The following is a 110,120-nucleotide window of genomic DNA, read 5'->3' as shown; positions in this document are numbered from 1 at the left end:
TCCAATCTCCTGCACACCTGCTTCACAGCACGTGTTTCTTCAGTCAGCCAGGCTGCAGACCTCTTTAACCATCCAGTTTTGGTGGTGGGAGGAGCAATCGAATCCACAGGGTCTGACACTGCAGTGAAGGGAGCCAGAACCGCCGGCGAGCAGTAAAAGCTGATGGAGTGATGGCTTGAGTGGTAAATACATCAGCACCCATGTTACGAGGACAGGCTGGTATCAGGTCAAATTTTATAAGGTAGTGATCTGACAGAATGAATATTATAGGGGAGAGAATCAGATCAGAAACCATTAGAATCAGATCAAGTGAATTATCACTGCAGTGAGTGGGTTAACACTCAAACTGTCAATCAATAAGTTCCAGAAATGCTTTGACTTAGAAGATCAGAGGCCTTGTTCAGGTGAATCATGAAGTCATTGCATTAGTTAGAACTTGCGAGTAATACACCGGGCAATGGAGACAGTCTTAATGGCCCTGTCATCATTCTGATAGTTTCTGAGGATTTCCTTGGCTAGTAGACTTCAAAACCACACAGGTTCTCTAATCACCTGCCAAAGTCCCTAATGTCAAACCAGAGATAGACCCCTGTCTGTATTTCTACATAAAATAGCCTGTTCTACCAGATGAAGGTCGGTACAGCACCAGAATGAAGGCCAGTCATCAACACAAGTCTACAGTTGTAAATGTTAATAAGCAGTTTACAGCTGGATTTGGGTCCAGATGTCCTGAAGCTCTTTTCCAGAAGATAAGTGGTCAAACAGAAGAGGACTGCAGAGGTCTCCTTAATGAACGAAAGGGATAAAAAGATTGTCCACAACCTGGCAACCCAAAAGTTCTTCTTATTAATGTCTTAGTGATCCATAAAGAATGAATGAATGAATACTAAAGTCATTAATTAGCTCTCTAAACCCTTTATTTAAGGTGCTTTGTCAGAAAGTGGTGCTTGTTAATTCAGTTCAACAGCTGCTGCAGCTGGATCCTGTTCTTTGACAAACACACAGTGATTTAATCAGAACATGTTACATACGTCTGCTAGTGAAGCCTGATAAAGACAGACAGCTGATTATTTTTTATCTTCGTGCATCAGTGGAAGACAAATACATCCGACAACTTTTAAATGACTTTAAACAATTAGATTCAGACTGAGAGGAAACCTGTGATGAGGATGACTGAGTGAGCAAGTGATAAGACAGTGGTTTGAAGAAGGTCGTGTTGACTCCAGCGTCCAGGCCAAAGCAACAGGAACACTCAGTATTAGAATCAGTTAATGCAATTCAGTGCACTAAAAGTATTCAAACAGTCCCCTTGTCACAGAGTACTATTACTGATGTGAAAGTAGAATTTTACTGTTATAATTGGTGGATGTGGATGTGGAGCTGCTTTTAACTATTTTCTATACTATTGTGACTATTGAGTGCATCATGTTTTATAAACTCATTATTATAATACTGTATAATAAACTGATAATGGTTTGTATGTAAAATCTCATTCTATATAGTATTTAAGGCTGTCATATAAATGTAGTGACATAAAAAGTACAACATCTCCCTCAGAACTGGAGCTGTAATGCAGAAATGTGAATACATTAAAGTACAATTACCTCAACTTTGTACTCAAGCACAGTACTTGATTAAATGTACTTAGTCACAGTCCACCACTGAAAAGTGAGTGGTGTTACAGTTATTCCTATAGCTTTGTCTTCGGAAGAAATTAGCTAAAACACTGTCAGCTCTGGTCCCAGTAAACTATGAAAGTTATCAAACAAGCAGCTTAAACTTTGTACTTTGTAAGATTTAATAAAGAATATGAAGAGAATAAACCTCTACTGCAAGCCCTTCATTTCCTCTGGCACCAGGCCACTAAACACCAACAGCTGAGTGTTACATTTAAACTTTGAAATTCAGTCATTTATTCATATTATTTATTCACTACATGTGCTTTAACAAAATGTGTTAAAGTATCTATGTTATCAATTTCATTTTATTTATTTTACTTACTGCTGCTCGTTGTTGCCTTGCATTGACCCATGTATGTTGATCTGTTGCCTCTGACCGAACTCATTTGCCTGTGAGTTTTGAAGTTGTGTGTATCGACTGGGTGAGATCCGAAGAAGTTTCCCTTCTTGGGATTAATAAAGTTGTCTGAATCTGAATCTGAATCCAAAACAAAATATCTATAAAATGATTGAAAACTAACGAATCACTGTAACGTGTGGTGTCATTGTTAGCCATGCTAAAAACTTTAATATATCACCAGTGGTGGGAGTTTCATAGACATTCATGGTCCTGAGAGGATGACCCCTCTGACTCTGGTGGTCCCTTGTCTTTTTCCTGTAGCGCCAGCATGAGGTTGTCAGTTTGAGTTATAAGTGAAATATCTTGAATATTACCATGAAATTTCATCCAGACTTTCTCATCTCCCAGATGACTGATGTTTGCCACCAGCAGGTTGACATTTGTGCTTCAGAGTAAATTATCAGATGGATCGCCTTTTTTCTTTTGTCCAATGATAATAATCAACATGGTAAACAAGCAAGCACATGCATCTGCAGTGGCTCTTATATTAATCAGACATGAAGTGATCATGGTGCTTTAAAGAAAGTCTGCACAGTCTGAAATCTTTCAGTGTGAGAGCTGACACTTTAATATTGTTTTCAACAATCAGTCTGTCAAACTGTTTATTCAGCCAATGGAGCTCAAAGCGCTGCTGTGCCTCACTGGGCTGCAGACTCTTTGTCTTGTTAAAACCTACATGTGTAAATATGTGTTGGTTTCAAGTGTGCAGTTCAAATCTGAAACCTGGACGCAAAGACAACAGTAACTGAAAACACACAATATGCAAATCACATTAGAACGAGAGGAAGGTTTTGTAGCTCCTCGTTATCTTCAGTCTTTTTTTCTCTTTTCACCCTTTTGTCCCTGATCTTTTCATTTAGCTTCTTGCAGAGAGTGAGAGAGAAAGAAAGAAAGAAAAAAAACAGAAAATGTCAAAGAAGAAGGAGGCATTGAATTAAGAATGGGAGCGAGACAAGAGAGAGATAATAAAAGAAAGCATGGTTATACAACTCAGAGCCTCAGAAGAGTCTGCCTTTGGCAAGGCTTGTTGAGTACGGCTGCTAAGATAACAAGGCAGGAATTATCTCCCAAAGTGCTATTAATAGCAGGCGAGTCACATCTTGTCCCTCAGTGAGAGAGCATCCTGCACCCAGAGGCACTACTTTCCTATTTTAACTCTTTTTGAAATGTGCATTTTGACAGACATTTGCAAGCTGGGACAGACTGCCAAGGCTCTCAGTCATAATACTCTCAGCCACTTGTGCTTCATTACTGCGGCTGTTAATTTAGCCATGATGAGACTAAAGGTCACGTTCACTGATGGGATCAACTGAACAACAGTCTCACTGCGGGGTCTATTTAAGAGTCTTTGTCATGGAAATACTGATGTTTCATTTTTTATTTGGAGCACTTCTCATCATCCATGTTTGTTGACAGGTTGAGGCTCAAAGTTCATTCTCTTCCTTTAAAAAGTCAGTCAATACAACAATCTAAGTACAAGTCTGTTTAGAGGCTGTTCTGGAGCTTTCAGTCATATCGACAATGTACTTTGAACCTCAGCTTTTAAAGGGGCACTCCACTGATTTTACACATCAAAGTCTGTTTGAAAATGAAAAATAGTCTGAGGGTGTGGAGTCAGAGAGAGGTGAGCTCACCAGACCCTTGTAGCCTGCTGCTCATCTGTGCTCAAGATGCTCCAGGCTACAGCTACAGATATAACACACACACACACACACGCACACACACACACCTCTTCAAGTTGCATTGTGCATAATGTGTGCATGTAAAACTGTGGAGTATTCTTTTAAACCAACATGTGCCTCTTCCACTGCTGCTCTATGACAAAAAATGAACTTTGAACCTTAAAACTGGGTCAACTGCCATGAAGTACATGAAGGATCATGGTTCAGAGACTCCAGGCTTAACCAGTGGTGGAAAGTAACTAAGTACATTTACCAAAGTACTGTAAGTAAAATTTGGCGTACTTGTACTTTACTACGGTATTTCTGTTTTATGCTATTTTTTAACTGTGCTTCAACATTTTGGAGGCAAATATTGTACTTTCTCCACGACATTTATTTCATACCTGCAGTTACTATATTGATTCAAATTACTTATACAAATTACAAATTAGAATAATATTATTATATTAATATTATTAGGGATAGTGTTAAGATAAGACCTTCATTCACAAGCCACCCAGTACCACATAAAGTAGTTCAGATTAACTACACTTTTAATGTATAATATACTGAAACAGGCCACTCTGCATAATAAGTACTTTTGCTTTTGGAACTTACATATATTGATACGAATACTTTTGTACTTCTACCATCTCAGTGTAGTTTTACATCTCCTCTCTCAGGCTTCTGTCTGGAGCTCTAGTAACAACAGGTCAGTCAGCCAATCAGAAGAGAGGATCTGAGCCTCTCTTCTGATTGGCTGACTGATTTCTGGGTGCTCTAATAAAAATATAGCAGATTTCAGGTAAACACTCAGAAAAACCGAATCCCGCAAGGTTGGATGGTGGGTCCAGGTGGGCGGGGCTTGAGGGGCTGCTTTCATTGCCCCAAATACTCCCAAGATATAGTTGCCCAGATATCTCAATCTATGACTCATATATGATGAAATCTGGACTGTACACGCTCCGATCACGGCATTGTAAAATGTCATATCAAAAAATCTCCAGATGTGTTCCAGATACTTGCAAAAACCTAAAAAGGGATATCTCTTGGGATTTTGGTGCAGTCCTTTATCATCAAAACAGTTGTGGAAATCTCTCCTTATACAATATGTGACCTTTAATTACTTAAGTAAAATTTAAATCATGTCAGTTTCTAGGCTATTACCCAAGTTAACGATATACTTCTTCCACCACTGTTTTTCTCACCTGGTTTAATAAAAGACTCAGCTCAGATTAGTTCAGATTACACCCAGGCAGCGCTGCTGACCTGGCCGTTATGTCAGTGTCACACTAACCCACAGTCATCGTCGTCGTCTTCGAGGGAACAGGACATTAAATCCTGCCCCGCCTTCACAGCTCCCACTTTCACACTCACAGTCATCCTGGGAGAGAGAGGTATGTACACAAGCAGCATGTCACCCTTTGCATATGGCACATTTATTTAAGGAAAGAGTAAGAACAGCAACGCAATGTGTTCACTCTCCACACGCCTCCAAATGACCACCCACCACATCCGCACCAGTGAAGAGGTGCACTGTGCAGTGGACCTGCAGGCTGCTGCTTTGTGAAATAGTTTCACTGAGATGTGTCCTCTGCCACTTAATGCCTCACACACATGTACAACTGAAAATTGACAGTGGATATTTTTAAACCCTCTTACCTCCACATTTTTCAGAGCGGAGCCTGTATCCTGAAAGACAAGCTGTTTGCCTTTGACCTTTGACCTCTGAGACACAAAAAGATAGCCGTACATCCTACGTGACAACTATGTGTGATTGTCTGTTCTTACTGTTATTGCCTCTGCAGCAGCCTCGTAATCTCTGCCTGGTGGCTGCAGGGATTTGTCAGGGATTATAGTTTTTATACCAGCTGCTGGAATTTGTTTTAAACGGAGTGACATTCGCACTCATATAGAGTTGATATGAGGGATTCCTAATTTGGTGACTGAAGTGATAATGACCAAGGTTATTTATTCATGACCACTAATCTCTGCTCCTCAACAGCCGTTCCCTCACACACATATTTGTGTGTAAACGTGCATACAAATGGTAATATCTTATTTTCGCTCGGATACTTCTTGATGCTAAGAAGTTGGGAAGGTTTTAAATCTGTAATTTTAAAACGGTGATAGTTAAAGAAAGAAGGTATTTTAACATACATTTAGAGTTTGATTTTTAAAAGTCTGAACAGTTATGATGAACAATATACTAGTTGTGTTCCTTTATTTAAAACACTACCATCAGTGTGACAAAGAAAGGTCATGTTCTCATAAAAATCACAACAGGTCATGCTTGTACTATGAATGTGCTCAGCAAATTTAACTGTTATAAGGTTGTGTCTTGTCTTCAGTATTGAAGTATTCAGATTCTTTACTTAAGTAAAAGTGCTACTGTGAAAATACAATCAGTACACTTAAAAATCCTGCATGGAAAATGTTACTTAAGTAAAACTTGGGAAAATGTACTCCCAATTTTATTTTGTGTAAAACTAGAACTAATGATTTCATCGTTTTAGATTACTTTGCCATTTTTTCTTGATTAATCAACTGATTGTTTTTAGTTAGTGAGAGACCAAATCTCAAAGTAAAGCAGCAAATGTTCACATTGAGAGGCTGGTTTTTTAATGTAATAAAAAACTGGTAAAATAAAACAAGGTAGGACAAGGTTCAATACAGGTATAAAGTTGTGATCACATGCAAGTTCAAAATAGGATAAAAACAATAGAAAGATGATTCAAAACCACTGATCAGCTGGTCACAAAGTTAATTACTATCCTACTGTGTCAATAAATGTCTACTCCACATTTTATGCTAATGTGACCTGCACTCACCCAGATATGTACAGACTGATTAACCTCATCATCTCCACTTGCAACGTAATCACCTTTTTTTTCTTTTTTGTTTTTTTGCTTTGTTTTGGGTTTTTTGATAGATAGATTGATATAAATGATTCTGTAAATCATATGTAACCAATAGATGGAAAAATCTGTTTGAAAACTATTGGAAAAGAAGCAAAAAGAAACCAGAAGAAGCCAGTTGCAGATCTTCAGATGCATGCAGACGATATGGTCTTATATGTCTTCAATAGAAGTATTTTGTCCATTTCTACCCCAGTGTCATTTACAGTCTGCAGCAGTGTGGTTCAACACCTCGTGTCTTACATTTAACGTTAAGAACCTGTCAGTTTGCTTTACTTTCAGGGTTCAGTTGTCATCAGGAGTTAATGAGTTTAATCTAATGATTAATAGACAATACTTTAATGTATGCCATGATGTTTTACAACTATCAAGCAATTCAATCAAACAATTAATAATTTGGGCAGGCATCTGCAAACACACACACAGACACAGTCACACACACACAGACACACACACACACACACACACACACATTTTATTTATTGACCCCTCACTCAGTATACACAAACATACATTTACTGCTGCTGTCATTCAACTGGTATTTGTACAGTTATACTGTTTTAATTCTACTGTTATGTGCAATATTTGCAATGATGCTCAATGCACTTTATGACTTGTTGAAAAAATAATGCCCAATTTTTAATTTTTAAAGTAAGGATTTCAGTGTATAGTGTAACTACCTGTGCATATGACAACAAAGACTCTTGAACGTGTGAACTTGAAAGTAGCTTAACTTAAGCTTTAAAATGAATATAGTGGAGTAAAATGTAGCCAAGAGTATTCCCTCAGAAATCTATGTTAGTGTACAAAACAGCATAAAATGGAATTAGTCAAGAAAAGTACAAGTACCTAAAAGTGTACTTCATTACAGGGCTGGAGTAAATGTACTTATTTACTTTCCACTACTGTCAGTGTGTAAGTGTGCCAGAGTCATTTGTACAGTTAACCGAGTAGAGCTGATCCAATTTGTTCTTACAGTGTAGCCATCTATCAGAGACTAGGGAAAGTCATCGTGACTCCGTGTAGGTTTCGAGCTTTAGTATATTTCCACTGCGGCTGGCCCTTTAACAAACACATCTTGGCATTGAGGGTTGAAAAAAGTGTGAATGAAATCCAGCCATTCATAAATATAGGCCACTGCTGCGCTGCGATTGGCCAAACAGTGCCTCGTACATAATTCATAAGCTCCGGAGACGCCATTGGCTACTCGCATAACGGACATGTCGGATCAGCCAATCAGCGCGCGTCTCTGCGTGCCGCTGGAGCCCAGGGGAAAACCGACCGGGCCATTAACGAAAAGCTCAGTCAAGTTTTGTGAGTCGACGGAGGCACATCAGTGTGTCAGTGCGCAGACGACTACACGACTGTCGACACGTTGTTTTTTTTATTTGTGGATTTTCTACCGCATTCTTTCGATATAGAGGACGTATAAACGCACACTCAAGGTAAGCTGCAGTACTTATTTCGACGAGAACTTGCTTTAGTGAAGCCGCGCTGTGGCTGGAGGTTTTTCCTAACGCTCTTTTAGACTACAAACGAACGCAACGCCATCTTATTTAAACATATTTACTTTGGCAACCATTTTAAATCGACTCCTATCTGAGTAGAATAGACTCCGTGCGTCGTATTGAAGCCCAGCATGTGTTTTATTAGGCTCTTTATTTATCTGCGTGGATTTTGGCTTTGGCTTATCAGCGCGGTCGGGCGACTGTTTGTGATTTTTTTTTTTTTTTTATGAATGGAGGGGCCATTTTTTTTCCTCCCCCTGTTTCCACACGGATCGAGTTTCACTTCATTGAGAAAAACAAGGGAGGGATGCGGTGGGGGATGGGCGGGGAGGGGGGGAGGAGGAGTTGGGGGGGGGGGGGGGTGCTGTCGGATGATCCCCCTCCCCTCGCGGCGGCCCCCCAGCCTCGACTGAGACGAAAAAGTTTTGGCAGAATGAACAAGTTTTTGTGGTAAAAGTTGGTCTGAATTACACAGTTACACAAGTTTGACTGTTTACCTGTGAGACTGAAGTGAGAATCATAATCTAACTGTTTTTTTGTGGTGAAGTTTTCCAGCTTTTGTGAGTTTACATATTATATTTTTATATTTCCCGAGGTTCAACTTATTTATTTATAATACGATAATAATCGATATTTCATTAGTGTGTATCCTTAGTGTAGTTTTTATGTAGTGAAGTAACTTTACCTTGTATTTAAATACACACATTCCATCTTGAATAGTGATTACACTACTATGTGGGAATAGTAGCTCAGATTGAAGCCAATTAAATAGTAAATGTCAAATAGCTTTGATGTGTTGTATTGATATGAACTCCCCGTGAAGACCTGTACATTGGGTTCAGATGTTGTAAGTGGCGCCTGTAATTATTGCCCAGCAGCAATCCTTTATTCGTCATCCATTAACAGGAGATAGAGGAGTGAGTCATATCACTCTGCTGAGGGAGATGTGAGAAGAGAGGGCAGAGCTAGTGGCTCACTGTTGTGTTATTGTTGCTTAAAAGGAACTTTTTTTTATCCTTAGTGTTTTTTTAACTTCACGGTGTTGTACACAGGGGACCAGCCAGTTCAGATTTGGCTAACTGCAACACTGTTTTATCAGCCAGCAATAGGGTCAAGCCTCCATAAGACACTAATCAGCTCTATGACCGGCCTTTTTTTTTCTATCTTGTTTGGGAGGCTTTGCGTTGTACAGCACGCCACAGACTCCGTAGAGCCAGGGCTCCTCTTTCCAAGTCTTTTGCTCAACATCTCCAAGCTGATTATAGTGGAGAGTAGTGCCCACAGATGGCCAGTGAGTGCAGCTTATGTAACTGTGTTACATGTATTCTGTAATGACTGCATGTTTACATTGTGCTGCTTCCCCCTAAGTCGGCATGGCTCGGTTCAAAGAGCTGTTTGTTGGTTAAATAAAGGGCTGAGAGAAGATGCTGGCCTTGTTGCAGCATCAGAACGTGATGCAGAGGAACAGTTGTGTTGCTGTATAAACACATGACTATATAGTGAAGTGCAGCAGGTAGTATGGCTTCAAAAAATTACAACAAATGTGAATACAAACAAGACAACAAATTTTCAACAGAGCAAGGCTGGGTTTGCGTTGTTAGATTATAATGACATTAAAGAGACACTGTGACGTTTTTTATAATGATAGTCAATGACTCTCGTGGCGTCAGTGTGAAATTATGACACCTGCTGTATGTTTACTCTCCTGATCTTGTTTTCCAGTGACCCACAAAGTGACCCAGCCGCTGTCGCTTTAAAGCGAACACCTCCCCCTCCCCCCGATATCGAAGCCCCCCCAATCAGCCAAATAACATGGACGGATTCTACGACCAGCAAGTCCCATTTATGGTCCCACCCAGTGTAAGTGGTCACACTCCAGCCTCACACATCACACCCTCCTCACACTGTCCACCCATGGCTCATGACAATATGGACGTGGACCACCGTACATCTACAGTACACTTGCACACCATCCGCCGTGTCCGTCTGGAGGTCAGTGACGTCTCCTTTTGATGTTCTGACATTTCTTCTTCTTCTCCCAACAGCACAAGTCTCGCGTGGAGGAACCATCTTACAGCAGGCCACTTAACGACAGGAAAAGGAAATTTGTCGACACAGAACTCGCCCAGGACACAGAAGGTAACGGCGCTGGTGTGAATGAACCAGGTGTTTCCCTGTGTTTACCACGTTTTTACTTTCAGCTGGAGCCAACACTCAATATCTTTGACTTTTTGATTTCCAGAACTCTTCCAAGACCTCAGTCAGCTGCAAGAGATCTGGATTGCAGAAGGTGAGTCTCGTATTTATTTTATAATAGTTTCATTTTTGACCATTTCTGCCACTGTCCAGTGTCTTCCACTGTAACCAGCCACTGGAGAGTGGGTCTTCTAATGTTTGTCTCTTAGACCTTTGTTTCTAAAGGGTGAACATGATGAAATTGGGCAGGTTTTAAGATGAAAGATTAACCTGATGAGAATGTGAAATATTGCTATTTTTGAGTTAGCAATTAGAGCAAGAAGAGCAAAGTCCTGTGCATGAGAAACTGCCGACCAAGACCCTCTTTGTCTTACTAGTAGCTTTTAGCAGTCGCTCATTTTCTCTTTTTTATGTTTATGATTTGTGTTTTCAAATCGTCAGTAAACCAGCAGATTATTTTTTTCTCGTTCCATTGTTTCACCTCTTTATCCACACTTTTTTAATGGCGTCAGTTTTTGATTTTTTTTTCCTGTATCTTCACAGCCCAGGTGCCTGATGATGAACAGTTTGTCCCAGATTTCCAGTCGGATAGCTGTGAGTATCTGGTTTCTGTTTTTCGTTTATGATAAGTGTGAGTCTGTGCGTGTCCCCTGAACAGATTGTGTAACTGCCTTTTTTGATATCAGTCAACCCTGGTCCTCATTAGGATGTTTTACCCCAACCTGCTTCCTGCCTGATTTGGGCAGAGATTTCAGTTCAAGCTGTTTTTAGCAGCACTGCATCAGAAATGTTCACCTCCTATAGACTTTAATCTCTTATTCCTTTTGTGTTGCTGTCCCTGACGAGATGTCCAGGTCACCCCTCCTTTTATCAGAGCTTCTTCATCCTGCTGTCCTTCGTCTTCAAAACACAGCTCTGGGAAAGGCTGCTCTCCTTCCCTCCCTCCCTCTCCTCCATTTTGAGTTTAATCAGCCGATTGGCATGGGGCATCACATGAGCCAAGCTCCTAATCTGATTTCACACTTTCCCGCACTCAGGCCCTGCTGCTTAAGTGGGCTAGATTCCAGTGGATAGGTCAGCTTCAGAGCTGCCTGTTTCAGTGCTGCTCCCCGAGACTGTCTGCACCGCGTCCTCCAACCTGCCCCTCTCTGCACATCGCACGTTAGGCTGCAGCTGAGGGATATGTTTGAATTATGCCCAATGGAGCATTCCCCACCCCCCCACTCTGTCTTTTTGAGTTTATGTTTTCGTCTGATGCGTAGGAGGTGGAGACAGGGTGTGGTTGCTGCCTCTCTTTGTCAGGGCTGCCTCTTAAATCTTGGTGAATGTGGCACAGCGAGCTGCAAACTGACCACAAGGCTGCACTGCTTTAAGCACATTGTTGAAGTTGATGCATTGGTATGTATGTACCAACCAAGGTTGTGTGCATATGTAGGTTTATGCAAAGTGTAGTGTTGTGGTGTAGTCCGTGACCTTGTGCTGTCACTGCGCTGTGTGTTTGTGGGTATGTGTAAGATGCAGAGGAGTGAGTCTCTTCACCAAAACCAGATTTTCTAATAGGAGCTACAGCCAGTAAGGGCATCACATGGCAGACCTGAATTCACTCTGGAGTGTAGGGGCCCTGTGAGTTTGAAGGAGAGACGTTTGGTTGGGTGCTTGTTCATTAATTACCCCCCCCCCCCTTGACTTTGCGTCAGTCCAAAGTAAGAAAAGACGCCTAATCTCCCCATTATTTATTTTTCTCTCTGTGTGAGGAGTCTCACTCGAGCCATTGGGTTTCACAGCGCACACAGGGGAGCTCACGTGCCCATTGTTAGTCCTCCTTAGGTCCATCAGCACCCTGGGTGATTTATTTGGCTCCTGCTCCTCTGTGCCCAGGGATCTAGTTTCTGCCTGGCTATTATGTGGCGCCCCGGAAACTGCCATTGATACACAGAGAGCTGCAGCTAGTGTCTAATGGTTACAGCGCGGGAGAAGAAAATCTTTCACCGCCATTAGATTACAGCCACACTGATTCATGGGTATTGGTATTGCGTGCCCTAATGGGAATCAGACGAGAGGTTTGATAGCTTTGGTGTGTGTAGTGCAGTTAGTATCATGCTACCTAGCAGTGGTGGATGGATGGCTGTTTTCAGAGTGCAGAGTCGGCCGTCATTAGGGCGGATGATAAATAGCTGCTAAGTGGCTCTGTCAGTCGGGGGAATACACAGACGCTGTCCATGCATCCATTTATCCATCAGTTCCAAATGTTGTTAAGATAACTGCTGCACTTCTGTTTATAGCGTCTGATATCTGGAGTTTATCTAATGCACTCTGCACTGCTGTTTCTCTGTGTGTCTCCAGTGATGTTTCATGGCCCGCCACCAGCCAAGATCAAACGAGAGCTGACTCGCTCCAAAGACCTTTCTCCCTGTCGCCAGGACAGGAGTCCCATGCCCTACGGAGAGAAGTGCCTTTACAGCTACAGGTACGTAGTGGCTCCATGATGCCACGATCGTCCCTCTCAGGTGAAGGAGTTCTGACTTCTCATGTTGACCTTTTCCCCGCCTCCTCCTCCTCAGTGCCTGCGACAGGAAGCCCACTCCAGGGTTCAAGCCATTAACTCCCCCCTCGACACCGGTCTCTCCTTGCGGCCCCACCAGCACAGCAGGAACGCACCCACTGAGTGAGCAGACTCCTCCCCCTCCTCACCCCCATGTAGCCAACCCGACCCCAGGGCCGCGTCCTGTGCACGTACAACAGCCTATAACAGCGAATGCGGGCCCCCCGCACCAGCAAGCACTCCCGGTCCACAGCCACAGCCCGCCCTTCGCCGTGCCCTGCGCGCCCATCAGCCAGGATGCCAACAACTTCACACCTGAGCACAGGTGAGCACTCAGCTCTTGACCTGGCTGTGAGGCTGTCACTCTCAGTGATCACATGAACCTCATCGTCCTGCCTCTTACTCCTCCATCTTTAGGTTCCAGAGGCAGATGTCAGAGCCATGTCTACCTTTCCCCCCATCAGAGAGTCAGGGGCGTCCCCAGTTCTTGCCCCAGCCCCCCAGTGGCAACAGCAACAGTATGCCACGTGACGGGCGGCCACCGTACCACCGGCAGATGTCAGAGCCGCTGGTGGCTGTGCCTCCCCAGGGTTTCAAGCAGGAGCTCATCGACCCACGATACACCGAGCAGGGCGTCCCCACCATGGGCCCCCCAGGTCCACCACCAGGCCCTCCATGTCAGCCTGCTTTCCACCCCATGGCCATCAAGCAGGAGCCCCGTGACTTCTGCTTCGATTCTGGTGAGTATCAGGGTTTAGAGGAGGGGGTTTGTTCATAAAGATGCCCCCGTCTCCTCGCTCAGTGAAGTCCCTCGCTAGCTGTGTGAAAGTAATTGTCCAGGACTGAGAGCAAGTGGAGCGGGCAGAGTGAGGAATGTACCTGGCCATGTTTGTTCTGGGCTCTGACACATGCCTGTGAGTTTTAGCGTGCAGCGGAGGCCTGGACATACAGGTGCTCGTTTCACACACTCACACTCTCAAAGCTTAATCTGCAACATTTCTCCAGAGTCACGGCAGTAAAGTCGAAGTGGGTCTTTTAGCTCAGCATAAGCCTCCAAGGGCAAAAAGTAAGTGGGTCATCGAGCCAGGTGCAGAAACCCTCTTCACTGAGCCTACCTGGAATAGATCTAGGACAGCGCCCTCAGAGGACTTAGTGACCCGCAGCCCGGCAAGTTGATTGTAAGAGCCTGGAAATTTTCTGCCGGGTTTTTACAGAATCCACAAGGGGCCAAATGATGCCAGTCCTTCTCCAAAAGAGCCTTTTTCAAACAGCCATGGCAGAGATGCTGTTTACTCACATGGTGCAAATCAAACAAGCTGGAGCGACTGTCGGATCATTGTTTGATCCCTACGCCCACACGCCCAGCTGTTCTCCCTGCTCTGATGCATTTACATCCTCTTTTCCTGAAACTCTGCAACATTTTTTTCCCCCTCTTTCCTCACTCACTCAGTCTCATATACTCTTTCTTTTTGTGCCTGTTGTATGACCGGCTGGCTGAGTAGTGATGTAATGACAAATCCTCTTAGCTTCTTATGGCCTTTAAATACCTACGTCACAGAGGCCTCGCATCTCTAGATGGATGGAAGATGTGCATGTTCAGCATACTAACATGGGCCATATTGTTCCCCCGGCCTTGGCAGTCTACAGACGGTGCCAGAAGCATTATCGTAGACACAAAGCCACAATTTAAATCCACGCACAATCAGCAGTAGACGAGAGGAGTCTCCAAAGTTTTTCTTTGACTCCCTCTTTGTTTTCTATCTCTCTGCCTGCGTGGTGAGACTTGAGAATAACGATTTTACCTCCTGTTGGCTCCTTCCTAAGTGAGGACAAGAAGAGTCAGAGACTTGAGGAAACGCTTGCTCAAGATTGATCTGTGGTTGTCTTATCAGTAGACAGGAAATGGGACTGATGGGTGGGAGTGGAGGGGGTTAGTACACACCGCAGAGACGCTGCAAACAGAAGACAGGCCTTGACCCCCCTCGAGGGGTGGGGGGGGGTGGTGGTTACTGGCGTAACTTGATTGTCATTGAGATTTAATACAGCAGCCATGGTGATAATCCCATTTAAGGGCTTGGCGGACATGCAAGGGATGTTGTGTGCTGTGCAGTGTACTCTGATCTGGGCTTTGGCCCACTCCTAGGTGTTTTGCGTGTGTGTGTGTGTGTGTGTGTGTGTGTGTGTGTGGGGTTGGGCATTTTTCAGCCCAGCTGTTGGAGCTGCAGATGAACATGGCCATTGGTTGGACAGAAAAGCAGCCACCGTGTGCTTTGACCTTTTTATTTCCATACTGTATATTTATCAATGTGACCTAACTCACTGATATAGCCTGGACTGGATGTCTCCACAAACATAGAGTGAACCATACGAACTGCAGATACAATATCAAAGCTATGTATCTGTGTGCACGGTGGCAGGGGTCCAAATATATCCGTCAGCTGCGAGGTGGATCTCAATGTATTGCACATTTGATATGACAGTGAGGACGTCTGGTCTAAATTTATGCGCCCATCTTCTTTGTTTACAGAAGTGCCTAACTGTCAGTCATCGTTCGGGAGAGCAGGGAGCTTCTACCAGAATAACCATGAAAGTAAGTTCAGATTATTGTCCTGCTTTTTATGTCCTCGATGTTTAAATGAAATCGTTTGTTTCTCTGTGACCCCGAACCTTGCGACTTATCGAGCTGCTGGAAGCTCAGCGTGGGTGAAGGGTGGATGAAAGCGGAGTGGTCCGCAGCATTGAAATGACAGCTCAAGGGGAAGTGAATCTATTAGTGAATCCTGAGCTAGTGCCAGCTGCAGCTGGCACTAGCTCTGTCCAGCTGTATTGCTTTGCATGCAGTTTGAATGTCTGGGTTGAATATTTAGTTCATAGGAGAACAAAAGCCTGTTTCCCACACTCTGTCTGCTGTTACACTTTCATCTGACTCATGTTGCTTTTTTCAATTTCAGGCTTCTCCTTCGACAGAGACCCTCAGCTGTACTTTGATGATACCTGTGTGGTCCCTGAAAGACTAGAAGGTAAGAAGATATTGTTTGTGCTTAAAGTTGTCTGCTGTGAGCGTTTTCTGAGGCAGGACTGGCTGCTCACAGTACATAATGAACAGCAAGTCCACTTCACAGTCACCATCTGGCAGGAATGTCTCACCACACTGTGGCCATGGTGGAGCACAGTGCTGACTGACACTTCTTCTTCACTCTCTCCCCTCCTGCCTCCTCCATCTCCTCCTGCTCTTCTTCTTCTTCTCCTGCTCACAGGCAAAGTGAAACAGGAGCCCACTGTCTATCGTGATGGACCTCCCTACCAGCGCCGCGGCTCCCTGCAGCTCTGGCAGTTCCTGGTCACTTTACTGGACGACCCAGCCAATGGCCACTTCATAGCCTGGACTGGCCGAGGCATGGAGTTCAAACTCATCGAGCCTGAGGAGGTTAGTCCCCATGACTGGACTCATATCTTTTTTTTTTTTTTTTTTTTGGCACCTGAACATCTGAGATGTATTTACACTGCAGATGAGTAATCTCTGGCCTCTCCCCTCAGGTGGCTCGTCGTTGGGGCATCCAGAAGAACAGACCGGCGATGAACTACGACAAGCTGAGCCGCTCACTGCGTTACTACTACGAGAAGGGCATCATGCAGAAGGTAAAGGCACGTTCACCCTTTTCTTTTCTCTCCCTCCACCCCCAGCAACTGAGTGCTGTTTGGGCACTAAAATAGTGTAGATAGTGATATTTGATTACAACCATGAGGGGGGTGGGGGGGTGCTCATGATGTAGATTCTTATCACAGCCAGCGGCTAAATAGTGGCTGTGAATCCATTCCACATCTCTTCTTCTACTAAATATAATGGTCTATTTATGTTTGGTGTTTGCTGCCTCACATTTCAACCACATCAAAATCAGTTTACACAAGTTTGATCAGATTGTATCAGTCTGGGTGATGCAAAGGAAATTACACGTTTAAAATAAATGTGATGTTGTGCATTTGATGTGAATCCAAAACAAGTGAGGTTTCATGTGTGTTGTCTTGTTTCCCAGGTGGCTGGAGAGAGGTACGTGTACAAGTTTGTGTGCGACCCCGAGGCCCTCTTCTCCATGGCCTTCCCCGACAACCAGAGGCCCAACCTGAAGGCCGACCCGGACAGCCTGCCGGGGCTGGACGACGACACAGTGCCCCTCACCCATTACGACGAAAGCGCTCCCTACCTGCTGGACGCCGGGGAGCAGTGTGTGGCGGGCTTGCCCTTCTCAGAAGGCTACGGCTACTAAAACGCGCAGGGGGGTTCCTGACGCACAACACACATGTACACGCAAAACACTCCCAAAAGTCTCTCGACGCCCAACTCTTTAAAAAAATCCAGAGCTGGACCTGCCGAGCTGCTCGGATGGAAAACCTGGCGCTCTGCTCCTTCATGGTTCCCTCTCCTGCTCCCTGGAAAACCTTCGTAGAACTCTGTAAGCTCCCCAGCGAAGAAAGAAAGAGGGAAAAACCTGCGACGGCTGTTCTGCTGCACCATCACATGAAAGAGAGAGAGAGAGAAGGTTGAGAAACTGGTGAGGGTGAACTGGACTCGGTAGCTCTGCCCGCCTTACAAGCTTCCTGAAGTAAGGCAAGGGGCTGCTGTTGCTATGGAGACCAAACGAAGCGAGGCCACAGCCCGCCAACTTTAACTGAACTGACAGACCCACCCTTTCGCCGACCCCTCCTTTGTACAAGACTGCGAAGAGTTGTTACATTTCTGATTTTGTGACAATCTGCTTTTCTTAAAAACAATCGAATAACCAACAGAGTAAAACATAAAAAAAAAAACTAATGAGATATTCAAAATGCAGCATTATTCTAGAGTTGCCTTTTTGGTCCCACCCCCAACCCCACCCCCCAACATTTCCATGTCACCACATCCGAACTACAGAATCCGTGAAAGGGCTTTAATTTGCAAAAACGGATTAAGAAAACACACAACATATTCTGAACCCACAGATTGGCTTGTTTTCTGTAGATAGGACTGCAACTTTTCTTTTTTCTTTTTTTTTGTTTTTGTAACACGCCAGCTGTTCTACAGTTCTGTTGAGACTTTAGAGACCCGGACCTCTCAGGTTTCTGGGGCGTTGCTGTATTTCAGGCTAGTTGGTCGGGCTGCTCTCTTGTGTAAATGTTACGTTCTTTAATTGTTCTTCGTAAGAGATTGTATCTGCTTCCCTTTAGAGACTGCACCCCACAGTCTATACAGTACACTCCTCTCACCTCTGTTCATCACTTTTTTGGTTTTTTATCTCTCAAGTTTAGAGACGATTAGCACTCCCACCTCCATTGTTTCAAAAAGGGATACGCATAACACGAGAACGTATTTTCCCAGAAAGCCTAAGAAGTTATTATGTATGATAAACATTGGTCCTTTTTTTGTATTTCTGTCTGGGTGCATCATGTTTCCTTGGCAGTGTACTAGTTCCTCTGATGCACCAGTATGGCAGGAGCATCAGGACGTTGCATGCAAAAAAAAAAAAAAAAAAAAAAAAGAAAGGGGTGAAACTTTCCCACCTTCTTTTGGGACACCTCTCTGCCAATCACAAGCTGTCGACAGGAGACCTCTGCTTCTCTTTGCATGGTGTAATCAGTCAAGACTGTGTGTCCACTAACATATCGCTTTACTGTCTCTGGACAAAGAAGATGTTTGTGATATTCTCTGCATTTTTTTTTTGTGTGTGTTCATTATCTCTGTTTCTGAATGGGGGCAAAGACAAACTTATATAAAGTATATATTTTTGCTATAAGGCTGCATTTGTTTTGATTTTAATGTATATGCTGTATAGTTCTGGCTCTAATAGACATGTACCTTTTTAAAAAAACCCAATCCGTAGGATGCTACTCCTGCAGACTGTTTCTTTAAAAGGCCTCTGTGTTGGGTTGGAGAATGGATGAGGACATGTTGTTGTTGTTGTTATCATGCCTGTAGAAGTGTGTGTGTGTGTGTGTGTGTATGTGTATGTGTGTCGATGTAAAGGCCAGAGTTCCAGCAAAGGCTACAGTGACGACACACATTATCATGGGATCCACCCCCTTCCCCCCAGGCACAGGGATTGTCTGCACTTGTATAGGCTTCAATCCACTCCCTTCACAATGTGTTTCTTACACTGCTGAGTTTATAATAATCTGTACTGGGTACAATAAACGGTCCTCTATGCTTCACTGCCTGCAGTCCTGGTGTGTTTCATCATTTTCTCTCCCACCCCCACACTCCTGCTTGCAGCCAGTCAGTCAGTCAGCTGACTGGCTGCTGTGGTCTGGCAGTCACTGTGCTTGACCTGGTTGATTTCTGAGTCACATGCTTCTCCTGACTCTTTCTGTTACATTTCTGGGTAAATGATTACTCTCTTTTAACTTGTGGCAAAATGTGTTTGGGCAATGTCTTGGCACTGCAACTGGTGCTGAGCATTTTGAAAGTCAATAATACATAGATTATTTTTAATTAAAAGATTTGTGGGTTTCTGACAGAAACTCAAGGCTACATACTTAATCTACGTCTGGAAATAAAACCAGAATATGTTCAGTCTTTTCTGTACTATCAGCACATAAAGAACAAGAATGATTACTGTCTATTGACAAATATTTATGGGTTAGTTACGCATTTATGTTTTCACGGACATGTGTGATTCATCAGTAAATAATTCACACTTTGACCGTAAAACTTGCAGTGAGCTCCACCAGTAAGCTGCACAGGAGGAGACATACAGTTTTTGATGCTGTTGTTTGGTGCTTGTTTTAGTTTGTAGAATTATTCATGAGTTCAAGCATTAGCCTTGACTGAGAGCACAGACTAAGTCATAAATATTAAAACAGTCAATACATGCACTCGCCTGTACAATGACTGTGAGGTCAAAGCATAAATCCATAAACTGGGATAAATTAATGGAGCTATGACTTTATATTTAAGGGTTTTTGTATTAAAGAAATATGAACAGTAGTTGAGCAACTTTCATTTACTCAATGTACAATTACATCGTGTCTACTGCTAAATTAAAGGTCTCATATTGTATAAAGGTAGATGTCCATGTGTTTTTGATTATAAAGCAGCTCTAGGTTCTATATTAATACTGTGAAAGTATCAAAGCCTCAGTCCACAGAGAAATGCACACAGCCTGTATTCAGACACTGAGCCTTAAAACCAGCCGTCAGTACTTCTGGAACTTTGTGATGTCACAACAAAACAGTCACCACCCTCAGCCACGACCCACCATCCAACCTTGCAGGATTTGGTTTCTCTGAGTGTTTACATTAAATCTGCTATACTTTTTATTTGATCACTCAGAAAACAGTCAGCCAATCAGAAAAGAGGCTCAGATCCTCTCTTCTGATTGGCTGACTGATCTGTTGTTACTAGAGTTCCAGAGAGAAGCCTGAGAGAGGAGATGTAAGAAGTGACGCAACTTGTGGTTCAGTCTCTTGGCCAAGGACACTTGAGCACGTGGCAAGGAGGAGCTGGGGAATCAAACCATCAACCTTGAGCCACAGCTGCCAGTATTACCTGTAATAAAATGTAATTAACAAAGGTAATCATAATGCTGCATGGCCCCTGTCAGTGTCAAGGTATTACATTATTGGATCAACATTAAAGGGGTTCTTAGGGAGAAGCTAATTATAAAAGCTTCATAAACCTGGGTAGTTCTATCATCTCTAACAAGACATTACATTCTATAAAATAATCACGTGTTTTGTATTTTAAAAAGTGACCATTACACAGCTGTCAAATAAATGTAGTGGAGAAGAGGTAGACAAATAATTCTTGTTTTGAGGAATACTTGAATCTAAATGGTTAAGCTCAAGTAACCATTGAGTGCTGTTTAAACGGATTGTGTGTTTTATTGTATGGAAACACTATCTGAGTTGTGTGGTGTTTCACAGCTATCTTGTGATGATTGTTTCATTTTAACGACTCACTGAAGATCTCCCAACATCTGAACTGCTTCCCTGGGGCTTGTCTCTTCACAGCGTCTGGCTCATAATATCACTGGGGTGTTAAGTTTGTGTGCAGCTGAAATTCGTAGCGTGATGGAACGGCCTGATGTGTGATAAAACTGTGAAGCTTTAGACTCAGGCTTTTGTTTTGATGGCCAGCAGCACTCTGCCTGGTGTTGAGTCAGAGCCTTATCAAACCACAGAGTGTAAAAGCCAAGCACTGGTCTCCAGTAACACAGCCTGGCAGGCCATTGATTGAGAGAGCAGAGTGCCTTTGAATGCTATGAAAGGCCTTTTAGTGTGCTCATGGGAGCTGCCCTGCCCTGATATTGTGTGTGTTAGAGAGAGTATAGATGCTTCCAGCATTCATAAAATTTTTTACCCCTGCTGTTTGTGTTTTCCTCTTACACTGAAAGCAGTTGCTGTGTATTGGTGCACTTCAGATTAACTTTTATGAATAATGGAGACATTGTCACTCACATTCGTTTCTATCACCGAGGTAGGAAGTCAGCCGTATTGTGCCCCTTCGTCCACGACTTACAAAACCATCGTCCTCTCCTCTCCTGATTTTTTTCGAGCAGCAGCTGATGAATAAACGGTGAAAGTGCATATTATCTTAAAAATGAAAATATGAATGTTCACACCTAAGCTGTGAAATCTCTACAATACACCCACAGGCCTCTTGTCAGACTGAGACTGAACAACAGATGACTGTCATTAACACTGTTCAGCATCCTGACTGAAACTCTAGTTTACCAACTAGCTATACATTTTTTTCCAAAGTAAGTCACTAATGATTTTATGATGTGTCCAGTATGTCTGTGTTATCACATCCTGTCAGGTTTTAGTACCGTCCATGTTTGAACAAGCGAAGTCTACAGCTATGCTAGCAGCTCCGTAAGGCTGTGCTAATAGCTAACATGCTAACTAACAATGCTAACATACATCAAAATGTGTACAGTCAGTTATTTCTGTGTAGCACTAGTAATGTCATTCTCTCATGTTATTGTGATGTTTCATTCTAATATTTTTACATTATCTTTTGGATTACTGCAGAAATCAAACTCAAACAACAGTTTATGAGACTGGCACGTTTTATTCAGCAGGATAGTCTTTACTAATGACACCACTTTATGATATGACCACCACTAAACTCCAAACCTATAGTTTGATTCAGCTCTGACCTCTTCTACTGAAGCCTTTCCTCTTACTAAGTTAGTGATAGTTTGTAAGAGCTTGAGTATAAACACAACAAGGCGGTAAAGGTGGACTGGTGAGTAGCTCGGTTTTTGTGTTCGGCCTGATGATGAACATAAATAACAGCACAAACCATGCAAATTTTGTACATTTCCTTATACAATCTCCTTGCACTTATTAAAGAGATATACTACTTAATACACCAAGGTTTCCTACTGCACTGAGGCTTACTGATGTCCCTCACTTGTAAGTCACTTTGGATAAAAGTATCTGCCAAATGAGCAAATGTAAGTTCAACGTGTCTGACAACCTCTGCAGTCTCATTAAGTCACTTGTTAGCAACTGGTCAGGTAAAAGCTTAAAGAGATCAGGACTGGGGTATTAACTGATGTATTTCATGTCATAGAATAATGTGAAAATGTCTTGAGCTTGTGTTAACCACAGACCTTATTTCAGCCATCTGACCAAAAAGCCATTCAATACACCCAGAGGCTTCAGGATGGGGGAACCAGAAGTGCTAAAATGCAACTCATTTCCAGGTTTTAGGACTCATTCCTGCAGCACTCTACATTGTTTACCATGTTCACTATCTTAGCTTAGCCTATTAGCATTCAAACATTTGCTATGTAATGTACAGAGAAGGATTAAGGGAATGTCATTAGTAGGGCATCACCAAATTCAAATTATTAAAATTAATCCTAAATGTTTTTACCAAATTTCGTGGCAAAGTAATTTCACCCAAAACCAAATGTCCACCTCATGGTGGCACTAGAGGGAGAGAGTGAAGATCAGCTAAGGCAGCACGGTTTATTCTCTGGGAAATAAGAATCTCTGAACAAAATTTCATGTAAAGCCATGTGATAGTTTTTGAGATATTTCATTCTGAAACACATCTGAAACGGACTGAGCGACGTCATGCCTGACGTGTGGCTAAAAATGACCCTCTCCATCCTCCATATGTCACTCTGTACACTTCTCCTCTCCCCTCTCCAGGTCTAGAAACCTGCCATCCACAAGATTAAGCCGTGGGCCCAATATAATGATCCTGATCCATTTAACAGGAGCAAGTGAGGCTTTGGAAATGTCCCGTCACCTTGGAAACGCTCCATCACCAACACAGGCCAGCACCACTTATTGACCTGGCAGAGGTTAACAGTAAGGTATGGGCAGGATGAATGCGTGCTGGAGAGCTGATTTAAGGCTCCACACACCTGAAACAAACAAGGCTGCATCATAAACATCACTCTGAATCAATACATACACTATTACAGAGTACTTGATACATGGCCCCGGGCTTGAGCAGGGAGAAAAGTGGACAAATGGGTAGTCCTTCAACATACATTATGCCACATGACCACTAGCTGTGTCCAAGTAAATTATTGATCCAGATATAAGACAAGGCAGCTCAGGCATAATATGGTTTCAGTAAATCTTCAGACCATGGTGGGCACACACACACATACTCACACACACACATACAAAGAGAGTGAAGCACTCTGTTCTGCTGAGAAATATGGGTCACGCTGCCGGGAAGGGAACAGCACAAATCTTTCACTTTATTTGGACAACACGCTGTGCTCGCACAGTGTGAGTTACTTTGGAGAAACCTTGCTCCTAAAACTGTTACATAACTGGTTGCACACAAACAGACACACACACACACACACACACACACACACACACACACAGACACACACACACAGACACACCACCCACAAGTCATTATTCATGTCAGATTTTCATGAAAGCTTATATTTATTTTACACTGAGCATGGCTGCCCTCTAGTGTGTGGATACTGTAACCACTACAACATGGCACCAGTGTCCTGCACACAGCAACAAAGAAGATAACAGACTCAGTTTAACGTATGTAAATGGATTTAAAGAACATTCAAATTTAAAGAGAAGTTTTTGTTTTGCACTTCATTTATCTACATATTGTCATTCTGTTTCTTCGTATGGCACCACTTTCTGATAAAGGGTTTATAAGCTGTAATTAATGTGTACATTGATAGTAATTATCAGCAATTAAAAAGTACATGTCTTTTCAGCTCTGTCTCCAATGGCTGCAGGTCATCTGCACTGTAAAAATGTACAACTGCAAACGTATGATAGTTCAAAATGTGAAACTTTTTAAAGTTTCCATTCTGATGATCAAATAAAGGCTGTCTTTCATCACTGTGATCTGCTTAAATCTGCTTAATTCTCTAATAAGTCATCAGGTTATAAATATTAGTATGACGTTAATACAGGACCTCAGGTTTTTCAGTTTCCAATGAGCCATTAGCAAAAGTAAGTCACCTGAAATGATAAATATTAATAAATCACTAAGAAAGGGTTCTTCAGTACAATACACCAAGTCTGCATGTTGTAAATGTTATAAATGTCCATTGGAGAGGTCTTCATGATGAATTACAGAGATAAAAGAACAACCTTTTCCTGAGTCTTATAATTTCTTATTAATGGCTTATAACAGGTCCAAAAAACATTGGCAAATGCTTTATTAATCAAGTCATTATTTACAGATTCTAAATCTTTTATAAATGGTGTTTTATCAGAAAGTGGTGCCCTTCATATTGCGATAATTTAATTTAATGTTGTTATTTGGGCTTTGTAAAAAAAATGAATTACTGACCTAAAAGTAGTATAACTAACGTATCTATCTCAGTGCAATGAGATAACTGCTTTTCCTCTACCAAGAAATATGTGTTCAAGAAGCCCACAATATGTTCTCATTCTTGTTGAGAGGAGCCTACGAACCTGAAGCAAGATTCATCATAGAGCTGCTTGCAAAAGCATCTGCTCAGTGAATCTGATGTCATATATGGTATTGTAATGTAATGAATCACTGTTTCAGAGTTTAGATGACACATAGAAATTATTCTTTCAGGAATTCTCATCCCTGAAAGTGCTTTAAAGTTTCAATTGAAATTTTTAAGAAAATTCATTTCATTGTTGTGCTTGAACACCATGATCCTCCCACAGTCGTCCGGAATCTGAATTTGAAGCCATAAAGCCGATGCACTTCTAGAATAAAGAATGGGAATGAAAGAAAACAATAAACAGCCACTAAATGAGCTTGTGGTGAGATTGTTCAGTTAATAGGCTACAAGCATCTGGGTTTTGGGACTGGATACACATCATAATATAGATCATTTCCCACTAAATATAACAGATACATGAATGGACATTCTGCATAGGTCTATAATAATTTCATCAGCCACATATGAACGTACCTTTTGTCACTTTTCTCTCATTTCTACTGCAATAGCAAACGATACCGCAGCTTCTAACCGCTGATGATTGTAACACACAAAGTGGTGTTGGAGTTCTACAACTGTAAACAACACATTGCAGTAGATGTACAAACTGTTCCTGCTTGCAGCTGAATTCTTAACAGGCTGCAGCTTTCCCTCTGTCTCTTTCTTTTTTTGTCTCTAAATGGTGGGTGTAGTGTGGGAGCTGAGAAATGAAGCTTTTGTAATATGTGTTTTTCTCTCTCAGCTGCGCACTGAATTTCCCCCCAACAGAACCATAAAGGTGCTGAACTGAACCGCACAAAATAAAATGCAGCACTTATCATACGTCCTGGTGGCACAACTGTACTGAGTGCTCTGGCTTTTAAACGTACTGACATCAGATTTATGTAATTGTCTTCCCTGTGGCTGTTGGGAGGGAGATCGACGACAGGATCCTTGAGTGGTGCATTGAGCACTAAGAGTATGGAGACTGAAAGAGCACAACTAACTCGCTTTATCCCATGTAAGACTTACTTTTTCAAGGAGCTTATATTGAGTAATGCTGTAATCATTCAGTAAAATTACATGCTCAGTCTCAGACGTCTACCAGTTCACATTAGCACCAATGTCAGTGTTTATTATATACGTTTATTATGTTCATTAAATCCATTCAGTAGTTTATATATATGTTTATATACATGTATACAAGGTGAGTGGCACATTTCACCTCCACTGCCATGCATTTCTTTCCTCACCTACTGTAAAACAAACAATTTCCATTCCAATTAACAATTTATGTTAAATTTGTTCTCAATTGTTAACTTTATGTAAACTAAATGAAAATATTGAATGTTTGGTGTCTGGTCTCTTGTATTTAAGTCGCTTGCTATAGAGACTTTCAAACAAAATTTGGTTTATAGTATTTTGTGTTACTGGAAGAGTTTTTTGTTGAGGTTTTGTTGTGAGTCTCATCAATAATATATTGTAACACAGGATATTGTCACTTGTCCTGCATTTCAGTGAGGTTGAAACTGTTAATAGTAAAGTAAGTTAGTTACAAAAATACTACACTTTATTTTCACTTTGCTTTAATTTTTACTAGATAATATAAAATATGAATAAAATGTGAAAATGTGAAAAATCAGTGACATAATCAGTCAAAACTTTATATAGCCTCTTTCATAAAAGACAAATGCAGTTCAAAGTGCTTAACAAGTGGTTGACAAATGCACAGGATGGACTGGAAAACTAATAAAAACACTAAGAACATACAAAGATACAAAAACATATAAAATAAAAATGAATACAAAACACTGCACAAAATAAAAACAACAAAACTGTGAAATGTAAAAATAAATAAATTATACAAAGAGATAACTTTTTACTGTGTGCTATTACAACTGAGAACATTTAATGAATAAATAAATAAAATAATCAGGAAAAGAAACTATTCCGAATGAAGTTCATTTGAGTTGAACAACGCAGTGTGAACATTAAGAAGAACATTGTGAGTAAAGAGGAACCACCATATGACACAGAAGGTGGCTTTAAGGATAAACACTTGGAGTACTGAAGTGAGGGGAAGACATTTAACTGAAACAAAAATGTCTTATGTGAGCAGACTATCTTGTTAAGGCGGGGGAATTCCCTGTCTGATAAGGTCCCTGTTGAAAACAAGGTCAATTTTATTAACCCACTTCTGTTTAATATTATGAAGAGTTTGGGTTTCCCCTGTTTGGTGGATCATGGAGCTGTAACAAAACAGGGAAATAACTTTTAGTTGAGTGAACTGTGAACAGGCTGCGTTTGAAATATAATGAAATATTTTTATTATGGTAATATAATATATTTAACATTCTTATATAATATATTTATATTTACTTTATTTATATTATAGTCATATTTATATTATTCTATTAAAATACTATATATACTACCAGTAAAAACAACATGACCTTGAATCATTTATTATGATGTCACATTTTTTATCAACACTTCCAAACAACGTTTTCCGTTTGATTTTCGGTTGTTTAGCTCTGTAATAGTCGGTGTGTTGTAGTTACACTCAAAGGTGCAATAATCAACAAAGTTGGACAAATGAAGACGGAGGAACCCGCCTGACCGGACACGTACACGGAGGTGAAGACATGTATTTGTGAGTAGGACGGACAGACCCTGTCAATCCGTCAACAGTAGTTACCAATTAGCTTAATTAGCACACGAAGGTCGACTTAGCCTCTAAAACCGACTGAAGCCCGCCATTTTGTTTTATATATCTATATCTATATATATATATATATATATATATATATATATATATATATATATATATGTTTTAAAATCATTTTGAGAAGTCGGTGACAATGACGGCGCAACAGGTAACAAGCGAGTTAAAGAGTTCAGTTTTAGATTAAGTTGTGGTTACCCTTGGTTTGATATTAGCTTAGCCGTAGTTAGCCATCTTAACTTAGCCTAAAGTTAGCTAACGGTCGTAGTCGTAATGGAGCGTTGTTAACAGTTTGCCTCAGCAACCGCTGCTCGTTACCGATGTTTTGGAGGGCAACTGAACCCATGACTGTTTTCCAGACAGTGTGGCCATGCTTCCCGCTAACGCTGCCGTATGAGGTGTCCCTCTCCGGGCCTTCATACGTGACCAGTGACTATGCGGGCGTGATGGTTCAGTCGCAGGTGATGCCGTGTTTTTACGGTACAGTCATCACAAGGCCAAGTCAAAGTAAGTCCCCGGGGTGACCGTCATTCAGAAACAACACGTCTGTGAAAACTTAAGTGGTCCTCAAAGCGGGTTCCGGCGACCCCATGAGTCCTTGAGGGGGTTCTTCGAGGTCACCAGCAAAAGGGGAAATATTTATTTTCACTATATTTCCATCCACAAGCAACACAATGACTTTTTTAGTCATGGGTTTCAAACACTTTGTCATAAAACATCTAGAAGCAAAAATCTTATCAGATGAGGGTCCGTGATCTAATTTGCATCCGTTTAGGTCCTTGATGTGAAAAAGTTTGAGAACCTCTGCACTGGATGAAGTGTTATTTAGGTATAATGACAAGCTACAATGTGACAGGAATCTCAGCATAAATGCATAAAGCTGTTTCTGGTTAGGCTGTATATGCCTGTACATTTATCACATTAACCACATATGATTCCTAACCTATCATCTTCAAATGTTGTATCTCAGGTTGTTGACATTCATCCTTTTTCAATCTCACTGTGGTTTCTCTTTCAACAGAAGAGAGCAGGAAGTTCTTTCTGCACAGGTATGCAGCAGTACATCTAGTTATATCACTGCAAAGGAATATGTGCTATATAACTAACATTGATTGTTAACTAACAGTTTCTTTTCATCTTACAGGTCTGTGTTTGATTTGGTGGATGCTCATCCTTACCTTTCATTAACTGACCCCAAGTTGCTCAGCTGGTATCTCCGTTTGTCTCCAGAGGACAGACAGATCATACTAGGTATTTTTTTAAGGACACAACTTAATGCCAGATAGCTGGTGGTTTCATTCGGTTTAATCAGTTTAATTTGTTGGATAAAAGACATGTCTAGATAGAGAGATAGAATGGTGATCACTTTATCATCCAGATGGAAATTTAGGCATGTAGTAGGATATTCAGCACAGACCATACAAAAGTACAACTAAAGTAAGAACAGCTAAGGCTGTAAAAACACAATAATAATTAATAACAAGCGGGCAAAGACGGAATATTATCATGCAATAACAAATTATTAAATTATTAAATCAGTCAAAAGACTAAATAAAATACTGTTGCAATTAAAGGAGAACTGTACATAAATGTGCAGAAGGTAATGTGCAAGCGGAGGTCATGCAGATAGAGGAGCAATGTGCAGTTAACCATTTGTAAAACAGTATAAGTTCATACAGAAGAAAGTCCAGCACAGTTCAGCCCAGGTTGTCAAGGCTCATCCTCCTCCTCTCAACAAGGGCATATGGTTCTGGGGATGAAGGACTCATTTAGTCTTTTTGTCAAGCAGCTCAGTGATAGCAGCCTGCTGCTGAATGTGTGTCTCTGAATGACCAGTGTGCAGTGTAAGTGGTGGTTTGCATTGCCCATTACATGCAGGAGTTTGTTCGTGGTTATACACAAAACCAAACATACACAAAAAAGAAAAATGACACAGTGTTTACTGGACAATTCCAAATGGGTCTGTGACAACTTGAAGGGATGATTGCAACTGTACAGCCACAGAAAAATAAAAATAGAACACAAAAATAAAACAGTAACACATTGAGACAAGATAATTCTGGATTATTATACTGACAGAAATGCTAATGTGTGTTTGAATGCAGACATAACAGTTTGTTTGTCACAATGCCAAATCCATGTGCATGTTTACTGGGTAATCTAGGCTTCCTGACTGTATGTGCAGTATACACACATGAATGTATGACCCTGTGTCGTACGTTAGTGTATGTGAATGCCAGAGATAAAAGAAAAGATATAAGAAGTTAGTTGAAGTGTTAGTTTAGTTTCAGTCAAATTCAGTATGATAATTTTTTCTCTTTTGCAGATGAAGGAGGGTTTCACCAGTTTCTGCAAAGACATCCTGCCTTAGAGCTGTCGAGGCATCATGTTTATGTGAAGTGTAAGTCTATTGAGATGCTATAATCCTCTAATATCTGTGCTTACATTAAGATTAAACAAGACCATTTTTTATAACAAATGCAGGTAACATTGCAAGCGGCAGCCCTGTCCAACCAACCATGACCTCCAAAAAGCAGAAGTACGTTTCACAGACCTGCTAACACACTGCATCACTGAGTGAAGGATTCATCAGTTTTACTGTGATTTATTAATGAAACCCTGTTTTGTTCACAGATCTAGAACACCAGGTGCAAAGACAGGCATTTGTGGTAACACACACACACACACACACACACACACACACACACACTGATTCACTTTTTTATTTAAGTGCAAGAATCATCTGAGATTTTAAATGCATTATTCAGGTTTTTTTCTGTAAATTTTCTCTGGGTGCATGCACTGGACTAGGATGGGAAACACTGACTTGTGACAAGTCTACACCTTCCATCCAATGGAGAAATCATTGTGTCTTAACATTGTTCTACCTGGATGAATGAACAACATGAAGAAATCAGTGAAAAACACGAGGTTTAAGCCTTGTCCGGGAAACAGCTCCCTTATTTAATGAGATCAGAGTTTTAATAGACAGTTGGTTCATTAAAACCTAATTTCAGCTTCACAGTTCTGTTTGTTTGCATCTCCTGCAAGAAATGCCCCATACACATCTGGAGTTGGAGATGCTTCACAATAATGTGAGGGAGAACTTGACCCTACTTGGCTGTAGCAACAACAGGGACAGATCACAGCCACGTCAAGAAGACTGCCACACCAAACAGATGATTCACCTGCATGACAGCTTCCATACAGCCTACAGCAGCCCCATGGCACAGGAACCAAGCCACCAGGGGGCCCACAGAGAGGGGGTATAGATATGTTAAAATGTTTCTATGCAGTTCTCTATTTGAGCAAAAATGTGAATAAATGTGATTTTTTTTCACCACTGTCCCAGTTGAAAGAAGAAAAGCCATCAGTGCAGATGACCAGCAGTGTCAGCAGTGCATCTGTGCAGGATCCAGCAGCCCTGGCCAGCTTCTCTCTGGACATGGAGCTGGAGCGATGCCGGCAGAGGGGAAAGCCTGAGCTCAGGCGCGAGTTGTCAGTGACACAAGGACAGAGTGCAAACTTCACATATGCTGAAGTCAGTCCATTACAGTGAGTATGATTCCTATGGCTCACACAATACATCATTTGTTAATTTCATGTGGAAAGTTAAAATTGTCATTAGTCCAAAGCTAATGCTTAGATCAACCCAAGCAAACCACATCCTACTACAAAAGATATTTGTTTTAACTTAATGCCACAGCTGTGGTGTTTCCATTTTGTAGTTTTTGTTACTATGAATATGCTTGGATATCAGCTGTTACATATCTGAAATATTTGGCAACAAAGATAAGTTTTCAGTTCAGTCTCTTCATATGTAAATGTACATTCAAGTCTGCTTTGTGTTTCATCTCATTGTCTATCATTAATACATATTTTTATGAGCAATATTGTTTTATGTTACAGGTCAACAATTGAAAAGGAGTTTCTACAGGAGTACTACAGTTTTGACAGCACTGAAATGGATGATAGAGAGTGCAATAACAGAGGCATGGAACAGGTGAACTGTCCTTTTGAGAAAAGCAGCACAATAGAAGGGTATCAGGATTACATGGTCAGTGGAAACGAGTACACTGTAGACAATAATGAAGACAATCAGAGTGACAACTTCCATAGCATCATGGAGGACGATAAGAGCATCCTTGTCTGTCTGGCCCCCGAAGGACTGAAAACACATAACAACGGGGTTGACTCAGGTCCAGGCAGCACTAATAGTGAAGCAATGGACGACACCAGTGAGACCATGACGTCAGTTCAGTCTCACATAAAGATGAGCACTTCAGAAAAATGCACCTCCCCTATGCCTTGTGCTTCCACCTGTGACATTATGGTTGGCACTGAGCTGACACCGTGCACATCAGCTTTCACCCAGTCTGAGGATCCAGAAACAGCTGACAAGAACATCATCACTGAAGTCCACATGTCAGATCTGGACTATGTTGCTAAGGTAAGGTTGGAACCAAGGAGCTGTCTTTATAGTAGCGCCAGAAAAATGTTAAACAACCTCTTTTCAACCTTTCAGGAGTTTATGAAAATCAGAAGAGAAAAACAGCAGAAAGAGACAATGAAAAGGTGAAGTATCAGATACAGACAATCCCACAATAAACCTGTCAACAGGAATGTTTCTTCTGCTGTTGTATGACTGATGTTTTTCATTATATTTTTTTTTTTTTCCAGTTCAGGTTGTAAATTGAGAAAAGAATGTGACTGTAACCAGCGTGCTCAGCGAGCAGAGCTGTGCCTCCTGGCCCTGCAGTACTTCATGTGCAGACAGCACTGCTGGAGGCTCTATTATACCTCTGCTGAGGGAGGCCAGCTCACCGCACTGCATGGAGATATGAATCAATATTGGTCAGTTGTTAACCTCTGTTTCAAATTATCAAAGATGCTCTTTCATTGCAGTCAATGGTTGTCAAACTCGAATGTAATATATTATCCAGGGCAATTCTTCTAATGCAGATCAACAATGCAGAAAGGAAGCCAGCTGTTCAGGCCGACCAGTATTAACTTTAATTTTTCCACTTTCTTGTCAGGCCAAAGGACCCTACTGCAGAAATGTTAAGTGTCCTGCAAAAACTGGAATCTGATTATAATCAGATGAGGGATAAGATCCTGGAAGGGGTTCCTCTGAAGCAACTTGAGCCTCTGTCCGTTGACTCTGAGAAGATAACGGCAGGAGCAAGTTACATCCCTGCACAGGTAACACTCAGCCTTCTCACCTAATAGAGACAGAATATTTAAAAGTGGTGGTAATTTCAGATGTTGTTAACATTGATGTTGTCCCTGTTTAGGTCATCGGTGACGTGCTGGGAAATCTTCCTTCTTGGTATGTTAGAACAGATATGCATGTGTGTCTGTAATTCATTTTCAACAGTTTAGCAAGCTAGACATTTGACTTTGTAGACACTCTAATGTTGTCTTGTCTGATCCTAAGGAGCTCCCTGGAACCGCAGGAGAGTAATACAGCAGGTCCCAGTGATCAAAGCAGCAATGGCTGCCAGGTACGCAGATCAGACTGAGATGTTAAAGAGGACTACTACTAATGGCATATCTTTGTTGCTTCATTTCTGCTGACTGGGCACAGTTTCGCATTAAGTCATCAGTTTGAACATCTTTTCTTTCTTTCTCAGGACAGTCAGAGACAGGAAAAGCAGGCCAAGAAGGAGAACAAAGGAAGGAGAGCCGTCACTCTTGTCCCCCAGGATAGAGGTGCTAACCATGATGCACACAAACCAGAGAGAAGCAGACAAATGAGCACAAGCATCTCTCTCATGTCTTTAAATAATAACCTAGAAGTAGCTGATTAGATCAAAGATGTGCTGTTCTGTGTGTGGACAGGAGCTGCAAGCAAAGAGTTCAACATGAGTGAGGCTTGGTACGATGCTGAAGAAGACCTGGAGCCTGCAGGACCTGCTGCAGCTGCTGAGACGGGAGAGGACCCAATAGTGGCTGCAGAAGATAGAACCAATGGTAAGTGATCAGTGGATGTAGCTGAAGCTCTACAGCCGTAAATGTGGAGGACTTTGAATTCATTTAGGATCAGATCCTCAGAGGTGAATTTGTTGTAACCACAGAATCTGCCAGTGAGGAGGCGAAGAGCTCAGTACTCTGTGTTTCCGACCTGCCCAGTAATGTAACAGAGGTGAGTTCTGCTGCCCACTGATCAATCTCAAAACAGGATTCATGTGAATAAGTGATGCTACTGTTGTGATGTGTGATTCAAAATAGATTTATGTTGGAAATTTTAAATAGGAGTTTTGATTTTTGTCATAATTACCTCTTTTAACCTGAATGCATTGTATGGTGCTGTTGTAGCCAGCAGGGGGCAGCACAGGATTTAACTGAAACTTTGTCTTTGCCAGAGTGACGTGATGCTGTGGTTTGAGAAATACTGTCCCTCAGAAGTTCATATCTCTGTTTTAAAGAATGATTTGAGGTGAGCTACATGATAACATCTGTTGTTACTACTCATTACTCATGACATTACTCACACCCCATTGTCCGTGTATTAGATTCATGTGTTTTGCATGAAGCAGTCGCATGTCATTCAGCTTTTACTATATTCAAAGTCTTTATTCAACAGCCAAGTCTAAACCCTCCATGCAGCTGCTGCAGCAGCAGGTTCTAATGTCAAAACAATCTACTTCCAAAATCGACTCATTAACGTCAGTGTAACGACTGTCTGTCTGGATTACTGTGTTCTCTAGAGTTGCCATAGTGATGGTAAATGGCGCCCAATCTGCCGAGGCTGCAGTGAGAGGGCTGAATGGCTTTGGTGTGGAAGGCCATACTTTACATGTGGAGCACATCGATGGAGCTGTCGGTGGGAGCCAGAGCCAGGCCTCTGCCTCCGCCAGTCAGTCCTCACAGGGCGACACCAAACCACAACCACCCAAAACCGACCCCAGTGGCCCTGAAAGGAAGGTGAGAGTGTGAGTAGGAAAAGAATAATAAGATCTTCTCCATGTAGCAGAGTGGTGGGCTTTGTAGAAGTGATGAAATAACGCTGCAGGCACGCTGCTGGCCACCAATGTCGTTAGATGCTGATATTTGGTTGAATGAAGGTTGTGACATCAAATGCTAATCTGATGTAGAACTGACTGCAGCTGACACTGATGTGTTGATGGTCTTAAATTCTGTCTTCAAACGTCTCATGCCAACAGCATCTTGACCAGCAAAACCAACATTTCGTGTCAGGGCCCCTGACAGCTCTGAAATAATCTATAGAAAATTAATCTGCGACTGTTTGAATCAATAATTTCAGTCATGTGAGGATTTGTCATATATGAACGTGAACTGGATATCTGTGGGTTTAGACTGCTGCTCAGATGAGACACCCCGACTCTTTAATCATGTCAGTATAATAAGAATCAAGAAAATAATTAACAGATTAACCAAAGATGGAAATAAGTATTCGTTTCAGCCTTAAAATAAATATCATGACTTCATAGATTATTACTGTATATTAATTTGATAGAATCCTTGAAATTTAAACAGCTGTATGTTTTTTATGCTTTGGAGTCGTTGCTTTTGTCAATAAAAACATATTCTCTGTCCTCTCTAGATGATGTGTCCACCGTCTCTCAGCTCCAGCATCAAGCACAGGAAGGTGGTCTGCATCTCACCTACTGCAAAGGGAGCCTGTGTGCCCCAGCACTACGGCATCATGGGCAGCTTCAACACCCTGATGGCGGAGCTGATGCAGCTCCACCCAGATATCGGGAAGCAGAAGATTGTGGACACTCTGATGGAGCTGAGGGTCAAGCACCAGGGCGTCCTCAGCGGTTTGCCTCTGCGGACCATCAGGGAGATGACGTCCGAGCTTCTGACCAGGCCAGCGACTGACACACAGCTATGAGGAAGCAGGGCTCAAAACATGAGAATTTTTGGTGATACCTGTAATTTGTTACTTTTGTTAGAATAGGATCACAACCCCCTAGAACACAAATATGCCAAGGGAGGGGGAAGCAGCTAATGTGACAGCAATCAGATATAAGTTAACCTCATCTGAAAAAGTTAAGATAGACTTAAAAAGTAGTTGATAAAAAAACATTTGTTTATGATTGTTATTGAGGTTTGTTGTAGCTTCAAGATTACATACAGTTGTGTATGCAGCAGCTTTGTTTGTAGTTTACATCTGGTTTCAATAAAAGTATCGATGAGCACTTCACCACCACTCTGTGTTCGGGTCCTTTAAATCAGCTGTTCACGCAACAAATCCATGGCTCCTAGACCACAGTTCCCAGGAGCCACCACTAGGAGTCCGGAGCAACTGCAGGCGTCGACCACAGCATGGTGCCAACGGTTCAACAGAGCAGCGAACGGGTTAATGTAATCCCTGGTTGGAGATGGGCGGAGATTGCAGCTGGGACGCGAACCGGACAACCGAGCAAAGCAACACTCAAATCTGGGAAAGAAAGTCCTTTCTGGAGTTGTGTTTGTGTTTATCTTTTGGGGCCGCCGTGTTTCCGCTTCACGTTGACCTCTGCGCGTATTTTGACTGAGTTGAGCCATGAAACCGACGGAGAAGTTGTGGAGTCGCTGTCCGTTATGGGTGAAGTAGTCGGGACGTGGAAGGCTGCAGAGGTGTCCCCGCAGGGACGCTCAGCGGGCTGGAGTTGAAGAAGCGGATCAACAGGACGGTGTGGAGCGCTCTTCCTGCACACTTTAGAAAGCGATGGGAAACTCTTCGCACCGATCCGTCATGATGAGCAGAGAATAGACGCGTCACTGGAGCTGGGATGGTCTAAACACACTTTACTGTTGTGGTTTCCACAGATTCAACAGGACTAAATCCAATGAGAGGTCTGATGGGAAAGAAATAAACCGGCGTCTGCTGCGAACAGAGAGAGAAATCAGGGTTTTCCGCTGAGCGTTGATGAGCACGCTGTGACACCATGTGGACCCCGGGGACGTGGATGTGGCGAGCGGCTCTGTGCTGCGTGCTTCTGGAAACATTAACGCACACCGCCGGAGGTAGGACAAAGCAGGCCGGGCTGCTCTGCCATACACTCTCTCGTATCTCATCAACCTGTTTTTGCAGCAACCGCATCATCACCCAGTGAGCCAGTGTTTGGAGCCAACACACCGGGGAGTAAGTGAGCCGGTGCCACATGGAGGCGAGAGGCCACAGTGTTAGTTTGTTGATGTTTACTGGAGCTTTCCAGCGCAGTTGCGGTGGAGAGGTGGTGAAAATGCTCCAAATTAGTCTTACTTTCAAATCTGCCTCCTTTGAAACAAAAACAAATTTGTAAAATAATGTAAAATATACCACACACACCAAATGCTTTAATATTAAATTTGAATGACATAACAAATGCGAACAATCATGAAAATGTCACCATCATACACTGACTGCAGCAATGCATAAATGCTTTCTCTTTGTTGTTAAATTGTTGTTGGCCTTATGTCACCACAATGGCCAATTGTTTTTCTGGCTGCAGCTTGTGTTTCTATGTGCTGCATTTATATTGTAACATGGTGTAGAAATGCTGGAAACATCCTACAGTACAATGCACTCCACTACAATACCACAAACTACAGCTGCAAACATCACCACAGGGTTGCATAAACACCTCTGAGACTCACTGCCATCAGAAACTCAAATCATAATATTTGCAAAGAAAGTACTGGATTGCGTTACCGTGCACAGTGGTTCCTGTTGATCTGGTGCCTAATTTTAAGTCCTTATTTAAATACATTTGTGATTATTTTCCATTTCAGTCTCATTATTGTGACCATCTCTCTCTATGATCCTTTTTCCCACCTTTCCTCAGGTCTCAACATGTGCATGAGTGGCAGTGCTACGTCCTGTGAAGAATGTCTCCTGATTCACCCCAGTTGCGCCTGGTGTGCACAAGAGGTATAGTTTACCTGCTGAGTTATACACCGTGCAGCTGCAGAATGGCTGCATGCATTTGTGGATGTTCAGCTGTCTTGTTTCCACAGAGATAAAATGGTGTTTGTACAACAATGAGTAATGTAGTGTTTGTGGTTTATCCATTCTTAAGGAATTTGGGAGGGGGCGGACTCTGACATCACGGTGCGATTTTAGTCAGAACCTGCAGAAGAGGGGCTGCGAGGTCCGGTTCATCGAGTACCCCACTAGCAGCATCTCAATCCTGCAGAACATGCCGCTGAGTTCTAAAGGGTCCGGGTCGACCCAGTACAATGTCGTCCAGATTATGCCTCAGAAAATCTCCCTCAGCCTCAAGCCGGGTAAGTGAGAGACTACAGCCATGGGAGAGGTTAAAAAAAGAAAGCTTTTCTTATAAATAATACAAAGCCCCAGCTACACGTTTTCATGAGTAAACTCCTGCCCCTCCAGGAGACCAGACCTGGTTCGGACTGCAGGTGCGGCAGGTGGAGGACTACCCGGTGGATCTCTACTACCTGATGGACCTGTCTCTTTCCATGAAAGACGACCTGGACACCATCCGTAACCTGGGCACCAAGTTGGCCCAGGAGATGGGGAAGCTCACCAGCAACTTCAGGCTGGGCTTTGGTTCCTTTGTGGACAAAAACATGTCCCCCTTCTCCTACACAGCACCCAAGTATCAAGAGAATCCATGTAACGGGTGGGTAGTGGACACTGTCCTCGGCGTCTTTTAGACTGGGATTGTGCTGTGATGGCTTTTGGATTAAAAAAAAAACACAGATAGACAGAGTGAGGTTGAGGTGAAGAACTGCTCTTCCTTGATGTAAATGTGCTGCAGCAGATGAAAGGGAAATCCTGAGGTAATAATTGCCTCCAGGCCCGCACACATTCTGCTTCTGCACCTTCATGAATCATGTATAGATTGGCATCCTTCAGCTGCAAGAATGAGAGATTTTTCATATTTGATAAAGCAGAGTGAATAAGCAGTTCTCCACAATGGCCCCTCTCCTCCCACGCTGCTCAGGGCTGCTGATGAGGACAAACTGAAAAGGAACAGAGCAGATAGAGGGAGAAAAAGCTGTGGCACATGATATTTGCCCCGGAGGTGAGGCTGTGCTGCACTAGCTCGCTGGCCGCCATCGCGCATCACTTCCCATCTAGGTTATGGCCTTGGTTGTGTGCGTGTGTGTGTGTTTGTGTGCGTCAGTCACACTTAGTCCAGCATGGCAGGGAAACAGTAAAGGGATAGATGTCAATATTTTGACCCCGAACAACCCATCTCGCTTCTGCCACTGCTCACCCTGTTTGTACAAGATAAGAAAACAGGCTGCGTGTAAATCAGCTGAATCTTAAAGATGACTGATTTTACTTTTTAGGCCTTTATCAAACTGAAACGAACCATCATTGACCCTTTAAAATAATGAGAGAAACAGGGATAAGTAAACACAGACTGCTGTGAATATTGTTCTGATGTGACTTTCAGAAGAAACAGCTGGATCTCTGCCTCTCTGTCGCCCTGCACAGATACAAGCTGTTCCCCAACTGTGTCCCCACCTTCGGTTTCCGCCACATCCTCTCACTGACGGACAAAGTGGACCGTTTCAACGAGGAGGTGCAGAAGCAGATGGTATCTCGCAACCGGGACGCACCGGAGGGCGGGTTCGACGCCATCCTGCAGGCTGCTGTTTGTAAGGTGACAAACGTCTCGCTCCTTAATCATTTTACTGATAGAGGCTTTCCCTCATCCGCTGCTCAGTAGTCTTGCTTAGCGCATATTTTGGTTTAGATGGAGGGGAAAGCCACTGTGAAACTACCGAGATGCCCCCGTGACAAGCATCTGGCCTGTTTGCTTGTTAATTAAAAGCACCATGGGGGATAGACAGGAAGTGCAGTCTGGTGCAGCTGGTTAAACATGAGGACGAGTCACTCACAGGCCCGTCGTATCCCTGCTCTCCTCTCCAGATTTAATTGTTTTCTGCAGGAAGAGAATGACTCCTGCCTTGTAATTTACTCAGGCTGCACTATTTCAAACCCTCGGGTTAGGAGACAGGGCTGGGTCTGTCCCGGGGCCTCATTGATCCAGTTTCATTCAGTGCTGTTCATGTCAGATTAGAAGATTATTTCAACATAAATATAAATATGATTTGAAGTAAATTCACTGTCTAAAATGTGTAGGTCTTACTGAGGGAAGTGAAGCAGACAAGTATTTTCAGTGGTTCTCAAATTTTTTCACATCAAGGACCCTAGACCAACACAGATTTGATCACAGAGCCCCATCTGATAAGACTTTAGCTTTTAGATGTTTTATTACAGCAAGTGTTTAAACCCATGACCAAAATAGTCACACATGTTGTCATTGTGTTACATTTAGAAGGAAATATAGTGAAAATAAATTATTCCTCTTTTTGCTTGAGACCCCAAGGCACCCCCCCCAACGACCCCCGGGTGTCCCCGGACTCCTCTTTGGAACCAGTTTTTTTTTTAATGTAAAAATCCTACTGGACATGATTTTAGCTTCAGTTTTCTGTTTGATGTTGTTGTTGTTGTTGTAAAATAACTTTTTTTTATACACATACCTTATCCATGAGTTGAACTTTTTTTTTTCCTTGTCAGATAATCGTTTCCTTTTTTTTTTACCTCAATAACAGGAAATAGTCATCAGTCTGTGTCACGGCTAAATTCAAAGCTCGGGCTTCTCACACAACATTTTTTCCCTTCTCTCTAAACAGTTGCTCCTCAGAGAGGCCTCTGATAGGAGCACAGCTCTGTTGTGTACTGTACAGGCCAAGTAATGGACAGAAGGATTACAAAAGCCCTCTCTCTCCTCACTGCTGGAAATGTTATGTTTCTTTAGTGTCATGCATTAGTCAGCACTCTGTCAAACTAAAACCATGGCCTGTTGTTTCCTATTGATAAGACCTTGGCCCCGCTGCAGAAAACTCTGCTGTTACACCCTCACTGTTGTTGTGTGGTTGTTTGGTTTGTGGAAATTTATAAGGTGTCCATAGAGTTTTCAGTTACACCACATAACCCAGGATATAAATCATTAACTAATGTGTTGATATGTTGTTTGGGTCTCCTGGATTGAAATGCCTTCACACACTCTGGCGGGAGCGACCTATCCAAGCCATTCTGTCTTTGATCCTAATAACAAACCGAAGCAATAGCATCACCATTAGATCTGAACCTTCCCACACCAGCTACAGAGATCTGCTGTCCTGATCTGCTGCGCCCTGTTCACAGGAGGAAATAGGCTGGAGGAAGGAGGCCTACCACCTGCTGGTGTTCGCCACGGACGACGTGCCTCACCTCGCTCTGGACGGCAGGCTGGGAGGCCTCGTCCAGCCCCACGATGGCCAGTGTCACCTCAACAACAAGAACGAGTACAGCGCCTCCACAAAGATGGTAAGAGGAGCTGCTCGTTGTGTTGTCTCAAAAAGAGCGCAGTGTTCAGGGTTTGGCAGAGTTTGTATCAGAGGTCGGCCACATCATCTCCAGTTAAGACCCTTCCTTTTTTTTTTCTTTTTTTCGATGCTTTATTTCTGACGCGACACATCACATCTTTTACCATGAATGTCTTCTTGCAGCAGATTTACTGTCAGTTTTCTGCTCATTTCAGAAATATTGACATCCAGACACTTTAATTCTCCAAATGTTAGATCCAGTGGGTGACGAACAGCTGCCAGAGCTGCAAGAGCTCCATCTGCAGTGGAGTTCTGATCCTGTGTGTGTGTGTGTTTGTGTGTGTGTGTCTCCACTGTCATCTCAGCAAATGAACGGACCTTTAAGAGATAAAACGTTACAGTAACCTTAAGAGAAAAAGAGGTTTTATTTGAAAGGGGTGTGTGTGTGTGTGTGTGTGTGCTTGTGTAAAATTCATACTAGCAACTCATTTTAACTCAGATCTTATTGCAGAAAACTCTCCTGCAGCATTTCATCTCCTGAGAAACTTGAAACCTGTGTTTTACTGTAACACAGTACATGTCAGCATTGTTCAGTAAACCTCAGGTTCTGGTCTTTACAAATCCAGCTGTGAACGGACGCTGGAATTCCTGATGTTTACTCAAAGAATGATTGGAAGAAATCCCTGATCTGCTGGGTCTGATGCTTTCTGTAATAACAAAGTCTTTTATGACGGTGTGTTAACCTTTTTAAGGATTTCTGGCTCTTATCCAAGTCTCTCTATGTCCAGTATGTTAACTAAGTCTGTCTCCATCCCAAAGAGAAACTTCAGCTGAAGTAAGATGGGGCATTTTTCAAATTCCTAATCAACCAGGCATCTTGAGTTAGACCACATTGTTATTAATAGCAACAGCCTGTGGTGGTAATTGCAGAGGGATTGGCTGACACACACTTCCACACCTGGAGGCTGCCAGTAAAACCACACAACAGACTGCTGACATTCAGATGCACAGCTATTTCTCTCTGGCATCTCTAAACCCTACAGTTTCCACCGAACCCTCCCAACTGACCAATAACCATGGAGCAGTTTTGATGTGAGTTATGATACAAATCAGGAGCCAATGGCTTTTTAAAAATTGAATTAAGTCAAAGTGCACAAAGAATGTCTTTCACTCTCGGGTTCAAGTTCACAGAGTGTCAGTGAAATCCCAGAGAACTAATGCTATGAAAAATAAATCAGTATCACGTGGACGGTTCAGTGCTCCTAATTGATTGGGATGTTTCCTATTTGTTTTTGTGGTTGATTCTCCTCTGAAGGCAGAATTTCAGACAACAAAGTGATCACCATGTGTATCACACAACCATGTGTATCACACAAGCTGTACCACAGTGTAGAAATACTGTTGTAAAAGAAGGAGATTTATCTTTGATGTCATTTTTATAAGTCAGATTTGTGTTTGTGGGACACACTGTTCTACATTTTAGTTTTTCAGTAAGACCGTTGGTTTGGTCATTGACACAAATCATTCTAAATTTTTTTTTTTTTTTTTTCGTCCAAATAGAAATCTCAGTAGGGACTATATTGCATCCAGTGGAAATAACCTCATGTCAAAGTGTGAGGTGAAAGGCTCTCAGACTCTGAAAGCTGATCAACATGAGCTTTTCTCCAAAAATGAGCAAACACATCAACCTTGACTCACCAATCACAGAACAAAGAGTGTAGGCATCTGTTAGCTAGCTTCCTGCCTGGGAGCTATATACAACAAAAATACCCATAATGCCTCTTGTCACCTGTCTCCTCAGGATTATCCTTCTCTGGCTCTTCTGGGGGAGAAACTGGCAGAAAACAACATCTTCCTCATCTTCGCAGTTACAAAGCGTCTGTACGTCATTTATAAGGTACTTTAAATTTCCCCTTTTATCTTCATGGATTAAAGATTTGTCATGTCGCTTTATCATTGAGCAACTAATGTTGTCCTGTTTGTTCCTTTACAAAGAATTTCACTGCACTCATTCCTGGGACTACAGTTGAGATCCTGGATCAGGACTCGAAGAACGTGATCCAGCTCATCATCACAGCCTACAATGTAAGTAAAGAGAATCTGTGCTGATGTGATGTGATGTGATGTGATGTAGCAAATTAGCTTTTTCTTTGTTTCATAGGGATAGAAATGATTAGCCAGTTAATCTGTTGGGTGATGGACAGAAAAGTAATCAGTGATTTATGTAATGGAGTAATCATGTAAGTCAGTTATCAAGCAGGGGTGATTGAATGAATGGACCTTATTTTTATAGCACCTTTCATGCAAACAATGCAGCTCAAAGTGTTTTACAGTTAAAAACACAAGTTTAAAAACCATACACGCACAAAATGAAGGTTTGTGCATGTGCTTAAAAAACTAGCATTAACAGAGCCAATGTTACTATAAAATAACACTTTTATTTTGATATTTTTAGAATAAAATATTATAAAATAATGTTTAGATAATTTAAGACAGAAAATTGATAAAAATAAATGTTTTTAGTGGTTGTTTGAAACTGTCCACTGAGTCTGATATTTAATGGATGAGTTTTCCATATTTTTGGAGCGTAGCAGCTAAAAGGAGCATCTCCAGAGGGTTTTGTGGTGACCCTGAGGATTTGAGAAGCTGATGCTAAGAAGTCAAGCTGGCAGGCATTGTTAGGTCGCAGCTTCTCAAATGTGAGAGGATTTGTTGGATGTAGATTTTTGGGTTTTCAGCTGTTGCTCACAGACAAAACAAAGCTTTTTGAAGATGTCACTCTGAGATCCTGTGAGGGGTGTTTTTCATTAAATTTACAGAACATTTAATAGAATAAAGCAGCGGCTCCCAACCTATGAACATACGACACAACCACATATGAATAAGTCCACTCAGGTCCTTGTTAGGACTTGTATACCACCACAACTGTAACTCAGTTTATTAAAATCTGCTGTATGGAGGCTTAAATGGCTGTAAGATGAGTTGAGTCTTAGTCTGAGCAGTTTCATCTAAGTGGAGTTGACTGCTTTAAAGAGTCTGCACTAAAAGGTGGGTGTTGGAAATGGACATGCACTTTCTTATAATGAGCAGTGTGTCTATAAAAATATGTGTAACAGCTATGTAAACAACCACATTATTCTCTAGAGGCTAGTGTTTGCCACTTCTCTCTGTCTGGCCCATAAACTGGGCAAACATCTGATTGGCTTGGTCTTTTGTTTTCCTGAGCTTTCTGAAGACGACGCGCTGCACCCCATTAAGTCAACCTTTCCCTGACATGTTTTCCTGCGTGGGTGTGCAGATTTTCCCTCGCCTCAGTCAGGAGGAACTGCACCTCGTTTTTGGCCGTGCGTCGTCTGTGACAGAAACTTGTGTGAAACGCAGACTTGACATGCTCGGTGTGTGGGAGTGGGCCTGAATGAAGTGCTTTGACTCACGACCTTATTAACATTCCAGCTGCCACATTATATCCACCACTCTGGGATCGTTAGAGAGATAGGCTTTGCCAAACACTGTGAGGTTGTGTTGTGTAACCAACGCATTTTTCCTCAGGTTTGACTGTGGCACAAAGCTGCCGCTCGCTGTGATTGTGTCAGCGGTCAGAAAAGTGCGAGTGTGTGAGGGCATATGCACCAGATGCACTCCTGATTTCTCCTTGGCACGGTTACATCACAGTAAATGTGCATGAATGACTGCAGCCGGTGTTTCACATGGTTTCAGATGGTGTTTCACATCCACGCACGTACAACCTGCATCCATGCGTACCACTTGTGGTTGTGGCCAAATTAACTATAAAAATGTGCCTAACCAGGGCAATGCAATCGCCATGTTTCACTCTTTTCCACTGGGTAATTCAACCAGAGTTCCAGGCTTGAAAAAGACAGACTGAGTTGGTTTTAATATAAGAATCTGCGTGGGAGGCATCGTACTAAAGTGGCTGTAGTTTCAGGACATTGGAAAGTGTTTATGTGCAGGATGGCAGCTGCTAGAAATCCTCTCTGCGCTGTTGCAGAGGATTTATTTTACCATGCATGGAACATAATCTGTTTCAAACCCCTGCTTTACTACACATGTATGAGCAAACTCTGTGTCCTGTCTGGTGTGTTCTCCGCAGAACATCCGCTCCAAAGTGGAGCTGACAGTGTGGGACCACCCAGAGGACATCAGCCTTTCCTTCACCGCCACCTGCCAGGATGGAAAACCACTGCCAGGCCTCAGGAAGTGTGCTGACCTGAAGATAGGAGACACTGTGAGTCCCCTGTCCACACTCCCCCTCTCCAACTCGCCTCACATCCTAACTGTTTTCTTTGACTCTGAACGCTTCATTTTCATTCTTATTTTTTGGGTTATGGCTTTAAGATCTCATCTCATCTTCAGGATATTTTCTATAACCACTCCTCAGGCTGTAGCATAATCCTGGAACACATCCGCTTATCTGACTTCTTCATGTGAGTAATGATGCATTGCAGTAAGTTATGTTGCTTATACTTTTGTCAGTGCATAAAAATGCATTGATGATCCTCTATGATGGTGTTTTTGAAACAAACCTAAGCACTAGAGCAGTGGAATTTGTGTTTCTGGATTAAAAAAACACCCAAGACACAGGATAAAAAGTCCCTGGTTTGTTCTGCCAGAGATCAAATCACTTTTGCAACACGATCATGGCAGCAGTGTCTAAAAACTGAGGGCACATGGAAATACTTAAGAGTGGAAAACATCCATTTGAAAGAGCGAGATTCAAGCAGTTTGAATTTATTTTTGTACAAATTAATTCTTTGAGGTTGGTGCTCTCACATGCTGATATACAGAATATTTTTTCTACATGGTTACAGCAAAGTATGTGAAATAAATGTGTGTGAATAACGTCCATATCGTACAGATCGTGGTGCAGGCTCTGAGAGGATGTGTAACTGTTGATGAAATGGTCTAACCCTAAACTGCTGGACAGGTTATCACTAAGCTCCCTAATGTTTCTCTCTGCTTGGTGGAGGCTGCAGATGTCAATAAGGTATTGATTAGTATTGATAAGACCTTTAACTGTGGACAGATTGATTATAGAGATGTGTTATTTAGAAAGCTTTTCTCCTTCTGAGGGCAAAACAACACACCAAATTTGTCCTCATTTTTGTTTCATTTACCAGCCCAAAATGTTGTTTTTATCTTACTCAGTTTCTAAAACAATACATGTCCTAATATCTTTTGTCCCATATAATATATATAAACTTAGAAAGGCTACAACAATCAATAATGTTTAATCAGATGTTCAGCCATCCAATCAGCCCGGAGTCCAGTCCAGAAAACCAGATTCTTTACTCTAATCAGAGGCAAACAACACAAGAAAGAGCACTGATGTTATTAAAAATAATTCATTGTAACAAGGGTAAATGAGAAAATGTATTCCAACATTGATGTTAGGTCATATCGTCCAGTGTTAATCTCTCTGCCCTGCTGAAGGTGATATTCCTAATCACAGCCAGTGACTAAAGAAAGTCTGCTGTGACTTGGCCGTCTTGGACAAACGCCTTGTGACCCTGGAATCCTCTTACAGTGAGTTCCTCTCTGATGAAATCAAGCTGAGATTGAGCTGGGGGTGGCGGCGTTGTTTATTTTGCTTCTCACCGTCGCCTGAGAGACACGTGTGAAGAAAAGCAGCGACAGTAATGAAAGTCACCATGACTGGAAGAGTTCCTGACTGTGACGTCTCACTCCAGGCCGCCCTCTCCCTCCCTGAACCAGCATTTCCTCTTGTTCATAAAGATGTGTAAATTGAATTTTAGTTTTTAGATCATGCTTATGTTCTATATCTAAAAGAGGGAAAGACCCAATTATCATCACACAACTATCTCAGCAGAGACTCATTTTTATTTGCTCTTTTGCCTCTCAGCTGGATTCAATCAGCAGTGGACACAGCTGTGGGAAACACTGTATGTCCTGAGGCTGTGTTCAGACCAACAACAGCACTGCAACAAAAATCACTGGATCATCCAGTAAAAACCTTGAACCTGGCTGAACCTTTGCCTCAGACTCATCACGGCTGAGGACACAGTCTGTGATCATTTTCCACACCTGTCTCATAGTGTCACAGCTGTGCAGCGATTTCATGTGTGATTAACCTGCGAGCTCATAGATCTGTCACTCCAACTGGACTTTCTGGATGAATCTCATCAGTGCCTGTAGCAACATGCCCACATTAACAGACATCCCTGTGCATTTTTTAAACTCATATTTTCAGTCTGCACCTATCCTTAGAGATGAGACAGGTGCCTGGTGTGCTCTTTAAGTCCAGCTTCAGTCTCTCAGTTTGTGGTTGTGTTGCTCTGAATGTAGCAGCTTGCCAGAGAGGAAGTGAGAATAGGCAGTGAGACTCTGAATTAAATGTCCCATGATTTATACTTTCACGCTCCAGTGTTTTATTAGAAATGTTGATATCCCAAAGAAGATATATTTGTAGTTTTAAGAACTGAAAATTATTTTAGTGTAGTTTTACATCTCCTCTCTCAGGCTTCTCTCTGGAGCTCTAGTAAAAACAGGTCAGTCAGCCAATCAGAAGAGAGGATCTGAACCTCTCCTCTGATTCTGATTTGAGGCTTTGATACTTTCACACTATTAATATAGAACCTAGACCTGCTTTATAATCATAAAACACATGGACATCTACCTTTAGACTGTGTGGGACCTTTAAAGAGACCAGAGACCTGTAACATGACCTGCTTCATTTTTAACTAAGACAGATGACCAGACTAACCTGGATCAAAACGTGTAAACAATCTCTACATTCATTTAGCAGATGCTTTCCTCCAAAAACAACTTGCCCTCCCCCCACATATAGTACTCATATTGCAATGTGGAGCTCACTCATGGCCCAGTTCCTGCAATTCTTCTGCTCCAGTTGTGTGATTTTATTTCATATCTTTGACCTTTCTGCTGCCACAATAACTTAACCTCCCACTGATAACAGCAGTTTCATCCTATTAAAAATTCCACTCATGATCTGTTGATGTTGCACATGATCAGCTTGTAATTAACAACCCCATCCTTGTCATGTGAACCAATCGTAGCTGGACTGGAAACCCCTTGAGTTAACCGAGCCAGTTCATAACCAGCCTTGTGATAGTCCTTCCAAAGAGAGCCAGACTAAGCTGAACCTGCTTGTGATACATGCCCCTGGTTTTTCAGAGTTCACAGCCTGGGGTATTTTACATTCAGTTGGCTTTTCTGGATGTGACGGCGCGAGCATGCCTGTTAGCATCGGCTGGATTCACCACAGTTGGAATGATTTTGCTCTCTTGCCGTGTCACTGAACAAAAGCAAAGATTGGGTGGCAGAGGACGTTCATACATGTTACCTGCTTTGAATTTTGCACAGACTTCTCTCTGGTGGTCCCTCTTATTGACACAGGCCTCAATTAAAATTTGTATTGAGACCCGAATCCATTGAAAAATACTAGCAAGGGGCAGCTTCATTCATGCTGTTGCACAGTGAGCTTCAGCACAGTGGAATTCTTCTCCCTAAACCCCCTCCACGCTTTATTTTCCTGCGATGGTTTTGGGATGGGAATGTGTGGTGGAGGAGGTGAGGCAGAATAACACCAGCGAATGAAAAGGGGGGGAGCTCTCGGGGTTATTGGCCTCGCTCATGTCTTTTATCCTCAGCACTGAAAGGAGGTGGAGGACAGCAGCTCGGTCTGCCGGGTGCCAAGCTTCCCAGTCTTTCACTGTGGATACGGCTCAGTCCACGGCCCAGGTGTCAGTCACTGTGTCTGTGTGAGCTTGCCCCATCAGGCCTGATGCTGCATCTCAATGACCTCACACAAAAGTGGGCAGGAGGGGGGCCTGTGAGACCGCAGGCCCTGAAAGGAGCAAACTGGCAGGAGCAGAAATGCTAGCTGGAGTGTATGTAGTTAAAGCCTGCATCCTTTTCACTGTAACACTCCCAGAACTATATGACTACTGAAGAGGCTCATGCATATGAATAAAACATAGCACAGGCCCTTTTATTTAAGCATTTGAATTCGGTTATGTGCTGTTTTCTTTTACCTCCTCGGTGGGTTTTGTCCCAGTAAATTGGATTTCAGTCAGACATAAGAATTCCATCATCCAAAAGGATTTCTCCATGGTAACAGTATTTTTTGTTCTAGTGTTTCATTAATGTCTACATGTGTCACCTCTTACATCATACCATAGTACATACCATAGTCTGTCTCTCATCCTTCCCTGATCTGATTCCCTACATACCTTTGAATTACATTACTCACCCATCTGTGTGTTGAGACGTTTTCTCAAAGACTGTAATCTCATCACTCCTTCCTCCCCCCACTCCCTCTCCCCCCGAGTGTCCTCTACTACGATTTGCCCCCTCTGTTTCTCCACAACCTCATAGTTGTCCTTACTAGCCACATGATTGGGTGAGGCGCCCTCCTCGCGACTCACATTTACAGTAAATTTAATTGTGTCCCTTCGTTAACTGGTTTCCCGCGCTGGAGTGGAGGGGGAGTCCAGGCAACATGTGACGTAGCCACTTCCTGTAGCATGAATCAACTTGTGTTGTATGTGGGCAATGAGATTTAAAAAAAAAAACAAATGCCCCACTTTAATGCAGTGTTTAAAGGTCACATATTTTACACTTTCACAGTGTTTTATTTGAAGTGTTGACACCATAAGAAGATATATTTGTGGTTTTAAGAACCAAAACCATCTCAGTGTAGTTTTACATCTCCTCTCTCAGGCTTCTCTCTGGAGCTCTAGTAACAACAGGTCAGTCAGCCAATCAGAAGAGAGGATCTGAGCCTCTCATCTGATTGGCTGACTGTTTCCTGAGCGATCAACTAAAGCTATAGCAGGCTTCAGGTAAACACTCAGAGAAACCAAATCCTACAAGGTTGGATGGTGGGTCCAGGTGGGCGGGGGTTGGGTCGTGGCTGAGAGAGGTGACTGCTTTGTTGTGACATCACAAAGTTCCCGAAGTGCTGACAGCTGGTTTTAAGGCTCAGTTTCTGAATACAGGCTGTGTGCATTTCTCTGTGGACTGAGGCTTTGATACTTTCACAGTATTAATATAGAACCTAGACCTGCTTTATAATCAAAAAGACATGGACATCTACTTTAATTCAGTATGGTACCTTTAAAACAGTCCTACCTGCTGATCGATGTAATGTCCATAGCTAGTATCGAGGCTGTTTCAGTGCTTTTTGATCCACCAGTGCTAAAGTTAGGCTTTCTCGCTTTTGAGCTTGAGTAAATGACTGACAGCAGGCTGTGCAGATGTCTCGAGAGTAAACAATTAAATGTTCATGAATATGTCTGCGGCAAGTTTGTGGTGCGGTTTTTTGCGATTTCATGAAGACAGGACTAGGAGATGTGAGTTCTGCTGCTGGAGTTGTGTAAGAGCAGCTGCGTTTCTGTCCCTGACGATTTGCTAATGCAGCTAATCAATGAATTACAGCAGTGCAGTCTGAATGAGATAAAGAGTAAGGTTGGGTCACAGCATGGTGAACAGTTTCAGCCCTGATAGGACCAAAACTAATGGTACATTCATAAAATTAGAGATTCCCAAGTTTACCACCTGGAAATTTGGCAAACAGAGTGGAAAGTGGAAAAATAGTGATAATTGACAATAGATCAGTCTGCATTACTTCTGTTTTTCTGTTAAAGTTAGTGTAAGTAAGCCTATAACAGTGGAGTTAATACCCGACCTCCATTACTTCAAACTGTAGCAGCTTTTTCAACGATGCAGTTCATATGACATTTGATTTGGACCACTTGTGCTGCCAAGGGTCCCCTGGAATGGAACAGGCCTTGCCCAAATTATGACATATTCCGTCCTTAGTTGTACTAGATCACAGGTAACAAGGGGATTGCTCTTAGAAAATCCAGATGCAAACATGCAGATGTTTCTGCCAAGAACAGCAGGTGCTGCGAGTGTGGAATGTTTGCTCTTGGTTCAAGACTTAAGTTTGTCTTCTGCAGGTCAAGTGCTTCAAGTCAGACCTTCAAAGCAGAGAGTATCGCCTCCCCTTTTTAACAGTTTTGATCTCTGAACCAGAATAGATGAGAATATTTAGCCTTACTGTCTCTGTATCTCTGTCTGTGTTGATCTGAGAATCAAGGGGGTGTGTATAAAAATGATTTATCTGATATAAACACCCTCAAATTAAAGTTGAAATTTGGCACTTTAACCTTTAATATTCCTGGAAACTGGTCTTCCAGTCATGGAAAACCCATGGAAATTGAATAAAAAAAGTAAAAGTGTGCTGGAAAATTATGTGTTGCTCTGGAAAATTAGTCCAATATTCTTCTATAGGATGACATGAGCCTGGTTTATGGACAGCAGTGTTTTGAATAGGCCGCTATCAGTTTGGTGCTGTTTTAATCCGTTGAATAATGTGTTAGCATGTTTGGGTCAGTTGCTGAAGTTGCCGTGTTTGCTAGCTTGTTTTGCGTGTAGCTAAAGGTTAACGGTTTGGCAGAGCAAAGGTTTCAAATGTGCGTTGGTTCATTGCTGAGAGTTGGATAATAATAAATGGGAAGCCGGAGTCAGTACAATGACTAGGAGCCTAACTGTACGTTAGTCAAACATTATAGTCATTATAGTCTCTAATGGCACTTCTTCCTTTGCTAGCTTCTTCTTAGCATAATTTTAAACCCAATTTTAAATCCAATGTTTTACACTAAAAAGTCGCTAATGGCACTTTTTCCTTCACTAGCTTCTTTGTTTGCATCATTTTAAAACCAATTTTAAATCCAATGTTTTACACTAAATAGTCACTGATGGCATTTTTTCCTTTGCAGGCTTCTTTGTTCACATCATTTTAAACCCAATGCTACGTTGTTACGGTTAAACAAACCATAACATGACATGAAATGTTTAACTGTTGTGGGTGTGATTAACCTCATTAAAGACTTCACTAGTAAAGGGACTTAAGTGTGATAAACTGATAAGACCCAGCGACAGGAAATAATCTTATCAAATTCAACTTTGAGTCGTACATTTAGCTGTAAAGTTAAGTCTAGATTTGTCATTAGGGAAACCTGTAGGCCACTATCAGTCAGGTTATACATTAATAATGATAAATGTAGTTTCACAGCTTTTTCTGTATGTCAGAGTTCTTGCAATGTAAGAAACTGCACTTACTTTAAATCAGACTTCCACAGATAGGAACATATTGGTGTATGTTGTGATTCCTATTTGTCATATGAGCTGGATCATTACTGAAAGGTCTGGAAAATGATCTCTTGAAAAGAGTGCTTTTCTTTTCAAAGCTTTGTCAATACTCCAGCACAGTATGTGGTGTTAATTTGAAAACTCATGCAGCATAATTTTCTTTGTTGTTGTCAAGGCAACATGAGAGAAAAAACAATGAGCTCTCCATTGGACAAACAGCGTTAATTTGAGGTACATGGAGCAGAGGAATAGAGGGAGCAACTTCCTTCCTCAGAGCAATCAAATGGGTGTTGGTCTTATGTCATGTCCCACTTTCACAGCACAGGGTCATGTGTAGTTCACGCCCACAGACTAGCTGGCAGCTGCCAAGTATTTGCTGGGTGGTGTTGTGTTTGCTTAAATGAAAAGATATAGGGTGGGATTGGGTCACTAAGAAATAAGGAAACAAAAGATGTTAGGAGATATAGTGGTTCAAAGGCTGCCTGATGCTGCAACTGTTTAAAGCTCTGAACTCTCAGATCATCAAAACCTGGCATGAACCTTTCACAGTGAAACAGGAAAAGGAGGTTGTACATTTTCTTTAAAGTTGTACAACTCCCTCTTTTTCTGCGTAGGTTTCGTTCAACGTGAGTGTGGAGGCACGGAGCTGTCCTCCCCGTGGCGCTGACCAGAGCTTCACCATCAAGCCGGTGGGATTCAAAGACCGTCTGGAGGTGGCTGTGAATTATCAGTGCGACTGCGGCTGCAGTCGGACCGCACAAACCAACAGCAGCATCTGCAGCTCCATAGGTAGTTCTGCTGTCAATACATATTTCCTTTTTCATGAATTTCTGGATGTTTTATGTAGATTTACAGGGATGACAATGTTAAAACAATGATAAGAAAAATCAGAACAAATCTTTTTACATTCACGTTTTTTACAATTGGCAACTAATCGTAAATTTCCATTTTTATTTTTCGGCTCAAATAACCTCAGAAAATCTTCTTGAGTGATTTTGAATTGAGGGTGTCACAATATACTGGTATTGACAATAACTGTGTAACTGTTAAATAACTAATTTAACAAAATAAATATTGCTATTGTGTTGGTAATACACACATGATAATGGGATGGTAGCAGATATTAGACCTGGTTCATGTTTTGTTCATCAGCTCATCTGGTTGCCTTTTCACCGTCCATTAAATGTAAGAGTTGTTCTGTACAGTTACAGCTACAGACCCTCTCTCTCCACCTCCCTACACTCACATTTGACACTAATTCATTCGCAATTTTTCTTTTTTTTTTTTACAAATTTAGTCGTTTTTTAGTCATTTGTTTCACTTCCCGATTTCACTCTTCTCTCAGATGTAAACACAGTGACTTTTGAAAGCATGAGGACATATAATCCCTGTGAAAAACAATTCAAACTCTTCTGCTCCTTTAAAAAAACAGTCCTGGTCTTTTTTGTGTGTGAAAATTGATAGAAACCAAAACAGACAGCAAGTACTTGACCCTGTGAATCACGTAGGACAGAAAACTGCTTCCTGTGGGGTGAAACTGTGACTGTAGTTGGATGCCTCAATCAGTGATGTCAGACCTGGTATTTTGTCTTTTAATAGCTTAGGACAACTCCTAATTTGACCTTCTGAATTGGCTGCTTTTTGCCGTGATTATGGAGAGGTTTTCACTTGTGGTTGTTGTTGAGTTAATGACGGTAATAAAACCAAAATTATATGCTAACCATAATTTTGAAACTCGAGATATTTAGATATGTTAAATACAGAAGCTTTTGAGTTATCATCCTCTTATTTTTGTAAATGTTTTAGATGCAGTGAATTCAACAGGGAAAGACAAACAAGCGTAAGTTGGGCAAGTTTAAAACACAGAAAACACTAAACTCTGCCTGGAAACATTTCAAATACAGGACGAACTTCCTACTATGGTGCTAGAAACTGAATTTGAGAGGTGTGATTTTGCAGGATAAATGAAGAGGGGCATGAAGGTCATGCATCAAAATCCACAATGTTAACCCCTTGTCCTTGCAGGCACTTATAACTGTGGGACGTGCCACTGTGAGCCGGGCTACCTGGGGGCCCGCTGTGAGTGCCAGGAGGGCGAGGCCAGCAGCATGTACCTCAGCGCCTGCCGGGAGGCCGAAGGCAAGCAGATCTGCAGCGGGCGCGGAGAGTGCAGCTGTAACCAGTGTCTGTGCTACGAATCAGAGTTCGGCAAGATTTACGGCAGCTTCTGCGAGTGTGACGACTTCTCCTGCGCACGACACAAAGGCATCCTCTGCTCAGGTAGGGATATCACATCACACATGGTCTGCTCTATGTTTCCACTGAGCCTGAGTCTGAGTTGTGTACTTGATTTCTGCTGTCAGGGTGATGTGGAGATGTTCCATGGAGTCGCTGTGTTTGTAGTGAGGTGGTGGTTTTGAACTACAGCTGTTGAGAAACCACGTCCCCGCTGGGGAATAGAACTTAATGAGAATACAGGCCAACATCAAACACGCTGCAAACCCTTTTAGATCTGCTGCTTGTCGAGGGTTATAATTAAAAATAATGCTCATTCATGATGTTGAGTCATGTCCCGTACCTGCTCGGGGTGTGTCTCTCCTGACTCCACTACAACCAGGCCCAGCTTTTATCGTCTGAGAGCTAAAACCTGCGGGGCTGCTGGCTGCGCTCCCACAGGAAGCTCAGAGGAGCAGCTGCAGAAGGAATTGTTCGGATGTTCGGCTCCTGTTGTGTTTTGTGTGTGTCTCACAGGGCATGTTGTGATATGATACATGTTTTAGGATGATCGAGCACCGGAGAGGAGGAGACACTTGAAGTAAATATCCAGGATGAGACAGATTTATCATAAGAGATGTGTGACAGATTAAAAGCCAACAACGCTGAAATTATATAGTAACTGGAGTTGGAGCTGAAGCACTGTGGCCTTTAATTGTCTCCATACTGCTGCTCCATTATGCCACCCAAACATGAATATGCTGTGAATCGGTGATGCCAACTCGAAATCCCTGTGCTCTCCCTGAGCTGCCTCTGCTTTATTCTGAAGCCCAAAGAACTCTGAGGTTTGGTATGAAAAGGTTTGGCTGAGGCTGAAGCCGTCGTGTTCCCAGAACATCGAGTCCAAGACTCTGCATTCTGGTGCAAGACCCTCCTGGCTGAAGGGGTGGGGGGCACTGGCTCATCCCCAAGCCAACAACTGTTCCCGTGAAAACCACAGAGAGCGCTTTGTGACAGTGGGGGCCAGCTTTGGCGCGATCCCATAACACAATGCCTGCCTCTATTTATCTACACCCAGTGGAAACTGAAGTCTTTCGTTTAGTCAGCAGCGAGGCCGGACACACTGAATGCACAAATGCAGGACGCCTGTTTGTTTGTGCCGATCGTCCATAAGCCGTCATTAAATCTTAACAGTCCACTACGTTCTGCCGCTTCTCTCTTCGCTCCTCCTCTCTCAGCGTGGTTGTCCAGTGTGTGGAGCCATAATGAGTTCCTAATGATACCAAACAGTCCACTTCCTCCACCACCCCCCTCCCCCCACTGCTCTGGATCTGTCAGTTAATTAATGTGGAGTGCCCCATGTAAGGCTTGCTGTAAAAACTAAACTGTGCCCTAAGTTTTCTAAAAAACCCACAGGAAATACTATTAAGGTCTGTTTCAAGCCCGTAGCTAAGAAAAGTATCTTGTAAATAACATTGTTCTCCACCTGGGTTGGTCATGCTCCACTGAGAGCTGCTCATTTGTCATCCTCTGTCTGGGAAAGTCTTGAGAGTTCAGACTGATAAACCGCCTAAAGCAGCAGCTTTTTATTAAAGAGGAAATCAGCTGGCATGACATCCTCAGTCAGTGTTGTTGTTCCTTCGTCTCCCTGAGTGTCTGAAAGTGGTTTTTCTCATGGAGCTCAGTGAGGTGTAGCTATCATCCTGTAAATCTGAAATGCTGGTGGGAGACTGGTCCTGGGTCACTGTGGCATCAGGTTCAGCTGTTGAAGTCTGATATTTCTTGGAAACAGACCGTGCACTTCAGTCAAGGTGACTGGCTACAGGGTGAAAAAAATCAGTGACTAGAGTGGCACACCCCCACCATGGCCAAATAATCCTACACATGTCGGATCTGGATCTGCACCAAACCGCGTTACCGAGTCCCAGAGCTCAACACTATAAACATGTCTGACTTACTTCAAGATCCAAACGTCATTTCCTGAGAAACAGGTAAAAATGTTGAAAAATGTCCCGTCTCACAATCTTGAGGAATCTTCCAGAATCTGCTGTTTTAACTGGATCAGCACCAAAATGTAACAAGCTCTACCCTGACCCATTCTCCACCCCTCCACCAGTCTGGTGCAAATCTGTTCAGTGCTTTTTGTGTAATCCTGCTGATAAACAAGGAAACACACAGGAAAACATAACGTCCTTGGCAGAGGTAACGTGTCATTATACAGCCTCTTGTGGTTCAATATTTCTGGAAATTAAAGTTTTTCGCTAATTTGTGACAATTGAAATTGAAATATTGGCATGTTGTTCAAGTTGCTGTTTGTCTGTTAAAATATTGTGGCTTCATATTCTCAGAGACACATTTTCTTCTTCCCCTTCTCAGCGTACGCCAGCACTCTGTCACTGTTGAGGTTTTTGAATGAAATGCAGTGTAGCTGTGTCTGCGTTGTACTCATCTCGCTCCTCCTCTCCCTCCGCTTCTGCAGAGTGAAAATGAGATAAGATTCACATTCATTTGTGTGTCAAAAGTCACCTTGCTTTATTCTTCACTTTTAAATCCTTTCTCAAACTTCAAGAATCTAATTTCAGATCTCATCACAAACTGGATTTCCCAGCTTTTTACTGAGCTTTTAGCTGTGTCACATGGTCTTCATCAGTGAAGAGGCTTTTCTCAGTTGGAGATTGACACACTTGCATATACACTCTGTTGTGATTGTATGAACAGCATTTGTAGGACTTCTCTTCAAGGTTCAGCCTTTTGTCTGGTTCTTGACTGTGGAAACAGGAGTGGGAACCAGCCACCTGCTTCTACAGAGTTTAAACTGTTACATTTGTCACAGGGAGGGATCCACAGACACGTGAACCATGAGTTTAGGCTGTTTTGTTTTCATGCTTCTAGATTCAGGCTTTTGTTTAATCTCTGTGGTATTTGAATTGAGTTCATCACGTAAACACAGTTAATCCTGGAGCTCATTAAAGTGCAGTCAGGTTAACTAGTTAAGTGTCAGTAAACTGAAAATATTCTGACAATAAACTGTAGTCACCTGCTGGGCAGACGGTAACTGTGTGTGTGTGTGTGTCTGTGTGTGTGTCTGTGTATGCGTGTGTGTCTGTGTATGCGTGCATTAACTGGGTGCGTAAGCCCTGTGGTGGCACGAGGCAGCCTAACCACAGGAGCACGCAGCTCCCCGGTGCCTGTCTGAGTTTCATGCTGGTGAATCAGCAGCTTTACTGCGGGGCTGGAAGAAACAGCCAGAAGTGATTGCAGCATTTTATATTTACAGGTTTTCTTCTTTCTCTTTCAGTGAAATGACTTAATAAAACTTGCTACAGACGCCACTTTGCATGAGTGACTCAAGGCATTTTTCTTCCCTCTCATGCAGCTTCTTCAAATTTGTTTTTGTGATGCTCAGAAGTGATGGAGTATCTCTCTGGCAGCTCATACATTCATTTTTTAGGCTGATAAATACCTGAGATTTTCACTCACATAGACTCATGGGGTCACTGAGCCGTGTGTGTGTGTGTGTGTGTGTTTGTGCAGCTACATGTAGTGTACTTTAGTCCCAGGTCACATCTTTTGGTGAAGCTCTGCAGTGAAAATGATCAGGGCATCAGATCAGTGTAGATCCTGGAGTGTTACATAAATCTCCAGCGTCCTGAACATGTGATAGTCTGACAGATCCGACTCTCTCCTCTCTTGAAGCCTTGATATGTTAGTTTTGGAAAAAAATGTTCTAACAATAACAGTCAGGAATTACAGGAAGGGAAATTAAGTATGGAAATGTCTGTATTTCAACATTTGGATTTTCCCCTTTATTTTCTAAGCAGGCATAGTTTTCTGTTTTCTGAACATCCAGGACATCAAACCTCAGAACTTTTTCTTTGGCCATGAGCAGCACTTTGTGGGAGTGGAGAGGAAAAACTCCGGTGAACGTTGATCTGGTTCTTAGACAAAGTTATGGTACAGCTGCTTGTGTTTGGGCAACACAGCCAACCTTTAACTACCCAGTTGTTCTTGTATTTATTGTGAACAAAACTACATTAACTTCAAATGAATAAACAAAAGCAGCCAGTAATATACTGATACTGTGACCTTATGTAGGATTTTGATTATTCTTATATGATATATTTTAAATGTTGTCTGATATTAAAGCCTGTATTACAGTTGGCTGAGCTTCATCCACATTATTTATGATTTAATTTAAATAATAACCCCTTTACTTCTTTGATGATCATATTTGTAATATTGTTTTTAAGTTAAATTAGATATTTTATAAAACCAACAATAAGACAGCTTGAAGAACTTTACATGGCTAAAATGAGATCTATTAAAACTGTACCTTGGCTGTGATATTCAGTATCATCGTGTCTTATAGTAAATCGTGCTGATATGAGTGCATGGCGTTATTGTTTCTGTGGTTCATTTTGAACTCACTGCTCTCCACAGGAAACATCACCCATATCCAGAACATTGTAAACATTGATTTATTGCGTCTAAAGTTGTCTGCTCTAGTTATAAGAGGCAGTTGGAAGCAAGAAGCTGGGAGGTGGGGGTACTGTGTCTGGGGTCATATGACCTGTGGTGGTCGACTGTCCGTCTGCAGTCATCTTATACTCAGTATCTACACAACCATCTGTCTGTGTGTTTATGTCTGTGTGTGTCTGTGGAGCCCCGAGCTCTGAGGACTGTCCTCAAGGTGAATAACAGACAGACAGATGTGTGTTGTATGGACTCAGTCAGGTTTTGTTCAGTGTAGCAGTGAATGACCTGGTTTAAGCCCCTGTGGTGGTGTGTGTCTCTTTGTGGGTCAGTGCGCTGATTCACTCACCAGTATTTGTTTGTGTCTCACATGTTTCTCTTTAGTAGAAACTCATGCAAGAAAAAGTCACTGGTGCTCCTTTAGAGTCTGACTGACTTTTTAGAGTCTGACTACACACACTGTATTATTATCATATTATTTGCCATTACAGGCTTTTTACATATATATCAGTATCAGTGTTCATGTGCAAATATATAGAAACTACAGGACACAAATGCTTTATAATTTTCTTTTTGAGTCTTATTTTATATGAATTATAGTTTTAAAGTGTTTTGTTTTGCTTTTTTATTTTCACATATTTATGATTTTTTCATTAAAGTGTACAGTTCATAATACCCTGTTATATTGTAGCTTTTGGGAATTTTGCAGACAAGCTGAATGATTTAAGTTTTACTCTATGGATTGAGAAACTATCAATACTTGTATTAGAAATGCCTCTGATGCTCCCTAAAACACTGTATCGGATATCAGTGAATACTCAAGTCTGTGCATTGATCCGATACCATTTAAAATGAATGAATAAACTCTGGAGATTCACACCCTGACAAAATGGCTGCTCTGAAACAGCAGCCTCAACAGGAAGCTGTTCACTAAATAGTGTAATAGTGTAACAAGTAACAAGACAACATGTCCTGTATGGAAGGCTCTAATTTTAAGGGCGGGACAAGTGTTGGAGCAACTAGTGTAGGAAGTGTTATCTATTCTTATTTATTTATTCCCATATTTTTGGTATAGTGTTCATGTTCATCTGTCACAAAAGGTGTAACCTGAGCCGTGCAGGGTTAGTGTTGTAAGGCTGTCAAAAATGTGTTTTTTAATGCAGTGATATCAGATGACTACTTGGTATCAGTATCTGGAAGGAAAAATGGGATCAGAACATCTCTGCATGTGACTATTGTTTTAAAGCTCCCATATTTTTACAGTTTTCCTGTGTTTCATTTGAATTGTTTATCCATATGTTTTTTTAATGGTTTCTCTGTGTAGTTTTACATCTCCTCTCTCAGGCTTCTCTCTGGAGCTCTAGTAACAACAGGTCAGTCAGCCAATCAGAAGAGAGGATCTGAGCCTCTCTTCTGATTGGCTGACTGTTTTCTGAGGGATCAAATACAAATATAGCAGATTTCAGGTAAACAGTCAACGTTGGATGATGGCTCCAGGTGGGCGGGGCTTGGGGCATGGCTGAGAGCAGTGACTGCTTTGTTGTGACATCACAAAGTTGCAGAAGTCCTGATGGCTGGTTTTAAGGCTCAGTTTCTGAATACAGGCTGTGTGCATTTCTCTGTGGACTGAGGCTTTGATACTTTCACAGTATTAATATAGAACCTAGACCTGCTTTATAATCACAAAACAAATGGACATCTACCTTTAGACTGTGTGGGACCTTTAAGACAAATGTGAACTTTTCCTTTACACTAAATAAACCCACTGTGACACAGCTAAAAACAGGGCTGTTTTTCTCAGCTCATTAATAGTTGAGGACATTATTGTTCATCTCTAAAATATTCTTCCTCGGGTTTGCTTTGGAAGTGTTTTATCAGAAGTATTGATACCATTGTCCGTGTCAGAGATGATGTGTTTCTTACGCTCTTCTGTCCTGTCTGCGTCCAACAAGGCTTCAGTAGGTCTTGACTTCCTGGTCCTCCTGCCCCCCTGACCCACATCTCCGCCGCCAGCTCTGCAGCTGATTCTAAATAATGATCTAAGCACTCAGCAGTCTCCAGTTGCCAGAAATAGCGTGACTCCATTTTCCAGACTCACACAAACCCTCTTTTACCCATAAATATAACTGCTGCATCTGAGTGTGTGTGTGTGTGTGTGTGTGTGTGTGTGTGTGTGTGTGTGTGTGTGTGTGTGTGTGTGTGTGTGTGTGTGTGCAGCATGTGTATGCATGCATGTGTGTCTCCTTGTAGGGTAAACTGGAACATATGTGTTTATTCATGTTCGTGCCTAGAATTACTGGAACTGTGCTCTGTGAAGGAGGCAGTTCTATTCAGGCTCAATGTGTCTTTTGGCTTTGTATTTGCTTTGTCGGAGGACAAACCTTTGCTGTAGGTTTAAAACAGTCCAGTGTGACAGAAAGAGGCCATGTAATTATCCCAGCAGCAACGAGAACATGTTGAAACACAGGTAACACTCCTGAAAGTCACTTTCACCATTAAGAAAATATGTGCAGCTTCAGCTCTGGCCCAGAACTGCCCTCATTCAAAATGTTTCTCATATTTTCAAGGAGAAAACATCAGTGTCATAATGTGGTGTCCTGTTGTTACATCAAACAAACTTTATCCTCACAAAAAGAAAAAAAAAATCAGGAGTTCATTAAAACAAGTTTTGTTCTTTTGAGAAGGTTAAAGCTCCTAAAAGTAAAAACTGAGCAGGTCGGACTTCCTTCAGGAGCTGACACCGTCTATTCTGCAGCTCTGCACGTCAATTAACCAGAGTGATCTTCCAGATGTTGTATGTCACATCTTTGTTCTTCGTTCTTCTTCTGAGATCTCATTGTCATCTGATCTACAATGAAAGTTTCTCCACATCAAAACCAGCTCATGTCTTGTTTGTAACCTCTAGGTTTAATGAGGTCATGTATTTTGTTAAAGCTCTGCTCTTCTGTTAGATAGCAGTTGAAACACTATGAAAACTGAATTGAATTGTATTTTGAAAGGTGCTGCAACAGGCATTCAATCTTTTTACTTAAAAGCCCCAAATTCTCAGTCAGTAGCTGCTGTGCGTCAGCTGATGAAGGACTGGGATCTTTCCTCCAGCAACACAGACTCTGTGGTTCACATCAGCATTTTATGTGTCATTACTTGAACACGCAGCAATTAGTAAATCTGGTCTTCGTTAACGTTTGGCTGACACCGACCCAGGCAGTAGAAGCATCCCCAGCAACACCACATTCATTACTAAAGAAAAGTAACATGGAAGAAATACTTCTTTACATATTACATCACTCACCGGCAGTTGTATTTATTTCTTTTGCACCACTCAAATATATAATAATGTTTTCCTCTTACACTTGAATTTTAAGGCTCTGCAGCGCCACACAGATGTTTTTACACCGACCTCTGCTCAGTTTGAAGCTCAGTGACGTTATGCTAAGATTTAACCGTTGCATCAGTTGTGTAAATGACATTAAATCTAAGGTATAATGACCATTAACCTGTCAGGTATCAGGTCTGGAGACGTGGCAGGAATGTGAAAAGACAAAAATTATTTAAGAAGGGATTTGTCTGTGATTTGTTTGTGCTTCTTCTTGGTCAAAGTTAAGTGGGAGGAGACTGTGCAGCTACACTGAGATGTAACCTACTAACCTGCTAGCCTGGTTGTATTTGAAATAAAGTCTAGTGGATGTTTTCAGTCTCTGACATTTTCATTTCTCAGCACAGACGTAAAAAATAGTTATAAAGTCATAAAGGCAGTTATGAGTAAAGCATAACGTGTGAATCACATTTCGATTTGAGCCCTCCCTGCAGCTGCAGCCACACTGTGAATGTTAGGCACTGAAATCACATATTGGTGATTCATAGCAAACAGTCGAGATGGATCCGCCTCCATGGGAATTTACAGAGCTACCTGAGCAGCACCTGGACACCTGACACTCAGCCCTCAGTCCCTGAGGTAAAACAAACACCGGATGACTCCCCCACTCTCAGCCCATTGAGACTTGACTGAACTTGACCGCTGCAGACAAAGACCTGAGGCTGCTGTGGTGAAGTGCTGCAGGTACACAGCCACACCCTGATCTTGTCCCTTAGCAACCTCGAGAAGTTTCTTTGTCTTTCAGTCTGACTTCATCCGGGTGCACTTTACCCTAAGATTGGCAGCAAAAGTGGAAAGTGTTTGGGTTTCATTTTGTGGGCTTAGCAGCTGTTTTCAGGGCTCTTGGTGAAGTCCAGTGGGCTCATGGCCAGATCTGCCCCATGGGTGGTTCATCAGCATAAAGAGCCCCTGGAAATGACTGTTTCAGCCCCAGGATTTACATCCTTAAAGCTAAACAGTTGACTGTGATTGTTTGAGTTGGATTTAAAAAAAAAAAAAAAAAAAAAAAAAAAAATCACAGCTGCGTTGATGCTGTTGGATGCGTGCTGTGTTGTGAACGGTGTCCAACCAGGGCTGAGAAAATAAATAAAAGAGGCTCCTGAATTCAGCTTTGTGCAGAGGAGGTTTGGAAATCTTCTTTCACTGGATGAGTATTTAATATTGGCAAAGAGAAGACTTATGGATCTCAATCTATAACCAGAACAGAGCTAAAAAGATATTGAATATCGGTCTTCCATTTACTGGCTCACCAGAAACACATCTCCAAATGAACACTAATGTTACTTTGATCCTGCTGGAAGTGTAAATACACAACTTTTTAATCAGTTGATGAAAAAAAAAAATGTCAGTGTTTTCATATTTATATGTATTTTCAGCATGTTGGTCAGAAATCATTGAAGATGCACTTCACTGAAGATTGGTCATTAAAGAGTTCAGGAGTGGCTCTGATTTAAAGGCACATGTAGATGTCAGTATGAGGTTGCAGCAGAGGCGGTGTCCACAGGATTCAGGACCCAGGTTCAGCTGGAGCTAACGTGCGTCTCCTTAGTAATGAGTTTGGCAAAGACATTTTTGGTGAAGTTTCCCGAACCCAGTCAAGACCAGGAGAAAAAACTGCTCCCCCCACACTGTGCTTTTGTTTGCTTCAGGGAAGTAGGCCAAAGTATTACTGGAATGGCACCTTGTTCGTATAACTTGTGCAACACTGCTGCAGAGTATGTGAAAGGTTTTGAAAACTGATAAAGAACAGAGATAATTATCATTTTACATCAGCACTATATGGAGAGATGCAGCACTGACTCAGCAAATGTCAGTGTTTACCAAACAGCTGGTTGCCTCAGTGTTGTGAGATCGGGTGACAGAGGTGATCATTGTGTCTGCAGGTTGTCGACCTCTGATTGTGTTTGTGGGCTTTTGCTTTCTGCTCACAGTCAGTAAGGTCGGTGGATGCTGAGGCGTCCTGTGACTGACGAGAGTCTAGAAGTAAACACTGTTTTCATGGCTGCTAATCACTGTTGTCTGTCGAGCATGAGATGTTATTCAGGTAAAAATGAGGCACGTCAGAGCCGCTGATTCCTGTAATTGCACTGAATCAGATCCTGTGACATGTTCTCTTGTTTTTAGCGAGTTTTGTGTTAGTGCGCTCAGCAGGCTAGTTCTTTTATTCCCCTGTTACTGGCACACACACAAAGACCTAACCACAGAAGAACCTGTTTCTGTGTCTCATGCAAAGCTGATATTAGCTCTCTGTTTATTTCTGATGATGAGCTCTGCTCAGCAGATGAGAGACAGAGCTTGTCCCGGCCTGCACGTTTTAACAGCCCACATTTTTTAGCTGTTTTACCAAGAGACACGCACGCACGCACGCACGCACGCACGCACGCACGCACGCACGCACGCACACACACACACAGGGTGGTAATATTGTTTTCACAGCCCTTTAAAGGAGAGCACATCAGCTAGCTGGGCAGCATTTACAGAACACACTGAAGACCCAGATTGAAGTTTGGGTTCAAGTGTAGCACATGGACCTGGTTTCAAAAGATGTATTAAATAGCGACAGACAACAGTTTGTGTGTGTGGTATTCAGTTTCACTGCAGTACTCTGACAAAACCTTTAACAGCAGCCTATGTAACTGTCAGTTTGCCATTTTAGGAAACAGGCTCATTCGCTGTGTTAGTAAGTTAGACGAGATCCATATCAGCCAGGTCTGTTGGAGTCAGAGTCAGGAGGTGAGGTTAGCTTAGGTTTGCATTAAGACTGGGAGCTGGAGGAAACAGCTAGCCTAGTACAGTCTGTCAATCACATGGTAGCCCCGCCCTAATGCATATCCTGCTTTATGGTCTATTTTCCTCTAAATGGACCATAATCTAATAAATGAACATCATGTTGTGTTGAAGAAGACTTGAAACTAGAGACTGAGACCATAAACTCATCAGGAAAACGTTTACTGAGGTAATAAATCAGTGAGAAGTAGAGACATTTTCACATAGACTTCAATACAATCAGACTTCTTTTTACAACCAGTGGAGTCGCCCCCTGATGGTCATTAGATAGAATGAAGGTTTAAGGTTCTTTAGCATCGGCTTCACTTTTCAGGCCCAGAGTCTACGTCCATTTTTCAATAATCTACTTCATATTCGGTCACATGCAGCAACTTTATTACCCAGTACAAACAGACTTTAAATGGCTCTCTTCAATGTCAGATAATTTAAAGTAAGACTTTTATTTTAAAAGATTTTATTTTGTCTGCAAACTTATATTTTATGTTTTTAACTGAGTCGTGGTTGCAAATTAATCATCATAGTCACCGTGTTGAGCTGTGCCCTCCGCAGTGTGATTGTTTTAACCAGCCCTGGGTCAGTGCATGTGGTGGGGGCCTTGTGTGTGTTTATAGAAACAGCTTTAAATGTCTTCAGGTACTCTGTGAGGGTTTTCCTTCCTTTGAAGTACTTTTAAACTTGGTGCTCCTCACCCAACATTATGTGCTATAATCTATGACCCAAAGCCAAGCTGCAGCTTTTTGGTAGAGTTCCCTGAATTTCTATCCACTCTTGTTTAAAAATCATGACAGAGTTGTTCTCTGTGGTGATTTTAATATACACGTTGACAGCCCCACATATGTTCAGGCCTCTGATCTTTCAATTGTAAACCGTATGCTTGTGGACAAACTCATAACTGTGGTCATACACGGTACCTTGTTTTCATTCATGACGTATAAGTGTCCTCTTTAGAGCTGGTGGATATGACCATATCTGACCATAAATGTATAATTTTTTACTGTGAATCACCCATTAACTCTCATCCAACCCGTTCTTCATGCACTCGCATCTTAAATGAGCAAAGTGCCTCAAAGTTCTGCACAATATTCGACAGTCAAAGCCTACACCTGTCAGACCGTTTCAGCTCCATCTGCTCGTCCTCTCTAAATACTACTGCACCTTTTAAGGATAGGTCCAAGTCGTCAGTGAGAAAGCAGCCCTGGACAAGTGACAACATTCGCACCTGTAAAAGGGAATGCAGGACAGCTGAGCACAGATGGAAAAAATTCTGTTCTCCTAGTCTACTACAATGTTTATTTAGTCAGTTAGAGCCTCAGGAACAACCAGTGCCCCTTATACCGGTGTCCTTCACCCACAAATACATAGCCTGAACCAGTTTTATCCTATTACCTTGTGTGAACTTTTAGATACGGTATCACATATGAGAGTGTCCTCCAGTCCTCTTGACATTTTACCATCCAGGTTTTCACGAAAAGTAATACAACCTTTCAGTCCCATTTCACTCTTTGCTGTTTTAATGGTTGTGTCCCTGATTATTTTAAAACTGCTTGTATGACCCCCGCTGCTAAAAAAACCTGGACTGGGTCGCTCTCTCCCTCAAAACTTCAGACCAATTTCCAAATTACCTTTACATAAAAAACTTTTGACAAAAAGTTTCCAAGCCACTTCTCTCTAAACTGGAAAATAAAAAAAACATCTTTGAAAAGTTTCAGGCTTAAGGAAATATCACAGTACTGAGACTGCCCCGCTCAAAGTTACTAATGACCTGTTAATGGCTGCCGATGTTGGCATGTGCTCAGAATATGTACTCCTGGACCTTGGTGCAGCATTCGACACAGTCAACCACAACATCCTGTTTGATAAACTAAGTAGTGGGTGGGGCATCTGGCACTGTTTTAGAATGGTTTTTAACTAACTTGTCAAATAGAAGGTTCTGTGTCTCTGTGAACAACAATGTCTCGTCCTTTTCTAATGTTAAGTAATGGTGTGCCTCAGGGGTCAGTTTTAGGACCAATTTTATTTTGCCTATACATGCTTCCCATGGGGCACATTATTTAAAGGCATGTTGTTTATTTTCATTTTTATGTTGATGATGCGCAACTGTACCTATCATTTAGATCCACTGACCCTGGTATGTTGAGTTCTCTGAGTGATTGTCTGTGTGATGTCAATATCTGGATGTCAAATAATTTTCTTCAGTTGATCTCAAACAAAACTGAGATACCTGTCATTGGCTCCCATCTTCTGTTAAAACAACTTCTGCCATCTGCTGGTTCCAGTCAAGCAACATTAAGCCTGTAGCCAAGGCAGGCCTGAAGCAGGCCCATGTGGTTCCTCTGGCAGGCCTGGCAAAATTTTAATAATTGATGCAGGTGGTATTGAAATGCTCACTCGGACCCTGATAATTGCTGCTTGCAGCTATATTTATTTTTTTTATGTACAGTCTATGAGTTTACCACAGAAACATCTCGGTTCTCACTTCTCCCACCTGCTCTTATATCCTGCAGAGTGCTGCTGACTTCTGCATCCTGAATGAGCAGCATGTTGTTGCTGCCTATAAATCTGACAGTGCTATCTGGATTTTAAAGGCCTTCTTCAATTTCACATGACATAACTCAGGTCCTGGTAATCCACTGGCTATATCTGGCTTTAATGTTAATACGCATCTTGAAACGCAATTAATCTCAAGAACTATTCATGACATTTACCACCACTCCCCCTCCATCGAGTTTGCTCATTATTCTTCCTGAGTCGCGAAGCTTCTTGAGCTGAGTTTGTAGAGACAAACAGACGAACCTCTGTGTGTTTTGTCTGTCTTATCAGAACAGCATGTGTTCTCACCTTTAGCCCTGAAGGAGGATCAGTAACCATGCTTCATGAATGACAGAAAATCTCAGTCTTTAAACCTTGTCCTCTGGTGAACCCCTCTCCCCCTCCTCCTCCTCCTCCTCCTCCTGCTGAAGTTAACTTTTGTTCTGTCTGCGAGTTTTCTGTGGAAACAAAACTTTTTTTTGCCCGGTCAGCGTTTTGCGCGCTCGCTGACTCCCCTTGTTTACAGAAGCTGAAACATTTGGTTACTTAGAGAGTTTCACTGCTGCTTGTTTCTACGGATCCTCTTACAGTCATGAAAGCATCACTTCTGTTTCCATCGCTGTTTTGACAGTTTTTTTTTTTTGTCTTGAGCTTTGCTGATGTGTATTTGAAGGGTTCGGGAGAATTGCCCACAAAAGAGCAGGAGTCTCTCCAGCAGCCCCACCCCCCTGAAGCCCCGCATTATGACCTTGGACTGAGCAGCTACTGGTTGAATTTTCTTTGTGCGTTTTTCACTCAGACACAAAATGAGAAGTAAACTCCCAGGCCAGTCTGAGCCTGTGACCAAACAGTAATCTCATCCCACAGGCTACTGTGTAATTAAGTTGAGTGGTTTTTAGTGATATTGTTCAGCTGTCAGAGCTTTCATTTAAAGTTGTACGATCATATGCTGCGTTTCTTCCCAGAGTCGGGGAGGGGCTGCCTGCTGCCACAGATTTCTCTTGTCTAAGTTAATGCGCAGAGCACTCTGTCATTGGACTTCTTGAATTTAGTCGTACAAAAGAAAAGACACCACATATACTATATGTGGTAGTGTTAACTGACTTGCTGGAATGATCAAGTTTTATCGTATAGTTCGACACTGAAGTGCTTCTTAAACAGTAAATAGTGGAGGTTGTTTTTCTGTCTCAGAGACAGGCAGTAGGGTTTCAGCTTCTCTGTCCATCCCATTAACATGAAGGCGATATCTCAGTAACACGTTGAGAGAACTTCTTCAAATTTGGCACAAACATTCACTTGTACTCAAGGATGAACTGATTACATTTTGGTGGTCAAAGGTCAAAGTTCAAGATCACGGTGACCTCACAAGACGCAGTTTTAGCCTCTTGAATGTGATATCTCAATACTACCTTGAGGGAAATTCATCACATCTGGCACAGACATTCACTTGGACTCAAAGATGAACTGATTAGAATTTGGTGGTCAAAGGTCAAAAGTCAAGGTCACTGTAACCTCACAAAACACGTTTTTGGCCATAACTCACAAATTCATACAATTTGACAAAATTTAACTCAAATGTCTATAAGGCTAAAAATGAAGTGATGTCAGTTTAAAAGTATAAAAGTCAGCTTCACTGTGACATCATAATGTTCTGCAAAAACAATTCTGGCTGTTATTCAGTTATTCACGACAGGAGCTTGGATGAACTGACATCTGCCAACAAAAACTGTTTTTTTGGACATGCAGTGTGTTCTCAGTGCCAACTACACATGCTGTAGACTCACATCTGAGTGCCACACACAGTTCTCTCTCTGGAATTGCCCAGAGTAAGCAGCACTAGTCTGATGTGGGGAGGCAACGATTTATTGGAGTTCTCCCCCAACAACACTGATTTTGATGCATTACTATTTTTTGTAGGTCAAAAAACTAACGAAAAAACTTGCACTCATGACCTTAGATGACAAAAATGTCAGCTTCAAAAACTGCAATAAAAATTTGATGTATTAATATTATTTTCCACTGTCATTTAATTAATTTTTTTAAATTCAGCATCAATACTACCAATAACTACCAAATATTCAGTCATTTTTAGGATTTTAACCCTTTAAATGTCAGTTTGTTTACACAGTTGTTTCTTATTAAAAAAAACAAAAAAATAATTATTTTCCATATAGTAACTGTCAAATGGACTGTTTTTTTTTTTTTTTTTGATTATCACAGTCTAGGATATGTCAATGATTGCCAACAAACATTAATTTTGATACATTATAATTTTTTATCCTTACAGTTCAGAGTGTAATTATTTTGTGTACACAGTGTATTATAGACATATTACAGGAGCTGAGGTTGAAATTCCAAAATACCCCAAAAAATGCACACCCTCAGAAAAATTTATGTCATTTGCATTAACACAATCAAAATCAGTCAAAAAATCTACATGAAAAGGACGAAGATGTCTCTGATGTACAAGAGTTAACACACTTTATAGATTCATAGCTTCAGGCTGTTATTTTCCAGAGGAACAGAGGAAGTTGTAGTTTCGGTGTAATATATACCGTCATGCATATTTTTGCAGCAACATTATATTGAAAATTATATACAGGTATGCTGATTATGTTTATCAGGATTTTTCACGGGAGATGTAGCCTGTGTTCCTTTACCATCCTCTCTAGGTACAGACTAGTCACCTCTTTACTTGATTTTTTCCACAAATGTACAAATTCCTCATATGATGCAGGCAAACCAGCATGGACCACAAATATTTCAGATATTCAGAGAAGCTTTTCATCAGGCTCAGCTGAGAACAGGAAACACTTTGGACTGCAACTGGAGATGCAGGAGGTTAGAGGCCATGTTTTCTTTTCATACACACACAAACGCACCACAGCCTCTGGGACATAGACAGCTCTGTGACCGCCACTGCAGGAAGTGGAGGAGTGGGAGCAAGTCCCGCAGCAAGCTACCACATCACATCAGACACTGCATTCTTAATGAGGGTTACTGAGTTCAGTGTGACGGCCTCTGCAGCTTCGTCAAAGATGATTCCTCCAGACCAGATAAAGACATATGCTTCTCAGTCTGTTTCAAATCTAAATACTTCAGATGCATGGTCTGGTGTTAAATGTCGTCACCATTTTCATTTTTCTAAGCTTCTGTCACAGTTAGGTCTGTTGAAATTTTGCCTGTAGCTCTAAAATTGTAGGATTTAAAGGTCCCATATTGTATAAAGGTAGATGTCCATGTGTTTTTGATTATAAAGCAGGTCTAGGTTCTATATTAATACTGTGAAAGTGTCAAAGCCTCAGTCCACAGAGAAATGCACACAGCCTGTATCCAGAAACTGAACCTTAAAACCAGCCGTCAGGACTTCTGGAACTTTGTGATGTCACAACAGCTCTTATTTTTTTGGGGGGGGGGGGCTTTTCATGCCTTTATTATAGCTTAGTGGAGACTGACAGGAAAGGGGGTAGAGAGAGGGGAAAGACATGCAGGAAAGAGTCGGACCGGTCGGGAGTCGAACCGGTGACTGCCTGCTAAGAGCGTCTTGCGCTCAACATGGTACGTGCCCTAACCACTCGACTACCGGACTGCCCCAATCTGCTGACTCAGAGTCTCTCTTCTGCTTGGTTCACTGACCTGTTGTTACTAGAGCTCCAGAGAGAAGCCTGAGAGAGGAGATGTAAAACTACACTGATTCTTAAAAACTCAAATATATCTTCTTATGGATATCAACACGTCAGATAAAATACTGGAAAAGTGTAAAATATGGGACCTTTAATCTTTCCTCATACCACGGTGAAAACTGAGAGTAGAATATTTCCAGCTCACAACGCTGCTCTGAAACAACCGAAACCAGGTTTGTAGACATCTGACAGCTACACATCTGCATCCATGATGATGTGTGAAATTCTTCTTTGTTCACTCTATCACTGCAGACAGGAAATATTTGCTTATGCACAAGATCTGTTGCTTCCAGATGTCAGAGATAATTTGCTCTGTGAACATTGTGTTTATTTAGAGTGCTCCTGTTTGCTCGAGCTCCACATTTCCATGATATGGTGCAACAAACATTCTTCTAAAAATAACCCAACAGCTCATTTCCTCTTCGTATAATCTGCACATATTTACTTAACCCTGTTTGAACGTGATGTTGAAAACCAGTGTGTCTCCAAGCAGAAAATATGGGAATGCATTTACAGGCTTTTAGTTTATTTAGTGTGGCATTGGTTTAATGTGAAATTTATACTTGATCCTATAATTATATCTCTAAAGGCAGCTGGTCTGACAGAACGGACAGGCTGTAATTCAGCTTACATTATGTTTTCAGCAGGCTGATGCTTCTGTAGTCAGGGTTGACCACTACAAGATGTAACTTATCAGTGTTTGAGTCTTACACTGTTTTATTTCTAAGAATATTCCCTATGAGATTTACTGGTATTAAACTGGTGTGATCTAACGTGCAGATGATGGGGTTTATTTATTGTTCTCATCTCATGCTTATGTTAAACCACTTTGATCTGAAGATGATCCTGAAGATCATCAGCTAATGGAGTTTGCCCCGTCTTCCTGGAGAGTCAGATGTTCCAGTTTCCTTTTCCTTTGTCGACTTGTTGAGTTTCAAAGTTCACCTCTGACCTTGGAAAGAGCAGTTGACAAACAGTCTCTCATCACAGTTCATTTTAGCTGTTCTGGAGCTTTCAGTCACATCAATGAAATTGTAAAGAAGGTAAAGAAAGAATACTTGATAATATATGATTGTAAAATTAAGGAACAGGCATTACCATGTGAACAGACAGTGAATATGGCAGAACAACATCATACCACTGAGACATAAAGCATTATTCCTTCCCTGTGGATGGTCCTTTCGTACCGTTTTGCCTCAACTTGGCTGCTTGTCCAGGCTGACAGAGCGTCTGCACAAACGTCATGGAAAAGCTCCGAGCTAAAGAGGAAGGTCACAGCTCCGAAGGATCTGAACACATTCCATATCTCCTCCTCTGCCACAGCTGTGTTTATCATGAGCAGTGTTTAATCTCACTGTTTTGCAGTGAGTCAAAATGGCCTGACAGCACGGCCAAAAGAAATGCAACAACTCAGCAGCTCAAAAACAAAGAGGAACGGTGGGCTAAAGAGCCTGTGCACTTGCTCCACACATCTGTTTTAAAGCATGCCGATGGTTATCGGATGTGGGACCGTGAAGTGTTGAGTGCTGGTATTCTCTTCTGTCAGGAGGCCAGTTCATCTCCAGAGTGGTGTGGTGAGCCAAAAGTCTCTCCGTGTCCAGATAAAGAGGCAGCACCTGACCATGATTTCACAAGGTGGAGACAAGTCTAACTCATGGTGTGATAAAACCTAATCTAGCACACTTGAGCTACTTTAGTTAGTTTAACATTGTTGGGATCTCTTATTTAGGGCATTAGACCGGTAGAAAGTGATTGTTCCTGCAGGTAAGAGGATGCTAAGCTTGTGGGTGCTAATGCATAAAATGTTCTGACTCAAACGGGAGACAACTAGTTCATCTACAAGATTCAGATGAGATATCTGTCAGAGTCCTGCTGTCAAATTAACCTGTGATGCCTTAAACATGAATTTATAGATTTTTGGACATTCGGAGGAAGAACAACAAGCTGTAAACACAATGACATTATCATCACAATGGTGATGTCTGTTTACACAGCCAGCAGACATGGACCTGCATTACAATAATAATGTAAGGCAAATGTAAGTCAATCATTTGATCCATTGTTAGCATCAGAGTGTCGATTATAGCAGCTTTAAATAAGAGTAAAGTAATAATAGTTCCTTTAAATAAGGTAATAGGGGGGTGCCTCAGTGGCTCACCTGGTAGAGCGCATACCATTAAGGCAGCAGCCCTGGGTTCGAGTCCGACCCGCGGCCCTTTGCTGCATGTCATCCTCTCTCTCCCTGACTTTCCTGTCACTCTCTCACTGACCTATCCAATAAAGGCATTAAAAGGCCAAAAAATAACTTAAAAAATAAAATAAAATAAAATAAAAAATAGAGACCCCAGTGTGCCGGTTCAGAAACTGATGAATGATGTGTTTACCATGGAGAGCAGTGAGAGTGAACCAAAACTCAAAGATGCTAAAGTGCTCCACAGAGCTGAGTGGAGCTGCAGAATCAGGTGGTAACTCTCCCAAACTAAAGGGCTGTGAGAAAGTACACACTGAGTATTGTGTATAATCTCTGTCTGACAAACATGATAAAGTGTAGATGGCAGAGCTGTAGCAGTTCGTCAGGACCCGTCAAACAATAAGCAGCTGCACTTGCACTTCTTTTATCCTCCCCAAAATCTGCCTGAATGCAGCGGTGCTGTCATTTAAGGACACATTCCCAGGGTTGGTGCAGTGACTCAGCCACATGCCACTCGTCAAGGCAGTCTCCACTGACCGAGGATTGGGAGGAATGCTCTAGACTCTTGACCACAAAAAAAAAAAAAAAAAAGATTAATTAGGTCGGTGTCATTTTTTCCACATCAAAAATGCACAGTTATGCAACATGTACTAAATAATAAATAATAAGAAGTGAGAAGTGTTTATACAAAAATAGAAAGAATTCACCACATGTCTGTTTGTCCAGACACTGTGTTGCACAACCCTGGTGATTAGACAGAACATTTCCTGTTCACTTAGAGAAGTCTCTGTGACCTCTTTCAGGATCTGGATCTAATCATAGGCCCTGTTTTGCTTCCTCACTGCATCTGAGGTTGAGTGGCAGCATAATCTTATTGTTCTTATCCCCAACTGCCATGAGTGTATGTTGGACTCAAGGAGCAGCCACTCCTAGACGGACAGCAGTGATTTCACTTGTTAGTGACCCAATTTCTCCTCGGTCTTCACTCATGATTCTGTCTTCACTGTGTTTCCATTTGAGCTGCTTAAAAAGGCAAATGTAATGGCAGCAAGCAGAAAAAGAACTGTTTCATGCAAGTGTTTATTCCAACAGGTGTGATACACACAACAAAACAAGGCTTTTTAAAAATGTATTTCCCCCTGACAGTGACGACCGGTGTCTGAAACAAAAGACTGACTCATCTGAAGTCAAAGTCTACTGAATAGTCAGTTCTGCCACATGCACAGGATCATAATGCTGTTTCTCTCAGACCCTGGTGTAGATGTGTACAAGTACAAAACAAAACAACAAAGGTTTTTAAAAATACTAGCATAACAGTATTTTAAAGATAGTAAGAATCCAAATACTTGAAATTTAAACTTTAAACAAGGCAAAGGACAAAACTGTAATGATGATGAGTCCACCAGTCCTTCAACCCTCTGATATGACTCATACAGGTGTCTCCTGAAATAGCGTCCCTACAGCGGCAGGCGTAAAGGGCCTTGGTTGTCGTGGTTACAATTAAAAGCATGCAGACGGTACTAAGAGCGGCATACCTATCTTCATCACCATGGTTACTATGATAATGGTCATGGTTTGGTTAGGTTTACGAAATGATTTGAGTGATTTGGGTTAAGATAAGTACTTCCACAAAATTAGAACAGTCAATAGAAACAACATAAACTGCTACTTTCACATGGGAATCAAACACCGCTCTCCAACCTCCTCCTGACGTGGACCTTGTTGCTCTATAAGCTACGTCACCGCACTTTTCCTTTTGCTCTTGTCAACATTACTACGACCACTAGATGTCGCCTAGCAACAAAACCTAACTATGGCTCATAATAACCTGCTGCACCTATGGGCTAGATATCTGTTCTACACTCAGATTACTCAAAGAGCATCAGCAAATCCTCACAGGATCAGGGAGTGTCTAGCATTTTCATTCACAAACGACCTAAAGGGTGAATTGATTATCAGTGTAGGTTCTGTGCATCAATAGAATTGATTCACTGACTAATTGTTGATGTTCAGTAAGTAGGTATATGTTGTTGAACGTTCCTCCAGCACTGTGTGGGGGTTCCAGGCGCCGTAATGAAAACGCATGCTTTTTACAGCAGCTCAGATCCAGTTGGGAGTTCTGTTAGAACAGTTTGCAGCTTCGGGATCATCACCACTCGTCTTCAGGAGGGTCTCAGGCTTCACAGCTGCCCTTCTCTGTCTGTCACGTTACAGTGCTGATGCTTTCTTCCTGCTATTATTCTGCACATTTCCTCTGAAACAAACCAAGAATCCTTGGATTTGACCCACTTGAGTCTTCCTTGATAAAGTGCACCCATCTCCTTTCTGTCCACTCCTTATGCATCCATGATAGCAGCTTAATGAATGTGGTCTTTGTGGGGGGTCTTGGAACAGCTAGTGTGAAACAAGCTTCCCTGATTACAGCTGCTGTCCTCTCCCCATCAGGGGCTCCTCTTGTGTTGGAGTGGCCTGCGGTGGGAGGAGAGTGGCAACACGACCGAGACAAATCAGAGTTTCAACAATGTCCAGTGGGACACAGCTGACTCCCTGAAGGCTTGCATCCTGTTGGATTTATTCCAGTGCAGATAACAAGTTAATGAGTGTGGTGCAGAGGGGGCAGTTAGTGCAGGGCTGCCAGTCCATGTGGATCAGGTCACTGCTGTAAAACTCCAGCTGCTCCAGTTTTTCACGGTTGCAGCAGAAGGTCAAACTGTTCTCTCAGGAAGAGGAAGCTGTGAGCTTGACTCTGTGTGTGTCTGTGTGTTTGTCTCTTCTTTTTTTTTTTTCAAAACCAAAGACATGATTATTGATTTCAGTTGATAAAACACACACACACACTAACACTGAAGAGACCTACATTGATTATAAATATCTGGACACTGGCAGCCCTTAGTCATGGCTCTTTGTAGAATTGTATTATTCTCTGCAAAAATATATGGACAAATGTGTTCAAATACTTTTTTGTACGTGTTGTCTGGAGTTTGTTGTTGTAGTTGTTGCACAAGAAATTGTATTGCTGCAATATTTTAGAGAATAGTGTGATTTGAAGCTGCACAGAGCCAGGTCCATAAAGACATGTTTTATTCAGTTTGGTGTGGAGGAACTTGTTTGGCCTGCACAGAGTCCTGACCTCAGCTTCATGTTTCACTGATGCTCCTGTGACTGAATGTTATCAAATCACTGCAGCCAGGTTCAGAAATCTGGTTGAACTGAGGAAATGGAGGCTATTGTAGCAGAAATAGTAAAAGCCATAGTTTCAGTAGTTGCATATCAGTGCAATGTTTTGGTGTCCACATACTTTTGGTCATGTAGTGTATTCTTTTGCACAATGCATCTGTCAGTGTTGAGCCAAGTTTGTGGTTTTGAATTTTGTTCTGATTTGAGTCGTCAGAGCAGAGTTTGTGTTCAGCAGTTTTAGCTTTGTCCTTCTTCAGTGTAAAATAAACACATTCACACAGTCGTCACTCATGCTAACAGCAGGCTGCTGCTCTCAACCATAGACTGTAAATAAAGATGGACGTAGCCTCCGTGACATCACCCACAGGTTTCTGAGGAACGGTTTTGAAGCTCAGAGTGGGCTGCTCCTCTGTTGTCATCTTGGCAGTGCCTGACTCCACCCAGACTTCAGTGAATGCTGGTTTGTGGCAGGCGTACGCTCACCCACCTGTCACTTAAAGCAGCACACCCTCAATTACACATAACTTCAAGCCTTAATGAAATTTATGGGTGAGTTAAATAAAAAATCACCCCCTGCACAGTTATCATGAAATTAGCTATAAAGACCAAAACTGTTTTTTGTACCAGGCTGTAAACATGTTTATCTCTGTGGTAAAGTTGGACATTTTAACACGAGAGTCTGTGGGGGCTGACTCACTGTTAGAGCCTCAAGTGGCCGTTAGAGGAACTGCAGTTTTTAGCACAAGTGTTGGTTGGCGCCTGCTCTCAGCTCATACATGTACTGGTTACTGTTGTTATCACACAATGTCTTATTGAGCTGCACCGATAAGTCAGTCTGGACAAAATGAGTCTTTAGTCATTTAGTCTTTATTTTGTTAAAATGTCAAACATTTGTTGTGTCTTTCTTCTCAAATGTAATTATTTGATGCTTTATCTTGTCAAACATGTCAGTAAACAGAATATAGATTTCGATTCTGGACTGTTGATCAGACAAAACAAGACATCTGAAGATGTCACCTTGGTCTGTGGGAAGTTATAAAGGAAATTTTTTACCATTTTCTGTCATTTTATAAAAATCTTTGGCAGATAATAATTGTCAGCTGTACTGTGTTGAGTTCCTACTTAGGTTAATGGCCGCTAACCGTGTGGTTATACAAATAAATACAAATAAAATTTACAGGTGCTTTTTCCAGTATCCACTCCAATATTTTTAATGGTATAACACAATAAAACAGTGCTGAAGATCAGAGTCTTATAACTGTTCACAGTGTGACCTGTGCTGACTTCCCCTCTACTCTTGTCTCATCCAGGTCACGGAGAGTGTCACTGTGGGGAGTGTAAGTGCCACGCCGGTTACATCGGTGACAACTGTAACTGCTCCACAGAGACGTCGTCATGCATTTCAGATGACGGGCAGATGTGCAGCGGGCGAGGCAGCTGTGTGTGCGGCCGCTGTCAGTGCACTGAGCCGGGGGCCTTCGGAGACACCTGTGAAAAATGCCCCACCTGCCCTGATGCCTGTGGCACTAAACGGTAAACACACCACACTGTGATCAGCACTTCACAGCAGCGATGGACAAACTGCTGCATGAGAACATGCAGCAGTTTGACCTCAGTGATCTGCTTCAGTGATGAGACGCAGTCCGACAGGCAACCAGGGAGAAGGTCAGATCATCAAACACGAGTCCAAACCAAAGTCAAAACCCTCTCATAACTCACTCACCTCTGGACTTATCTGAGCTTTGATGACACAGCCATAAGAGAGTTGTTCAGATAACTCTCATGCCATTTGTGACCCTAAGAAGTGAAGCCGTTGCCCCGCCGTTAGAACTGTTATCCCTCAGTGCAGCAGCTCGGGCTCTTTGAGGTTGAGGGTTAAACGCCTATCAAACGTCTAGTAGAGAGAATGGTCTTCTGTGAGGGCAGAATCACTGCTGTGTCCTCAACAGGCCTCCTTACATACACATGGCTCCTGTTTTCCAAGGCAGAGGCCGTCTTAATGGAACGACCTTTGACCCTTGACCAGACTTGAGTGTAGAGTAAGGTCATCATCGCTCTGTCAGCTGTGTGTTGCTCAAATGTGCGTCCAGTTTGATGGTATTTGACAGATGAAATGAAGCTGAGAAGAGAGGGGCTGGCAGGGCTTTGCATTTGAGGTCTTTGAGGTGGAACAAGTTTGCAGTTTTTTCTGAGCCTTGCACTCTGGGCTTTTCTTTTAATTCAGTATGTTTAGGATATTTAAAAAAAACTGATTTAACTTAAATTGATGCAAAGTTAGGAACACATTGATTTTTGTGCATTTTTGCCCAGGGATGTCCTGACAGGCTTTGAAGGACATCAGTAAAGCTTCAGTGCAGTAGGAAACCTTAGTGCAAGGGCTAAGTATTATATCTCTTCAATAAGTGCAGGGAGATCAGGTAAAGAAATGCACCAAGTGCATAGTAAGTGCTAGTGAGGCATGTTAGGGTGTTAGAGCTGTTAGGGGAGGGAGTGATCATGGAGGAGATGAGTCTAAAGAGACTCTTGAGGATAGGGAAGGACGTCCCTGCTCTGACAGCACTGGGAAGCTTGTTCCACCATTGGGGAACCACAGACCAGATCTGGACTCACACCGTCTGTGTGCAGGGATGTGATGCCAGACGACGTTCCCTGGTTCCCTCAGTGGCTGAGAGGGAGCATGAGGCTGAATGATGAAGCTGCATCACAGGACTGTAGTATTATACTGCATTAGCTGTAGCTGGGTGAATAATATCCATGGAGAGAGGAGTGTCTCTGTGTGTCTGTTGTGGCAGAGAGCCTCTCTTCATCTGCAGCAGAGTTTTTAACCAATGTGTTTCATCTGTAAAACGTCCCCGAAAGATAAAGTGACTGTGGCGACTTTACTCACTGATGCACAAACTGAAACTTGAGTCATTGAAATCACTGCTGCTGCAGTTTATTTGTTTCTTGTACTGCACACTTCCCCCACTGTTGAGTTGCTTACAGCTTTCTGCAGAGACATTTTAAGGGTGAGCAGTGGGACATTTCCAACAGCTGGTGCAGCCACAGCGAACAAAAAAAAACCAAACGGCATTAAAATAACACATTTACAGGACTGTGCAGCTCTTGTGCAGATCTGTGCTCTCTGAGTCCGTTCTAGCTCATGAATTCAGATAAAACAGCCTCGTTTTAAAGGACTAAGAGCTGTAAAAGCTTATGTTTTTCCTTTGAACTTCTCCTCTGCTTTAGGGAGTGTATCGAGTGCCGGCTCTTCAACTCAGGACGACTTGCAGACAACCAGACTTGCCAGCGCCTGTGCAAGGATGAAATCATCACTGTGGAGACCCTCAGTGAGTACACACACACACACACACACACACACACACACACACAGACACAGACACAGACACACACAGACCAGCTGGCTGGCAGAGGAAAGTATTCACATCTGTACATCTGCAACAGTTTCTCTTTGCACATTACATACCCCCTCCACTGTCACTTTTCGTTAGGCCCGTCACTGTTGTTGTGATGGGGCCCTGCCAGGGTACAGTAAGTCATCCAGTGATTTCAGCTTATGTGACACATTTAACACCTGTCATGTGATAAATTGCACACAAACATTCACACTGCGACCAAATAACTTCAGCACCGAAGCTCCAAGAATAACCACGTTTTAAATATGTACACACAGGCAGCACATCAATAACCAGATGAAGTGTTTTTAAAAAAAAGCCAAATGGTTTTTCTCCCTGTTTGACTTTAAACACACCCCCCACATAACTTCAGCCGCTAGGGGTCTCTAAATCAAAAAAATAAGAAAAGATGGCGTTGGGTGATGTCATGAAGCGTTGGATCGTGGGAGTTGTTGTCTTCACCACCATTACTGCTTCTCCAGGTTTGAATTTCCTCAGTGTCGTTCAGGAGGTTTTTACTTTGAGCTGAATTATCTGCAGAGATCTCCTCCTCTTCAAAATAAACAGACCAGGGGGTTGAAAATGGCAGAAACACTGAATGAAGCAGTTTGACTTTAAAAATCAATGATTCACCGACACTCTTCAGCAGACACAGGACATCTCTGTGTGGCTGGGAGCTGAGCTGTCTAACATTTGCTCAGCTGTTTTCTCTCATAACTTAAAATCCAGACGTCTGACGTCTAAAATCCTTCATCTGGTTAAAATACATCATTGAAAAAAATTGGAAAAATACATCTTAAAATGTGACTTCAACTGGATAAAAGTCAATTTTGAGATTCTGGCAGGAAACAACACTGACACATGACCATAGAGGATATGATGCCACTGACAGACGACCAAATAAAACAGACGGTTACCATGATTAAAATCACATGTTTCTATGGTTTGAGAATTGATGGAAGCATTTGTGTTGATGTAAGTACACAACTCAACAACATATAGAGCATAGTTCTGGTTGTTTTTAGACATTTTAATGTGGAAACGTCCATATTCTAACGTCACGCACCTGTAGAAAACTGTTATTTTGTGTGTTGTACATGTGTTTTTACAGAACGATGCTGTGATGTACTGAATTAAAATCTGCATCAGTATCTGTCAGAGACCATTACTTTTGCTGTTGCTCACTGGTCTGTAAGAAACTTCCTCTCCAGACTCACTGAGGCGTTAGAGCGGCCGTAAACCCTGCCTCACATCTTCTCTGGTCTAAGACCTCACACCTCTGTGGTTAGTTATGAAGGCACACTGAGTGCACACTGGTCACTGGCGTCCTGATGTTTATATTATTATGTGGCAGGTGTCACTCTGGGCCTCTCACAGCTCCACAGGCACCATCACTCCACACAGCAGGGAGCAGCAGCAGGCAGACCCGCCTCTACCCCCCACCCCCCTCCTCCTCCTCATCTGGTTCAAAGAGTTCAGTCCATTCAAGTATAAAATCCTGCACAGTCCTCCTGCGTCCTCACTCCTCTACAGGGAGAATCCACCCACTAAACAAACACGTGCCTGTTGCACAGCGTGTGTCATTTTACACAGCAGAGAGCCAGAGCTGGAGTTTGTGTTTACTATCAGTGCTTCTACCGCTAAAGCTTTTTGTTTTTTACAAGTGCAAAGTGATTTGAGATGCTGCACTGCTTTGCTCACACAGAGACAGAGGAGACTGGGGGTGGTGTGTACTTACAGAGACTATTATAAGAGCGTTCCATATTGGCACAGCGTGGCCCTGGCTCAGATCCGACATGTTTCATAGCATTCCCCGCTAGTTCAGCCATCTGACTGCCCTTAATGGACTCCACATGTACATTCCAGATACTTTGTGCATGAAATACAGCAGGAGGGGCTGATGGTGGGGGGGTGAGCAAGCACAGGGAGGAGGGGGGGGGGGGGGGGGGGGGTGGCTGACCTCACCACTCCCTCATGAGCTTCTGAGACTTTTTAGGTGATGAAGACTGACTGAAAACGAGGGCACGCAGAATATCAGCGTCTCAAGCAGAGAATGTATTTTTGTGATTCACAGCAAAGAAATTCAGACAATGTGAGAACACAGCCTGACAACCAGTGTTTTCTGTTTTTCACTCCTCTTTGATTCCATCTTCTCCCCGTTTCTCTCCCTATGTTCCTGAGTCTGAACCTCAGTAGATAGTAATAATGATGATACCTGCGTCTGAAAACCAGTACAAAGTGAGGTCCTGCAGAATTAAGAAACAGAAGTGAGAAAAGTAGACAGTGTCTTGTCCAGTTAGAAGAATTTTCCATGAAGAGCAAAGAAAAAAAAAACCTCTGTAAAGAAATTAACTTCAAGGTAACTCAAAGATGAGACTGATACTTCAGGTTAGTTAAACTTAGGTTAGCGTCTCTGTTTTTGTAGCTGTTTGGAGCTCAGTGTGTTTCTCTGTTTCAGAAACCGACGACCCCGGAGCTGTGCTCTGTCTGTACAAGACTGACAACGACTGTGTCATGAAATTCACGTACTCTGAGCACGCCAGCGGACAGTCCATCCTCACAGCTCTTAAAGAGCCAGGTCAGTACTTTAAACACCAACTAATTAGATGTTATTTCCTTTTTCTCACCTGCTGAGAATCAGGTGCCTTCAGTTTGTATTGCATGGTCACCACAGCCTTTAAACACTACACGGTCTTTGCTGCTAACCTGACCTGAGACTTTTTCCCCCGTGCTGGCTACTGTCAGAGTGTGTGGTGATTAATAAATACACTGTCAGACAATCACAGTGAAGCATGAGAGCAGCAGCTCAACAAATGGAAAGGCTTCTGTAGAGCAGCTTGACAGGAACACACGGCACCAGATGTGTTGTTGCTGTTTTGTTTTACAGTTGATTAGTGAATAGATAAAGATGAAGATAAATTAATGGCCATAAAAATAAATCATAAAAGTAGTTTGGTGAGGCAGTTCTTTCAGTCTTTATTCTACTTTATTTCACATTGGAAACTGTCACATCGTATAAAACCTGATACAGTTTTCATACAGTTATTATGTAGCAGCCTGGTGTCATTTGAACAGGATTTAATCGTAGTAAATGCAGTGACCAGGCTGAAGATTCCTCTAAATATCTGTCCTGCTGCCTTCAGGTGGCTGCAGAAATTTACTGAAGGAGAAGCTCTATAGAAACTGGAAGAACCTCTTATTCATTTCGAGATGAATGCAGATAGATTTTTTTTCATGCTGATCTAGCTGCATTTGCTGGTTGGATGATGTTTAGTTTTCCATCACTGCTTCATTTGCTGTTGTGGATATCATCACATCATGTGGCAGCGAAGTGATGCCTGAAACAAACGTGGTTCTGAGACACCAAAATACAGACAACACACGTTGTGCTGCCTCTTTTGAATGAACCTCACACCCGTTTGTGTTTCTCCTCTCCCCTGTGCACAGAGGTCATGAAAGGATGGACTGTGGTCCTGGATCTGGACCCAGACACCGTCCTATCCAGACCCAGACCTTTAGTCTATAAATTAAGAATAATTCAGTTTCAACAGAGCGTTTCTATTTTAGCCTGGGCAGCTTTTCTAGCTTTCAGGGCACAGGTCACGTGATGCTACTCAGCCAATAATTGCGGATTTAGTCAGTGAGTGAGATACACAAGTGGGGAAAAAGAGATGGAGGAGGGACAGAAACAGAAAAGTGTTGAAGCTGCTCAGTTGTTCTGATGTGTTGAGATTGTTCATCATGAAAAAGTTTGACACTGTTGGTTCATTTTTGGAGTCGACCATGAAGAAGAAAACGTTCCCGACCTTTGCTCGAGGAAACTTTGTCAAACCGGACCTCTTTGAATTTTCCTTGAATACCACTGCTCTCTGAACATAGGGCCCTCTGTGCCTAACAAAGTGTGACTTTGCCCCCCCCCCCCCCCCCCCCAATCAGAGTGTGGCGGTGGGCCAGATGCCCTGATGGTGCTGCTGGCCGTGGTCGGCAGCATCCTGCTGGTGGGAGTTGTGCTGCTCGCTGCGTGGAAGTTGGTCATCACCATTCATGACCGGCGAGAGTTTGCGCGCTTCCAGAGCGCACGTTCACGTGCCCGCTACGAGATGGTAAGAATGATCCTCCGCACCAGTACAACTTCGTCTTGTATCTACACGCAGCGACATTTTCAAATAGGAGGCTAATAATCGAATACCCTCTGTGTCTCTCTCCCCCTCAGGCCTCCAACCCTCTGTACAAGCAGCCTGTCTCTACACATTTTGTAGAAACAGATTTCAACATGTACGGGAAGTCCTACAACGGGGGGGTCCACTGATCCCTCAGCCCAGGGCGCGGCAGGACCGGTCCGACAAACAGATCCCTGGAGGACGGGGCCGAGGTGGACTGAACACACTCATCCATCTGCAAGGTGCACAACTGAGAACAGAAGGGACATGAACTGGACTGTGTCCGAGGTGGGGGGTGGGGGGATCTGTGCCCTTATGCAGAGAAGATTCAAGCCTACCACAGAGAAGTGATTTGACTTCTTCCTCTTCTTCATCTGTGTGCTTCGCTCATGGCTGTGGCAGTCGGTGGAGGAGCAGCGAAGCATGGACTCCACGGCCTTGTTTAGAGAGAGAGAATAGAGCTAGCTGTGAGTTTGTCTGCAGAACACTCTCTGATGACCACATAAAACCACCACTCGTCCTCTGTACAGAACAAGACGTCGACTTATATTTGTATATTTTTATAAACACTAAAAAAAGCCCTTTTTAGTCTAAACTATGCACCAACAGGACTCTGAACAAGCTGAATCTCACTCCACAGATAATTTCAAATTCACAGGATTATTATTAAATAGCACATATTTCTGAAGGTGGCTTTGATGACGTTGTGGTACTACTAACCTTTACTAAGCAGCAGACGTCTTACCCTCACTTTGCACAGAGAATATTAAGAGTCAAGTCTTGTAAAGATTTAAATTTTCCTTTATGTCGTGTTTGCGTGTGTGTGTTCTTCTTTGCTCCAATTGCACTCCCTTCTCTTAATCTGGATCACAGGGCACCAAGTCTCCCCTCCAGCCTCTGAACCTCTGTTAAAGGGTAGAAACCCCAGGAGAAGACCAAAACCAGCAACATGGTTGTCTTTCACTATTTTCATACCTCTCTCTCTGTCTGCTCAGACTCACACATTTGTTCCTACTGACGACATAAATCACTGAAAACATGTCACAAGAATAAAGTTTTATTTTAATAGAAAGCTAAATATTTCCCTAAAACAGGTGGGGACTGTAGTTTTTAGTAAACATGACTTAAATAGGAGGAGAAGGTGAGTTTGTTGAGGACTATTTTCAGCAGTGGATGAATACACATTTGGAGCTTTAACAGTTATGAATTGATCAGTCAATCAGCAGAAGCTCCAGGCTGCTTTTCTTTTCTTTGGGTTGTTGGTTAGACAACACATGTGGAGATGTCACCTTGGGCATTAGGAAGTTGTGACAGGCATTTTTTTTCTATTCATACATTTTATAGATGAAACGATTATTTGGTAAAGAACTGAAGCTGCAGCCCAACAGGACTGTGTGTGTGTGTGTGTGTGTGTGTGTGTGTGTGTGTGTGTGTGTGTGTTTGTTTTGACTCAGAATAAACTGCAGTGGTTGTGTTGTGTTCATCACAATGAAGGAACAGGTCACCCACAGTGGCAGTGTGGTTGATGGAGACATGTGGCACAGAGGGATGATTTAGATCAGGCTTTGGGTACACATTGTGTGTGTGTGTATGTGTGTATATATATATATATATATATATATATGGAGAGAGAGAGAGGGAGAGTTTTGTTGATTTGTTGCTGATGAAGTTTGCGTCTCGAGAATGTCGAGAATGTTAATCGAGTACATAATAAAATAAAGCAATTTTAATTCCGTTGATGATTTTTTTTTTTGTCTCTCTCTCTCTCTCTCCCTCTCTCTCTTACAAATGAAAAAGTACTGATGAAAGTACCGTTCAAGTATCAGACTGATAAGCAGTATCAATGAAACTAGTTGTACCATTAAAATCTTAACGACACCTGATTGCTGGTTTTGGTCTTTTCATTGAATTTATGATAGAACAGTAAAAAAACATCGAACATCATGGGCCTGCTGCACTGTGGTAACTGCTTCAAGCGTTCACATTGAGAAAGGAGGTACTTTGAGTTGAGGCTGTGTTGGCCTAAAGGCTGAAGAAGCGAGCTTGTGATGGGGTGGGGGGGGGTCACTGGTTCAGTGGACCCAGACTGGCAGAAGTGGTGGTGGGAAAAAAGCCTCCACATCAGCACCTCAGTGGTGCCTTTCACCAGTGACCAGCGGCTCGGACTGTGTGGACTGAGTAAAACCAGAGGTCGCCTCTCAGTGAAACTAGCCTGAGTAAATAAAGGTTGAAGCGGTGGATCTGGGCACACAGTCCGTCCGGCTGCGACACTATAAATTCCCTGTGACACTGTGTCGCCCCAGCCAGCTGTGGGAGTGGGTGGAGACCGTCAGGAAGCCTCAGAGGACAGTGTCCAGGGTCATAAATCTCCCGTCACTGTTCCACAGGAAGAGGTGGAGAGTCCGGGTGAGGGAGGAGGTGCTCTGTGGTCTTTTTTTTTTTTTTTTTTTAAGATGGTCTCACAGTTTAAGTGTTAGGGACTTGGAGTTAGTGTGAGTAAGAGTGTGTTTGAAAGACGGGTGTGTGGAGTTTTGTCACCGATCACCAGCTTCTTCGGCTCAGACAGAAATCCTCAGCGCAGAGCTCTTCCTGCGCTGACCCGAACTCCTGCACATGGACGGACCCGCACCGCTACTTGTCGATGTAACACCGCCACACAGCAAGATCAATAAATCTGCTTATGTCAAACATCAGAGAGTCTGTTGTGCTTGGCTCGGCCTTTAAAGACGGCATCAGGAGGAGTGGGGTCTAACTTTAAACGTCACATAACCCCGTGTGTGTATGTGCGCACTTCACAGTGTAGGAAAACCTCTGTGTGCACCGCTGACTGCTCTGTGTGTTTGATGTGTGATCACACGGTCAGGGAGGCTGCTCTGACGCTGTGATTTACACCTCCTCGGTTGGACCCCTCCCAGATGTGACGATCATGATGGAGCAGAAGCTTTTACGAAATGACCCTATAATTATGCGCTGGGCTCTCCTCACATCAACATAATGCTTTGTTATTTTAAAGCCTCGTATCTCTGTGGAGGTGTCGTCGTAGCAATGTTATTAACGAGTGTGGGGAGAGTTGTGAAATTGTATCTCAGTCAGTACGTTCATACATTTCTGAGTGTGTGTGTGTGTGTGTGTGTGTGTGTGTGTGTGTGTCTGTGAATACGTCTCAGTTAGTGCCACTGCGTACACAAATCTGCAGATATGTGCACTGTTTACACATATAGAGACATAGATAAGTCTGTATCCACTTGTCTGCAGATTTAAATGCAGGTTCACAACTTTCCACACACATTTGGAAATAATGTTACTCCAGTAAAGGCCCCATATTTACCTGCTGGTTATAACTTAGTGGGCTGTGCCTCTTTGGTTGTAAAAACATTTCTCACATCAGATGAAAACAAAACCTCTGCAGCACAAATCAAATCAACTGGGACCCTCCTGTATGTGAGTGTGTGTCTGTAGGCGAACTTCAAACAGGACCAAACTACAGCTGTGATGTGCAACAAGTCGACGTTTGTTCTGTTACTCCTGATTGAGGTGAGCCCCCCCACCCAGAGTTCAGGTTGAATCTGGCTCTGACAGGCAGGAAGGGTGGGGGTTGGGGGGAGGGGTCAGCAGACGTAAATAAACCTTTCAAAAGTTGACACTGATGATCAGGACTCATTATCAGTGAACGGAGCAGAGGTCTCACTCAGTAACACAGTCAATGTCCTAATTAACGGCTGCTGACCAGCCTGACACTGCTCAGAGGGACGTGAATGGTCTCTGCTACGTACACGTTTGTTATGGTTTAGGAACCAGGCTCTTCAACCTGAGTAGAGTTCCTACAAACACACTTAACAGTATATTTATATTCTGTCTGCATAGTCCCGTCTCTTTTCTATGTGACACCTCCTCACTTTACTGCCACAGCTCAGAAACTCTGAAGTGTCTTTATACATTTCTGCCTTTCACAGAGACTTTTGGAAGAATTTCTTCATGTTTAAACCTCTTGTTAAACTATGTTTGGTGAACAGCTGATCATTTATTTAACCACCGCCACCACCGTTCCACAACCTTGATGGCAGCATGCCTGGTGCACTCCCACAGGTTGTATCTAACCGTAGGGACAAGTGACCTGTGTGGCCGTTGAGGTTGGTTGTACTGACTTTGGAGATCTACTGATTTTTAATCTTGTGCCTTTTGTCAGATACTTTGGCCAAACACCTGCAGAACTAGTTACATTCCCACCAGCTTCAGCTGTACTTGTTTAGTGCGAATTAACAAATGCTATAATGCTAGCCCACCAAACTGAGATGGTGCTGAACATCAGCATATTAGCATCGTCATGGTGACCTTTTATCTTAATCTGGATACAGTTTGGACTCTACAGTTACTTCTGTGTGTGTGTGTGTGTGTGTGTGTGTGTGTGTGTGTGTGTGTATTTGCCATGTTGTGGGGACATATATCTTTCTACACAGTCATATTGTGGGGACTCAACTTTCCTCTGGCAAGGAAGAGCGACTCTGTACTTTAAGTCATTCAGTTTTAGGGAGAAGCCTTGCTTTAAGGTTGTGGTAAGGTTAGGTAAGGAGGTGATGGTTATAGTTACACTTAAAGTTAATCTGCAGGAAATAAATGTATGTCAGTGTCCTCTGAACAACAACTGTGTGCTTGCTTCTTCCTATGCATGCTGCATTATAATGGACAGGAAGCATACTAGGGATTTTACGCAGCGGCGGTTGACTGGATGGCTACGCCATGACGTAAAGACATGGATTCAACATCTCCTACTTTACATCTCTCCTACATCTCCCTTTAAAGTCCACTTTCTCCTCCATCTCACAGAGAGGTTTTCCTGCTGGAGAAGTTGTCTGACTATTTAATACCTAAATATTTTACTTCCTTAATTTGGCTTCTTCCCTGTTAAAAAAACACCAACACACACTTACACTTTATTTAGCACCACTTCTTTCTTTCTGTCCTTCTCAGCCTGACAGTGATACTATTTTGAGGATATGAAAATGAAGCTACGCCTCACCAAGTGCCCGGTGTACTCTCATGAGCTGTTTGCAGTGGATATTATTTATGAATGTAAGAGCTTTGGGATCAGTGATAACTGTGCTTAGTGGTGGAAAAGGGACTAAAATCCTTCACTTAAAATAAACCTGACCAGCAGCTACTGTGACAACAAGAGGCAACACTGGTGAAGCTAAAATGCAGTGAACCAGTAGAGAAGAGTCACACAGCTGGTGAAGTGACTCAGTGATGTCAGTTATGCAGGAACATCCATCTGAAGTTTGTTAATATTAGCTCAGCTCCTGGTCATAGCAGAACAAGTCTGGCTGCAGCAGCAAAACCCCTGGAAAAGAGGTTTTGTTTTATTGCTTAAGAATTCAACTTCTCATTTATGAGTATGAGATTGTGTTATTTCTTATTTCACAAATACACATAGTCCTGCTTTAAGTGAAAAATAAAAACATCACAATGGTAAAATGCTCCATTACAATTCAAAGCAGCAATTAAAATGTATTACTTTACCAATATAATACTATTCTATATAGTAATTCAATGCTATAGTATTAAAATATAGTATTAAAGTTGAGTGTATTGTGGAGAATGATCCCTGACAGTGTTATGAAAATAAAGACTAAATATAATTAAAAAAAAGAAAAGACTCATCAATCTTCAGTTTGTTAAGCATTCTTAAGATTTTATTAAAAATTCAGTGACACTCAGCTGAAATTAGGCAGTTTCTCAAAGTTCAACAAAATCTTTGCAGACACAAGATTTATACCCGACAGCACAAATATTCACTGTGTCCCTGTTGATTTTAAAATTGTAAATGTTTTAATCATCTTTGCCTTTTTGAATGAATGATGAATGAAGGACAAGACGCAGGAAAAAAAAAATATATATATATATATATATATATAGTAAGAATAATGTTCAAGTCTAAATACTCAAGCAAAATACCAGCACGTCATATTTGTATCACAGTACAGTAGTTGAGTGAAGTTACTTTCCACCTCTTACTCCTGGAATAAGAAATTCAACAACACTTTCTAATCCCAGTTCATCACCAGCATGATATAGATGTTTCCATTATCCAACAGTCCTTTCAAGGATCTGTGTGAAAACAAATAAAACTCTCTCACCTCTGTGCTGCAGTGAAATGTCACAAAAGCAAGTGCCAGATATTTCCCTCAGAAGGTGGTGGAGATCAAAATCAAAGCTAAAAGGAGCCCACAGTTCAGGCCCACTCACACTAATCCACCCCATTACAAAAATGCACATTATAAACACAGTGCAAGCTCACAGCTGATAACTGACTGTGCAGCTAATGTAAGACACAGTCTTCACTAATGAAGTGTTTCTCTTGCAGCCAGCACAGACGTCTGTTTCACTGCTGTTGGGGAGGAGGGAGAGGGAGCTGCAGCTCTGTTTCCTGTGGAGCGTTGACCTCTTTTTGTGATGTAAATGTTCTGTGTAAACTGTGGATTCGTTCCCAGTCTGGCCTGAATACTGAGAGGATTCATGAGACAGGAGAATTTCACATGAGCCCCTGTGTGAGTGTCTCCACCAGTCCTCTCTGTGGGCGTCCCCATGCCTCCGTGGACACAGCACTGATGAGCTCCAACCCCTCACGCCTGCTCTCGCAGCGCCGACACATTCAGACCACATGGACCACAAAAGCTCCGTCAACCGTGTGAAACAGCATTGTCAGAAAGTCACAATGTTTTGACCTTTGACCTCCTGTTGTTGAATGCAGTTATTGTCAATCTGATCGGACAGTTAGGTGTGAAACACTTGTGCTGTTGGATGGAGAAATGTTGCCATAGCTGCAGTATTCTTAGTTTACTTTGAAATTGTACTTTTATTTTAGCCATCGAGACGCACTATTTCCTCAAACATGATCCCTGAAGGGAACAAAATACAGGAAACACCAAAGTGGCATCAACAGTACTTATGTCCACACACAGCTCAGAGGACTAGGAATATAAATCCTCACTGTCTTCATTTCTTGATGTAAACTATTTCCTGATGTTTGGCCTTTAAGGGAAATGTTTGGATGCTGTAACATTGCCTGTGCAGCACTACTGGAGTATTGTCTTTTTACTCGACTCACTTGGATGCATATTTTCAAATCAGTTGACCTTTTGGTAGCAGGAGCAGCTGTACATGCTGTTAATGATTATAGTGAAAGTAATAACACTAATACCCATCTGGTATGGTGTTGTCAGTAATAACAGCACCAGTTCAGCTCTAGCTCCAGTGAGGGGGAGTCTTACTGCTACAACATACAAACATATTTTAGACAATAGTGTTCTGCAAACTATGTAGCAACGATTTTGGCTGAAGCTCTTTCCTTTTTTAATATGCACAAATCCATTTTCATGAAGAAGTGTTTTTTTTCTGGTTTAGTGTGGGAGAAGTGTGGGAGCTGATCCTCAACCTAATCCAGCACCTTTGGGATGAACTGGAATGCTGACTGAGAGCCAGACCTTATCACCCTGCATCTGGGCTGGACCTCACCAACGCTCTTGTGTCTGAATGGGAGCAAATCCCTGCAGCCAGGTTCAAAAATGATGAGGGAAGACATTAGAGAAGAGTGGAGGCTGTTCAAGCAGCAGATTCATACCCACGGTTTTTAAATGAGAACCTCAGCAATCACAGATGGGTTTAAAAGCAGGGTGTCCATATACTTTAGGCTACTTTCTTGACACTTCCTCAGTGTCCTGCCTTCTGCTGCCACCTAGTGAGGGAGGAGATGTTGGTACAGCTTGTGAAGTTTCTGAAATGCTCTCATGTTGAACAAATGTTCTGTCATCGAGCTGAAATATGTGGACAAGGTGAATCATTACATCAGGAGCATGTGTGTTGGGTCTGCGGGGCCATGCTGATCTTGAATCAGTGTCGTCTTTCATATCAGCACAGTGAGATGATCACTTTAACTCTGATGACAAGTTCAGCAGACACAGGAGCTGAGCTGCAGCTCTCTGAGTGATCGGGGCTCAAATGCGTCCTGAGCGCGTTCACACCTGTTCTTAGAGCTGTCCACTTGATCCACATCGGATCACTCAGGATCGCCGCTCATACCAGGTCTGGACAGGACCTTAGAAACAAAGTCTGAGTAGAAAAAACAGACTCTGTATTTTAGGTGTAATCTGTGACCACAAGGAGGCGCCAGCACTTTTAAGAGGCTTTTAAAGTGCCTCACCAGAAGGGGGGGGGGGGGGGGGGGCACAGTAACAGTAGCAGTATGTGTAGTGTGCAGAGATGCTGCAGGTGGAAATCACCTTTATCCAGTGGTGGAAAGTAACTTAGTAAATTTACTTAATTACTGTTCTTAAGCAGTTTTGATTTGAATGTACTTTAGTTGGATAAGTACAGTTTATGCTACTTTATACTTACTACTTACTCCTCCACATTTCAGAGGGAAATACTGTACTTTACTTTTACTCAGCCATAGTTGCTAGTTACTTTGCAGATTCACAGTATTATTGAAGAATTATACTCTATTAGTATAATGTATGCTATTCTGAAATGGGCCAATCTGCACAATGGGTCATTTGATTTTTGGCACTGTAAGTATATTTTACAGAAGCGTAATGCATTCACTCCAGAAAAAAAATCCAGCTGTTTCTGAATCAATGCGATTATATTTATGAATTAATGAGATTATTATGTCAGAATAATAATAATCTTATTAATTCAGAAAAACAGAGCAGAACATTTTTTCCTCAAGTCAATGCATTACACTAATACTTATGTATTGGCATCATTACTTATGTCTTTATTTTAAAACCTGCATTTGTTTTGACCACATCAGCACCTTTTATAATGATTAGCTAATGAAAGTCCAGACGGTGAACAGACTGCACTCATATGGTGCTATTCTAGCCTTATCGTCCACTCAAACACTTTACACAATGAGGCACATTCACCCCTTCACACAAACATTCATACAGCACTTTTCTACCACACATTTACACATCATTGTTACAAGTTGTGGTTCAGTATCTTGCCCAAGGACACTTTGGTATGCAAGACAAGAGTTAGGAATTGAACTGCTGACTTTCCAGTTAGTGGACGATTCACAGCCACAACCGCCATATTGATGAACTGATGAACAGTTGGATGGATGGGCGTAAAAACATGGAGCAGACATTGGTGGTTGTTACAGGATGAACTGCGGCGCAGACAGCAGCAGGATACCAGCTGCTGGCTCCAGCACATGGCAGCTAAAATGAGAAGTTGGCTCAGTCTGGAGAGTACTTGTTCAACCAAGTTCTTACAGTTGATCTTCATCTACAGACTCTTCCACCTACTGTAGGTGTTATTCTATTAGTAAGAACACATAAGCAATAAACAAACAACAACAGGCCCAGACATGTACACAAATCAGACATGTACGTATGCAAAATCACATCAGATAGCTGCCACTTGAGTAAAGTGCTTACTAGTACGATGTTTAAAGTCTCTGGTAGGAGCCGTGGATCATCCCACACCAGCCTTTTCCAGGTGGGTAGGGAATGGTTTAAAACCTCTTAATTGAGTCAGTCCTCAAAAACCTGAGATTTTCCATCTGTATGACTGAGATCATGGCAGCCATCTTTGAAAGGAAGGAGGAGTCTGCGATTTCATTCACGTAAGATTAACCATTTGGCGACAATCATTCCCAGAGTGAGGGACAGTTGTGTGGCTTTAGGCGGGTGTGCAGCGGATTGATACAGGCCTCATAGGTCAAATATTCCCAACACTGAAGGGCAGAGACAGAAAGCGTCACACAGTGTGCGCTCTGCCACTTGACACCTGTCTGTAGGTGTTAGTAACTCATCAGTTGGTTTTATGTAAATAAATTAAAACAAGAACATGTATTTATTCATTATAGTGTCTAATAATGATTTCATTAAAACAAAAAAGGATAAAAAGTATGATGATGAAACCAGACATCGGAGTTTTCTACTAACTTTTCTATTCTGCTGGTGGAGGAGGGTGTGTGTCATAGACCACCAGAGTGAGATACAGCACCACAAGCTCCAGCTCCAGTTTGACACATGGCAGTGACAGGATATTAAATCACGGAAGTCAGGCAGCACTGCCAAAAAGAAAAAAAAGACTGTAAAGAAACAAAGACACTATTGTCCTCTGTGTCTCTCTCTCCATCCATCCATACATCCATCCTCTCTCCATCTGGGTCTGCTGACATCCATGTGGAGGCAGTTCACAGTCACAGTGAGCCTGAACAATGAAACAAGCTCTGCTCCAGAAACGTGTTTGCCACATGTTAAGGGAGGATGCCGCGTCATTTCAGGGCAGTAATTACTACCCCCAATACTCAGGGATACTTTCCAGGATTTCCTGTTACTGCTGCAAATTTCCAAATAGTTCAAGGACAGTGGGACTTTCACAACCGAACTAAAATAAACTAACCAACACCTCAATACTCTGTTATATGTTTCATACTGAAATTTAGCCAAACTGAGTGAGTAATGATTTACTTTAAAGCTGCAGCAACAGTGGGTTTTTTTTCTCCACTATTTGGCAACAGAAACAAGCTGTAAACACAACACTGACGTCCCACATAGCAAAATAAATCTTAGACCACATGCTTGTGTTTTTCTGGCCCAGTGTGCGTCTGGTTACACAGCCCGAAACAGGCCCATATACAGCATGATTGTCAGAGGCTACTTCCAAATCTGGACCAGTTCTGGGGTGTGTATCTGAAGTAAATATGTCAGACTCAGGTCGAGGACCCAGCAATGTGTTGGGCCAGAATATTTTCACCTTTATGTAGATATTCTGAGGTCGCCTATAAATGGAGATATGAAGCAGCATTATCACTGATTTGAAGTTGTGTTTCTGACCACCTGATGAACCTCAGTCCAGTGCTCCCTCTCTTTTAGCTCTGTGTTTGTCACCACCAGCTCCTTTGTTCATCACCTAGGTGCAGGTCAGGAAACAGCTGCCTGCTGCTGAACAATGAGCTGAGCGCCATGAGTCATTTGATCTATTGCAAAAATATTGATTATATATTGATTATACCCCCTTTAAAGCTGAACTATAAATCTTATTTTGCAAGCAAATAATGGATCAAATGACTGTTTGTAATGTGCTAGGTGACACTGATAGTGGCAAACCCATAGAAAATGATCACAGAGCGTTTTAGCATCCCTCAGCTCATTGTTTTTGTTTTACAGCCCAACAAACAACAGACTGAAAAAAACAGAACAAAGAGGGGATAAATATTAAGACTTAAATTCATCGGGTAGCCAGAAACATGACTCTATGTGAATGTTAATCTTATGACACACCTGCCAGATGGATAATGTCAGCCATGATTATGAAGGAGATTAAATCTCAAACATGTAGCTCTACATGTTCAGCTTGTTGTGGAGTTCTGCCTCCAAATTGCCAAAACAAAAATTATTGATGTTGCTTTAATTCAACATCAATTAAACTTGGATAAATAAAGGAAAACTGAAGCATAACAATATTTACTACTTAAGGGACCCTACATTTTAACAAAAGGGTTTGTGCAAACAAGAAGACATGTTTAAAGTGATAGTTGTGGTTATTTGATGGGGCTGTGTGAGGTCGTCATGTATAGTCAGTGTGTGACCTGCAGTAGATTCAGATCAGTGAGCTGCCAGTGAGGAGAGGCAGCAGGGACACAGCACGGACGCACAAAAAATTTAAAAGACGCCCTCTGAAACAATCCAATGTCTGTTTAAATGTACGATTCACTTAGAATATTTTCAGTGCTTTATCTTCAAGTCAAAACAGCACTTTCCTTTCATAGTACAGTTTTTTTTTCAATTGCCAAGCTACCATATTCCTGTAGCACTGTATTATGCCTCAGCCGCAGGTCAGCTGAGTGAATCACAAAGAGCTAAACTTCACTTTGTTTTGACTGGAAGATAAAGTTCTGAAATATTCTATATGAAGCTTACATTAAAATGGATATTGGATTGTTTTGGTGGGCGTCTTTTTTTACATTTTCTCTGCTGACCCCTTCCACAGCAGCTCATCACTCAGCTTCAGTGCCGGTGCTCCGGCCGCTTCTCTAAAAGAAAGCAAACATCTTCACATTGTTAAGTGCCAGTTATATAAGTGCTACACATGTTAGACATAGGCTAAAAACAAAATTCCACTATCAGTCATGAAGACTGTAAAGCCAATGAAAGCCTGTAAACATCACTTCAGGTGTATGATTAAGGGACAACATGTCCTGAAAATGTACAGCACATCTGTACTGACTGTCACAGCCACATTAAAGGCATCCAGCAACACAAAAGCATAAATTCAGCTCTCAGTGTCAGAGTTATAAAAGTTGAATCTAATTCACTCTGATGTGTAATGTAACTAAATGAATCATATAAACACAAGATCACGTGGCTGCTACATGTTGATAATCACATTCATTATTTAGGGTGTCTTCCCTCACTATATGCCAAGGTTTTCTTTTTAATTTTTTTGTTTAGTTTAATATATTAATGGTAAACTCAAGAGATGTCTCTGGTACTGTATGAGCTGTCTTTCTGTCCATTTCTCTGCATATTCAGAATAATTCATCTGAATTTATTACCCTCAATATAGACATGAAGTCAGTAGTATGAATAATTTCATACACTTTTATTGTTGTTTAATCACGATACAGACTACTCACTCCGGGCCACGTAACCAGTTTGCCCTCCACTAGTTGTAGGACACATGGAAATGATGATGAATCTCCTACTAAAATACAGTTGTAATATACAGTCTGTCACAATTACTGAGTCTGAGACGGACTTTCCATGTGTGGGTTTGAATGGGAGAGGCGCTCTGGGAATTAAGAAGGTACAGATCATTTCCTCCCAGATCTGGAACCAATTCAGGACAATTTTACCCAGCAGTCATTGGTGTGTGTGTGTGTGTGTGTGTGAGTGTGTGTGTGTGAGTGTGTTTGCCCTCTCACATTAACCTGCGATTCCTAGAAAAGGACATATCATGTTACAGACTGAGGCATCGCATTATTTACAAAGACTGTAAGCTCACCATTGAGAGGACATGAATGGTTGTTACATTTTTCTAGAGCTACAAATAACATAAATTATCTCATTTACTGGAGTATGAATTTTCTAATCTTCTAATTTTCTTTTCTCATTAACCTCTATTTCGTAAGACCTCTGGGAACATTTTACTTTAATTCCCTCTATCAGCATTTATAAGCAGTATTTAAATAATTAAAATATCCTTTATAACACGCTGTAATGTAGTTGTAATCAGATATCATATACCTAATATAAAATACGTCTTCTTAAGGAGTGGATCACTGTCACAGTCTCGTAATTTTACTGAAATAATAATTAATTCTACAACATCAGCTGATCTGATTTGGATCCCTGATAGTTGCCAATACAACTTAACTGTAATAAAGCAATTTTATGATTTATATTTCAAGATACATATTCGCTCTCTTTTATCTCTGCTTTGGTCTCAACCAGTTCCTGTGATCGATGTTTGGCCCTTCAGCTCCTAAATGCGCCAGCGTTCAGCAGCTCTGGTCACATTGACTCCTTGCAGTTTGGTGCTGGACAGGTAACATGCAGCGGGTTAATTATTGGAGCTTTGGAAAAAATGTTGAGGAGAACAGTGAGACACAACCAAACCAGTTGCCGACCATGTTCTCCTTTCATAAAAAAAGAAAAACATGTGGACGAAATACTTTGTCATATACTTTGCTAACTGCTAACTGTTATGTTGCTAGTTGCTGATTGTCACATTTGAAAGTTGATGTTTTGGTTTAGAACAATGTCCAGACCCTGTTCAGATACCGCTCAGGACTCCAGAAGAGCCTCGGATAGCTCTGGGGATGCTGTTAAGAAACTTACCTTGTGTATTTCCAAACTGCTGGGAAAACACGCTCAGACTGTTCCTGGTTGTGTACACCACTGCTAAAGCTGTGGGAGACACCTAACATCTGGAAACAACCTCACATGTTATGATGTGCATTATTCATTTTACTAAACAATGCCCTCCTTGTGGTCTTAGTTGTTGAGCAACTATACTGAGAAGACTCTGTGGGGGGGTGGGGGGGGCTGTGAGGGGGGGGGGTCTTTCCTCTGTTAAAACATAAAATCAGCACAACACAAGAAATGATCCTACATTCAAAACTTTACATTCATTAAGCTCCATTATCCAGTATTTTCACCATGACAACATGTTAAAGAGTGGAACAAGTAACGTGGTCAGACAGCCACTACAGGCTGTGATTGGTCAGCTGGGTGAGACAGGAGCCAATGACTGTGCTTCCCTCACCAGCGCCCTCTTTTTGTTACACAGCTGTTTGTGGCATTTTTCACACGAACAACAACAGTATAACGCTGTGAATACTCTCTGAAGATACTGTCTGACAATGTGCACCATTAAACGAGATTACATCCTCCTGCCCTCTGAGAGAGCTGCCTGCTCACTGCATCACATGACCTCATTCTGTTTCACCTGGCTTCAACACAGCTTCCACTGCCCGCCCAACACCAAATGACAGACAGACAAAGTTAACAACCAACAGTTAGCTGCTGAGGAAAGACACGAAATGGAGCAGCTAAAGGGCTCCTCAGCTGGTGGAGACCAAACCAGAGCCAAAAGGAGACCTGGAGATGTGGGGCTTACGTTCCCTGTAGGAGTGCTTGTTTGGTTTTTGTTTTTTGTTTGTTTTTTAGTTCACCAAACCAAATTTCTAACAACTATCTTGATAAGGCAATAAAGTATTAAATCTTTATTTAATAATTACATTCTTTTATTTGTAGTACATCAAGTATATTTTATGCCAACACTTTAATACTCAAGTCAATTTTTTGTTATTAATGAAAAAATTCATGAATTTCTACCATTTCATGTCTAAGTAGCTAAATGATCTGAGAACTTCCTGCTGAACTGAAGGTGGATCTGAACAAAACCTATAGTCTCCATTAGCTGCAGTTAATTGACAGGCAGGAGTTGAGTGAGCGCGCTCAGTAACTCCCCACCTCTCCCGCATATAAAGCCGGAGGCGGCAGACGGACAGAGGAGGCAGCTCCGGGAAACATCTGGACACAGCAGCTGCGCACTGACGGCTGCGGGATGCGCGTCTTCGCTCTCCTCTGGACTCTCGGCTTCCTGCTGGAGGAGGCGCAGGCATGGGGCTTCAAAAACGGAATATTTCACAACTCAATATGGCTGGGTAAATCACTTTTTCCCCCCCTTGCTGTTGTAATCGTTGTATCTTGAAAACATGTCGCTCACGCTGGTACAACGTCTCCTTATTTTTCCATTGTGGTGAAGCTGAAAACCCAGTCGGGAGACAAATAATCGAATATCGACCAATGATATTTACATGTTCAGTGTCATCGAACTTATTTCTTTTTCCTCACAGGACTTTGTTATTCATCAGAATCAGTATAATCTGCAGTTTATTGAATTATCAGGCTGCAGCTTAAACGTTATTAACCGCAAAAGTGTCTGTTTTTGCAAACACAGCACAAACTGTCTTAACATAAAGAGATATTGTGAGGAAACGTGAAGGATTAATGGGCTATATGCAGCAGTCCAGCAGCCTCTCTGAATGCCAAACTGCATGTTTATGACCTGGCTGAGTTCTGCATGAGGCCAGTAAACAGGGAGCAATGACTTCATCTTCTCAGCTTTTCAAAGTGCAAACACAAGAACAGATAAATCAACTGATTTCTGTTGCTCTGGGAGCAGAGTGAGTCTTAAATTTTAGAGTAAGATAAACAGCACAGCATCAAATCCCATAGCAATTATAATGAAATATGAATAAAACAAGCTGCAGACATACACCTCATTCTCTGTGTTTTTACAAGGTGAGAGTGAAAGCCTGCTGCACTAACAGAAAGTGTTTCGTATTGCTAATGAGTTTACCTTACTGCAACCCATGCACTATATTTCCTTTTTTTTTTAAACCATTCATGCAACTTTTGTCCTCTATCTCATATTTAGTTCACTTTGTGCTCAGGTATGGCAGATTCAGCTGCACTCTCTTCTTGCAAAAGTTGTTACATACGTTAACTGGTGTGTGAAGTACCATACAGAATTGGGCAAAGTGTATGCCATATATTTTGTTTATTTAACCAGGTAAGTCCCAGTGAGGTTGGAAACCTCATTTGTGAGGGACAGCAGCATAAGAGGACAAAACAGCAGCAGACACACACAAAATAAGGCTAAGAACCAGGTAACAGTGTGGTGAACAGTGATACACAACATCATTTATAACTGACTCCTGCAGCATGACAGTTGAATTAGGGAAAAACAAACAAAAAGAAGAACAAATCAAAATGTCAACCTGAAGCTAATTTTCTCAGTGCTTTCTGCCTAGTTTTGCAGTCATGCGTGCGTAAAGCCAAAACAGGATCAGCAGAGGACTCCCCACTGAGGAGGCCAGGGAGCAAGTGACCACATTGTTGGTGAGCTTCCAACATGAAGAAAAATGTCACTCAGTTAATCTGCCCCTCCACTGTTTCATGTTCGGCTCCATTGAACCTTCCCTCTCTCGCTAAAAACTGTGTCACCAGTTTGACTATGGCCCCGTGGATGTGTGTTTGGACCTTATAAAAGTCAAGCCACATCTTTGAAGAGTGTATCAAGTAGCTTGGATACAAGTAAATGCGGTTGCTACAAAAAAGGTTCACCACAGAAACTCAGGCAGGTTTTCTTTCAGATGCAGTGAGCAGCTTCTTTTTTCTCTTTGTTCTCTCTCTCTTCGGCAGAACAAGCAGCTGGAGTTTACCACCGGGAATCGCGCAAAGGGAGATACCAACTGACATATAAAGAGGCCAAGGCTGTCTGCAAGTATGAGGGAGGGAGTCTGGCCACTTACGAACAACTGGAGGCAGCTCGGCAAATAGGTCTGCGGCAACTCGCTCACAAACACATAGACATACAGCACGCATGCAGAGCTCCTGCCAATGACGAAGGGAAACCATAATTCATTATAGACTCTGTCAGTGCCAATACTCGCTCTGCTGTTTGATCCATTAACCTAATACTGTCGCATAACTAGTTTACACCATCAGCCGGTTGTGTTTATCTTGCCGTTCTCCCATGAAGTAAATCAACATACCGTCTGAAGACACGTCTCTGATGTAACAGTAGGGAGACATGTCTGAACCCACTGGAATGCTTTTAACATGTAGAAAAAGAGGTTCATATGTTCACAGGGTAAAGGTCAGTGGAAAGCAGCGAGTGAAACTCTTCTTTCCACGAGTGCTTCTCTGTTGCATGACTCTGTGCCTGATCTTAAACGGTCCCAGGAGTATTGTTAAAAAAAAACAACCTGTTAACATCTTCTTGGCCGTTTTACATCAGTGTTCCCATGGCGCAGGGGCTGGATCCAGCCACTGGCTCTGGCATCACCATCCACCTCCCTGTCAGCTGAGTTTCCCCACTGCACTCTGCCTTGGAGGTCCCTCTGTTATCTGGGCTGTTCTGGCTGGGGTCTGCTCATTGTAACTCTACACTAGACCCTAAGCCCATCACCACAAATAAGAGAAACAACACAATAAAACAAAACCACTTTTGATGGGTTGCAGAAGGTTTATCCAGGGTTTTTCTGTGAAGGGGCCCTGTAGGCAGAGTTGATACATAGTACTTTCTAACTTTATTTGCATGTTTACTACAAAGACTCCTGTGCTCCACTTTCTTGTCTTTGACTCGTGTTCAATTTTCTTTTCTTTTCAGGAGAGTATTAAGTGTAGATCAGTTCAAATCACAGAAGTATTCTGTGTCTTTTTCAGCCCTGAGCCGTGTCTGTAGGTCAACAGCTCCTCCGACCTCAACAACCACACAGGTCGTTTTTTTCAACCCTCTGATACGACACATAGGAGTGTCTCCTGAAATAGCAATATCTACATTTCTATCAGCTTTTGCTGCTGTAAAGTCAGTGGACAATGTTAAGTGATGTTTTAGTTTGAAAATCAACCTGAAAAAAGTGTGACAAAAACAAAAAAGAGTTAAAAAGAAAGGAGCCATCTCCAGTGGTAATTGTGCCCTTGAAAAACAGGCGTTTTTCTTCTCTTGCTCAGGTTTCCATGTGTGTGCAGCTGGATGGTTCGACAGAGGACGTGTTGGTTACCCCATCGTCAAAGCTGGTGCCAACTGTGGTTTCGGGAAGATTGGCATCATCGACTACGGATACAGGCTGAATAAAAGCGAGAAATGGGATGTGTACTGCTACAACCCAAACTGTGAGTACATGTTTTATACAAAGTGGTAAAGAGTGGCTTATATTATACATTTACATTTATACAAACACACATGCATACATACCCAGTATTTTATTTTATTTTTTTATGACAACAGCTTGAATGTAATGTAAATGTTGTTGCTTGTAGTGAAAAACCAACAGAGAATTATCACCCAGCTCTGCAGCTCCCCTCAGGTTCTATGGAGCACTTTAACGTCTTTCTGTTTTCATTGCTTTCATTGTTTTAGTTTGTCTGCTCTGGCAGCAGTTTTCAGAGAAAAGTCTCTAAAACCCTGCCATCCACTACCTGCTCAGCGCTGAACAGTGAGTTAGAGACTAGCTACGTAGGTAACATAGTGGAGCATTTAGCAGCCAAAGAGACAGATATTTCCCTCCCTCACATTTGTCAGGTACAACTTTAAATGGATGCTGATGTTGCTCTGTATGTGCAGGATGTGTGAGTAGGTAACAGATTGGCCATTATCACTTTACAAGGTGAAGTCAGGGTTGTGTTTACATTTTTTTGCTGCCAACATGTGGTTGAGATTTACTTCTACTCCACTGCCTTTACTTGACAGCTTTATTTAGATAATATGATGCTATAATTATCTGAAAGGGAGATTCTGCGTAATTTTTAAATCTTGACATTATCGCTTTATAAATTTGTTAGCGTCCAACTGCCTGAAAATTGGGTTGATTGCTGAAAAATGAATTTGGACGCCACAATGACCGGACATCAGGCAAAGCATCCACAAAGATGTGGGCCTGGGTTATTATTCTGAGTGGGCTCATGAGCAACCCCTTTCATATTATACTGAGCTGTTCAATGAAGTTTGAATATTATTAGCACATTAGCACATTTTAATGCTAATACGTCTGAATGTTTACTCACATGTTAAGTAAAATTTTGAACACAGGACTTGTAGTATTTGTGGCACTGATACTTTCATTCAAGTATAATATCTCAGTACTTCTTTCACTATTACCAGGGAGGTCTCGGGTGGTTTTAAGTGTAAATGATGACTGTGTGGCTGTGGTCAAGTGTCAGGGTCATGAGTTCCAGTCGGGGAGGGGAGACCCGGGTCCCACAGGTTAAGTAGTCATCAAGTCTGAGGCTCCACAGACTCACTGAGGGTTTTGTCATCACAGCTGTTTGAAGTCGAACGGAAGGGCCGACAGAGAACTAAACCAGCACAGAGTGAGACCACAGTGAGAGCAGGACTGTTGTTTGTTTCGGTCTTGACTCAACACCACAATCTCAGTCCCACCCTGTGAGTTATCACGTTCAGGCCTAGAATAAACCAGGAGGAAGTAAGAACATCAGTCTGGATAAGATGTTGGTGGAGTTATTGAGTGATAACCAAAGCTGGCCTGAGTGAGTGGTTTTAAAGACCACCACACCCCAATGATTCACCAGCGTCTTAACAACGGAGTGGGACGTTAATGTGACAAAGATTTCAGTATCTGGCTAATTCATTTTGAGCCTTTCAGATATTTAACAGTTGAATATTTACGTGTGAGTGAACCTGAAAAAGCAGTTCAAAGCAATAATAGTAACACACAACCAAACTCCCTGCAAAACTGGTAGTTTTCTGAATTTATCTTGTCTTGTCAGTGAGTTACAAAAAATATAAATCCAGCATCGGAAAAACTTTATTGTCCATTACAAAGTGATGGGAATTTGTCTTCTATATGGCTGACAAGTGAAAAAACAAACAGTCACAGACAGAGTATGAGAAAATGGACCACACATGCATACAAAACAACTACAAACTATTTGTTATTTTGTGTCTGTGTAGCTTTGTGGTCATTTACATCTCTTTGTATTCGTTTTGTCTCCTTGTGGTGAGTTTTCAACTCGTTGACAGCTTGTGTCTCTTTTTGGTCATTTCACATCTCTTTTTAGAACACCTTGTCTTTGTCTTCAGTTTTCATCTCTTTGCAGTTTTTGTCTCAAGAAATAGGAAAACCAAACAGTCACTTCATACCTTCATACTCCGTCCCAGGGCCCCTGGGCCTGAGCCTAGTACACCCATTCAGTAATCCATCAATGCATACAGTACACAAAGTAACTGGAATTACTGCCTCACAGTTGTACGCCTCCACCACTGAGACTAGTTTCAGATTACATCCCTGTTTATCCAGAGTCATAAAATATGAACCATTTGTGTGAAGTTTTGTCATAATTACTGAGAAGTCTTGAGTTATGGCTAAAAAGTATTTTGCAAGGTCACTAGAACCTTCAAAATCTAATGTTTGTGCCAAATTTGAAGAAGTTCCATCCTGAGATATCGTGTCCACGAGGATGGGACGGACAGACAACCCGAAAACAATATGGCTCTGGCTCTGGCTGTCACCGGCCTGCAGGCATGAAAACATATTGAATACAGAAGATGGCTATGGTAATTATCGTTGTTCAAGAAGTAGCCAAGTGTGAATGTTCAGGGGTCAGTGTTTAAGTCTGTCACAGGTGGTTTATACGGTTTACAGCAGCATGAGTGAATACAACATGAGGAAAAACACCTCGAAATTTCATAATGCATTACTCTATTTTATTTAAAGCTTAATTTCAATTCAGTTACACTATGCAATGGAATTCTTACTCTGCAGCCAGTATATGGAAAGGTGAATATTATTTTGAGCAGTACAGTATAGTTGGGTTATTGTGCTAATTCAGTTAAAAAAGGTACAGGCAGTGGGTTTGTCCAATCTTTCAAAATAAAGCCTGACCAACATGAGATTTTTAAGGCCAACACCAACATCAGTGTTGTGATAAATACTGGCTAATGAGTGGGGTTTTTTTTTCATTTTAAGCATCTTTTAAACCAGCAGTAACTGGGTCATTTGGAGGCAGCAACAAACTACAAATTAACACTAACATATTATTTCATTTGGAGTTGTGTCAGAGTTGAAGTCACTTAGTCTGTTTCAGTCTCCACTAACTCCTAGAAAAGTATACAATCCTTAAAGCTGCTAAATGCTCCACCATGTTCACCTGCTGGTCTCTCACTGTGTGTCTGCTGTTTGCTGCTGAGCAGGTAGGGCTCTGTGGAATTTTTTCAACATCTGGTTATGAAACTTATAGGAGCAGTGGGAATGAACCAAAACGATGTTGTGATTTAATAAACAAACGATCCAATAAACTGAGGGGAGTTGTGACTCATATAAAATATTGATTACGGTAGATTAACACTTGATTTTTTGTGATCAAAATTTGATGTAGGCGTGCAAATTACCCACTTCTGACTCTGGAAGGTAGTGACAAAATAACAATTCAGGACTCTTTCGAGGCCCAATAATTGGAATGAGTACACTTTAAATCCTTCAACGAGGATCAATTGGAGGGCAAATCTGGTGCCAGCAGCCGCGGTAATTCCATCTCCAATGTGTATCTTAAAGTTGCTGCAGTTAAAAAGCTTGTGTTTGGATCTTGTAATCGAGCTGATGGTCAACCGCGAGGCAAGCTGTCTGTCCCATCCCGTGCCTCTCAGCGCCCCATCGATGCTCTTAGCTCAGTGTCCCACAGGGTTTGAAGCATTTGATCTATGCACTCAGCAGGACATTTTACAGTTGATAAACTCATAGGCGCTCTCTGGTGGACAAACTATGTAATCTACTGTATGTCAAAACTGCTAATGAGACATTAAAAAAAAAGACATTAAATGAGAAATAAGTCATATCATCTCCTAACAACTTACACCTCACCTTTATGTGGTTCAAGGTTTATTGTTAGAGGAGGGAGCAGCTGTTTCATGTAAGAATCAGTTGTGTGCATCTGTAATCCTCTGCTGTGTGAATGTTATGGTTTCACAACCCCTGGTCATCCATTCATCAGCTCTGGAGGCCGTCTCTCGGTCCAAATCAGACATTCTGGCTGAAGTGTACCCCAGTGATGGATGTCAGCTTACTGATTAAATGACCCACAAATGAGAAATGATTTCAAACAACATTCATTTTCATATCCCTCCAGGACGTCTGGTGGAAAAGCTTTTGATGCCATTGTCACCAGCCTCAACATGTGTGTTTGATTTCCTTTACTCAGCGAATGGATTTCTTCTGGTTATTCTGAATTCATTCAGAGCTCACACGCAACAGACAGACCCCCAAACCAAAATACTTCTCATGTACGATCCCACGCCTGAGAACATGGACACCAACTTTATCCATGTCCCCGGCTGCTACTGGTGCAGAGCTGCCTTTTACTGTAGTGATATGAACTGTGTCTGTGGTTATCATGCACCTGTGGTAATTTAATATTGGCTATATATACAGTGTACTGTGTGTATATAAGATGGAAGTGAGATGCAGTCAGTTCAGATTTAGAGATGTAAGGTTGTCTCACCTTCACACTGGAGATGTAGTCAACTGCAATCATTCAACACAGTTAGCAAGAGAACACAGGTTCCCTAAGTGACAGGCATTCAGGACAATAATAACAACTCGAGACATAACCTCTTGTCTCTGGGCAGGAACAAAACCTCGGAGTCTGATGTGCAGGATAAAGAGAGCATCTATCACATGTATCATCAGCCTGCTAAATCAACTTTTCAAGTAAAACCTGGAACTGAATCAAAGTTAGACAAGCATACAAAAAGGTAGAACTAACTGTTAATGATTTCTTCCCAGCTTGAGGTTCAAGCTCAATAAAAAAGTCATAATATCTCATTAAGGTATTTGGCAGTTGTCTGTCCTTTCTCTTGCTTTGGCACAAGATGATGTCCCCGTTCTTAATCCTAAAAAGCACCGTTTGGCTCAGTTGTTGGGAGGAAGCACAACATCTGACCTGTCTGAATCAGGACAATCCGGAGGTCCAGAACCAGACTGACCCTGTGTTATTATGCAGTTTGAGTATCAGTACTTTATATTGTCTCCACTATATTGTCCAAAAACAGATCTGCAGTCCGTAATCTTTATCAGATCTTGTAAATCTTGCTTTACCCAATCTGTCTATGTAAAGTGACCTCACATGGGGTCCTGAACCTGCATTGAAGAAACTCAGCATTAAAACATGTGTTTGGAATTTGAAGGCTAATCTCTACATGTTGCTCATGTGTCTTACAGCCAAGGAGTGTGGTGGAGTGCTGACAGATCAGCAAAAGATCATTCAGTCTCCCGGTTTCCCTGAGGAGTACCAGGATGAACAGATCTGCTACTGGCACATCCGTGTCCGCCTGGGCCAGAGGATCCGCCTCCGCTTCCTGGAGTTTGACGTGGAGGACGACACCGCGTGTATTGCAGATTACCTGGATGTGTACGACAGCTACGACGATGTCTCAGGCTTTGCTGGCAGGTGAGGACCACTGTTGTTTATCAGGGCTGCGACTAAATAACCAACAACTTTTTTCAATTTATCAAGAAATAATTTTGTCTGTAAAATGGCAGAAAATAGTGAGAAAGCCCATCAAAACCAACTAGCAGTTAAAAAAACATGATATTCAAGAGAGAGAGGGAGAAAATCAAATCTGTTTGTTTACAGGTTCTGTGGCGATTATTTACCTGATGATATCATCAGCACAGGTGAGATGTCAACATCCAATATTTCTACTTTACCACGAGGAAAGATTTTTCATACTGATGGATTTTATATTTTTGTTTTACAGGAAACGTGATGACGTTAAAGTTCCTCTCTGATGCCTCAGTCACAGCCGGGGGCTTCCAGTTACAATATACTGCCTTTAATGCATCTCTGTTCTCACAGAATGTCACTGACTAATGTTTAATACACTGATGTAATCCTGTTGCTGTATTTATAATGTTGTTGGTTACCTCGTTTTACTGTAATGAATGAGTGTTTATAGCTCATTAAAGTAATAATTCTGTCAAATAAACAAGGTCAGTAAATCATGTTGCAGTTTCTGGTGTTGCTCTTAGACACAATCCCGACTTAATCTGCACTTGTCCTGAGGCTAAACCTACTTTATAGAAAATAAATCTGGTTTCTGCTTATTCCCATTAGCCTGTCCCAGACTTTCATGCTGCACAATCTTTCACAGCCACAGCAACCATGACCATGGTACTGTGTGAATAGTCACTGAGGTTAACACTGTTGCTTCTGTGTTTTAGTGACTTCTTTCTGCATCTTTTATGATCCATCGGTGCCCTTTCATATCACATCTAGAAGTTATTTGTTCTTACAAAGACAACTGAGTGCCACGGACATTTCTAAATTCATTTTAATTTATTTGAAATTATTTAAGTGAAATCATTGCATACATATTGAAACAAAGATGTTATATTACAACTTTTGCAAAATTGATGTTGTAGGCTACTTTTCACCGTTTGAAATATTACATTCTGTGGTTTTATTTCAGATACTTGTACTATGAGTAACCAAGTGCAAGACTGGTTTTGATGAAAACTTTAGCAGCTTCAAAGGACCCACTCAGGTACCTGCTCATGTTTTCTACTACAAATTTCTGAATGCCAGTAGAGATTAGATCCCGGTTGTAACCAGTAATTCTTATAATTACAAAAAAAAAATCACAATCAAACGATTACAGTAAAGTTCAATTATCCCAAAAAGTGTGATGCACTGTCAGGACTCTGAACTGGGGAAAGAAAAGGTGCGCTGCATTGGCCGGGAATCGAACCCGGGCCTCCCGCGTGGCAGGCGAGAATTCTACCACTGAACCACCAATGCTGTCGTGACCTGCTCACGTGGCCTGCTCCCTGCGCCACGTCACCACAAGCATCTGGCCAGCTGGTCCGTGCACGCGCCCGGCTCTGCTGCACTCAGTGAGGGAGTGAGCTGCAGGTACACGCAGCTTCACGCCCACATGTCGGTCCCAGCCTTAAAGTTACAATATGTGACTCTTCCACTTTCAAACGACTAGATGTAGGTTATATATTTTTGAGTTATGAACTTACATCATAACAAAGGTTTCTGGCAATTCCCAAACCAGCGAAATACGGACTTCAATCACGTTGTCATTTGATCGCCTGTCGATGATGTCATATCCCCTATGCGCATGCACCAGCGTCGTGGTTCCCGTGAATATTATTCAATAAAGATTATTTTTTCATTAATTAATAAAAATAGCGTTGCGGTTACTTGCCAGAAATGACACACAATTTAAGACGCACTTACCTTGGTCCTTCACATATAGTGATATCTTAACTGGATGGATTTTAATCCTTGGACAGCTTGGATTGGATTTCAGGCAGAGAACAGCCGGGCAGATGGCAGCTCAGGCCCCATCCACTTGATGTCCATGCATCAACTCTGAGATCCTGTGTCCATCGAAGAGCATCAGGATCACTGATTTCTGAAGTGAAACTGCTCTATTCTTTGTTTCTTTTAACCCCTGGTCCATTTGTTATTGAGAGGAGGAACCTCTGCTGATCAGCTGCCCGTAAAAAACAGTAATGAGTGACAGAGAGAAGGTGAACGACATGCAGTAAAGAGTCGTGGGACTTGCCTGCTTGGTGGATGAGCAGCTACATGAGCCTGTAAAAACATCCTGAACGTCCTGTCCATAAGAAAAACAAAAACAAACAAAAACCAAACCAAGAGCGACACTGCTAGTTTCTACTGGTTCTAATCCCATGGTCCGTTTGATTCGGAGAGGAGGACACCTCTACGAATAATTAGGCTGCCAGTGAAAAACTCCTGAATGTGTGGTTCATAAATTAGAATGAGATTAGCAGTTTTAGTCCTGTGTCCGCTGCACAGTGCCGGTGATTTTTAAACTGACACTGCTTTATTTGGTGTTTCAACCAGATATAATCTCCATTTACTTTGGAGAGGAAGACACCTCCCCACCCTTCCCTGATGTCCTGTGTTTGCCGTACAGTGTCAGAAAAACACTGTGAACCTGATTTCAGTGCTCTTAACCGTTGTAATCACCAGGCCTGTTTATTTTGGAGAGGAGGAGAACTAATAATTCAGCTCCAGGTAATAATTCCCTGAACAACTGTACAACAACTCCCATGTTCCCAGGCTGTTTCATGAAGGCCCCCCAAAGCTGTCTTTTGT

At 42.1% G+C, this 110,120-nt stretch overlaps 4 protein-coding genes and 1 non-coding gene across 14 annotated transcripts; 4 read left to right on the top strand and 1 right to left on the bottom strand.

The window, feature by feature from the left end:
- Positions 1–7,961: 7,961 nt before the first annotated feature.
- Positions 7,962–19,087, top strand: etv5a (ETS variant transcription factor 5a). Of its 4 annotated transcripts, none has more exons than XM_071483301.1 (13): positions 7,962–8,103; positions 9,889–10,026; positions 10,212–10,305; positions 10,409–10,456; positions 10,906–10,956; positions 12,706–12,829; positions 12,924–13,229; positions 13,322–13,644; positions 15,432–15,494; positions 15,856–15,924; positions 16,162–16,331; positions 16,442–16,543; positions 16,939–19,087. In XM_071483301.1, the coding sequence occupies exons 2-13, from the start codon at positions 9,979–9,981 to the stop codon at positions 17,167–17,169; spliced, it is 1,629 nt and encodes a 542-aa protein (XP_071339402.1). In that variant the 5' UTR covers positions 7,962–8,103; positions 9,889–9,978; the 3' UTR covers positions 17,170–19,087. The 4 variants fall into 4 exon arrangements, with proteins under 4 accessions (XP_071339402.1, XP_071339385.1, XP_071339394.1 ...); XM_071483284.1 differs by having other exon boundaries at positions 16,442–16,549; XM_071483293.1 differs by having other exon boundaries at positions 7,963–8,103; positions 9,901–10,026.
- An 8,185-nt stretch (positions 19,088–27,272) lies between these two features.
- On the top strand, positions 27,273–35,690 carry rbm44 (RNA binding motif protein 44). 6 transcript variants are annotated; one of them, XM_071483203.1, is made up of 21 exons: positions 27,273–27,429; positions 27,877–28,024; positions 28,539–28,566; positions 28,662–28,768; positions 29,844–29,918; positions 30,002–30,056; positions 30,152–30,186; positions 30,569–30,783; positions 30,870–31,072; positions 31,427–31,967; positions 32,043–32,092; positions 32,198–32,371; positions 32,554–32,719; positions 32,812–32,846; positions 32,955–33,021; positions 33,151–33,229; positions 33,359–33,490; positions 33,595–33,662; positions 33,883–33,956; positions 34,228–34,444; positions 35,085–35,690. In XM_071483203.1, exons 2-21 carry the CDS (start codon positions 27,964–27,966, stop codon positions 35,376–35,378), a joined length of 2,676 nt encoding a protein of 891 aa, XP_071339304.1. In that variant the 5' UTR covers positions 27,273–27,429; positions 27,877–27,963; the 3' UTR covers positions 35,379–35,690. The 6 variants fall into 6 exon arrangements, with proteins under 6 accessions (XP_071339304.1, XP_071339330.1, XP_071339312.1 ...); XM_071483211.1 differs by having other exon boundaries at positions 27,280–27,429; positions 27,881–28,024; XM_071483220.1 differs by lacking the exon at positions 27,273–27,429 and adding an exon at positions 27,458–27,668 and having other exon boundaries at positions 27,881–28,024.
- A 169-nt stretch (positions 35,691–35,859) lies between these two features.
- itgb5 (integrin, beta 5) lies at positions 35,860–86,636 on the top strand. Of its 2 annotated transcripts, XM_071483252.1 has the most exons (17): positions 35,860–36,162; positions 36,299–36,496; positions 37,297–37,382; positions 37,531–37,738; positions 37,848–38,097; positions 38,922–39,090; positions 40,641–40,802; positions 42,603–42,698; positions 42,797–42,886; positions 44,913–45,047; positions 52,573–52,747; positions 53,984–54,238; positions 77,699–77,921; positions 79,617–79,717; positions 82,242–82,361; positions 83,720–83,886; positions 83,997–86,636. In XM_071483252.1, exons 2-17 carry the CDS (start codon positions 36,418–36,420, stop codon positions 84,090–84,092), a joined length of 2,412 nt encoding a protein of 803 aa, XP_071339353.1. In that variant the 5' UTR covers positions 35,860–36,162; positions 36,299–36,417; the 3' UTR covers positions 84,093–86,636. The 2 variants fall into 2 exon arrangements, with proteins under 2 accessions (XP_071339353.1, XP_071339344.1); XM_071483243.1 differs by having other exon boundaries at positions 35,860–36,496.
- Positions 86,637–98,841: 12,205 nt separating this feature from the next.
- Positions 98,842–107,989, top strand: tnfaip6 (tumor necrosis factor, alpha-induced protein 6). Its single transcript, XM_071483265.1, has 6 exons — positions 98,842–99,127; positions 100,671–100,808; positions 101,985–102,146; positions 107,207–107,435; positions 107,622–107,662; positions 107,746–107,989. The coding sequence occupies exons 1-6, from the start codon at positions 99,028–99,030 to the stop codon at positions 107,856–107,858; spliced, it is 783 nt and encodes a 260-aa protein (XP_071339366.1). The 5' UTR covers positions 98,842–99,027; the 3' UTR covers positions 107,859–107,989.
- Positions 107,990–108,714: 725 nt separating this feature from the next.
- trnag-gcc (transfer RNA glycine (anticodon GCC)) lies at positions 108,715–108,785 on the bottom strand. The gene has a single exon. It is a non-coding gene; the product is annotated as a tRNA-Gly (tRNA).
- Positions 108,786–110,120: the final 1,335 nt, after the last annotated feature.

The sequence above is a fragment of the Trachinotus anak genome, unplaced genomic scaffold (genome assembly GCF_046630095.1).
Source record: "Trachinotus anak isolate AG129_WGS33_773 ecotype Australia unplaced genomic scaffold, CSIRO_AGI_Tana_v1 ptg000001l, whole genome shotgun sequence".
Classification (NCBI taxonomy): Eukaryota; Metazoa; Chordata; class Actinopteri; order Carangiformes; family Carangidae; genus Trachinotus; species Trachinotus anak.
Note: the sequence above shows the minus strand (reverse complement) of the source record. Positions and strands in the feature narration are given on the sequence as shown.

Excerpts from the sequence above, each read along its gene's own strand:
- etv5a (XM_071483284.1), top strand. The coding sequence starts at position 9,979 with ATGGACGGATTCTACGACCAGCAAGTCCCATTTATGGTCCCACCCAGT. Across the intron at positions 10,027-10,211 it reads CATTTATGGTCCCACCCAGT|CACAAGTCTCGCGTGGAGGA; the intron begins GTAAGTGGTCAC and ends TTCTCCCAACAG. Across the intron at positions 15,925-16,161 it reads GGTCCCTGAAAGACTAGAAG|GCAAAGTGAAACAGGAGCCC; the intron begins GTAAGAAGATAT and ends TCCTGCTCACAG.
- rbm44 (XM_071483184.1), top strand. The coding sequence starts at position 27,838 with ATGTTTTGGAGGGCAACTGAACCCATGACTGTTTTCCAGACAGTGTGG. Across the intron at positions 31,073-31,426 it reads GCTGAAGTCAGTCCATTACA|GTCAACAATTGAAAAGGAGT; the intron begins GTGAGTATGATT and ends TTTATGTTACAG. Across the intron at positions 32,372-32,553 it reads GGAGATATGAATCAATATTG|GCCAAAGGACCCTACTGCAG; the intron begins GTCAGTTGTTAA and ends CTTTCTTGTCAG.
- itgb5 (XM_071483252.1), top strand. The coding sequence starts at position 36,418 with ATGTGGACCCCGGGGACGTGGATGTGGCGAGCGGCTCTGTGCTGCGTG. Across the intron at positions 42,699-42,796 it reads GTCTGTACGTCATTTATAAG|AATTTCACTGCACTCATTCC; the intron begins GTACTTTAAATT and ends TCCTTTACAAAG. Across the intron at positions 54,239-77,698 it reads CAAAGGCATCCTCTGCTCAG|GTCACGGAGAGTGTCACTGT; the intron begins GTAGGGATATCA and ends TGTCTCATCCAG.
- tnfaip6 (XM_071483265.1), top strand. The coding sequence starts at position 99,028 with ATGCGCGTCTTCGCTCTCCTCTGGACTCTCGGCTTCCTGCTGGAGGAG. Across the intron at positions 99,128-100,670 it reads TCACAACTCAATATGGCTGG|AACAAGCAGCTGGAGTTTAC; the intron begins GTAAATCACTTT and ends TCTCTTCGGCAG. Across the intron at positions 107,436-107,621 it reads GTCTCAGGCTTTGCTGGCAG|GTTCTGTGGCGATTATTTAC; the intron begins GTGAGGACCACT and ends GTTTGTTTACAG.